Source organism: Ranitomeya imitator, chromosome 1 (genome assembly GCF_032444005.1).
Source record: "Ranitomeya imitator isolate aRanImi1 chromosome 1, aRanImi1.pri, whole genome shotgun sequence".
Classification (NCBI taxonomy): Eukaryota; Metazoa; Chordata; class Amphibia; order Anura; family Dendrobatidae; genus Ranitomeya; species Ranitomeya imitator.
In genome coordinates this window covers 350,613,820-350,757,998 of record NC_091282.1, presented here as the reverse complement: position 1 = coordinate 350,757,998, position 144,179 = coordinate 350,613,820, and the positions used below count along the sequence as shown (strand labels likewise).

Sequence of the window (144,179 nt, the reverse complement as noted above, 5' to 3'; positions counted from 1 at the left end):
GACTCTCGTTTAGTAGTTGTAGAAAACTACACTGCATTAGACCTACAAATTGGGTATGGGGTGTAGAGACGGTGTGTCCCACTCCAAGGTGTTCCCCAGGTTTCGTCTACATTGCTTCGGTCTTCCGACTCTCATTTAGTAGTTGTAGAAAACTACACTGCATTAGGCCTACAAATTGGGTATGGGGTGTAGAGACGGTGTGTTCCACTCCAAGGTGTTCCCCAGGTTTACTCGCCATTGCTTCGGTCTTCCGACTCTCGTTTAGTAGTTGTAGAAAACTACACTGCATTAGGCCTACAAATTGGGTATGGGGTGTAGAGACGGTGTGTTCCACTCCAAGGTGTTCCCCAGGTTTCCTCGCCATTGCTTCGGTCTTCCGACTCTCGTTTAGTAGTTGTAGAAAACTACACTGCATTAGGCCTACAAATTGGGTATGGGGTGTAGAGACGGTGTGTTCCATTCCAAGGTGTTCCCCAGGTTTCCTCTCCATATTGCTTCGATCTTCCGACTCTCGTTTAGTAGTTGTTGAAAACTACACTGCATTAGGCCTGCACATTGGGTATGGGGTGTAGAGACGGTGTGTTCCACTCCAAGGTGTTCCCCAGGTTTCCTCGCCATATTGCTTCGATCTTCCGACTCTCGTTTAGTAGTTGTTGAAAACTACACTGCATAAGGCCTACAAATTGGGTATGGCGTGTAGAGACGGTGTGTTCCACTCCAAGGTGTTCCCCAGGTTTCGTCTACATTGCTTCGGTCTTCCGACTCTCGTTTAGTAGTTGTTGAAAACTACACTGCATTAGGCCTGCACATTGGGTATGGGGTGTAGAGACGGTGTGTTCCACTCCAAGGTGTTCCCCAGGTTTCCTCGCCATTGCTTCGGTCTTCCGACTCTCGTTTAGTAGTTGTAGAAAACTACACTGCATTAGGCCTACAAATTGGGTATGGGGTGTAGAGACGGTGTGTTCCACTCCAAGGTGTTCCCCAGGTTTCCTCGCCATTGCTTCGGTCTTCCGACTCTCGTTTAGTAGTTGTAGAAAACTACACTGCATTAGGCCTACAAATTGGGTATGGGGTGTAGAGACGGTGTGTTCCACTCCAAGGTGTTCCCCAGGTTTCGTCTACATTGCTTCGGTCTTCCGACTCTCGTTTAGTAGTTGTTGAAAACTACACTGCATTAGGCCTACAAATTGGGTATGGGGTGTAGAGACGGTGTGTTCCACTCCAAGTTGTTCCCCAGGTTTCCTCTCCATTGCTTCGGTCTTCCGACTCTCGTTTAGTAGTTGTTGAAAACTACACTGCATTAGGCCTAAAAATTGGGTATGGCGTGTAGAGACGGTGTGTTCCACTCCAAGGTGTTCCCCAGGTTTCGTCTACATTGCTTCGGTCTTCCGACTCTCGTTTAGTAGTTGTTGAAAACTACACTGCATTAGGCCTGCACATTGGGTATGGGGTGTAGAGACGGTGTGTTCCACTCCAAGTTGTTCCCCAGGTTTCCTCGCCATTGCTTCGGTCTTCCGACTCTCGTTTAGTAGTTGTAGAAAACTACACTGCATTAGACCTACAAATTGGGTATGGGGTGTAGAGACGGTGTGTCCCACTCCAAGGTGTTCCCCAGGTTTCGTCTACATTGCTTCGGTCTTCCGACTCTCATTTAGTAGTTGTAGAAAACGACACTGCATTAGGCCTACAAATTGGGTATGGGGTGTAGAGACGGTGTGTTCCACTCCAAGGTGTTCCCCAGGTTTACTCGCCATTGCTTCGGTCTTCCGACTCTCGTTTAGTAGTTGTAGAAAACTACACTGCATTAGGCCTACAAATTGGGTATGGGGTGTAGAGACGGTGTGTTCCACTCCAAGGTGTTCCCCAGGTTTCCTCTCCATATTGCTTCGATCTTCCGACTCTCGTTTAGTAGTTGTTGAAAACTACACTGCATTAGGCCTGCACATTGGGTATGGGGTGTAGAGACGGTGTGTTCTACTCCAAGGTGTTCCCCAGGTTTCCTCGCCATATAGCTTCGATCTTCCGACTCTCGTTTAGTAGTTGTTGAAAACTACACTGCATTAGGCCTACAAATTGGGTATGGCGTGTAGAGACGGTGTGTTCCACTCCAAGGTGTTCCCCAGGTTTCGTCTACATTGCTTCGGTCTTCCGACTCTCGTTTAGTAGTTGTTGAAAACTACACTGCATTAGGCCTGCACATTGGGTATGGGGTGTAGAGACGGTGTGTTCCACTCCAAGGTGTTCCCCAGGTTTCCTCGCCATTGTTTCGGTCTTCCGACTCTCGTTTAGTAGTTGTAGAAAACTACACTGCATTAGACCTACAAATTGGGTATGGGGTGTAGAGACGGTGTGTCCCACTCCAAGGTGTTCCCCAGGTTTCGTCTACATTGCTTCGGTCTTCCGACTCTCGTTTAGTAGTTGTAGAAAACTACACTGCATTAGGCCTACAAATTGGGTATGGGGTGTAGAGATGGTGTGTTCCACTCCAAGGTGTTCCCCAGGTTTCCTCGCCATTGCTTCGATCTTCCGACTCTCGTTTAGTAGTTGTAGAAAACTACACTGCATTAGGCCTACAAATTGGGTATGGGGTGTAGAGACGGTGTGTTCCACTACAAGGTGTTCCCCAGGTTTCCTCGCCATTGCTTCGGTCTTCCGACTCTCGTTTAGTAGTTGTAGAAAACTACACTGCATTAGGCCTACAAATTGGGTATGGGGTGTAGAGATGGTGTGTCCCACTCCAAGGTGTTCCCCAGGTTTCCTCGCCATTGCTTCGGTCTTCCGACTCTCGTTTAGTAGTTGTAGAAAACTACACTGCATTAGGCCTACAAATTGGGTATGGGGTGTAGAGACGGTGTGTTCCACTCCAAGGTGTTCCCCAGGTTTCCTCGCCATTGCTTCGGTCTTCCGACTCTCGTTTAGTAGTTGTAGAAAACTACACTGCATTAGGCCTACAAATTGGGTATGGGGTGTAGAGACGGTGTGTTCCACTCCAAGGTGTTCCCCAGGTTTCCTCGCCATTGCTTCGGTCTTCCGACTCTCGTTTAGTAGTTGTTGAAAACAACACTGCATTAGGCCTACTAGTTGGGTTGGGGCCTTCTATCTGTGTCTGCCGCTCCTTGCTGTTCTCCTACAGTGAACAAAGCTGTGCCGCCGGTTTACTACTGTTGCCAATTTTGAACTGCATTTAGAATATTTACTGATTTGGGCCTACTCTCTGTGTCAGCCTCTCATTCCAGTTGTCCTCCACTGAACAAAGCAATGCCCCCTGGTTAGTCCTGTTACCAATTTTGAACTGTATTTAGCCCACTTTATTCTTTGGGCCCATATCTGTTTCCCCCTCATCCTGCCCATTGCCCAGCCAGTGATAGATGAGTCTGCTGGTACATTGACCCATAACGCAACATTCCCCGTGCACGCTACACTGCAAGATTGTGACCCTGCTGAAAGTCAGGTCCCCCTTCCCGCATACCATACCACATTACACGGGGACAAAGAGGAAGGTGCAGATGAAGGTGCAGGTTCCTTCATCAGGTGAGGGGAGGAATATTCGTTGGCGACGTCACTGGCACAGGGCCTCTCATAGTACGCAAAAGTGTTGCTGCCGGTGGGAGGCACCCCCGCCGTGCCAACACACCGCTGTACTTTGAGGGGCCCAGTGCCAGTGCCAATGCCAAAGAGTGGGCCCCCCCTGCTTGCTCAGGATCACAGCACTTGCAAAGTTGAAATACCTCTCCCTGCTCCACTGCCGTGATGTGGTCCAGATGTCCTTGGCCCACTAATTGCTTGAACCAGCCGTACCCCCCCACAACTTTAGCCAAATGACCCCCAATTTCAAATGCCTTACAATTATTATAAGCTAAATTACGATTGACAAGCTTCAGTAGCAAGAATGGATGTTTTTGCCAATACAATGGGCTCTGTACATGTTTTCCTGGCCTCTACTCACTGCCGACTATGCTCCCCCATTGACTTGCATTGGGTTTCGTGTTTCGGTCGATCCCCGACTTTTCGCAATAATCGGCCAATTCCACTCGACTCGACTTTTGAGATAGTCGGGTTTTGCGAAACCCGGCTCGAGTCTAAAAAGGTCAAGGTCGCTCAACTCTACAGGTAACTATTACTGTGCAGAATTATTAGGCAACTTAATAAAAACCAAGCATATTCCCATCTCACTTGTTTATTTTCAGCAGGTAAACCAATATAACTGCACAAAATTTAGAAATAAACATTTCTGACATGCAAAAACAAAAGCCCAAAAAATGAGTGACCAATATAGCCACCTTTCTTTATGATGACACACAACAGCCTTCCATCCATATATTCTGTCAGTTGCTTGATCTGTTTACGATCAACATTGCGTGCAGCAGCCACCACAGTCTCCCAGACACTGTCCCGAGAGGTGTACTGTTTTCCCTCCCTGTAGATCTCACATTTTATGAGGGACCACAGGGGCTCTATGGGGTTCAGATCAGGTGAACTAGGGGGCCATGTCATTATTTTTCTTCTTTGAGACCTTTACTGGCCAGCCACGCTGTGGAGTAGTTGGAGGCATGTGATGGAGCATTGTCCTGCCTGAAAATCATGTTTTTCTTGAACAATACCGACTTCTTCCTGTACCAGTGCTTGAAGAAGTTGTCTTCCTGAAACTGGCAGTAGGTCTGGGAGTTGAGCTTCACTCCATCCTGAACCCGAAAAGATCCCACAAGTTCATCTTAGATGATGCCAGCCCATACCAGTACCCCACCTCCACCTTGCTGGCATCTGAGAGAGTGGAGCTCTCTGCCCTTTACTGATCCAGCCTCTGGCCCACCCATATGGCCCATCAAGAGTCACTCTCATTTCATCAGTCCATAAAACCTTTGAAAAGTCAGTCTTAAGATATTTCTTGGCCTAGTCTTGACGTTTTATCTTATGTTTCTTGTTCAAAGGTGGTCGTTTTTCAGCCTTCTTTACCTTGGCCATGTCCCTGAGTATTGCACACCTTGTGCTTTTTGTTACTCCAGTAACGTTGCAGCTCTGAAATATGGCAAAACTAGTGGCAAATGGCATCTTGGCAGCTTCATGCTTGATTTTCCTCAATTCATGGGCAGTTATTTTGCGCCTTTTTTGCCCAACACGCTTCTTGCGACGCTGTTGGCTATTTGCCATGAAACACTTGATTGTTCGGTGATCACGCTAAAAAAGTTTGGCAATTTCAAGACTTCTGCATCCCTCTGCAAGACAACTCACAATTTTTGACTTTTCAGAGCCCGTCAAATGTCTCTTCTGACCCATTTTGCCAAAGGAAAGGAAGTTGCCTAATAATTAAGCACACCTTATATAGGGTTTTGATGTCAACCCCTCCTCATTACAAAGATGCACGTCACCTGATTTACTTAATTGGTAGTTGGCTCTCAAGCCTGAACAGCTTGGAGTAGGACAACATGTATAAAAAGTATCATGTGATCAAAATACAACTTGCCTAATAATTCTGCACACAGTGTAGTGAGCTCAGCAGCTGATGTCAACTCAAGCAGTCACTGAGCTAAGTTACTGACTGCAACACTGTCATCGATGTAATGATGAAGTCAGTAAGGATTTATTTTACAGCACTTTTATATGGCGATATTTTGCATCAGTATTTGTTAACAGACACCAGGAGTGGATCCAAAAGACAGAAGAGGTGAAAGTCATTCAGTTATTATTTTCTTCAGTGTTTGCTCCTGTCTGTTTTTTATGCTGACAAATACTGATATATAATACTGGCCAAAATCCTCACTGTGTGAATGAAGCGAGGAAGCTGCTTGTAATGCTGCTGTAATATAAGTCCTTATTCCAATGATGAGTGCACACTTGCTTGTCTTCTCTGCTCCATGATATTCAGCATAGCAGGAGCAACACCTGGGGCAAAACTGTGGTCGGCAGATGTCCGGCCCGATGACACAGTGACATGTGATGGACCCCGACTCCGAAACAAAATGAATCACACAGACGCACACAAAATACACGAAGCACTGTAATTATGTGTCAAACGTTCTCAATTTTATTTACATTCACATGACACCAAAAATGACACAACCCCCAACTCACGAAGAGTCACCCTCCAGCACTCAGGAGAGGAAAAAACCCCTGTGGTGGAAACCTCTAGGAAACGATGGCTGGAGTATCGCCCTTCCCTTGAGCTTAGAGAGTTAGTGCCGATATATAACAGATGTAACAAGCTTTAACATTAGTACATTTTACCAGATTTACAGAGAACGACATAACAAAAATAGACTATAACTGTTATAAACCGGATGTGGGAGAGATCTGGCTGCGATATTGGTCACCACATTGGTTCTTAGATCCAATTTAGTTGATCTGATTGCCCAGATGGATGAACTATTTCTTCCTTACAGATCAGGTCCACCTCTCATAAATTTAGACTTTTGGTTACAAGGATTGTTCATAATGGATAACCCCCTCCTTCGTTCTCCCATCCCAATTTATCACCCATTAAATTCATAGGTGCTTCCATGAACTCCAAAGGTGAGCAGCTCTTTGTAGAGGGTAACAGAAGGGGATCCTGTGTTGTGGACCCCCCTCGGTTATCTTCCCATGCCCTGCGGGTGTCTAAAGCAGACAAACCCTTTCCCTGCTAGAACCTCCAAATTTCACCAAGGTCGGCACATTAAGTGGGGTGGTCAAGCTCAACGTCCTCAGGCTCATCAGTAATGGCACTGATCGTGGCAGCGGGGCCTTCTATAATGGAATCTCCTTTATCACACTTGTTTATGACCCCATAACAGTTGTCATGGTTACTGCAGGGGCATGACTACTGGTACTACATGGTACTGATGCCGGACCCAAGTATTAACCCTTTCATCATTGGTAATTCACTTCATTATAGAGGCAAATAACTGCACTTGTTACCAAGCAGGCACCTTTCATTATGGCTTACCTTAGGCACCATAAGAAATACAGATTAAACGTGCATGTGTTTCAGGAGTGTTTTGCACTTTTTAAATCCAGAGATTGGATTTATAGCTAGCACTTTACACAGAAAAAAATAAGGGATATGCCAAAGACAAGAAACAAAACAGCAGGTCAGAGTCCAAGCCAAGTCAGGTACCAGGGAATACAAAAACGAGAGTGGAACACAGACGGGACGGGAAGAGGGGATTAAACAGACACGGGTACAGTCAGCAAAAGCAGCAGGACGAATCAGAGTACAAAGAGTCAGCTACACACGCCATAGGCAGAAACTATAACTCAATCCCTGAAGAAGCGACGTGCTGCGAAACGTGCGTTGGCGTGCGGGGTTGAGGCACAGGAACGCCAACATGAGCATCGGTAAGACCCATTATATACACATTGCACTTTAAAACCAATTGTATCTTATGGAGATTGTTATACAGGTACTGTACAGGTATTGCACTTTATACATTGGCAGTAATTGCCATAAGCATTATGCACGGTGCACTTTATACTTGGATTACCTATAGAGGTGGATAATAAATCCACTAAATTTGAATGAACTATTGGCATTGACCTCTTTTTGCTGGTGGCTCCTTACCGTGGCTCATGTTTGTATGAATACATGACTTTAAAGCAGAGGCATAATAATTATTATATATTGAATACTGTTGTAAATTGCCTTTGCACAAATTACTTGTGCTAGTTATTATTTTTTGTGCCTCCTCCGGATTTCTGTGTTTTGTTTTGTTTCGTGTCTTTATATTATACAATAAAATATTTGGTTTTATAAGTTTTGTGTCATCAGTTAATTTTCAGAAAAGCAAAAAAAGGAGGAGGACCAGGAGCATATAGTAAAGATATAAAAGACAATCTTTATTAATACAAAAAATGTTAACATTTGGACATCAGTAATCGTCACATTGTATACCACGACATAGCATTGTAAGGGGGAAGAAACAATAAACACCCAACATCTCACCACCCCTACATTATACACGGTAAACACCATATAGCAACAGGTAACTGCATGGGGAAAGATAGTCACAAATATGACAGGACCTAGCAAAAGGTATGGAGCAAGTGCACACTAACTTCTAGGATAACCCCTGTGACAGCGGTGAAACCTAAGCTGTATGATTACCCATGCAGAGGGGGGAGAGAGGTGAAGGGGTCCCGCCGGTGGGTACGCCCCGACGCGCGTTTCGCAGCGTGAACATGCCGCTTCCTCAAGGGGATATGTGAACTAGTGGAGCAGGACCTGTCTATAACCCCCCCTGACCCCACTATATGCTCCTGGTCCTCCTCCTTTTTTGCATTTAGTTTTTTGGAGCGTTTATAAATACAATCTGAGTCATTACCATATACACTAGTATCTCTTCCCAGACTCTGTTGATATGTATTCGGAATCCCGGCTGGTAGTAATATTTTCAGGTAGTTTTTTTGGTTAGAAACTATAACTGACACCTCCTGCAGGATACAGCAGAGCTAAATAGCAAACCTGATCTCAGAATGAGGCGGAGCAAAGTTAACCCTTGACATGATCAACCCGGGAAAAGGGCAGACAGGACTCAAAACCCGGACTGGATCATGACAGTACCCACCTCTTAAGGGGGGCCACCGTACCCCCAGGTTTTCCAAGATAACGTTCATGAAATGCCCGAACCAGACGATCAGCATGGACAGCACGCGTCCAGGACTTACAATAGATCCTCAGGGCCGTAACCCCTCCAATGAATGAAATACTGAAGTGAAAGGCGGCCCATGCGAGAATCCACAATTTGCTCCACTTCATAATCAGTGTGACCATCCACAGAGATATGTGACGGAAAGGATGGAGACTCAACAGCGGAAGGTACAAATGACTTCATGAGGGACTTATGGAACACATTGGGAATCTGAAGCAATGGAGGTAAGCGTAAACAAAAGGCAACTGGATTGACAACCTCAATGATTTCATATAGACTAATAAATTTGGGACCCAACTTAGCAGAAGGGACCTTCAACTGTATGTTTTTTGTAGACAACCACACTTTATCTCCTACCAGAAATACAGGTCTTAAAAATCGTCGCTTATCAGCAAAATGGTAATGTCTGCCCTGAGTCTCCACAGTGTTCTCCTGGACTTCCCTCCAAACCTCCCCCAACCGCTGAACTGCCGAATCTGCCCCTGGATATCCCAAATCCAACACGGAAAATTTGTCAATATGTGGATGAAATCCGTAATTACAAAAGAACAGAGAGGTGCCAGTGGACTGATTAATCCGATTATTAAACGCTAACTCAGCCATGGGCAATGAAAAGCATCAATTCTGATGAGATGTGGCAAGACACAGCAAAATTTGTTCAAGTGACTAATTGGTTCTCTCCATCTGACCGTTGGTCTCGGGATGGTAGGGCGAGGAGAAGGTCAGACAAATACCCAACCTTTTACAAAAAGCCCTCCAAAATCTGGACACAAATTGTACCACACTCAGAGGCACGCCATGTAACCGCACAACGTGCTCCATAAACAACTTAGATAGTGTCTCAGCATTAGGCAGTCCCACCAAAGGTACAAAATGCGCCTGCTTACTGAATCTGTCAACCACCACCCAGCCCACAGTTTTGCTATTGGAAGGCAGGAGATCGATGACAAAATCCATGGACAAATGAGTCCAGGGTCTATCCGGAATTGGCAATGGCATGGCACCAATTCCCTGGCTGTCCGGTTATGGGAGACTTTAGCTCGAGCACACGTATCACAAGAAGAGAAAAACACGGCAACATCAGAGGCCATAGAGGACCACCAAAACAACTTAGCAATAGCTCTCTGGGTGGCTGAGATTCCAGGATGCCCACTGAGAGCAGAATTGTGAAACTCTCGAAGCCCCCTCAACCGGTATTGAACAGGAACGAAGAGTTTATTATCAGGCAAAGGCGGAGGAGCAAGAGACTGAGCCTCACGAATCTCCCGCTCCAATTCAGAGGACACCCCAGCAATGACCACCCTGTGCTGAAGAATGGAGGAAGGTGGTTCGGGAGGTGATATCGGATCAAAGCTGCGAGATAAGGCATCAGCCTTGACATTCTTGGAACCAGGTAGAAAGGTGATGAAAAAATGAAAGCATGAAAAAACAGCGACCAGCTTGCCTGTCTAAGAGTCAAATGTTTAGCAGACTCAATGTAGGACAGGTTCTTGTAGTCCGTAATCACCGTGATGAGATGAACAGCCCCCTCCAAAAAGTGCCTCCATTCTTCAAAAGCCAGTTTTATGGCCAATAACTCCTGATTCCCGACATCGTAATTTCTCTCAGCAGGAGAAAATTTATTTGAGAAAAAGGTACAGGGTCTTAAATTAGTTAAAGTGATGGGTCCTTGGGACAACACCGCCCCCACCCCCAATTCAGATGTATCCACCTCTATAATGAACAGTTCAGATGGCTTGGGCTGGATCAACACAGGAGCAGACATAAAACATTCTTTTAAGGAAGAAAACACCATCACTGCTGGAGCAGACCAGTTTTTGAGATCAGCCACCTTATGAGTGAGATCGGTGAGGGGCTTGACCACCTGAGAAAACTCCTTAATGATTTACGGTAATAATTGGCAAACCCCCAAAAATGCCGAAGACCCTTCAGGTCTCTGGGTTGTACCCAATCAATAATGGCTTGCACCCTTCCAGGGTCCATGCAAAACCAATTGGCAGACAAAATGAGCCCCAGAAAGGACAGCTCCTGGGCAAAAAATGAGCACTTTTCAGGTTTAGCAAAAAGAGATTTCTCCCTTAACCTCTGGAGAACTGCACGTAGATGACCCACGTGAGTTTGTTTGTCAGATGAAAATACAAGAATATCATCTAAATAAAAAAACATAAAGTGCCCATTGAAGTCAGCAAAGACAGATTAATAAAATCCTAAAAAACTGCTGGCGCATTCGTGAGTCCAAAGGGCATGACCAAATTCACCCTCCGAGGTGAGAAATGCCGTTTTCAACTCATCCCCCTCCCGAATGCGGATAAGGTTATACGCCCCCTGAGGTCCAGTTTAGAAAACCATTTGGCCCCAGATAGTTGGTTGTACAGATCAGGGATGAGTGGGAGGGGGTAGGCATTTCTCACCGTGATCTTATTTAATTGCAGTTCAGTTACAGGATAAAATGTCCAAGGAGATGAGAGTCCAATAATCCAGCAGACAGAGGATAAAAAATCCATATGCTTCCCTTTCTCTCTGAGGTGCTGTGTTCACACCATCCTTACCACACAGGGACTGACTTCCCAGCTCCTGTCTTCCTCAGCCCCCTCCTTATGTCCAGGGGTAATCAGACAGGTTGGGGTGGTTTTCAGGCCTCCCAGACCTGACAAAGGTGCCTTGGGGATTAAGGTACTACAGGGGGTCATCAAGAGGCATAGATACAGTCAGGCTGCAGACAGTAAGTGAGCTAATTCAATTATCAGCCTTTTGGAAGGTAATTGAGACTCTAGACAATATGGGGAATACACAGAATGATGCAGGGCAACAAGAGAACACTATGAAAATCAGTAAAATATAAATATACACAAAATGATATCCACATAACATATCACACCATCACACCTGCTTTGAACAGTAATTTTTTCAAAGTAAATGTTTCTGGATTCGTGATCTACTATGTTTTCCTCAAATGCATTTGCTGAACACACAGTACAAGTGTATACGGTCGACTCTTTTGTGACATCATGGAGGTATGGACCCGATTTTAGGATTTGATTGGTCCAGGTGGGTCCAATTGCATCTGACTCTGGGGGTGATGTTGCTGAGGGGCTGTGGCTATGGTTTTAAATGTTTGGTGTCCGGTCGGCGCCACTGACTATAACTTTTGATCGGGATACACGTGGTATGTGCTCCTTTTAGTGATGTTATACACTGCCACTCTAGGGATGTCAGCGAACAATGCCAGAGTGAGTTATGGGATGGCGTTAAGCTATTAGAATTCCTGCTTCTCGGGAGAGGAGGTTAGCATACTAACACACTGACAATGTGATTGTTATCTGCTATGCCAGGATCTGTATGTACCATCAGTAGCATCTAATAATGAGCTTTGCTATGACTGGTTAGGGAGCAAGTGCAATACCATGATGGAGACTGAGGATGTGTTCAATCATGATGTCTAGGTGATCCGTATAAGCACTATGAACAGGTGCTCATTGAATGATATCTAGTGGGCTGTTTTGAGAGGTAGTGTAGTAAAGGTCATGTGATCAGCACTACTGACTCACAGCTACTACACACAGTTAGTGGACTAGTCCATTATAAAAACAAACATAGTGTATCTTTGTTTATTATACTTTAGTGATTAACCAGTAGGGGAGCTATTCCTGAGTTAATGGGATTCTCCGAATATGGGTTTAGCCCATAAAGAGTCTAGTGGCTGTTCAGGATTAATAGGTTAAGTGTTTTTAGGGGTGTGTGTTGTGTCTCATTACAATTTGAGTCAATATATGAGAAAGTCTCCTGAGGAGTCTTCTATTCTGTTAACAACGAAACGCGTAGAGACGTCAGTTTGTTGAGTGAGTGGAGTGTGGACTGCCACCTTACCTTATTTATATTGGGGAGACCTTGGGTTTATGTTATTTGTTTATTTGTATGTATTAGTCAGTCTCTGTTCTCAGAGGGTGAATTGTATTTTTGGAATTATTAAAGGTTGTTTTTTTTATCTCTTATCAATGATACCACACAGTACTGTGGCATACATTTTTGAACATTTGGGGTATCATGCCCGATGCTCTGTGGCTGAAGTTTTTAAATAATTTTATGTGAGGGTTATTATTCCCCATGCTCTGTGGGTGAAATTTTTTAAATTTTTCTGTGGAGGTATTGTGCACCATGCTCTGTGGCTGGAATTTTTAATAATCTTATGTGGGGGTATTGTTCCCCATGCTCTGTGGGTGAAATTTCAATCAGCTTCTGTGAAGGTACTGTGCCCCATGGTCTGGGGGTGAAGTTTGTAAGCTGCTTCTGTGGGGTTACTCTCCCCCATACCTCAGTCTCTGTGGTGGCACTGTTAAAATGTTTATGCTATTCATTTACTTCCTATTTTACCATGATTGCTATGGTGAAATAACCCATTTAAGTGACTTTCCTATCCACATTTGTTTGCAGGTCAATTGTTCTGGTCTTATCCCCATTTTTCTTCCTTTTGCAGCCCCCTAATTCAATAAGGGGCGTGTGCATCCGGGGTCTTGACCTTGAAGCCATATTTAAATCCCGCATATGGTAGCTACCAGACGGGCCAAGAAGGAGGGATGACAGCTTTTAATCTTTCTATGAGACCATCTATATGCATCTATAGCTTTCTGATGACCATCTATAAGCATTTATATTCTCCTGATGAACCAAAAATATGGGGAAACGCATTGAGGTGAATTCAGCAACATGATAAGTGTATGTAACAAATTTTTTATTTATTTTTTTGTTCCTGGGTCCAAACTGTGTTTTCATAAGTAACCAGTTATGCCTAAAACAAATAGAAAATAGTTGTTGTTCCACAAAAACTTTGATTCTGTGGTCAGGACAATGAAGACTACTCAGTATTGAATACAAATGGAGAATTTTCCCGAAAACAGACACATTTCAAAATTTCATTGTCCTGATCACAGAAGCAAAGTTTTTGTGGAACAACAACTATTTTCTATTTGTTTTAGGTATAACGGGTTAGGAAAACACACTTTGGATCCAGGAACAAAAACTAAATAAAAATTTGTTATAGTGTAATTTCCATTTTTTGAACATAAGCAGTTGAAAAATTACACTTGGAAGCCAGGAACAAAAATTGTGTTACATAGTGTTACATTTACATTCCTATATTAGCGAAGCTGTACTCATTTTATATAACTTCTATGTTTTTCCATCCTTTTTATTCTGCCTCATCATGAGTATAAGGGGTGGATTGAAGTTAACTAGCGGTATATTCAACATATCAACAAAGATTGAATTAAGCTGCCACTACTATTGCTATGGGTATACACTTCTAGCATTCCAGAATGGAGAGCAACCGTGTGCTAGGGGTAACCAACTGTGACTTGGGGCTGGGCTTTGAACTGTCTTTTCATATGCAAGGGGCCGGGGTGCTCACTGACTGTGACCTAGTGGACAAGCCCACGACTACACCCCGTGCCAGCTTGTTACAGCTAGACACAGCAAAAAACTATATTACCCTATTCTACACCAAGTGCAAGTCATTGGCAGCACACAGCAGTGACATCTTGCACTTCCCATCGCTTGGACGCTGATGTCAGCTGCCGGCTACAGAAGAAGACAGTGCGCGGCATGGGAGCTGGAGAAGGGGAGTGAAAGAACAGCAGCAGAACAAAGGAAATACTCTATATATCAGGATGGGCCCAGAATAATGGACATATACTGTATACCAAGATGGGAGACATGTGCCAGGAAGGGCCCAGGATGGCATATATACAGTATATACCTGGTTGGGGGACATATATACCAGGGTGGGGGACATATATTCCAGGGTGGGTGACATGTTACCATGAAGGGACCTAGGATGGGGAACATCTATACAAGGATGGGGGACATATATACCTGGAAGGGGCCTAGGATGGGGGACATTAGTACAGGATGGGGGACATTACTACATAATGTGAAGGGGGTGGCAACACATATGTACTTATAGGAATTGGAACACTAAGAAGGCACATATATCTGACCAGCATCCAGGGAAGTGCCTAGATCCACATTTTGCATCGGGGCCCATCGGACTCTAGCTACGCTACTGGATAACATATAAGTTTGAGTACTTATAAAACTGTAATCTTTCCCTTTGAGATTAAATCAGTTATTATAGCTTGGATCGATTTAAAGTACTTATTCACAACCCAATATGAAGCATTATCAAGAATATAGAGTAGATGGGACACAAAAATAATTTTATCTTGAACTGCTCTTAAAGAAAAAGGAAGAGGCAATAGCTTCTAAACACTCACTTTTTGATTATTTTTGTGCACCATAGGATCAAGATTCAATTTCCAATATTGTAAAGGAGAAGAAGAAATAGAAATCCCAAGATGTGTAAAATTAGTTTAATATAATTTCCATTTCAAGTCCATAGGCAGCATATAAACACAGGGTTAATGTCCATTAACTACAGGATAGAAGAAACAATGCACACATTAAATTAAATAATCCAATTAACAAGACCACAAACACCCCGAACAATAGGACTTAGGCGCATGTGTTTGCAGCAAAGAAATATTTTAATTGCGCGGGAATATAGTGCCGTCTTCAGACTTCAGGAGATGAAATTTCAGTTTCCCTAACCACTTATTTGTGTTATATTACCCCATGCACTTTGCAACGACTCATTCAGTGAATAGGGTGAAAACTGGAGTATAAGAAGCTACACAAAATGTAATACCTCTAAGGGTATTTGCCCATGATCAGTAAACACTGCGGGTTGGACGCTGCGTACTGGTGCAGTGTCCACCCGCAGTGTTCAGCTGTTACAGCATAGTGGATGGGATTTGAAGAAATGCCATGCTCACTATGCGTCTAGAGACGTCCGCGGCTCACCTGCGGGATTAACATGCAGCGCGTCTCATATAACAAGAGAAGACACTATGTAATAAGGAACAGTGCTATACACATTATGCACACAAGAGAGAACTCTGCTGTCCAGAATCCCGGAGTGTCTATCAGCCATATCCTCCTTCTCCTCTCGCTTCCTCAAACTCAATGTGGACAACTCTGAACTCATCATCATCTTTCCTCCATCCCATAGATTTTCCTTACCTGACCTATCTATCGCAATCAATGACATCATGCTTTCCCCCGTACCAGAAGTCCGCTGCCTCGGAGCAACCTTGACTCTGCCCTGTCCTTCAAACCGCATATCCCAGCTCTTTCCACCTCCTGCCGCCTGCAGCTCAAAAATATCTCGAGAATCTGTCCTTTCCTCAACCGTCAATCTACTAAAATGCTTGTGCATGCCCTCATCTTCTCCCGCCTTGACTACTGCAACATCCTTTTCTGTGGCCTCCCTGCAAACACCCTTGCACCTCTCCAGTCCATTCTTAACTCTGCTGCCCAACTAATTCATCTCTCTCCTCGCTAATCCTCTGCTTCCCCCCTCTGCAAACCTCTTCACTGGCTCCCATTCCCTCAGCGTATCCAGTTCAAATTACTAATACTGACCTACAAAGCCATCCACAACCTGTCTCCTCCATATATCTCTGAACTAATCTCCCGATATCTTCCCTCACGTGATCTCCGGTCCTCCCAAGACCTCCTTCTCTCCTCCACACTTATTTGCTCCTCATCCAACTGCCTCCAAGACTTCTCCAGAATATCCCCCATCCTCTGGAATTCTTTGCCGCAACACGTCCCATGTCTTCAGGAAAGCCTACAGCCTGCACTGACCCCGCTGCCGCTTCATCACTACCGAAGCTACCGCCTCACCAACACCGGAGCTCCTGCAACCCTCAACCTACTGTCTCCTTCCCCACCATACTGTAGAATGTAAGCTCGCAAGGGTAGGGTCCTCGCCCCTCTGTATCAGTCTGTCATTGTTAGTTTGTTTACTGTAAGTGATATCTGTAACTTGTATGTAACCCCTTCTCATGTACAGCACCATGGAATCAATGGTGCTATATAAATAAATAATAATAATAATAAGGGACCACACTATATATAACAACAACAAGAGAATACAGTATATACTAAGGGATGGTGCTATACATAATATAAGAGTTTATTTTACAAACAAGAGTATTACTTCCATCATCTCTCTGCAAGTAAAGCTGCATTCACACTGAAAGGTAATCGTAAATACTCATTATATGATAATCTAGCAGTGTAACCAGGCTACCAATCACCCAATATTTGTTGAATATGTTTGTCCACGTATGGATCCTTGGAGCACCAGCAGTAATCCTCCAATTACTATGTGGCTGATTCAACAAAGCTTTTGTCAGGAAACTGGCATAAAAGCTTTGAAAAGTCACAAAACATTTAGCAGCTTTTGGTATTTTTACCCCAGTTTGACCCTACTCCACTAATTTTGTCAGAGCTGCAGTGGGACAGGATGTGGCCATGTCCTCCCCTCTAATACATTAGAAATGATGGTGCTTCATACACCAGAATTCTGGTGTAACACATGGAAACACATACCATTTAGAAGAGGCACCAAAGTGTGCCTCTTAATGCATTTGGCGCCATTTATTTAAAGTGAATCTGTCAGCAGGATTGTGCTCAGTAATCTACAGACACTGTCATGTTGGAGCTGTTATTCTGATTAAAATGATACCTTGGTTGATGTTTAATCTTTATTTGTAGTGTTCAGTAAATGAGATTCTCGTGCTCTGGGGCAGCCTATGGGGCTTTATGTGGGGCTCTGCTTACATATTCATCTGTATGGATTATGACTGTATGGGCTGCCTCCTATTTTACATAATGCACATAATATTGTTGATATTATTGTTGATAATGCATATAACATTGTTTGCTATTGTGAGGCTTAGTAAAAAAAATCACATTCAGAAAAATGGCACTGGCGGCAGTGGCTCCATTTTGTTGAAGGAAAAAGAAATTTGGCTGCAGCAAAATGGCGGTGGCGCATGCGCAGTAGCATCCATTGACAATCGATAGATGTTACTGCACATGTATCACCATCAGCGCCGTTTTGCTCGAGGAAAAAAAATGGCTGCAGCAAAATGGTAAGACATAGATGCTACTGTGCAGGTGCCGCTGCTGGTGCCATTTGCTGGATGTAATTTATTTTTCTAAGCTTTACAATAGCAAACAATATCATATATCAACAATATTATAAACAATAATATTAACAATATTCTATGCAGTATGTAAAATAGAGGGCAGGTCAATGAAGGATGAGTGACCTGTCATAAGCCCATACAGATGCATATGTAAGCAGAGCACCACATGAAGACCCCCCACAGGCCGCCCCGAAGAACAAGAATCTCATTAGCTGAAAACTACAAATACAGATTAAACAACAACCAAAATATGGATTTCACCAACCAAGGTTCCATGCTAATAAGTATAACGGCACTGACCTGACCCTGTTGTTTATTGAGCAAAATAACTTTAAAGGGAACCTGTCAGCAGGATTGTGCACAGTAACCTACAGACATTGTCAGGCCGTTATACTGATTAAAATCGCTGAGAGCTGCTACTGCACAGGTGTGGGTGGCGGCATTTTGGAGGAGGAAATTCTTTTTTCTTCTCTGACAAGATGGCGCCGCCGGCACCTGTGCAAAAGCAGCTACTGGATCACCTCCATATACACCGATAGCTGCTACTGCGCTGGTGTGGTGGGCGTCATTTACATTTTTTTTCTATACTCCTCAGGATAACTTCAAGCACATTTATTAATAACCCAGTAAACATGCGATTATGCTGCAGTGCAGGTGCCACAGCTGGCACTTGCCTGTAAGAGTTTTTTTTTTTGCAGTATGTACATACTGTATATTCATTATTCAAACTATGGAGCCGATCTCCAGTGACCTGTCAGCAGTCTGCATTATGAATACCTAAGCAGAACACCATTATAGACCCCACCCACCCCACAGGCCGCCCCGGAGCACGAGCATATCATTAACTCAAAACTGAAAATAAAGATTAAACAACAACCACAAGACAGATTTCATCAACCCAGGTATCATTTTAATCAGTATAACGGTGCCGACCATACACAGTTTGTAGGTTACTGTGCACAATCCTGCTGACAGGGTCCCTTTAAGCAAGACTGGTGTTTGGTGGGGGGGAGATTCTTTACCCCAAAACAAAATACAACAAATGTTATTTTAATTTTTATATGTAAAAAAAAATATGGTTTTGGAGTATACTGTAACTGGAGGATTACTGGTGGAGCACCAATTTTCCATATGTGGACAATCATCCTCAACATCAAATGCCAAAGATGACTGTGATGAGATTTCCAGGAAGGGGGTAATCGATGTGTATTTACTACACCTTGCACTGGAATAAGTGACCATTGAACTTATGCAGTTTTTATGGTACCTTAATTTACTATATCTCTGAGAACTGAATCATTTAATTTTCATATCTTTATGCAAATATTTAATTCATGGTGTTCTACAGACAATTGATCTTTATTGTTAATTATTTAACAGGATATTCACATAATTCCCCGTGATGTGGAATACAAGCTGGCCATGCATAGAGTAAAGTTTCCATTATTAATCTTTGGATGGTACAATTGTATTTGATAATGTCAAATTAGTCATTCTGCGACATTAACTGTGGAAAATAGAAATACAATTATTCAAGATAATGCAGAAGAATTATCTCATCTTTATAGGCGCACATGTAAAATCAGATTTGTATGGATTGGTATTATAATGTTAGGACTTAAAAAATGACAGCATGCAATCACATTACAACAACATTAACTTCACAGCATGATTCAACTGCTTAACTTTCCAAGCATCTCCGTAAAATATCTGTAAAAATATAATTGTTTCCTCGTCAACATTTTCAATAAAACAACTTATAATATTGCAAGATTTAAAAAAAAAAAAAAGCTACAATATTATGAAAAAGACAAAGAAGAATGATGCTGAACAAACTATGCTGGATGGGTAATATAGAATATCTGCTTTTTATTTTCAAATAAAATCACATAACCCACAGTATATATGGACATAGTCTGAGCCAACTGCACAGCTATAGCAAAATAAACAAAAAGGGGGCAGTCATATAGCCAAAGGTATAAAGTACAAATCTTTATTGATAACATGATCAGAAATAGGACAACAGGTGGATGAATGTGCACACAAAACCAGCATCTGTGCCAAGGGCTGGTAGTATCACATACATAGATAAAAACATAGCATTCGTGCACATAGGCACCATAGTGTTTATGCTATACTGCGTATTAAAGTCAGAAGAGATACACACGTGTCACAAAGGACACACTGATTATACAAATATACATATATAGGAGTATACAGGCATGTAAGTTACCTTGCAGTATGTAACCGCGGGATAGCAGGAGATCCCCAGAACACCCCGACGTGCGTTTCGGAGGTGACTCATTCCTGAGGAGACGTGACATTAGTGCGGACGGAGTTTACATGTATATATACACGTGTGGCCGGAGGTATCATTGCCGACATATTATCGCGTTGCCATAGCCGAAGCTGCATCAGCCGAATCGTCCGCCGCGCAGCAAGCCAGCAACGGAAACATGTGGGGCCCCACGTGATCAGGTGCCGGGTGCATAGCGGAAGGAGAAAACGACATTGGCAGCAAAGACGCGGCAGCGCATGCGCAATGGCATTGAAGGGCGAACAGCAATTCAAAGTATTGGCAGAACATATAATTACTATTTACATAGTGACAAAATCATTATAGCATCGCAGATAAATAATAAAAAGGTGAAGAGACTTCGAGAAGCAGGGTACATATATATTAACATATAAATCTCCCATAATATACATCCCTTCAGTTAGCGACTATACATGTCCATAAAATATTTTTTTTTAAAGAAAATAATTTTTCTAATAAAAGTTGTATATTTTTATATCATACCTTGGCCTCCATATCATCTTCTGTTCTTCTGTTGTTTGTTTGGTAATTGATGATTGGCCACTTACCAGTCCCACTAGTAGTGACGATATGACTATTTAATGTGAAATGATACTCTGATATATAATGTCACTCAGATTTTTGTTGGTCTTTGCTCATGTTCATAAAATATACCTACTATATCATTAATCACCTTATCGGCACACGTAAAAATACCATTATAATTATAGTATATAAAGAGAAATATATCCTAGGAAGCAGGTGACAAAAGAACAATGGATGAACATAGCAAGTCACCAACAAAAAAATATATATAATTGATACTATCAATAGAAAGTATTTATGTCAATCAAAATTCTAGTGCATATAATCATATTTTTTCTATAGCTGACGGAGTAAATCCATGGTTAAATGTTAACGGTAATATGTCTTCATATAAAAAAGTATTACATGCAAACATGCAAAGATGAAAACATGTATATAGAATATTACAAAGCTAGAAACATATAAGGGGGCATATATAATGCATTACACCACCAGTGGATTCTCTTTGTATATTTCTTATATGATGTATTGACCAACTCTAATCACATATATGTCTCCAAAAGATGTCTCAGTATGCAAACGAATCAAGCAACAATTACTTATACAAAAAGAGAGAAATTAAAATGTATGTGGGGTATGTGCGGACCTGCCGGGGCCTGTGCAGGCCACTCGGGGGTCTGTGCGGGCCTGCCAGGGTTCTGTACAGGCCTCTCGGGGGTATGTGCGGGCCTGCCGGGGCCTGTACGGGCCTCTCGGGGGTATGTGCGCGCCTGCCAGGGGTCTGTACGGGCCTCTCGGGGGTCTGTGCGGGTGTGTGCAGGCATCGTCCGATGGGACTACAAGTCCCATCAGGCTATGCCTGCTACAATGACAGTGATTGACACATTAGCCAATGATGGGACAGTAGTAGTCCCATCATCCGGCTAATGTGTTGAATGTAAAAGAAAAACAAAAACACATACATACTACATACAACATACTACCTACATACATACTGCATACATACAACATACATACTACATACAAACATACATACAACATACTACATACATACTACATACATACAACATACATACAACATATTACATACATACAACATGCATACAACATCAAAAAAGTTGTTTCCGCCAGACGGAAAGCACATACAGAGGAACGTTTTTTCAGTCCGGCGAAAAAACGCACAGCGACAGATCCAGCAAAAAAAAAACGGATGACACATGTGGCCATCAGGCGCAATCCGGCACTAATACAATTCTGTGAGAAAAACAGATCCAGCAGAAAAAAAAACGGATCTTTTTTTTTTCAAAACTACTCGGATTGTGCCTGACGGCAAAAACCTGATGTGTGAAATTAGCCAGATAGATATTTGGATAGAAACATCTATGTATCTATAGATATATCTATATATAGATATATCCATAGATAGGCCGATGTTGATAAATGAACATAAAGAATAAACGGGAAAAAAACAACGTGTGCTCCCGTGCAATTTTCTGCGCCAGAGGGGGAAAGCCGATGGCCAGGGGCCAATATTTGTAGCCTGGGAAGGGGGTAATACCCATGGCCCCTCTCTAGGTTATGAACATCAGCCCGCAGCTGTCTGCGTAGCCTTTACTGGCTATTAAAATAGGTGGACCCCCAAAAAATGACGTGCTGTCCCCCTATATTTTATAGCCAGAAAGGCTACGCAGACAGCTGCGGGCTGATATTCATAGCCTAGAGAGGGGCCATGGATATTGGCCCTCCAGCTACAAATACCAGCCCCCAGCTGCCCCAGAAATGGCGCATCTGTAAGATGCGCCAATTCCGGCACTTAGCCCCACTCTTCCCACTCCCATGTAGCGGTGGGATATGAGGTAATAAGGGGTTAATGTCACCTTGCTATTGTAAGGTGACATTAAGCCAGGTTAATAATGGAGAGGCGTCAATAAGACGCCTATCCATTATTAATCCTACAGTAGTGAAAGAGTTAAAAACAAAATAAAGACACAGCCAGAAAAAAGTATTTTATTATTCTTAATTTCACCATACTTACCATACTTCAGCGTCTGCAAAAAACGTAAAATAATAAACTGTATACTACCTGTCTGCCGTCGTCCAATTAATAACGAGTGTCCCACGATGATCTCCCCTATAGAACAGTGATATCGGGTGATGTCACTGCTCTATAGGACCCTCAGTGGCACACTGACAGGAGACAATGGCTCCTGCAGTGCATCACTGAGAGGTTACTCCAGTTCACTGGTCTCACTTTATGGCAAAAGCTGCGTGGGAACTTTCTCACACAGCAATGCCAAAAGTGAGACTAGGGACTATTTTTTTACAGTGGCGGAGGAAAACAGTGCGGAAGGATACCTTCCTCCCGTCATTGTATTCCTGGAGCCCCTAGAGAGCGGTCGCATCAGTTGATGCTGCTGTTCTCCACGGGAGATCATCGTGGGACACTCGTGGATTTCTGCGGATCAGGGAGTATATTGTTTGTTTATTATTTTAATATTTTTTACAGATGACACTGGCTTTGGGGAACAAAGTGACAAGTGATGGTGAGTATGTGCTTTATGTTATATGTACTGTATGTCTATATGTATGCATTGTATGTAATGTATGAATGCATTGTATGTAGTATGTATGTATGTATGTAGTATGTTGTATGTATGTTGTATGTATGAAGTATGTTGTATGTATGTATGTAGTATGTATGTAGTATGTACTGTATATATGTAGTATGTATGCTGTATGTAGTATGTATGTATGTAGTATGTATGTTGTATGTATGTATGTAGTATGCATGTTTTATGTATGTAGTATGTTGTATGTATGTAGTATGCATGTAGTATGTTGTATGTATGTAGTATGTAGTATGTTGTATGTAGTATGTATGTTGTACGTATGTAGTATGTATGTAGTATGTATGTTGTATGTATGTAGTATGTATGTTTGTGGCTTTTTTTACATTCAACACATTAGCCTGATGATGGGACTACTACTGTCTCATCATTGGCTAATGTGTCAATCGATGCCTGCACATAGACACAAAGACCCCCGGCAGGCCCACACACACTCTCGAGAGGCTTGCACAGACCCCCGAGAGGCCCGTACAGACCCCCGAGAGGCCCGTACAGACCCCCGGCAGCACGCACAGACCCCCGAGAGGCCCGTACAGACCCCCGGCAGGCCCGCACAGACCCCCGAGAGGCCCGTACAGACCCCCGGCAGGCCCGCACAGACCCCCGAGAGGCCCGTACAGACCCCCGGCAGGCCCGCACAGACCCCCGAGATGCCCGTACAGACCCCAGGCAGGCCCGCACAGACCCCCGAGAGGCCTGCACAGACACCGCCCGCACACACAGACACGCAGTCTCCACCACGCACCGCCCACCACCGACATCATTTCAGCAGCCAATCACAGCCATGCCATTAGTTAACATGGCTAACATGCCTAACAGGATGTGCCCACACTTCTTAGGATCCTCGTTGGTTGAATTGAATAAAACTGGCTCATTGCATTATGGGAACTTCCGATTCCGGTATTCGTTATTGTAAAAGCATTGGAACTCAGTATCGGAACTCCGATACAGTGAATATCGGCCAATACCCGATATTTGCAGTACTGGAATGCTCAACACTAGTCGTTGCTCTTCAGGGTAGAAATAAATTGCTGAAGGTTGGTGGATGTGCCCTGCCTGTATACTCCTATCTATATATATAATTGTCTAAGGCAGTGGTCCCCAACCTTTCTGACCTTGAGAGCCACATTCAGCTTAGAGATAGGGTCGCGAGCCACATCCAGCTCCCACCTCCTTCAAAGTAGTGTCAACCAAAGCCCCCATTACAGGTATAATGATAACCGAAGCTTTTCCACAGAAATCACTCCAGAGCAGTACACTGAGATCCAGGGGTATTCTCCCAACACACTGTCACATCCAGCTTTGAGCACCTCTTCTAACAGGTAGTACAAACCTCCAGCGTACCATACCTAAAACATCTCTAAACCCCTAAGACCAGTAAATGTGCATCCAGATCTGCAATTCTGTGCAGGGCTACTCACAAAATTCACCATTTTGAGATGTGCTCTTTATACCTGTTAGCTAGACCTGGACCTAATGCATCAAGCTGGCAGACAGTCGCGAGCCACAATTCATGGGGCCGCGAGCCACATGTGGCTCCCGAGCTACAGGTTGGGGAGCCCTGGTCTAAGGGGTACTTCCGTCTGTCTGTCTGTCGGCAACTTCCATCACGGAAATCCCGCATCGCTGATTGGTCTCGCCAGCTGCCTGTCATGGCTGCCGCGACCAATCAGCGATGGGCACAGTCTGATTAGTCCCTCCCCTACTCCCCTGCAGTCAGTGCCCGGTGCCCGCAAACTCCTCTCCAGTCACCGCTCACACAGGGTTAATGCCAGCGGTAACGGACCGCGTTATGCCGCGGGTTACGCACTCCGTTACTGCTGCTATTAATCCTGTGTGACCAAGTTTTTACTATTGATGCTGCCTATGCATAATTTAAAAAAAGCAAAAAACCTGCTTTTTTCACTTTCCGTAGTCCGACGATGTGCTCGCGCCTGCCGCCAGCTTCCGGTCCCAGAGATGCATTGCGAAATTACCCAGAAGACTTAGCGGTCTCACGATGTATATTTGTATAATTAGTATGTCCTTTGTGACACTTGTGTATCTCTTCTGACTTTAATACGTGATATAGCATTAACACTATGGTGCCTATGTACACAAATGCTATGTTTTTATCTATATATGTGATCCTACCAGCCCTTTGCACAGATTCTGGTTTTGTGTGCACATTCATCCCCCTGTTGTCCTATTTCTGATCATGCTATCAATAAAGATTTGTATTTTATACCTTTGGACTATATGACTGCCCCCCTTTTGAATATTATGAAAAAGGTAAAAATAAAGGCTCATATAATTGAAGAACAGATTGAAAGTAAGAAAATAAAAATGTTCCAATATGGTTAGTATTCTTCATTCTGGCAGCAATTTTGTTCATTATGCTTTGCTTATCTAGCGCCATCATATTCCACAGTGCTTTACAGCAGGGGTGTCAAACTGTATTCCTCGAGGGCCGCAAACCATGCGTGTTTTCAAGATTTCCTTAGCATTGCACAAGGTGCTGGAATCATTCTCTGCAGGTGATTAAATTATCACCTGTGCAATGCAAGGAAATCCTGAAAACATGACCTGTTTGCAGCCCTCGAGGAATGCAGTTTGACACCCCTGCTTTACAGACATCACCATCTCTGTCTTCATTGAGGCTCACAATCTAGATTCTCTATCAGGATGGCTTTGGAGTGTGAGAGGAAACCGGAGAATCCAGAGGAGACCCAGGCAAATAGGGGGAGAACATAAAGTCCTGAAGGAATTATCCTTGGTGGGATCAGATCCCCTGACCTCAGCACTGCAAAGCAACAGTGCTAACCACTGAGCCACCATGTTACCCACCATTATTTCTACTTTTGTTTACTTAAAGGAACTCTGTCAGCACAGAATGACTGTTCAAACCATGTGCAATACCGCAGAGTTGAATATTAATAGAACTCTGTATAGGTTAGTTATTGCATGAAAGGAAATGTTATCATGAGTCAGCACTTATTACACTAGTTGGAAAAGAAACAGTTAAATATCCGCACCAATGCAAGGTTGCCAAGAAAACAGTTTGGTGAGCGGAAGTTATGGTAAATATAGTTTAGAGTCAGTCAGTTAGAATCCAGAGAGTAACATCAGAATCGGGAGAGTCCAGAATGGGAGTTTAGAGGAGAATCTTAGTGAGCTACAGGGACAGCTACAGCCAAACATGTGAGGGAAGATCTCCCCTGTTCCATCCAGGTTGGAGCAGCTAGTCAGAAGAAAGTGTGAGGGAACGCAAACGTCTGCTACTGGCGTGAGTGATGCCCAGATTCTACAGAGCACATACAAGTGCTTCTCACTAAATTAGAATATCATTAAAAAGTTAATTTATTTCAGTTCTTCAATTTAAAAAGTGAATCTCATATATTATATACAGTCATTACAAACAGAGTGATCTATTTCAAGTGTTTATTTCTGTTAATGTTGATGATTATGGTTTACAGCCAATGAAAACCCAAATATCACTATCTCAGTAAATTAGAATATTTTATAACACCAGCTTGAAAAGTAATTTTGACTCCATGACTGCAGCAGCAATCCATTCCTTGTGAATCTCACCCTAATTTTTAATGTCCTTTTTCTGAACAGTCCTTTCAAGGCTACGGTTATCCCGGATGCTTGTGCACTTTTTTCTACCGCACTTTTTCCTTCCACTCAACTTTCCATTAATATGCTTGGATACAGCACTCTGTGAACAGCCAGCTTCTTTAGCAATGACCTTTTGTGGCTTACCCTCCTTGTGGAGTGTGACAATGACTGCTTTCTGGACATCTGTCAAGTCAGTAGTCTTCCCAATCATTGTGGAGCCTACTGAAGCAGACTAAGGGACCTTTTTAAAATGCTTAGAAAGCGTTTGCAGGTTTTTTTTTGTTAATTATTCTAATTTACTGAGATAATGACTTTGGGGTTTTCTTTTCATTGGCTGTAAGCCATAATCAACATTAACAGAAATAAACACATGTGGTACTGCTGCATGGGATTCCATTGAATGTGGTCTCGGACAGGGGGGTATAATTCATGGCTAAATTTTGGCGGGCCTTCAGTAAGAAATTGGGTATTTCCTTGTCTTTTTCCTCAGCATACCACCCTGAAAGTAATGGCCAAACTGAGCACACCAATCAGTCTCTCAATCAATCCTTCGGTATTTAACTTCTGGTCTGCAAGATGATTGGTGTGATGCCTTACCTCTGGCCGAATTCGCTTTCAACAGTTGAATGAATCAATCTACTATTAAGTCTCCATTTTTGATTAATTATGGACTTAACCCACATTTTGGCGAGTTCTCTCGGTTGGATTCCGACTGTCCGGGGGCTGAAGGGTGTGTGAAACAGCTCAGTAATCTGTGGTCGGAGGTGTGGAGGAATATCTATAGGGCTCAGGAGAGATATAAATCTTTTCCCAATAGGAAAAGAAACACGGGTCAGGTGTTACTACTTGGTGACAGGGTGTGGCTCTCCACTAGGAACATCAGTCTTAAAGGTACCATCGACCAAGTTGGCCCCAAAGTTTATCAGTCCTTATGAGATTATTGAGATAATTAATCCTGTGGCTTTTCATTTACGACTTCCGGTCTCTTTAAAACTTCATGATGTGTTCCATAGATCTTTGTTGAAACCTGCTGGATCAGTACTAGAAGACCCAGGTTCGGTTCCCCCCCCAGTTTTGGTGGAGGGACAGGTAGAGTATGAAGTTAGTCACATTGTGGATTGTCGTCGGGTTCGCGGTTCAGTGCAATACCTGGTACATTGGAGGGGATTCGGACCAGAGGACCGATCTTGGGTGCCAGCTCATTCTGTGCATGCAGACCGCCTGGTTCGGGCTTTCTATGTCTGGCATCCTGGGAAACCTGGGGGTCCGGTGGCCCCCCCGTTAAGAGGGGGGTACTGTCATGGTTCTGTCTGCTCCACAGTTTGTGGTACCTTTGGGGTTAGTCTTTTGTAGCCTCCTTTTGGCATCAGTGAGGCCTTTTATAACCTCTCTGTGGATTCCGACCTTGTCGGTTATACTCTTGCCCTCGGCTGAGGTGGTCGACCCCATTGTGCCTGTGCATTTGTCCCTGTATCATGTGAGATTATTTGGTTTTGATCCGGTCTGTCCTCCTGTTGCTGATTCTGCCTGCTGATTGTGTACTGCGTTTACTTTCTTGGTTCTGACTTTTGGCTTTTCTCCTGGTTACTCTTTTGGCTTCCCTTTTGTACTGCCTGCTCTGTCTGGTATCTCTGACCTCGGCTTTGATTGACCTCCCTTTGCTCTTGCCCACTCCGGTGAGCTTAACACCCCCCATTGTGGTGTTCTGTCCCCGTTGCAGCCCTGTGCTCCTGTTGGTAGCTGCAGACCTGCGGAGGCTCCGCTGTTATGGCTGGCAATCAGGCAACACAGCGTGCAGTAATCAGCGCACATACAGAGATCTGGCAATAACCAAAAACAATAGGACGAGCTCTGAGACGTGGAATCTCTGTAGACTGCAGTACCTGATCTATCCTCACACAACTATAAGCAGCAGTGGATTGCGCCTATCACTACCTATGCAACTCGGCACTGCCTGAGGAGCTGACTAGCCTGAAGATAGAAATACAAGCCTGACTTACCTCAGAGAAATACCCCAAAGGAATAGGCAGCCCCCCACATATAATGACTGTTAGCAAGATGAAAAGACAAACGTAGGAATGAAATAGATTCAGCAAAGTGAGGCCCGATATTCTAGACAGAGCGAGGATAGCAAAGAGAACTATGCAGTCTACAAAAAACCCTAAAACGAAAACCACGCAAAGGGGCAAAAGACCCACCGTGCCGAACTAACAGCACGGCGGTGCACCCCTTTGCTTCTCAGAGCTTCCAGAAAAAGTTAATAGCAAGCTGGACAGAAAAAAACAGAAAACAAACTAGAAGCACTTATCTAGCAGAGCAGCAGGCCCAAGGAAAGATGCAGTAGCTCAGATCCAACACTGGAACATTGACAAGGAGCAAGGAAGACAGACTCAGGTGGAGCTAAATAGCAAGGCAGCCAACGAGCTCACCAAAACACCTGAGGGAGGAAGCCCAGAGACTGCAATACCACTTGTGACCACAGAAGTGAACTCAGCCACAGAATTCACAACAGTACCCCCCCCTTGAGGAGGGGTCACCGAACCCTCACCAGAACCCCCAGGCCGACCAGGATGAGCCACATGAAAGGCACGAACAAGATCTGGGGCATGGACATCAGAGGCAAAAACCCAGGAATTATCTTCCTGAGCATAACCCTTCCATTTGACCAGATACTGGAGTTTCCGTCTAGAGACACGAGAATCCAAAATCTTCTCCACAATATACTCCAATTCCCCCTCCACCAAAACAGGGGCAGGAGGCTCCACAGATGGAACCATAGGTGCCACGTATCTCCTCAACAACGACCTATGGAATACATTATGTATGGAAAAGGAGTCTGGGAGGGTCAGACGAAAAGACACCGGATTGAGAATCTCAGAAATCCTATACGGACCAATAAAACGAGGTTTAAATTTAGGAGAGGAAACCTTCATAGGAATATGACGAGAAGATAACCAAACCAGATCCCCAACACGAAGTCGGGGTCCCACACGGCGTCTGCGATTAGCGAAAAGCTGAGCCTTCTCCTGGGACAAGGTCAAATTGTCCAACACCTGAGGGAGGAAGCCCAGAGACTGCAATACCACTTGTGACCACAGAAGTGAACTCAGCCACAGAATTCACAACAGTATTTAACAGAGATGGAAACTGGCCCCTCATTTCTGCTGAAGACTTTGTATTTTTTTTTACTGTTGTGAATTCTGTGGCTGAGTTCACTTCTGTGGTCACAAGTGGTATTGCAGTCTCTGGGCTTCCTCCCTCAGGTGTTTTGGTGAGCTCGTTGGCTGCCTTGCTATTTATCTCCACCTGAGTCTGTCTTCCTTGCTCCTTGTCAATGTTCCAGTGTTGGATCTGAGCTACTGCATCTCTCCTTGTACTGTTATGGCTGGCAATCAGGCAACACAGCGTGCAGTAATCAGCGCACATACAGAGATCTGGCAATAACCAAAAACAATAGGACGAGCTCTGAGACGTGGAATCTCTGTAGACTGCAGTACCTGATCTATCCTCACACAACTATAAGCAGCAGTGGATTGCGCCTATCACTACCTATGCAACTCGGCACTGCCTGAGGAGCTGACTAGCCTGAAGATAGAAATACAAGCCTGACTTACCTCAGAGAAATACCCCAAAGGAATAGGCAGCCCCCCACATATAATGACTGTTAGCAAGATGAAAAGACAAACGTAGGAATGAAATAGATTCAGCAAAGTGAGGCCCGATATTCTAGACAGAGCGAGGATAGCAAAGAGAACTATGCAGTCTACAAAAAACCCTAAAACGAAAACCACGCAAAGGGGCAAAAGACCCACCGTGCCGAACTAACAGCACGGCGGTGCACCCCTTTGCTTCTCAGAGCTTCCAGAAAAAGTTAATAGCAAGCTGGACAGAAAAAACAGAAAACAAACTAGAAGCACTTATCTAGCAGAGCAGCAGGCCCAAGGAAAGATGCAGTAGCTCAGATCCAACACTGGAACATTGACAAGGAGCAAGGAAGACAGACTCAGGTGGAGCTAAATAGCAAGGCAGCCAACGAGCTCACCAAAACACCTGAGGGAGGAAGCCCAGAGACTGCAATACCACTTGTGACCACAGAAGTGAACTCAGCCACAGAATTCACAACACTCCGCCCCATACCCTGTGACCACAGTCACGTTTCGCAGGTCCTGTTGCAGCGCCTAGCCACCTCTCACATCGCCCGGCCAGTGTGCTTTGATACCTTACTCGCTTCTGCTGCTCGGACCCTCTAGCTCCCTGGTGAGTCCGTTTTTACCCTGATAAATAGTGCTTCAATTTTGTCCTCACATTGTAACTGTTCCCTTCTCTGTGCCTCCACGTAGTAATACTGTTCTTACTGTGCTTCCAATTAGTAATACTGCCCTTTCTGTGCTTCCACATAGTATTTGCATAGTAAGACTGATCCATACTTCTACATACTAATAGTTCTGCTTTCGTGCCTCCACATAGTAATACTGTACCTCCGTGCTTCCACACGGTGTCCAAATAGTACCCCCATCTGTGACTCTATATAGTAAGTGTGCCCCTATATTTTTATATAGTAATTGTTTCCCTATCTATGCCTCCACATAGCAATAGTGCCACCTCTGTGTCTCTACAAAACAATAGTGCCCCCTACGTACTGTCACATAGTAATAGTGCCACCTCTGTGTCTCTACAAAACAATAGTGCCCCCTACATACTGTCACATAGTAATAGTGCCACCTGTGTCTCTAAAAAACAATAGTGCCCCCTACATACTGTCACATAGTAATAGTGCCACCTCTGTGTCTCTACAAAACAATAGTGCCCCCTACATACTGTCATATAGTAATAGTGCCCCTATTGTGCCTCCATACATTAACAGCATCCCCTTTGTGCTTTCACATAATATTAGTGCACCCTTTGAGCCTCCACATAGTAATGGTGCCCTCATTGGGCCTCCACATAATAAAAATGCTCCCATTGTATGCCTAAACAATAGAAATTAAACCCATCCCCTCCTTTTTCAATGCTTTTAAGCCATTGCAAAAAAAACAAGATATATCAAAATTCACCTCATCCCCCAACTATGATGAGTTGTGATGTTTAGTGTACGGCAAGACGAAGTCATAACTAAACACATTAGTCCTATTCCTAATGGGGTTCACAATCTTAATTCCCTATCTCAGATGCACACACTGGGTTCAATGTCATTAAACACCAATTAATCTGTTGTGTTTGGAGCATGAGAGAAAATGAATAACCAGAAGAGAACCTTCTTCTTTCAAAGCTAGGAAATATATATTGACAACTGGATGAGGACTCAGGAAGTAAAAGTGGTAGGAAATTAATACAGTTATTATTGCTCAGGTAATTATTTTACACCACTCTAAACTTTTGGTAAAATTTTTCAAGGGCCCAGAAAGGGCATTTAAGTCCCATAGATTTTAGTCATGAAATAAGTAGTCCAGAAAGAGAATGTATTCTCTAAATGTACCACTAGAGGGAACCAATGCATAAAATGTACTAATCCATTTGCTTCTTGTGCCCCCCTTTGCTGTGACTTTACCCTCCCCCACTAGATCACCATTAATTACTTTACAGTCTAAGAAGAAGCAAGAAGACAATGCATAAACCTCAGTCTTGTAGACCTAGATGCTGTATATTCTTTTTACCACCTATATTTTAAGGATACATATCACCATTAAAGTCAAAATACAGGAGTATTGAGACCACGTGCCAGCTTGTGCCCGTGGACAGGACGTTGGCCGATGACTGGCACTCGAAACTTCTTCCTATCATGGATCGGGCAACTATGGGAGTACGAGACCCCCAAAGTGATTGTGGTCAAAAATCGTCATCTTGGAACCATCTACAGACTACTGCAGCTTTTGATCGTTGTGTACTTTGGTTGGTGAGTGGTCATCCAAGAGAGGACACAAAGAGCAGACTTTCACAAAAGTGATATACATTAGTTGGTGTTACCAGCAGACTTTTAGTGTCTATATACATTACAACATTTCAGTAGTGTTAGAATTTCCTCATCCTGAGGTGTCTGATGACTTCTTCTTCTTCTTCGTTGACAGGTATGTGTTTGTGATGCAGAAGGGATACCAGGTTCGGGAGACTGGTCCAGAGAGCGCAGTCATCACTAAAGTCAAAGGAGTCTCTATGTCTAAAGCTTCCAGAGGAACAAAGAGGATCTGGGATGTTGCTGAGTATGTGAAGCCCCCAGAGGTGAGCTGTGGTTGTGATTTAATGAGAACCAATATAAAGATATTACATGTATTAAGATTAAGTCAAGAATGTTTCATCATGGAGAGGCCCACCATAGTATGGGATAAATTTACAGGTAGCAGATCTACTGCAGAAATATTTGCTTCTATCACGTTTCTCGGAAAAGGGTTTTCAGAATTGAATGTGCTTGCAGCCATAATAACTGTATTCAGATTATTGATTTACCCTTACAGAAATTTCTATAGCATATCACCTGTTTGTGAACCCAACCGAATACGTTATTTAATTTCATACAGACAAAGGTGTTAAGTGTGAGCGATGAGATTCTATAATTCTTTATCACATGAGTATTGAAATGACGATAAATACATCTTATTATCCGTTTAAGATGCGAAGAAGGATTGTACTAGGAACAGATGAATGATACGATGATTGTATGACTCGACGATATGATATGAATATGATACATGTAATTATCCATGAACAGAAACTTGCTGTAGACAAAGAAGGATGAAAATAAATCGTGAATGTAAGCTGGTAAAGTATTTATAAGGTCAATTTCCATGAGTCGGTAATCAATGAACAAGTGTTGAAGAACAATCATTCCCCATTATAATACTTAGAATATTAAAGTATTATCATAATAATTATATTATAATTATCAGCTGGTGTAAATGTGCCATTGTTTATTCTAGCATAAAAAACATCATACTTGTTGGCAGCACATCTCCCAATGTACACAGAGGATGTGTAGCCAACAACATATATGATGACGGTATGAAATAATTGTATTAATGATCGTTCTGTGCTAATACAGTTTTTGTGGGACCATGTGAACCGTCCATTAAAGAAGCACTAATTTAGCTATGAATAGTCAATCGGCACTCATTTACAGGCAGGAACTTGAATATTTAAATAAACTTTTGGTATAGGAACATTTCTATCTAAGGAAATAAAAGGATAAAAATGATATTGTATAAGGAGTCAAAAAATGTAGATATCAGTGAAACAATCATTGTTTTATTGCTGTGATAAAGGGGGATAAAAATATTATAGCAATTGTAGCTTAGGGTTACTTTGAAAGTGTTATGATAAGTAGCTAAATAATAATGAGAATAACAAGTAGCTAGATGAAGGCTGTGTCGCAGGGCGCTCCTGTTTTGTCATCGTAAAATGATTGAGAGAAGCAGGGCACTCCTGTTTTGTCAAAAGGAAAAAAGATATTCCGCTCACCTTTCAGTGTGTGGAGCATTCACCGCCACGCATGAATCAAGTCAGAGCAGCTCAAGTAGATACAGGAAAATGCAAGAGGTGATCCACGAAAAAAGGCTTAGGTATACAAACATAAAACTTAGCTTTTAACCATTAAAATAATGCTCCAAATACATTTGCCAACAGTACAGATTAAAGGCCATGCGCGGTTAAGACGTATGTCCAAACCCGAAGGTCCTAGCCTTTTGCACTATTTGCACTCTGCACTATTGTCAAATGTATTTGGAGCATTATTTTAATGGCTAATTGAAAGCTGAGTTTTATATTTGTATACCTAAGCCTTTTTTCGCTGGATCACTTCTTCTAACTCACGCTATGTCACTGTAACATGATGAAGGGAAGAGGACACTAAAGTTATGTCCCTGTAACATGATGGAGAGAAGCAGGGTGGAGCACCCGCTAGGACCGAGGGGTACTTAGGCCGGGTCGGACAGTTCTTAAAGGGACGTGTCACGGCAGCAGTGACCAGCTCTGTGGCTCTGGGTGTCCAATGAAAAATGAAATTAAAGGGGGAATAAAGTTTATAGGGGAATTGTTCGTGACGCCACCTGTGGTACTCGGCTAGGGATGGCCAATGCTGCTTAAAGAGACTGCTGGGGCTAATGGTGATGCAGCAGAGTTGTTACAGCTCTCCACAGGTAGAGCTTAGTCCCAGGGCAATTGCAGTGTTAAAGTCAATGATGGTGGTAGTGAATCTTGTAGTGCAGGGCAGGTGACACAGTAATAATTCAGAGGACACAGCAGGGTGCAGTTTCCACACCTTTACTCCCAGTTCTTAGTTGCAGTCCCCAGCCGGGGTGCTGTGTCTTCCGGGTCTGTGGCCCAGCCAGCTCTCAGGTAATTTAGGGTGCACTCCACCAGAACCCCCTTCTTATGTTCCTTTCCTGACCATCTCACTGCACTGGCTCCCACCTCTCCTGCCCTCTGCCTTCACACACAGTGTCCCAAGCCAGCAGCCTCAGATCTTGTTGGGCGACGTCATCTTTGTCCCCTTGATCCCAAATGCCTGCCTTTTCAGCGAATATGTATGGATGTGGCTGTGGCACGTACAGATAAGACAGCCTTCGGCTGGCTAGCTGAGCCCTGTAGTTCTCCACTAGTCTTGGGGGCGGGTTCTCCACTGCCACCTGGTCCCCCCAACCCGACTATGGTCGGAGTGGATGCGGGCCCCACGGGTGGATTCCTCACTACCCGTGCACCTAGGACTCCATCGTTCTCTTCTTTCTGTAGCTTCACCTTTCTCTAGCTCCATCTCTCTGTGAGCTACTTTCTGCATGTCTCATTCCATCTACTTCCACTCACAGTCTCTGACTAACTTTACCTCCAACTGTCACTACTCCTGCCTGAGTGACATCCCGCCCCTTTCTCTAGGGTCTGCCCATCTTGCCAGGCTAAAATGATATGATGTTGGATCCAAGTGCGTGGGTCCTGGGTAGTGTCCTTACCCGACAGTGGAGTACCACACCTCTGAATGAGGTGCAATACCTCGGTGGCGACTGGACCTTCCGGGGCGCCACATTCCCCCCCGTTAAACACAGCACATCCTCGGGCTGGAACAGAGCAAAGCATAAGTTAAAACATGCAAATTAATTTTTCTGCAATGCATTTCAACGAGTAAAACATATTACTTTTTCTTCCCTTTATGGGTGGCACTTGTCACTTGAACGTTGCATAACAATAACAAGGCATATAAATACTGGTAATATAAACCATAACATTACTTTCTATAAAACTTTTTCAATTAAATTAATATCACCATATAAAATTTTCAAACAATCAAGTTCAGCAGATTTTCAGTGAGATCCCATACCAGGTGTCTTTCCCACTGTTCTTAGTGCAATATGAGGGAATCCGTCTCAAACCCCCAACGTAGGCCCATGGCGTGGCTACAGGGCATAACTGGTTAACTTGCTGGACCACTTTTTCAGCCACGCCAGACGGTTTTTGTTCTTTGGTCAAGTGCAGAATAGAATGTCTCATTTGTACTCTAAAGAGATAACTGTAAAACCAATAAGGAGCATATAAGGTGCTAACTATCTAAAACAAAGTTCTGGTCATTCACTGCCCATGATCCTATTGTCTCTGCATTAAAAAGAACTGAACCTAACCAGGGTGTCTCTCCAGGAGGTGAGATTCCATGTCCCGCCGGGTGACGAATACCTCCGCCAGCATTCTGGACTCCTTTATGAAGCCCCAGCCCTTCTTAAGCTGGAAGGCAAACATGGTGCCCTGCGTCCATGGGCCCTGGTCTGCTGGTCTGGTCTTACGGGCCTGGGCCTTGGCCTGCCAGTTCTGATCCTCCATGGCCTTATGCTGGGCATTGCGCTCCTCTTCCTCCTTCTCCCATTTAATCGCTAGCTGTTGATTGTATTCTGTCCTGCTGAGGACTTCTAGTTGGGACCCCTCTGGTTGGGCCTCCCCAGGGAACCCAATCATTTCAGTCCCTGGCTTTTCCCAGTGGAACACCACCGCCTCCGCGCTCACCTCCAGTGGTGTACCTGTGGGCTCCAGTGGAACCTTCAGGCGATCCTCCATGCCTGATGTCTGGTCCCAGGTGAGATTACAGTAAACCCAGCCAGGATTAGGAGCTGTTGGGGTTGGAAGTGGGCCCACAAAAGTCCCTTCGGTCACTAGAGCAGGGTCAGTCACTGGGGCATGGCCTGTCACAGTACCTGCTATTGTTGTCTCACCGGTGCCGGTCTCTTTCTTCTCTTCCTCCTCTGGGATCGGAGACGCTGGCGGCCGAATGGGACGCTGCTCCTCCACCTTTATCTTCCCTCACGGGGCCGACTTCCATCGGCTCACCGCGGTCAGCTGCATGCCCAGGAGCTGGCGGCTCAGCTCCTCCACCTGAGCTCCCATGAACCCCAGATCTATGGCTGTTGGTTGGTCCGGGTCCTCATCCCGTGAGCTGGGGGAGTCCTCTGCTGGTACCCCACACTCTGGGTCACCACCGCTCGCCATCTTCTCTTCCGTTCTGGGGTGTTTGCAACACCCATGTGTTGTTCCCGCTCTCTCCTTCATGGGCAGGGTTTCTTTTCCTTTCTGTTCCCGCCATACCAAATCAGGAGGCAGATCTCCCTTGCTGAAAGACATGTCCTCATTGTATAGTAATATTTGCAGTGGGCAGGCATGGTCTTCCCGCCTCACGGTCAGATCCCGCCCATGACAACATGCCTTTCTCTTCTCACACACCACGTGGCATGACAGTGGCGGCTATATAATGGTTCAACACAGTCTATGGCGCACAGGACCCGGTGGTACCGGGCTACGAATCCTGTTCATGACGTCAAAATGGAGCGCCCGCTAGGACCGAGGGGTACTCAGGCATGCCAGGTTGGACCGTTCTTAAAGGGATGTGTCCCGGCAGCAGTGACCAGGTCCGTGTCCCTGGGCATCCAATGAATAATGAAATTAAAGGGGAACAAAGTTTATAGGGGAATTGTTTGTGATGCCAGAAATGGAACGCCCGCCAGGGCAGTGGGGTACTTGGTCCTGGGTCTGGTACTTAAAGGGTTGTTTCACGGTGACGGTGACCCAGTCCATGGCCCTGGGTGCCCATGTAACCGACTCTGCTTAAAGGGGTGCTCTGGGGTGATGTTGTGGCAGCAGGGATGGTATAGCTTCCCACAGGTGAAGTTGGGTCCCCAGAGCGCCCGGTGTATGGATAAGGATGGTGGGTGGTTTAGCAAGAAACGGAGGATACAGGTGTGCAGTCTCTTTACCTGGTTTACTGATGAATTCAGGCAGCCACAGTCCAGGGTACCAGATCACGGATGCACGTGTGGTCCGGCTCGCGTGGAAGCGAGTTGGGAGTCCCCTTTACCAGGTGGGGTTAGAAGCCTTCCTTCTAGCGCTGTGGTGTAGTCCCTTGCTGCCTTAGGCCTCTCACAAGGTCCACACGTGTTTTCTCTGTCCCCTTTGCAGGTAGGACAATACCCATACGACAGGTAGCTCGAGCCTTTTTACAGGATCTCTATCACGACCCGGGCTCTATGAGCTACTGTGTCCTCAGGTTTCAATGGCGGACAGGTGACTTGTAATCCAGCTGTCCTGCCGGTTTCTGCTGTGAGCCGTAGAGTGCTTCACAACCCCGGTCTTCTGGCTACCAGTGTCAGAGCTCAGTAGGCAGGTAGCTCAGTCGCAGGTAACCCCCCAGCTCTTCACTCTACTGCACTTCACTTCCCATTCACGCTCTCTACAGCTTGTTCTGCTTTCTGTTCTATCTCTGTCCAGGAGTTGCAGCACCTTTTGTGGCTGCACAGCCCCTTCAGTCTTCCTGACTTTCACTGTCTGACTGCTCTCTTCTCTGTCCCTTTGACAGACTGACCCACTTTCCCTCCAAGCCAGAATATATATAGGGGAGCCACCCACAAACTGGATCAGAGCTCCCCCTTGTGGCCTGGACTGTGAACATGTTGCATACTTGTGATTACCTGATAAAAGAGATCCATCCTCGCTTCCAAGCGTGACATCACTCTCCTCGTGAGGAAAGCAATGCCACTGTAACAACCAGGAACCTGGGGTGTTACATAGGGCACTCCAGTTATGTCCCTGTAACATGACGGAGGGAAGCAGGGCATGCCACTTATGTCCCTGTAACATGATGGAGGGAAGTATGACACGCCAGTTATGTCACTGTAACATGATGAAGGGAAAAAAGGCACTTCAGTTATGTCCTTGTAACATGATGAAAGGAAGCAGGGCACTCCAGTTATGTCCCTGTAACCTGATGGAGGGAAGCAGGGCACTCCAGTTATGTCCCTGCAACCTGATGGAGGGAAGCAGGGCACTCCAGTTATGTCCCTGTAACCTGATGGAGGGAAGCAGGGCACTCCAGTTATGTCCCTGTAACCTGATGGAGGGAAGCAGGGCACTCCAGTTATGTCCCTGTAACCTGATGGAGGGAAGCAGGGAACTCCAGTTATGTCCCTGTAACATGATGAAGGGAAACAGGGGGCTCCAGTTATGTCCCTGTAACATGATGGAGGCAAGTACGACACTCCAGTGATGTCACTGTAACATGATGAAGGGAAAAAGGCACTCCAGTTATGTCCTTGTAACATGATAGAGGGAAGCAGGGCACTCCACTTATGTCACTGTAACATGATGGAGGGAACAAGGCACTCCATTTATGTCCCTGTACCATGTTGTAGGGAAGAAGGGTACTCCAGTTATGTCCCTGTAACATGACGGAGGGAAACAGGGCCTTCCAGTTATGTCCCTGTACCATGGTGAAGGGAAGCAGGGCACCCCAGTTATGTCCATGTAACATGATGAAGGGAAACAGCGGACTCCAGTTATGTCCCTGTAACATGACGGAGGGAACCAGGGCACTCCTGTCATGTCCCTGTGCAGCGCCCCAGAGACCTGGTCGTTGCAGTATGGCACTCTGCCACTAAGGAGAGTAGCGGTACGTCTGATGGCACTAAACCAGGTATCACCAGAACACATTACACTTCACACTCCAGCCACTAGGGGGAGAAAAAGGCTTTATTTATTGGGCCACTCCTCACACTGGTAAAACTAGGGGCTGGGGAGGAAGTTAGTCAGAAGCTGACTGGGTTGGAACCGGGCAACATCCCGTGGCAGGGGGTGTTGCAGGGAGAAGACACAGGGGGGTCCCTGTCAGGCGTGGGAACCTGGCAGGTGCCTAGCGAACAGAACGTAACGGAACCGCGCCTGCACACCTTGCGGTGGTATCCTAAGAGAGAGACAAGAAGGGAAGAATATTGTGGAGCAGTGTAAACGAGATCAGCACAAAGGAGAGCCAGTAAGAGTCGTGCCGAGAGAGACAGGCAACATCTTACTGAGGCGCGTAGTCGGTGGCCGGATCACCGTAGGAGTAACTGACTTCAGGCCTTACTTCAAATTCCGCTGGACAGTTGATTATAAGTTGGCTGTCTACCTTCTACACCTACGAAAACATAAAGGTCAACATTGGGAGAGGGGCGTCTCTAGGGTCCCGGAAGACCTCCAAGCCTTCCCGTCAAACGGGTGGCCTCCTACCCAAAATATAGCTGGGGGACGTTAGAAACTAGCAACATCTGGAACCAAAGAACGAGAGAGAGAGAAAGCTGTAGAGAACGAACGAAGGAGAACAGCAGTTGTGAGGACTATTCCGAATGCTCAGCAGGGTAGGACTACAACACACAGGCGCTATTGGTAGGCAACGATTTCCATCTGCGAGGGAAACTCTGGATGTGCCCATCGGACCGGCCGGTCTCTGATAGCCCGGTTGAACGTGCTCTGGACTGAGTATATTGAAGCCTTCAGTAAAAAGGTAAAGAGACTGCAACCTTGTGTCCTCATTATTGCCTGCACCTCACACCATCACCATCCACCTTACTGGGAAGCCCTGGGGATATACTTCACCTGTGGGAAGGTACACCATCCAGCTGCCATTCCATCACCCCTGCAGACCCCACAGCAGCGTCGGTCACCCTGACCGAACACCACAGGTGGCGTCACGAACCCCTGACAGACTGTACTACCACCTTCATTGGACGCCCCTTAGCAGGGTCACGGCCGGGTCCAGCCACCGTGACAACCGCAGAACCGAAGGAGAAGGGACCGGTACCGAGTGACTTGTGGCCCTGTGTCTGGGGGCGCTCCACCTGTAACATGATGGAGGGAACAGGGCACATGATGTAGAGAAGCAGGGCTCTCCAGTTATGTCCTTGTAACATGATGGAGGGAAGCAGGGCACTCCAATTATGTCACTGTTACATGATGGAAGGAAGCAGGGCATGCCAGTTATGTCCCTGTAAAATGATGGATTGAAGCAGGGGACTCCAGTTTTGTCCATGTAACAAGATGGAGGGAAGCAGGGCACCCAAGTTATGTCCCTGTAACATGCTGGAGGGAAGCAGGACACTCCAGTTATGTCCTTGTAACATGATGAAGGGAAGTACGACACTTCAGTTATGTCCCTGTAGTATGATAGAGGGAAGCAGGGCACTCCAGTTATGTCCCTATAACATGATGGAAGGAAGTACGACACTCCAGTGATGTCACTATGACATGATGAAGGGAAAAAAGGCACTCCAGTTATGTCCCTGTAACATGATGGAGGGAAGCAGGGCACTCCAGTTATGTCATTGTAACATGATGGAGGAAACAGGGCGCTCCATTTATGTCCCTGTAACATGTTGGAGGGAAGAAGGGCACTCCATTTATGTCCCTGTAACATGTTGGAGGGAAGAAGGGCACTCCAGTTATGTCCCTGTAACATGACGGAGGGAAACAGGGCACTCCAGTTATGTCCCTGTAACATGACGGAGGGAAACAGGGCACTCCAATTATGTCACTGTAACATGATGGATGGAAGCAGAGCATGCCAGTTATGTCCTTGCAACATGATGGAGGGAAGCAGGGCACTCCAATTATGTCACTGTTACATGATGGAAGGAAGCAATGCACTCCAGTTACGTAACTGTAACATGATGGAGGGAAGCAGAGCACTCCAGATACGTCACTGTAACATGATGGATGGAAGCAGGGCATGCCAGTTATGTCCCTGTAAAATGATGGAGGGAAGCAGGGCACTCCAGTTATGTCCCTGTAACATGATGGAGGTAAGCAGGGCATGCCAGTTATGTCCCTGTGTCATGATGGAGGGAAGAATGGCACTCCAGTTATGTCCTTGTAACATGATGAATGGAAGAAGAGCACTCCAGTTACATCACTGTAACATGATAGAGGGAAGTACGACACTCCAGTGATGTCACTATAAAATGATGAAGGGAAAAAAGACACTCCAGTCCCTGTAACATGATGGAGGGAAGAAGGGAACTCCAGTTATGTCCCTGTAACATGATGGAGGGAAGCAGAGCACTCCAGTTATGTCCCTGTAACATGATGGAGGGAAACAGGGCACCCCAGTTATGTCCTTGTATCATGATGGCGGGAAGCAGAGCACTCCAGTTACGTCACTGTAACATGATGGAGGGAAGTACGACACTCCAGTTACGTCCCTGTAACATGATGGAGGGAAGCAGAGCACTCCAGTTACGTCACTGTAACATGATGGAGGGAAGAAGGGCACCCCAGTTATGTCCCTGTGTCATGATGGAGGGAAGCAGAGCACTCCAGTTACATCACTGTAACATGATGGAGGGAAGTACGACACTCCAGTTATGTCCCTGTCACATGATGGAGGGAAGAGGGGGAACTGAAGTTATGTCCCTGTAACATGATGGAGGGAAGCACGACACACCTGTTATGTCCCTGTAACATGATGGAGGGAAGCATGGAACTCCAGTTATGTCCTTGTAACATGATAAATGGAAGCAGAGCACTCCAGTTACCTCACTGTAACATGATGGAGGGAAGAAGGGAACTCCAGTTATGTCACTGTAACATGATGGAGGGAAGGATGGAACTAAAGTTATGTCCTTGTAACATGATGGAGGGAAGCAGGACACTCCAGTTACGTCCCTGTAACATGATGGAGGGAAGTAGGGCACCCTAGTTATGTCCCTGTGTCATGATGGAGGGAAGCAGAGCACTCCAGTTACATCACTGTAACATGATGGAGGGAAGTACGACACTCCAGTTATGTCCCTGTCACATGATGGAGGGAAGAGGGGGAACTGAAGTTATGTCCCTGTAACATGATGGAGGGAAGCACGACACACCTGTTATGTCCCTGTAACATGAAGGAGGGAAGCAGGGCACTCCAGTTATGTCCCTGTAACATGATGGAGGGAAGCAGGGCACTCCAGTTTCGTCACTGTAACATGATGGAGGGAAGTAGATCACTCCAGTTATGTCCCTGTAACATGATGGAGGGAAGCAGGGCACTCTAGTTTCGTCACTGTAACATGATGGAGGGAAGTAGATCACTCCAGTTATGTCCCTGTAACATGATGGAGGGAAGCAAGGTGGAACGCCCGCCGGGGCCATGGGGTACTCTGTACCAGGTCCGGTACTTAAAGGGATGTGTTACCTAGCGGCGACCCAGTCCGTGGCCCTGGGCACCTATGTAAAAAGGGGTTTGAATAAAGTTTGTGTTCATGACGCCACCTGCGGTATTCGGTCAGAGGTGACCGACGCTGCTTAAAGGGGTCCTCTGGGGTGATGTTGTGGCAGCAGGGATGGTATACCGTCCCACAGGTGAAGCTGGGTCCCCAAGGCTCCCGATGTGTAGCTGGAGATGGTGGGTAGTGTAGAAAGAAACGGAGGACACATGTTTGCAGTCTCTTTACCTGGTATACTGAAGACTTCAGGCAGCCACAGTCCAGGGCGCCAGATCACAGGTGCTGGTATGGAGCAGCTGGCTTGGAAGCGAGTTCAGAGTCCCCTTTACTTCTGTCAAGGTCCTCACTGTTCTCTCTGTCCTCCTTAAAGGTGGGACACTAACCCATATGACCGGTGGCTCGAGCGTTTTTACAGGGTCTCTATCACAACCCGGTCTCTATGCGCCACTGTGTCTCCAGGTGTTAGGGCGGACAGGTGACTTGTAGTCCAGCTGTCCTGTCGGTTTCTGCTGTGAGTCTTGTAGTCCCTCACAACCTCGGTTTTCCTCTCTTGAATTGCAGAAACTCCTTATATCATTTAGATATATTTTTTTCCTTAGATGGAAATGACCCTGAATTAAAGGTTCATTTTAATAATCAGATTTCTGCCTGTAAATGAGTGCTGATTGACTATTCACAATGCTCCTTTAGTGGACAGTTCACATGGTCCCACAAAAACTGTATGAGCACAGAACGATCATTAAGGCTGGTTTTACATTTGTTGACGAGGGCTTTGCGGAGGACTGCGTAGTTCCTCCATTAAACCCCGCCCAGTACCACGCCTCTTCCTTCAGCTCCGCCTATGTCTGCATGCATTCTGCATACCCTATCATTATCATTGGGTACGCATGCCATGCAGATGTACAGTATGCGTCGTCTTGCCGCTGCGCTGACCTGCATCAAACGCAACATGTTGCATTTTGTTGCGGTCGGCGCATCTTCAAAACGACACATGCGGAGGCATCCACATACATCCGCATGGCCTGCATACCCAATATTAAAGATAGGGTACGCAGAAGGCATGCAGATGTAGGCGGAGCTGAAGGAAGAGGCGCGGCAGTGGGCATGGCTTCACGGAGGAAGAAGGCTTTCGTCCGCAGCCCTGCCGAATGCTAGTGTGAAGCTAGCCTAATACAATTGTTTTGTCCCTATCAACATTTATGAAGAAAAAAAGGCACTCCAGAGTAAATTAATATAAAACTTCATCTTTAATGGAGAAAATCTCTGGGATCAATATGTTGTCCGCATTGTGCCTGTTTTTATGAATTTTCTCTATTAAAGATGTTGTTTTATATTTTTCTACGCTGGAGTACCTTTTTTCTTCATTCTTTGGAACTTGCTCTCCCAAGCTTAGGCGGTTCCGTGCGTGGAACTCATTCTTGGAAAGAGACTGCAAATGGAGAGCTGACTTCTCCCATTCCCTATTCCTTCTATATATATCAACATTTATGTTGTTGGCAACACATCTTCTGTGTATGTCAGGACCTGTGCTGCTAACAAGGATAATTTTTATGCTAGAATAAACAATAGTACGTTTACACCAACTGATATAATTATTATACAATTATTATTATAATAATATTGTATTAATACTATAAGTATTATAATGCAGAATGATTGTTCTTAATGACTTGCTCATTATCAACACATGGCAATTGACCTTAATATTTAAAAACTTTAGCAGCTTACATGCTTGATTTGTTTTCATCATGCTTCACTGAAAACAGATTTTACATGGGAATTAAGAATTTTGTTAATGACTAATCAATTCTGGCAGAGAAAGTATAATAGAAACATATGCACCAATTCTGCATTTATCACCCACTCCTGGTTTTGGCTTACAAATACTGATGTAAAATACTGACCAAATTCTGCCAGTGTGACGGCAGCCTAAGGCATTGTATGTTTAAAGGGAACCTGTCACCCCGTTTTTTCAGTATGAGATAAAAATACTATTAAATAGGGCCTGAGCTGTGCATTACAATAGTGTATTTTGTGTACCCTGATTCCCCACCTATGCTGCCGGAATACCTTACCAAAGTCGCCTTTTTCGCCTGTCAATCAGGCTGGTCTGGTCAGATGGGCGTGGTGAGATCGCTGTTTCTTCCCCCAGATCTTGCATATCTTTCCGTTAGTGGCGTAGTGCTCTGCTTCTCTCTATCGTGTTAGAGTGATATTACCAGAGTGTACTACTTCTCTCCATCGTGTAAGATTGACATTACTAGAGTGCCTTGCTTCTCTCCATCGTGTTAGAGTGATATTACCAGAGTGGAATATTTCTCTCCATTGTGTTAGAGTGACATTACTAGAGTGTACTACTTCTCTCAGTCGTGTTAGAGTGACATTACTAGAGTGCACTGCTTCTCTCCATCGTGTTAGTGTGGCATTATAATAGTGCACTGCTTATCTCCATCATATTAAAGTGACATAGCTTTAGTGCTCTGCTTCTCTCCATCATGTTAGAGTGACATTACTAGAGTGCACTGCTTCTCTCCATTGTGTTACTGTGACATTACTATAGTGCACTGCTTATCTTCATCGTGTTAAAGTGACATAGCTTTAGTGCTCTGCTTCACTTCATCATGTTAGAGTGACATAGCTGTAGTGCTCTGCTTCTCTCCATGTTATGGTGACATTACTAGAGTGCTCTGCTTCTCTCCATCGTGTTAGAGTTACATAGCTGTAGTGCTTTGCTTCTCTCTATCATTTTATGGTGAGATTCCTAGAGTGCATTGCTTTTCTCCATCGTGTTAGAGTGACATTACTAAAGTGCATTACTTCTCTCCATCATGTTAGAGTGACATAGCTGTAGTGCACTGCTTCTCTCCATCATGTTAAGGTGACATTACTAAAGTGCCCTGCTTCTCTCCATCGTGTTAGAGTTACATAGCTGTAGCGCTTTGCTTCTCTCTATCATTTTATGGTGAGATTACTAAAGTGCACTGCTTCTCTCCATCGTGTTAGAGTGACATAGCTGTAGTTCTCTGCTTCTCTCCATTATGTTGCGGTGACATTACTAAAGTGCTCTGCTTCTCTCCATCGTGTTAGAGTGACATTACTAGACTGCCCTGCTTCTCTTCATCGTGTTAGAGTGACATAGCTGTAGTGCCCTGCTTCTCTCCATTATGTTACGGTGACATTACTAAAGTGCTCTGCTTCTCTCCATCATGTTAGAGTGACATTACTAGTGCAGAGATCTGGTCGTTGCAGTATGACACTCTGCCACTAAGGGGAGTGATGGTACGTCTGATGGCACTAAAGGAGTTCTCCTGACCAGGTATCACCAGAACACATTACACTTCACACTCCAGCCACTAGGGGGGGAAAAAGGCTTTATTTATTGGGCCACTCCTCACACTGGTAAAACTAGGGGTTGGGGAGGAAGTTAGTCAGAAGCTGACTGGGTTGGATTCAGGCAACATCCCGTGGCAGGGGGTGTTGCAGGGAGAAGACACAGGGGGGTCCCGGTCAGGCGTGGGAACCTGGCAGGTGCCTAGCGAACAGAGCAGAACGTAATGGAACCGCGCCTGCACACCCAGCGGCGGTATCCAAGAGAGAGACACGAAGGGAAGGATATTGTGGAACAGTGTAAACGAGATCAAGCACAAAGGAGAGCCAGTAGGAGTCGTGCCGTGAGACCGAGGCAACATCCTACTGAGGCGCATAGCCGGTGGCCGGAACACCGCGGGAGTAACTGACTCTAGGCCTTACTTCGAACTCCGCAGGACAGTTAATTATAGGTTGGCTGTCTACCTTAAATTTTCTACGAAGACATAGGGGGCAACAGTGGGAGAGGGGCGTCTCTAGAGTCCCGGAAGACCTCCAGGCCTTCCCATCATACGGGTGCGTCCTAGCCATAACATACCTGGGGGACGAGAAACTAGTAACATCTGGAACTAAAGAGAGAGAGAGCTGTAGAGAACGAACGAATGAGAACAGCAGTTGTGAGGACTATTCCGAATGCTCAGCAGGGTAGGACTACAACACACAGGCGCTAGTGGTAGGCAACGATTTCCATCTGCGAGGGAAACTCTGGAAGTGCCCATCGGACCGGCCGGTCTCAGATAGCCCTGTTAAGCGTGCTCTGGATTGAGGATCCTGAAGTCTACAGTAAAGAGGTAAAGAGACTGCAACCTTGTGTCCTCGTTATTGACTGCACCTCACACCATCACCATCTACCTTGCTGGGAAGCCCTGGGGACATACTTCACCTGTGGGAAGGTATACCATCTAGCTGCCATCACATCACCCCAGCGGACCCCACAGCAGCATCGGTCACCCTGACCGAACACCACAGGTGACGTCATGAATCCCTGACAGACTGTACCACCTTTATTGGACGCCCCTTAGCAGGGTCGCGGACGAGGTCTAGCCACCGTGACAGCCTCAGAACCGAACCAGAGAGGCCCGGTACCGAGAACTCGTGGCCCTGTGTCTGGGGGCGCTCCAATAGACTGCACTACTTCTCTCCATCGGGTTAGAGTGATTTAGCTGGAGTGCACGGCTTCTCTCCATTATGTTACTGTGACATTATTGGAGTGCACTGCTTCTGTCTATCATGGTACAGTGACATGATTGGAGTGCACTGCTTCTCTCCATCATGTTATGGTCATGGTGACATAACTGAAGTGCACTGCTTCTCTCCATCATGTTATGGTGACATATCTGGAGTGCACTGCTTCTTTCCGTCTTGTTACAGTGATATAACTGCATTTAACTTGATTGAGAAAAGCAGTGCATTTCAGTAATGTCACAGTAATATGATGGAGAGAAATAGTACACTGCAGTCATGTCACTGTAACATGATAGAGATAAGCAGTGCACTCTAGTAATGTCACCATAACATAATGGAGAGAAGCAGAGCACTCCACTTAATTCATTTTCTAATTGTAAGGCATTGTATGTTTAATTAAATTAGCAAGGAAGGAGTTATTAAGATGAAACACTTTGCTATGTTCTTGAGAATTTAGTGCATGATGATTGTCAATTGAGTTGGGAAGTGAGTAAACAGAGAAGAATGGACAGAAGAAGGAAATTGGAAATATCAATAAAGATTAACGGCCATTTTAATTTTTATTTAATAAATGAATAGTGATGAGCGAGCATGCTCGGTAATGCTCGGTGCTTGCCCGAGCATCTCAGTGCTCGCAATGCTCGGCGAGCGGCAGGCATTTCTGGGATTGTTCGGCGGGAGTTTGGGTCCCCGCCCTGCATGTTTGGCGCTCTTTAGAGCACCAATCAACATGCAGGGATTGTTTGCCATGCACTGTAATGCCTCAGCCATGTTGGTTGTGGCATTACAGTGATTGGTTGGCCACAGGCGCCGCCCTGCTCGCCACTCTCAGCTCTGGAATCACCAATGTAGGGATAGGTGCTGCTGAGCTAGGAACAGAATAGGTGGGGTATCAGTTAGTGTGGGTATACCATTGTTGAATCCACAAATCTAGCTAAACCAACAGTCCTAAGGACTAATTACAGGGTATATAGATATCAGTGATAGGCCGGTAGTGTGTGTGGCATACTTTTTTGCATACAGCAAGAGGGTTCATTCCATTACTGTCTGCTGCTGCCTATTACAGATATTGACCGTATATACATAGCCCCAGGTACAGTGGCCAGGAATAATTTGTTTTTGCATCTTAATCCTGATTATTGTATTTAAAAGCAATCCAGAGCACACATTTTTTTTCTCCATTTGCTTGTTGGCACTTCAGAATACAACCAGATCTTTTCCATAGTACAGCTTTAAAATACAGCTATTTTAAACAGGGGTTTGGCTGTCACATCTAAGTGCGCATAAAATTGTACCATTTTTGTGGTACTGTAAAAAAATTTTAGAGTGTCTTATGCAAGTTCTATCTGTGGGCTAAAAATTGGGGCATTTTTTGGGCTCCATTGAACTTTTTTTGCTGTGTCTTAGCCTAGTTATTCACACTCTTTTGCTGTTTAAAACAAAATACAGACCAGATAATTTAAAGTCTGGTATCTCCGTTACACTCCTTACCTATCTGTGGGCTAAAAATTGGGGCATATTTTGGGCTCCATTGAACTTTTTTTTTGCTGTGTCTTAGCCTAGATATTCATACTGTTTGGCTGTTTAAAAAAAAATACAGGCCAGATAATTTAAAGTGGGGTATCTTCGTCACACACCTCATCTATCTGTAGGCTAAAAATTGTGCCATTTGAGCGCTCCATTGAGTTTTTTTTATGCTGTGTCTTAGCCTACTTATTGACACAATTTTGCTGTAAAAAAAATACAGGCCAGATAACTTAAAGTCTGGTATCTCCGTCACACGCCTCACCTATCTGTGGGCTAAAAAGCGGGGCATTTTTTGTGCTCCATTGAACTGTTTTTGCTGTGTCTTAGTCTAGTTATCAAGACCACAAAGAACAAAAAGACAGCGCCACAATGGATGGTGAAAGAATAAGAGCTTACATTTATTCTGCCTCCAGGAGGCAGACTAAATGTAAGCTCTTATTTTTTCACCATCCATTGTGGTGCTGTCTTTTTGTTCTTTGTGGTCTTCGTACTATCCTGGGTGGGCTCCCTGGTTTTGGACGTGCACCCTTGTGTCTGCTGAGACCTTTAATCTATAAAGAAAAGGGTGCGGCTTTGACTTTCTATTGTTTTGACTCTGTTAGTCTAGTTATGGACACCAGTTTGCTTTAAAAAAAAAAAAGGTGTTACCTACAGGCCAGATATTTTAAACTGTGGTTTTCCCGCACATGGATCCCATATAAGTTCGCTCCAAAGTCAGGCATTTGTAGTGAACGTGCAAAATATTGTAGCCCATCACGTCCACTTCCCTGTGCCAAGGGACGGGGAAGTGGACGTGATGGTGATGGTGCACGCAGAGGGCGAGGCCGAGGACGTGGGCAAGCTGAAATTGGGCCACAACAAACACCCACATCTTCTTGCTCGACCTTCCTGTCACAATTACTAGGGGACCGCAGCACGACACCACTACTGAACCCAGAGCATTGTCAAAAGGTTGTTGGTTGGAGAGCGGATAATGCTTCCAGTCACTTTGCCACCACCACCACCCTGTCTTCCACACGGTCAAGTCTGAATAGCCGTGAGTGTGGACCGCATATTCCTCACCCTTATCCTCCTTCCTCCCACAATGCCAAGTGCCCTGAGACAACTGATCCCACACTTGGACACTCCGAAGAGCTGTTCATTTTTCCATTTAGTGATTCGGGCCTCTCTCTCGGTGCAGTTGAAGCGGAGCAAGAGGAGATTGCATGTAGATATGCACAAATATTTGAGCAGCAACGTTCACGCGAAGGTGACGGTGGGAACGTGTCACAAGAGGTGGACAATGATGAAATACAAGTGCCCAAAAGTCAGGAGGAGAACCAGGGTGCGGAAGTGGAAGAGGAGGTGGTGGGTGATATAGTAACTGACCCAACCTGGCAGAAGGACATGCAGAGCAAGGACAGCAGCACACAGGGGGAGGGAGGCATAGTACTCCAACAGGCAGGAAGAAGCATTGTGTTGGCCATAGACAGAAGACGGGCAACTGTTCCCCATAACACCAACATAACATTGCCAGTACAAGTGTTAGGTCTTCCCGAGTCTGGTTGTTTTTTAAGAACTCTGCCGATAACCCCAAACAGACCATTTGCACCATCTGCCATGTCCGCATCAGCATGGATAGAAAAACTACCAGCCTGACCACCACCAGCATGATCAGGCACATGGAGGCAAAGCACCTGACTTTGTGGGCCAAACCCCAGGGTCAAGGAACAGTGTCAGCGGGTGACACCACTGCTTCTTCCGCTGTTGTGCGTGCAAGCCAATCCCCTGTCCAAGGTACCTGTGAAGATGCCTACTCCTCCCTGCACCTGTCATTGCACACACTCAACTACACCATCATCAAGCACGTCCACGTCCCAGCGCAGCGTTCAATTGTCCATACCCCAGTCCTTGGAACGCAAGTGGAAATACGCTGCCAATGCCCCACAGGCCACAGTATTAAATTCACACATTTCTCGTCTGCTTGCGCTCGAAATGTTGCCTTTTAGGCCTGTGGAGATGGAAGCTTTCCATATCCTGATGGCGGTGGCCGTCCCAAGGTACTCAGTCCCCAACTGTCACTGTTTCTTCCGATGTGCCGTCCCCACATTACACAAGCACGTGTCCCACAACCTTAGCCGTGCCCTCAACAATGCTGTTACTGTAAAAGTCCACCTAACCACGGACACGTCGACAAGTGCTTTTGGGTAGGGATGGTATATCTCACTGACGGCACACTGGTTAACATAGTGGAAGCCGGGACCCAGTCGGACCTTGGGATGGAACACATCCTCCCAACGCCGAGGATTGCAGGCCCTAAATCAATCAGGGTTACCCCCACAGTCTACAGGTCCTGCACCTCCTCCTCCTCCTCTTCAGCCTATATCTCCAAAATGACCACATCAGTCACAAGCTGGAAGCACTGCAGCACTGCCTCAGCCAAGCGGCAACAGGCTGTGCTGAAGCTAATATGCTTAGGTGACAAACCGCACAATGCTGAAGAGTTGTGGACAGCACTGAAAGAGCAGGCAGATCTGTGGCTGACACCGCTGAACCTACAGCCAGGCATGGTCGTGTGTGGCAATGGCTGTAACCTGGTGGCGGCTCTGAGGCAAGGCGAGCTCACACATACCATGCCTGGCCCATGTGCTTAACCTCATTATTCAACGGTTTCTCAAAAGCTACCAGGAGCTGCCAGATCTGCTTGTGATGTGCCCATTTTAGAAAGTCAGCTACAGATTCAGCTGCCCTTGCCGTGCTTCAGCAGCGTTTGCAGCTTCCGGCTCACCAACTGTTGTGTGATGTCCCCACGTGTTGGAACTCTGCACTGCAGATGTTGGAAATAATTTGTGAGCAGAAGAGGGCAGTTGTTAACTGCCAGCATAAACAAGGCTGTCGTTATTCAGTTCAGACTCCACATATAAGACCTCAGGAGTGGACATGGATGTCAAACATATGTACCATCCTCCAAAACTTTGAGGACTCCACCAGGATGCCATAATTAGGATCACCATCCCGCTTCTCTGAGTTCTGAAATGCTCTCTGGTCATAATCAAAGAGGATGCATTGCAGGCGCAGGATGATGAGATGGAGCAAGGGACCATACAGGGTGATTACACACAGCCCAGCCTCATATCATCCCAATGTGGATTGGGTGACAATGAGGAAGAGGAGGAAGAACAGGAGCCAATTTCATGCGCTATAGATGGTACTACAAGCACAACTGTCATACCGTCTGTTCAGCGTGGATGGCCTGAGTACAGGGACGAGGAGAAGGTGTAGGAGAGCATGGTCAGTCATCCTCTTGGTGAAGACACAGAAGTCTTGCCTGTTAGCAGTCAGGCACACATGGCTGAGTTTATGTTACGCTGCCTTTCCCGTGACCCTCGCATTCTCAAAATTTTGGATGACAGTCATTACTGGTTGGTGATACTTCTAGACCCACACTACAAGGAGAACTTTCAATCTCTTATTCCAGAGGCAGACAGGTGTACTAAAATGGTGCAGTACCAGAAGGCCATTGTTGCGGAGTTATTAAAAAAATTCCCATCTGAAAATGCTGGCAGCAGAGGTTACAGTTCATTGGACAACCAAGGAGTACAGGCGAGAGAGACACAACTCCAATCCAGCCAATGCAGGGGAACACTGTCAAAGGTCTGGGAGAGTTTTCCCAGACCCTCCCATCGCTCAAGCCCTAAGGTGCGGGGTACACTCACAAGGAGTACCAAGTTTTGGAAGATGCTGGGGGAGTACCTTGCTGACCGTACCAAAGTCCTCCGTGATTCCTCTGTGCCTTATAATTATTGGGTATCCGAACTGGACACGTGGCATGAACTGGCTCTCTACGCGTTGGAGGTCATCGCCTGTCCTGCTGCTAGTGTTTTGTCAGAGACTCTTTTAAAAATGAACAGGGGCTGGATTGGGCCAGACTTCTCAACACCACCGAATGATAGCAGCGTAACACAAACTCAAATCCAATGTCTTTTTTTGGGAGGTCTATTTCTATGCACCTCAAACACACACATGGGTATACGCTTCCTGATTTGGCCTATTTGCTGTTGTCCTCCTCATCATCATCCACCACCACTAGATCACCAGGGTGACCATGGTCCGTGATGCAACACACATATTAGTGTTGTAAAGGGTGTTTATGATGCCTCTCAACTAAATTTGTAGACAGTATGTTGATGTATACCCCCCATGGGGAAATGTTTGTCAGCCCAGATGTAACACCCCAGGTTCCTGATTGTTGCAATGGTATTGCCTTCCTCACGGGGGAGGTGATTCCATGCTTGGAAGCGAGGAAGGATCCCTTTAAGAGGTATCACAAACATGCAACATGCTCTTACTCCAGACCAGAAGGGGGAGCTCTGATCCAGTTTGTGGGTGGCTCCCCTATATATATTCTGACTGGAGGGAAAGTAGTCAGTCTGTCAGAGAGAGCGTCTGCCAGAGACAGGGACTGAGAGGAAGACAGTAGGGGCCGTGCAGGCGTGAGATTCTGCAGCTCCAGGAAAGGAAAGAAAGGAACGGAACAGTTTGTAGAGAGCCTGAAGGAGGAAAAGGAGCAAAGGCGAAGTGAAGAGCTGGAGAGAAGCTGTGACTGAGCTTCTTCCACGCTGAAGCGCATGAAACCGGTGGCCGGAATACCGAGGTTGTGGGGGTAACTTTATGCCCCACAGCAGAAACTGGTGGACAGCAGATTGCAAGTCTCCTGTCTGCCATTAACACCTGAAGGCACAGTAACACATAGAGCCCGGCGTCATCTGAGAGACCCTGTAAAAAGGCTCGCGTTACCTGCCATGTGGGTAGTGTACTACCTAAGGGGGGACAGAGAAAAAGTGAGGACCTTGTGTGAAGTCTAAGGCAGCAAGGGACTACAACACAGCGCAGAGAGGAAGGCTTCCAACCCACTTGGCTAGGGGGATTCCTGAATCGCTTCCAAGCCAGCCGGACCACACCAGCACCTGTGATCCGTACCCTGGACTGTGGCTGCCTTACACCAGTAAAAAGGTAAGGAGACTGCAACCTTATGTCCTCTAATACTTTCAACACCATCTATCATCTTTATCTGTACAACGGGAGCCCTGGGGACCCAGCTTCACCTGTGGCATGCCATACCATCCCTGCTGCCATAACATCACCCCAGAGGACCCCTTTAAGCAGTGTCGGTCATCCCTGACCGAATACCACAGGTGGCATCACAAACACTTTCATAAACTTTATTCCCGACCAAGTATTGAGTGCATAACTGAACATTATTATTTGATGGTTTTTTTGTTTGTTATTAAAAAACACTTTTATTTGATTGGATGGGTGAAATATGCTAATTTATTGAGACAGGTTTTTTGGGTTATCAGGAGTTGTATGCCAAAATCATCAGTATTAAAACAATAAAAGACGTGACAAATTTCAGTTGGTGGATAATGAATCTATAATATATGAAAGTTTAATTGTAATCATTACATTATGGTAAATAATGAAATTTAACACTATATGCTAATTTTTTGAGAAGGACCTGTAATGTTTAAAAAAAAATCACGATATTCTTTACCTTCCGGCATCCCGCGCAGTGTTACCGATGCTCGCGATGCTCCCGGCAGCTAGATCCCACTAATGCGTTGTGAAATGACCCGATGACGTCGCGGTCTCGCGAGACCGCTATGTCATCAGAGGTCATTTCACGCAAGGCATTACTGGGAATGCGAGCTGCCAGGAGCATCTGAAGCATTGGCAACGCTGCGCAGGACGCCAGAAGGTAAAGAATATTACGATTTTTTTTTAAATTATTTTCAACATGGGTTGTGTTGTGTATGCATTTTCGCAGCGAAAAACTGCTGCGAAGACGCATACACAACAGGTGCACATAGCCTTGACAGGTTCGTCAGAAAACGGGCCCAGTGCACCCGTTTTTTAAAATCTGCACAGGATACGTCATTTCAAAATTTTGACGGATCCTGTGCAGATTGTAAAAACGGAAGTGTGAAAGAAGCCTTAATTTGCTCGACTCGAGCATTTTAGTGCTCGCTCATCACTATAAATGAATAGTACACATGAAAATAAGCAACGTTGTAATATATCTTATCACAGAAATCTGCTTCTTTCTCCTTCTGGACTGATCATTCATTTTCAAAATTTTCAATTCCCAGGTAAAATCTGTATTCAGTGAAAACAGATTCTCCCATTACTTAGTTAGGAGATGGCAGTTGCTACTGATAAGATTCTATAAAACACAAAAAGAGCACAGTAAAACAAAAAAATACTCTGTTGTAAAAAAAAAATCACAGTGAACAGCAGATGCTAGTAAAAAGGTGGAAAAACACAGGGTACTTGGTTGATAAGGTTTTTGCAAAAAATATATATTAAGCCGCTCTACCAAACGTCAAGGTATACCCGTATTAGAGAAGTCCTAACTAATGTATGTAATCCCTATGTGATGTATTTAAAAACCTGGTCATATGTATAATACCTGTATGAGCAGGATTCAGAAAGGAAATGTCCAATGTGGACACGCTGAATAGAACGGCCCTTATGCGCATGGCTCACAAGGAGTGGTGGACAACTCCCTAGTCTTGTAGAAACAAGAAAACAATTATTTAAAACAGGAACACATGAGCCATGCGCACAGTGAACAAACCTGGAGGGACATGTTCACACCACCAAGAAACTTGAAAACACAAAAAGAGGACAGGAAAACCAAGAGCGGCCTAATATACTGTATATACTCGAGTATAAGCCGAGATTTTCAGCCCACTTTTTTGGGCTGAAAGTCACCCTCTCGGCTTATACTCGAGTCATATACCCAGGGGTCGGCAGGTGAGGGGGAGCGGGGGCTGTGTAGTTATACTTACCTCCTGCGGCGCGGTCCCTGCAGTCCCTGGCTTCCCCGGCACTGCAGATTCTTCCTGTACTGAGCGGTCACAGTTACCGCTCATTACAGAAATGAATAGGCGGCTCCACCTCCCATAGAGGAGGAGCCGCATATTCATTGCTGTAAATGATCGGTAACTGTGCCCGCTCAATTACAAGAAGAAGCTGCAGCGCCGGGAGAAGCCGGGACAACAGGGACCGCACCGGGAGCAGGTAAGGGGAGCGCAGCGCTGCGCGATATTTACCTGCTCCTCGCTCCGGTGCGGCTCCATCTGCAGCGTCCTCTAGCAGTGATGCTCAGGTTAGAGGGCGCGGTGACATAGTCAGTGCGCGCCCTCTGCTGAGCGTCAGTGCTGGAGACGGAGACGCACGAGGAGCAGGTAAATGCTGAAAGCGCCGGCGTCCTGAGCAAGAGAGGTGAGTATGTGATTTTTTTTGTTTATGGCAGCTCCAGCAGCATTCTATATGGCACAGCATTATATAAGGAGCATCTATGGGGCCAAAAAGTACGGTGCAGAGCATTATATATGGCACAGCTTTATATGGCACATCTATGGGGCCATAAAGAACGGTGCAGAGCATTATATATGGCACAGCATTATATAAGGAGCATCTATGGGGCCAAAAAGTACAGTGCAGAGCATTATATATGGCACAGCTTTATATGGCACATCTATGGGGCCATAAAGAACGGTGCAGAGCATTATATATGGCACAGCTTTATATGGCACATCTATGGGGCCATAAAGAACGGTGCAGAGCATTATATATGGCACAGCTTTATAAGGAGCATCTATGGGGCCATAATCAATGGTGCAGAGCAATATACCGTATATGGGGCACAGCTTTATAAGCAGCATCTATGGGGCCATAATCAATGGTGCAGAGCAATATATATGGGGCACAGCTTTATAAGCAGCATCTATGGGGCCATAATCAACGGTGCAGAGCAATATATATGGGGCACAGCTTTATAAGGAGCATCTATGGGGCCATAATGAACGGTGCAGAGCATTATATGTGGCACAGCTTTATATGGAGCATCTATGGGGCCATAATGAACGGTATAGAGCATTCTATATAGCACAGTTGTATATGGAGCATCTATGGGGCAATAATGAACGGTATGGAGTATCTATTTTTATTTTTGAAATTTACGAGTAGCTGCTGCATTTTCCACCCTAGGCTTATACTCGAGTCAATAAGTTTTCCCAGTTTTTTGTGGCAAAATTAGGGGGGTCGGCTTATCCTCGGGTCGGCTTATACTCGAGTATATACGGTACATTTTTTTTACATCAAATGTTATCAACCAAATACCCTGTGTTTTTCCATCTTTTTACTAGCACCTGCTGTTCATTGTGATTTTTTTTTACAACAGAGTATTTTTTGGTTTTACTGTGCTCTTTTTGTGTTTTCAAGTTTCTTGGTGGTGTGAACATGTTCCTACAGGTTTGATCACTGTGCACATGGCTCATGTGTTCCAGATAAGATTCTATGTAGACTGGAGGGGGAGGAGCTGTAGATTGGATGGAGAGGAGCTCTACCTCTAAGGCTATGTGCACACGTTCAGTATTTTTTGCGTTTTTTTTGCGTTTTTTCGCTATAAAAACGTGATAAAACCGCGAAAAAAAAAACTTACATATGCCTCCTATTATTTAAAGTGTATTCCGCATTTCTTGTGCAAATGTTGCTTTTTTTTCCGCAAAAAAAATCACATTGCGGAAAAAAAAGCAACAGGTTCATTAAATTTGCGGAATTGCGGTGATTCCGCACACCTAGGAATGCATTGATCTGCTTAGTTTCCGCATGGGGCTGTGCACACCATGCGGGAAGTAAGCAGATTATGTGCGGTTGGTACCCAGGGTGGAGGAGAGGAGACTCTCCTCCACGGACTGGGCATCATATAATTGGTAAAAAAAAAAAAAATTAAAATAAAAAATAGAGATATACTCACCCTCTGATGGCCCCGGAGTCCTCCCGCCTCTCATCGGTGCACGCTGCCGCTTCCATTCCTATAGATGCTCTGTGTGAAGGACCTGCGATGACGTCGCCGTCTTGTGATTGGTCGCGTGACCGCTCACGTGACCGCGACGTCATCGAAGGTCCTGCACACACACACCATCTATAGGAACGGACGCCGTTGAGGAGATCAGCTGTCTGCAGGTAAGTATAACCATTTTTTAAATTTTTTTTATTATTTTTAAACATTCTATCTTTTACTATTGATGCTGCATAGGCAGCATCTATAGTAAAAAGTTGGTCACACTTGTCAAACACTATGTTTGACAAGTGTGACCAACCTGTCAGTCAGTTTTCCAAGCGATGCTACAGATCGCTTGGAAAACTTTAGCATTCTGCAAGCTAATTTCGCTTGCAAAATGCTAAAAAAAAAACGCGGAAAAAAAGGGGAAAAAACGCAAAAAAAATGCGGATTTCTTGCAGAAAATTTCCGGTTTTCTTCAGGAAATTTCTGCAAGAAATCCTGATGTGTGCATATACCCTAATTCCTCCATCCTTATCTCCTCTAAGTAATGTAACAATCTGTCTTCACTGTCTACAGTTTAATTTTACCCTAGAATTGAGAGTTTTGAGAAGGAACAATTAGTCCTGATGAAGAAAGAAGCAAATTTCTCTGATAAGATATATTACAAAGATATACCTGTAGTACAAATGTGTACTACTGATTTATGAAATAAAAATTCAAATGATAGTTACACTTTAAGGCCAGAGTCACACATAGTGATTCTTCCACACTTGTGGCGAAAAAATGCACTGTGACCACAATGTATGAACAAGGTGTGAAATATGGAAAGGTTGGCTGGTAACACAAGTAAACAAGATCTTTCAAGAAAAAAACATATTAACCCATTAATGACTGCTAATACGCATTAAAACTATGACCTTAAAGGGGCCTTATTCCCTCATTACCGTCTTAAAACGGCGATAGGGAATAAGCCTGTAATACCCCCCCCCTAGCGTCGAAAAATATCTGGTGTTTAAAGTCCCCCACTACCTTTGCTATCATCTGGTCCCTCCAGCTCCATCTCTCGGGCAATCCGCCTCCTGTTCCTGAAAAAAAATGGTGGGCGTATGCGCAGTGCGCCCGTCGAGGTCTGCTGGTTGGCACCAGGCAACCGCAGGAATTTTTCTTGTTTGTTTATTTTAATCACTGTGATGGACCTGATCATAGTGACCAAAAGCCAATAATTAGTATGTTATCCCCCTTATTTTATCCTTTACAACTAGGGTTGAGATTGGGGTTAGGCTAGGGTTGTCTTGGGCTAGGGTTAGCGGTTTTTCAAAAGAAAAAAAATGATGATAATATGACGACTAATGTTGAGCCCAAGTGCTCACTACTCGAGTTTGCATCGGGGTCGCTCGAGAACTAGCGATACTTGGTTCATATTGGAGTACCCTGATGGAAAATTTCGTAGCAAGCGCTTGCGCTCAACACTATTGACGATGTATTCAATGTGATGGCCTAATCACATGGCCTAAGTTATTGTCAAGGTTCCACCCCTCACGGTCTGGGATGCAGTTACTAACAGCTTGGCCATCCTATCTGGTATAGGGGTGTGGTGAAGCTGTCAGTACTGTGATTGACAGCTTGGCCATCCAACCTGGTACAGGGGTGTACTGAGCAGTCAGTGTGTTGATTGACAGCTCGACCATCCAATCAGAGACTGTGAGGCGTCGGCTTTCTCATGTGTTCATTATTACACTTAATAGCCCTGCTTCTTAACTGAGCTGAGTTTCCCTGAACATGGCCAGATGTACATTCATCTTGTGAGGTTTGTGCTCTCTGTGCCTTGAGTTCTATATGTTTGATCTGTTGCCTGACCTTGAACTTTGTTCTGACTACCCGCCTGTTTAACCCCTTCAGCTCTGATCTGTTATCCTCCCGGTACTCTGACCTCAGAACTTTACCTGACTGCACATTTGTCTCTTCCTTTGTCTCTTCCTTCTGTTTATGACGTACTCTCCTGGCTTCTGACCTTGGACTCTTTGACCACTCTGACTCACAGCTTGGCTGTGAGAAGTTACTAGCATCACAGTTATAAAATTCTGTGTAGTAACTTTTGGTTAAAAATCCTCACTATACCCTTGGATAAAATCCTTGAGGGTTGTAGTTTCCAAAATGAGGTCACCTGTGGGGGGTTTCCACTGTTTAGGCATGGTAGGGGCTCTCCAAACGAGACATGGCATCTGCTAACAATACCAGCCATTTTTGCTTCCCTTACAAGCCTTGCCTTGTGCCAAAACAGTAGTTTTCCCCCACATATGAGGTATCGGCGTACTCAGGAGATATTGCATTACACATTTGAGGTCCATTTTCTCCTGTTATCCTTGTGAAAGTAAAACATTTGGGGCTAAATCAAAGTTTTTGTCAAAAAAGGAAAATATTCATTTTTTTTCTTCCACATCCCATTAATTCTAGTGAAGCACCTGAAGGCTTAATAAACTTCTTAAATGTGGTTTTGAGGGGTGCAGTTTTTAGAATGGTGTCACTTTGGGGTATTTTCTGTCATTTATGCCCCTCAAAGTCACTTCAATTGTGATGTGGTCCCTAAAAATATGGTTTTGCAAATTTTGTTGGAAAATTTACAAATTGATGATCAGCTTTGAACCCTTCTAACTTCCTACCAAAAAGTAATTGTTTAAAAAATTGTGCTGATGTAAAGTAGACATGTGGGAAATGTTATTTATTAATTATTTTGTGTGGAATGACTATCTGATTTAAGGGCAAACAAATTTAGGCTATGTGCACACGCTGCAGATTACTCTGCAGATTTTTCCGGACAGATTTTGGTAAATCCGCAGGTAAACCGCACTGTGGATTTCCTGCGGATTTACCGCTGTTTTTGTGCGGATTTCACCTGCGGTTTTACACCTGTGGATTCCTATTATGGAGTAGGTGTAAACCGCTGCGGAATCCGCACAAAGAATTTACATGCTGCGGATTAAACAGTGCTGTTTTCCATAAACTTACATGGTACTGTAAACGCATGGAAAACTGCTGCGAATCTGCAGTAGCCAATCCGCTGCGGATCCGCAGCAAAATCCGCAGCGTGTGCACATACCCTTAAAGTTTGGTCAAGTGTTCGATATTTTCATAAATATACACAAATCGACCACAATTTACCACTACCATGAAGTACAATATGTCATGAAAAAACAAGCTCAGAATTACTGGAATCCCTTGAAGCATTCCAGAGTTATTACCACAGAAAGTGGCACTGGTCAGATTTAAAAAATTTGGCCTGGTCATTAAGGTCAAAATTAGCTTCATCACTAAGGGGTTAATTACTTCCTTCTGTTTTAGGGTGGCAGCATTTTCACTATCATAACCCGAACTGAAAGTACCAAACTCCAGACTCTGGGAACCTGCCCTGAGGTGAGTGCTTTGTTGACCATAGCAAATGTGTATGTATATGTATGGAAGCAAAAAGTGTGGTAGAAAAAGTGTTTATTTCTGTTTGTTGAAGATTAAGGCTTACAGCCATTATCTCAGTAAATTATAATTATTAACAAAAAACACCTTCAAAGTCTTCCTAAGCATTTAAAAATGTCTCTTAGGCCTCTTTCACACGTCAGTGTCTCCGGTACGTGTACTGACAGTTTTCTCACGCACCAGAGACACAATATGCGCATATTCATCACTGTAATGAGCGGTACCACGTCACCGCTCACACAGGACAGGCTGCCGGCGCTGAGAGCAGACATCGCTGGAGCTGGGTGAGTATTTCTCGGCAAGCGGGTGGGTGCACGGGGTATGGGAGGCGGGAGGTGACCCCAAACTTTATTTTTAACGAAAAAAAACAAACCTTGATTTTTCATTCCTTCTCTCCAGCAAATGCTGCTGGGAAGAAGGAATGAATGCCAGCTTCAGCACCAAAAGCAGGGGACTGCGCTTAACTGTAGTGCTGCCTCCTGCACGGTCCATGTGGTCCTCAGTCGGCACACAGGCGGCACACGGCTGCCGTACGTGTGCCACACTGATGTGCCATGTGAGCACATGGACACACGGACACGAATAACTCCGGTACCGATTTCTCCGGTACCGGAATTATCTGGACGTGTGAAACCGGCCTTAGTCTGTATTCATAGTCAAGACACAAATCAGCGCAGCTGTCTACTAGGAAAGTTTAGAGCACTTCATGCTTCCCTCTGAACACAAGATTTTTGGAGATGGAAATTTCATTCTCCAGGAGGACTTGGCACCTGTCCACACAGCCAAAAGTACCAATTCTTGGTTTAAAAACAACAGTATCACTGTGCTTGATTGGCCAGCAAACTCGTCTGACCTTAACCACATAGAGAATCTATGGGGTGTTGTCAAGCGGGAGATGAGAGACACCAGACCAAACAATGCAGATGAGCTGAAAGCTGCTATCAAAGCAACCAAGGCTTCCATAACACCTCAGCAGTGCCACAGGCTCATCACTTCCATGCCACGCTGCATTGATATAAATCAAGGCAGCACCAGTAAAAAGAGAGGCATAAACCAATCCTCCAAGATACATGCAAAAATGAAGGCAGCACTCCCAAAATAGAAAATTAGAAAAATTGAATAGCCCATAGTGACTGCACTATTTCGGTCCAATTGAGAATCTTTCTAAAGTTATTTTGTAACTCACAATAGTTGCTTAAAGGGAACCTATCAACAGGATTGTGCACAGTAACCTACGGACACTTTCAGGTCGGTGTCGTTATGCTGATTAAAATGATACCTGGGTTGATGAAATCCATCTTGTGGTTGTTTTTTTAATCTTTATTTTCAGTTTTTAGTTAACGATGTGCCCGTGCTCCAAGGCAAGCCTGTAGTGGGGGACTTCATGTGGTGCTCTGATTATGTATTCATAATGCAGACTGCTGACAGGTTACTGATCCCTCAGTTACCTGCCCCCTACTTTGCATAATGAATACCTGTACATAATGAAGAAAAAGAAAACACAAGCAGCTTGGATTGTCTGTCTCTCCATTCTTCCTCCAGACTCTGGGACGATGATTTCCAAGGTCTAGTGTGAAGTATCCACAATCAATGATGGTTTCAGGAGCCATGTCATTTGCTGGTGTAGGTCCAATATGTTTTATCAAGACCAAAGTCAGTGCAGCCGTCTACCAGGAAATTTTAGAGCACTTCATGCTTCCCTCTGAACACAAGCTTTTTGGAGATTGAAATTTCATTCTCCAGCAGGACTTGGCACCTGTCGACACTGCCAAAAGTACTAATTCTTGGTTTAAAAACAACAGTATCACTGTGCTTGATTGGCCAGCAAACTTATCTGACCTTATCCCCAGGGCCGCCATCAGGGCATTACTGCCCTGACTGGTGTATGGGGCCTGGTGGGCAGAAGGGGCCCGCATCCGGCCCCATCTCTTCTGCTCATTGGGCCCGGGCCCCAGCGGCAGGCTTCTGTTGGTAACTGAACCTGTGTCCGAGACGCAGGTTCAGTTACTCTATTGCAACCTTGCACGGCAATGTGGGCCCGCACGGCAATAGTTAAAGCCGCCTGCCAATCTGAGGCTGGCACTTGACGTCAGCGCGCATCGCCGGTGTATGACCTCATTGTCATTCACCGGCGAGTGTGTGCTGAAACGCCGGGAGGGATCTCCGCCGCAGGAGCGAGGCAAGGTAAGAAGAATTTTTTTTTTTTGCAACTGAAAGCGGGAAGCCGCAATGTTTCACCAGCAGGATAGAGACACATGGACCATGTGTCTCCATCCAGCCTGGCACAGAAGGGAGACAGGTGGCAGAATAGAGACAGGTGGCAGAATGGAGACATGGGGTTAGAATGGAGACAGGTGGCAGAATGGAGACAGGTGGCAGAATGGAGACACTGGGGCAGGATTGGAGACACTGGGGCAGAATGGAGACATGGGGCAGGATGGAGACACAGGGGGCAGGATGGAGACACAAGGGGCAGAATGGAGACACGGGGCAGGATGGAGACACGGGGCAGGATGGAGACACAGGGCAGAATGGAGACAAAGGGCAGAATGGACACAAGGGGACAGGATTGGAGACAAAGGGGGCAGATTGGAGACACGGACAGAATGGAGACACGGGGCAGAATGGAGACAGGTGGCAGAATGGAGACACGGGACAGGATTGGAGACACAGTGCAGAATGGAGACACAGGGGTAGATGGGAGACACGGGTGCAGGATTGGACACGGGTGCAGGATTGGACACGGGGCAGAATGGAGACACGGGGCAGAATGGAGACACGGGGCAGAATGGAGACACGGGGCAGAATGGAGACACGGGGCAGAATGGAGACACGGGTCAGATGGGATATATGGTGGCAGAATGGAGACAGGTGGCAGAATGGAGACAAGGGGCAGAATTGAGACACGGGGCAGATGGGATATATGGTGGCAGAATGGAGACAGGTGGCAGAATGGAGACACTGGGGCAGGATTGGAGACACTGGGGCAGGATTGGAGACACTGGGGCAGAATGGAGACATGGGGCAGTATGGAGACACAGGGGGCAGGATGGAGACACAAGGGGCAGGATGGAGACACAGGGCTGAATGGAGACAAGGGGCAGAATGGACACAAGGGGACAGGATTGGAGACAAAGGGGGCAGATTGGAGACACAGGGACAGAATGGAGACACGGGGCAGAATGGAGACAGGTGGCAGAATGGAGACACGGGACAGGATTGGAGACACAGTGCAGAATGGAGACACAGGGGTAGATGGGAGACACGGGTGCAGGATTGGACACGGGTGCAGAATGGAGACACGGGGCAGAATGGAGACACGGGGCAGAATGGAGACACGGGGCAGAATGGAGACACGGGGCAGAATGGAGACACGGGGCAGAATGGAGGCACGGGGCAGATGGGATATATGGTGGCAGAATGGAGACAGGTGCCAGAATTGAGACAAGGGGCAGAATTGAGACACGGGGCAGATGGGAGACACGGGGTGCAGGATAGAGACATGGTGTATGATAGAGACATGGTGCAGGATGGAGACAGATGGGGCAGGAATATGGGGCAGGATGGAGACAGATGGTGCAGGATCAAGGGATATTATTACACCAGTGATGTATTTATTTTATTTTTTGAGGATACGGTTTTAAATGGGGAGGCGGTCCTGTCACTGTGCAGAGTAACACTGTCACTTTTTTTCTTCATCTGTTGTAGTTTAGAATTTGGAAAAAAAAAAGTAATGCTTTCTGCAAGCGGTGCTCTAGATAACTGTTATTTCCTGCAGAAACGAGCCCTGGCTGGCTGAAGTGACGGCGGTATGTGCTGGATGAAGATTAAAAGCAAAGATAAAGGACTTCACCTAGAGACGTCACTGGTGAGTCAGTGTGTTACCTGTACACTGATGCTATACACTGTATACTATATACAGCGGTCCTGTGTACAATATCACCAGTGATCACTGTATTTCCTTTAAATTATACACTATACACAGAGCTCCTGTGTATAATTTCACCGGTGATCACTGTATTACCTGTACACAGACACTGCATACTAAGTACAGATCTCCTGTGAATACTGGCACTTATGGTGATATTAGTATTGTGTTTTTTTATTACTGATCAGTATTGTAGTATTCAGTCACTATGTGGTGGTAATATGTTGTCCGGCCATGATGTGATGATATTTGTTCCTTGTATGTGCTATTACTTGGTCATTATGTGGTGGTAATATGTGGTCTGGTCATGGTGTGGTGCTATTTGTTCCTTGCATGTGGTTCTATTGGTGATCATATGGTGGTAATATGTGGTCTGGACATGGTGTGGTGGTATTTGTTCCTTGTATGTGCTATTTGGTCATTATGTGGTGGTAATATGGTGTCTGGTCATGGTGCGGTGGTATTTGTCCCCTGTATGTGGTATTGGTCATTTTAAAATTTGAAAAATAAATAAAAATATACCTAAAATTATATTGGATATTTTAACAAATGTTTAGTAGGTTAGAGTATGGTAGGGCCTGACCTTGTCGTGGTGGCGTCTTTAAAAATCTTTTGACTGTGGACCGTTCGAGGGGTGGAGGCGGGGCTGGGGTGGAGCCTGGGTGGAGTCTCAAGAGAGCCCCGAAAATTTTGCCAGTATGGGGCCCCGAAATTCCTAGTGGCTGCCCTGCTTATCCCCATAGAGAATCTATGAGGTATTGTCAAGAGGAAGATGAGAGACACCAGACCCAACAATGCAGATGAGCTAAAAGCTGCTATCAAAGCAACCGGGCTTCCATAACACCTCAGCAGTGCCACAGACTGATCGCCTCCATACCACTCCATACTGCTGCAGTAATTGATGCAAAAGGAGCTCCGACCAAGTATTGAGTGCATTTACTGAACATACATTTCAGTAGGCCAACATTGAGAACGTTAAAATAATTTTTTCAAGCTGTTATAAAGTATTCTAATTTACTGAGATAATGACTTTTGGGTTTCATTGGCTGTAAGCCATAATCATCAACATTAACAGAAATAAACACTTGAAATACATCACTCTGTTTGTATTGGCTCTATCTAATATACGAGTTTCACTTTTTGTATTGAAGAACTGAAATAAACTTTTTGATATTCTAATTTGTGAGATGCACCCTTTATGTCTGTACAAGTTTTAGGCAAAAATGTAAAGAAAACAAGAATGTAATGATCTAGAAATCTCTTAGGCTGCTTTCACACATCAGTATTTTGCCATCAGGCACAATTAGTTGAATGTTGAAGAAAAACCGGATCCGTCGCAGATTGTGGAAAAACTAATGCGATGGATCAGTTTTTTCAACGGATCTAACTAGCAGATCCAGCTAATTGGATCCTAAAAAAATTGGAGCATGCTCAGTTAAAAAAAAGGTGATTCGTCGCTGGATTCCGTCATTTGACGGATTCGGTGCCATAGGGTTCCATTGTAGCAAACGACGGACGGCGACGGATCCATCGCTGTCCGTTTTTTCAGCCGCTGGAAAACCAATTTTCGACGGATGAAACGTGAGACCATCCCTTGCTAATACAAGTCTATGAGAAAAAAACAGATCCGGTGGCAACTTTTGCCGGATTCATTTTTTCAAAATTCGCCAGATTGTGACTGACGCCAAAAAACTGATGTGTGAAAGCAGCCTTATAGACATATTTTATTCACAGTATAGCAGAGAACAGAAAATGAAAGTTAGACATTTTCCATTTCTTTTTTAAAAATCAGACTAACGTATATACTCGAGTATAAGCCGACCCGAGTATAAGCCGACCCCCCTAATTTTGCCACAAAAAACTGGGAAAACTTATTGACTCGAGTATAAGCCTAGGGTAGGAAATGCAGCAGCTACTGGTAAATTTAAAAAATAAAAATAGATGCTCCATATCGTTCATTATTGCCCCATAAGATGCTCCATATAAAGCTGTGCCATATATAATGCTCCATACTGTTCATTATTGCCCCATAGATGTGCCATAGAAAGCTCTGCCATATAGTGCTCTGCACCGTTCATTATTGCCCCATAGATGTGCCATATAAAGCTGTGCCATATAGTGCTCTGCACCGTTAATCATTGCCCCATAGATGTGCCATATAAAGCTGTGCCATATAGTGCTCTGCACCGTTCATTATTGCCCCATAGATGTGCCATATAGTGCTCTGCACCGTTCATTATTGCCCCAGAGCTGTGCCATATAGTGCTCTGCGCCGTTCAGTATTGCCCCATAGCTGCCAAATAGTGCTCTGCGCCGTTCAGTATTGCCCCATAGCTGCCATATAGTGCTGTGTGCCGTTCAGTACTGCCCCATAGCTGCCATATAGTGTTGTGTGCCGTTCAGTACTGCCCCATAGCTGCCATATAGTGCTGTGTGCCGTTCAGTACTGCCACATAGCTGTGCCATAGAAAGCTGTGCCATTGCTGCTGCTGCAATAAAAAAAAAAATGCCATATTCACCTCTCTTGCTTGCAGCTCCCAGCGTCCGGTCCCGGCGTCTCTCCGCACTGACTGATCAGGCAGAGGGCGCCGCGCACACTATATGCGTCATCGCGCCCTCTGACCTGAACAGTCAGAGCGGATAGACGCCGGGAAGACAGAGCGGCGCCCGGCGTGTGGAACGCGGACAGGTGAATATTACATACTTACCTAGTCCTGGCAGTCCTGGCGTTCCCCGCCTGTCCCACGGTCTTCGGTGCTGCAGCCTCTTCCTCTATCAGCGGTCACCGACACCGCTGATTAGAGAAATGAATAGGCGGCTCCACCCCTATGGGAGGTGGAGCCGCCTATTCATTTCTCTAATGAGCGGTCCCACGTGACCGCTGAAGAGGGGAAGAGCTGCAGCACTGAACACCGTGGGACAGGCGGGGAGCGTCAGGACCGCCAGGACTAGGTAAGTATGCCTCAGCGCCCTCTCCCCCTCACCCGCCGACCCCACCGCTACCGTGACTCGAGTATAAGCCGAGAGGGGCACTTTCAGCCCAAAATTTTGGGCTGAAAATCTCGGCTTATACTCGAGTATATACGGTAATTTAAAAATTGATGACAGTAACACATCAAATAATAATTTGGGACAAGACCATGTCTGCCATTGTGTAGCATTCCCTCTTCTTTTTTTCTTTTTTACAGTAGTCTGCAAATGTCTGTGAAGTGAGGAGGTCAATTGCTGGAGTTTTGGCAAAATAATGTCTCATTCATATCTGATGTAACATTCTAGATACACAACAGTCCTGGGTTGTCTCTAATGTATTTTCATTTGAAAAGCACCAAATGATTTCTATTGGTGAAAGGTCTGAACTGCAGGCTGTCAGCACACAAACTCTTCTGAGAAGCCATGAGGTTGTGATGGATGTAGTTTAGTATTGCTTGCTGAAATATGCAAGAAATTCCCTGAAATAGATGTTGCCTGGATTGGAGCATATCTTGTTCTGAAATCTCTTGAACATGCTTGAAAAATATTTAGAATTGAGAGCCCTCAGTGGTTGATACATTTTAATGGCTAACTGAAAAGATGGTAACAAATTGCAAGCTTTTGAGACTACTCAGGTCTCTTCATCAGGCATAGACTAAAAGAAATTCTGGAGAATCACATATTTATCCAAAGAGAAAAAGGAAAATGCGGCACTCACCCAGGTAGATTGCGAATCAAAGTCCTTTATTCATCATAACGTAACAACGGACATAGTAAGGAGAGGCGGCTGGGAGAGATCAGCGGTGTGGGGAGAAAGAGCAGGACTACGATCGTTTCGCGCTTGTGCGCTTCCACGGGTCATGGACCCGTGGAAGCGCACAAGCGCGAAACGATCGTAGTCCTGCTCTTTCTCCCCGCACCGCTGATCTCTCCCAGCCGCCTCTCCTTACTATGTCCGTTGTTACGTTATGATGAATAAAGGACTTTGATTCGCAATCTACCTGGGTGAGTGCCGCATTTTCCTTTTTCTCTTTGGATATTTGTTCACTGCTTTTTATGCTGAGCACCACCCGAACATTACAGACTATATACGTGCTATAGGAGTCTTGCAGTGGAATCCTCAGGCTGCGGCTACACCGCCTGCTGCGATAACACCTAGTGCCGTTCATATTTTGTGCTTTTTGAATCACATATTTATGCAGAATACAGCACAGAAAAAAAACATAGATAAGACAGGTGTCATGAAGCAGAATTACCATGAGTGATAAACAGTTATGTCCATAAATATTGGACCAGTTCTTAGATAAGGAATGTTTTATTGTCCTCTAATTGGGGTCTGATGACCCCGCATGGTCTGAGGGGCAAATTCCTTAGTTCCTTAGTTGATGTAAAAAGACATAAATCCATGCGACACATTCATTCCTGCACTAAGAGTGTCAAAGATCATCATCAGCTTATATTGCCAAACTCTTCTGTCTCTTTGAGATTTGAAGTTGCCTTTTAATACAAGTAATTTCATGTCCATAATGTTATGATTGGGGAGACAAAAATGTATTGCCACAGGTAGATCCATTCTTTTTTCTCTTATTGTATGGCGATGAGAGTTCATTCTTGTTCTCAGTTTCTGCCCTGTCTCCCCTACATACAGACCCCCAGTTGAACATTTAGTACAAATGATTAAGTACACCACATTAGAAGTGACACAGCTGAAAGTACCTGGTATCTTGTAGTCCTGATGTGAATTGGGGATCTTTATCTTGTCTGTGGTCTTTATAAATGGACAAGTTTTACATTTTTTTCTATTTGCAAGGAAAGGTTCCTGCAGCTTTGGAGAGGACAGGGAGTTTCTGACAATGATACTTCTTAGATTTGGGGCTGCCTAATGCACAGTAGTGGGGGGTCTGGAAAAATTCAAGGAATTTGAACTTCAAAATTCAAGGAATAGCATTATTGAATAGTGTGAGTGCATACACTTTTGTATGTGTTAACATACACAGGTTAATAAGTACATATAAGGATTAAATAAATATAGTGATTACGTATATATGAAGATTAACTACATACAGTATACTTAGATCATCCTCACCAAGAGGCTTTTAAACATCATGCGTCTGAAATATCAGAGAAGCAACACCAAGACTGAGAACACCTGGGAGATTACCTACACTGCATGGGCATCCCCAATTATGCAGGTATTAGCACACTGTACATGTACAGGTACCCCAGTTTTGGCATCTGTCTTAGTCATGTTTCTCTGGTCTTATATAGTGAATAGCACTCTGTATTAACTCTACTTTCACCCACATCTTCAAGTGGCAACTTTTTAAGGTTGGATGAAAACTGAGATATCATGGATTCATTAGACAAGGGGCCATAAACCCTTAGAAAATAAAAGCCACAAGGATTTAGATCAAACCACCACCAGCATAGTTTCAGTAAACCTTAATGTTTTACAATGACAAGCAGCAAACAGATAGAGGCTTAGAACTGTTTGTGAAGTAAATAAACAAACATTTATCAAGATTGTGTCACTATGAGCATTGGCTGTCACATCTGTAAATGTTTTACAAGAAATGCAGCTATGTCATTGTCTGAATGCATTGGGTATACAGTATTTTAATCTTTGGTACAAATCGGCATTTGTATATTCGCCATTTGTATATTTGAGGCAGCCAAAGTTAAGACTCTCAAGGAGAGAAAGTAATATAGTGGACAAATAATTAATTTTAATGAACTACTGAGCCAAACTAACAGCATTGCTTTATCAAATTTATATGAAGTGTATTGTGTCCAATGTTAGCAACCAGGCAACACAAAAAGGAGCTTTTCAAGTGAGCTCTTTAAGGTACACCAATGTTATGAAGTGTTTGCCAACAAGGATGGCGTTTCACCAATGTGGGGTACCTTTTTTAAAAATATAATAGTGCCATCACAGCCCCCCTTGCCCAAACTTCACCAGCCTATAGCAGTACAAAGCATGTTCACCCTGGTGATCTAGTGGCATTTATTCAAGAGACATTGCAGGAGATAGAGTTAAGAATTAGGCCCAGTGTAGGGGTACCTTTTTTAAAAATAGACTAATGCCATTGCAGGCCTCTTGGCCAAAGTTCGACTGCCTATAACAGTACAAAGCACGTTCACCCTGGTGATCTACTGGCAGGTACAGGACAGATTGCAGGAGACCGATTTAAGAAGTAGCCCCAATGTAATGTCATGCCCAATTCCCCAATGTGGGGTCATTAAAAAAAAAAATAAGAGTGCCATCACAGCCCCCTTGCCCAAAATTCACCGTACAGAGCACGTTCACCCTGTTGATGTAGTGGCAGTTAAAGGACACATTGCAGGAGACAGAGTTCAGAAGTAGGCCCAATATAGGGGTGTGGGTCTCTTAAACTTGCAATGGAGTGCATGGCCTGACAAGCATTTGCTCATAGGTGGTTAATTTGTAAAAAATTGTTCATGTGGATCCTAGACACCCTTCCCCCAAAATTGACTTTCTGTAGCAGCAGGGAGCACGTGAACCCTGGTGTTCTAGTGGTGGAATATGAGGAGACATTGCTGAAGGCCTCATTAAAACCGAGGCCCAATGTAAAGGATTGTGTCTCCTACACTTGTAATGCCCATACACTAAGTGCATTGGCTGACAAACATTTCCCCATGGGGGTGGCAATTTTTCAAAAAAAATTGTTTACAGGCATCATAAACATCTTGCAAAACTGTAAAGTGGTTTCCTACACAGTTGCTGCTGGGAAGGTGCACGTTTGTAGTAAAATATGGCGGACGAATCGTTGGATCAAGTGATCAAGAGAAGGGGCATGGTGATGACAGGAATGGGAATGTACATGATTCAATAACAGCGGTGGCTATGGGAGGAATGATAAAACTGAAAGAGCCATTAAAAGGTATCAACCACAGATACCTTCTAAATATTTTTCTATCCACTGGCTAACAAGGTACCAAGATTTATATCTTTCCAGTAGAACATTCTTAGCATTTATAGTCCTTTTCCAGATGTCTAAGCTGCTCATGCCATAGGCACTAGTCCATGAGTTCACAGCATATGGCATCTGTGGTTTCCATAAAGAATTTACAATTTTTATTCATTCAACCACAGAACAGTTTTCAGTTTTACCTCAGTCCATTTTTAATGAACGTTTGCCAAGAAAAGACGTCAGCATTTCTGGATTGCACAGCAAACTGTGTTCACAGAATGATTTCTGTATATATTCCTGAGACCATGCAGTGATTTTCATGACCACACAATGCCATAATGCTGGTCACCTGACCGCGACATAATCGAAGGTCCTTCAATCTCTGCATTCTCAGGAACAGAGGCAAACGCTTGCAACGGTGACAGCCAGGGTTCGTCGGAGGGGTGAGTATATCCATGTTTTTTATTTTCATTCTTTATTTTTTACATGAATATGGATCCCAGGGCCTGAAGGAGAGTCTCCTCTCCTCCAGACCCTGGGAACCACACGCTGTATAAGATGACTGGGTGTATAAGATGGCCCCCATCTTATATGGCGGGCATATCCCAAATTCCATATTTTATATGGAAAATTTGGGGGTCGTCTTATACGCCCAGTCGCCTTATACCCCAGAAAATACGGTATTTTGTTTTCAAATGAAATGGGGAAAATGTTTAACTTTCACCTTCTGATCTGTGTTCTACGAAAAAATATGACTATAAGAGATTTCCAAATCATTGCATTTTTGTTTTGTTTACATTTATACACAGCGTCACAATTCTAGTAATTATTTTTTTGTTCTTTTAAGAATGAAGAGTAATTTTATATAGTTTTTACAGAACAATGAAATTTATTTCTGAAGCATAAAGTAACTTGTTAAGCCATTCCAATAATTAAAAATAGTACATTTAAGTGTCAACGAGGCCTTCATGAAACAATTGCAACTGTTAAATCCATACAAATTTCAAGCTTTCAAAGACAACTGTGCAAAAAGAGTAATTTTGCAAGATTACCCATTTCAAAGATTTGGCAGTCTGTAGGACATGGGCAGATTTTCAGATAATTTCTTAAAAGTCAGAAAGTTAATATCCAATCAATTTAATTAATTATTTAAATGTATGCTGGTTAATAGTGCAACAATTGATTAACTGGTAAAACTCAAATTGTATATCACCGATGATATGGTTTTTATGCAGTACTGTGCAAATGTTTTAGAAAGGTGTGGAAAAAAAATGCTTTTAAAAATAGAAGTCTCAATAGTTTATTTATCAGTTAACAAAATGCAAAGTGAATGAACAAAAGTAAAATCTTGATCAAATCATTATTTGTTGTGATCACGCTTTGCCTTCAAAATGGCATCAAACCATAAATATACACTCCTGCACACGTTTTTTTTTTGTTTTAACAAACTTGGCAGGGAAGCTGTTCCAAACATCTAGGAGAACTAACCACAAATCCTATGTGGGTGTTGGCTTGTGTAAATCTTTCTGTCTCCATGTAATTCCAGGCAGACACAATGATGTTGAGATCAGAGCTCTGTGGGGACCATGTCATTACTTTTACGATTCCTTTTTTAACACTAAATATAGTTCTTAATCACATTGTCTGTTTGTTTAGGGTTGTTGTCTTGCTGCAGAATACATTTGGAGCCAATCAGATGTCTATCTTATGTTATTCCATGATGGATAAGTAACTGCTAGTATTTCCCAACATTGAGGACACCCATAGTCCTGACTAAATCATCAAATCCATTTGCTGAAATGCATCTCCAAATCTGCAAGGAACCTCCACCATGTTTCACGGTTCCCTACAGACACTCATTAGTATACCACTCTAGCCAAATTTTTCCAATTTTGACTCAACAGTCTAGAGGACCTGCTGCCATTTATCTGCACCCCATTTCCTATGTTTTTGTGCATAGTTGAGTCACTTGTCCTTGTCCATTTTGATGGTATGGTTTTTGACTGCAGTTCTTTGATAAAGACTACTTCTGGCCAGGCATTTGTGAACACTAAATGGTCTGCAATCTTCAGTGTTTACCATTTCATGGTGCCCTTATTGCTGAGAAATGCATCCAGATACTTGTCCATCATGCAATATCATTAAGGAGGATTCTGATTGGTCCAAATGTATTCTGCAGCAGAAAAACAACCCTAAATATACAATCAATGTCATTAAGAACTATGTTCAGCATAAAGAAGAGGAAGGAGTCTTCAAAATGATAAAAAGCCCCTACCACCCAAAGCCCTAATCTGAACATCATCAAATTAGAAGAGAAGAATGGCACTTCTTTGATAAATAGGTGCACGAATAGGGTCCCAAGCCTTACCATAAAAAAAAATAGTGGAATACGGCACTCTAAAAGATTAATTTTTATTGAAATCAAGAAATAGTGTATAAATCTCAAATAAAAGCCCCCGTGTTCATGAACCTAAAGTTGACATGACATGAACCAGAAACCATTTCGATGGATGTCACCATTGCGCCACTGCACAAGGCATTTGAAATTTATACAGCTGAAGTCTAATTTCTATGCATTTATGAAGTTATATGTTTCTAGTGTTTTTCTAAGGAAGGTTGATTAGACCAAAACGTCAAAACTTTTATACACTATTCCTTGATTTCAATAAAAATTCATCATTTAAAGTGCTGGATTCCACTAATTTCAGAATATCTTCAAGTTTGTGCGGGATTACTGGAAAAGAATGAAGGCTTTGCACAAGCATACATCCTCAGAAGATCAAGTGTACCTAGAATAATTAATACTGTTTTGAAGGCAAAGGATGGTCGCACCAAATATTGATTTGATATACTGTATATGTAGGTTTCTCCTTTGTTCATTTACTTTGCATTTTGTTAAATAAAAATTAACTATTTACACTTCTATAATTGAAAGCATTCTTTCTCTGCAGCGTTTTTGCCACACTTGCCTAAAACTTTTGCACAATTTTCGATATATTTATCTTTTTTTCCCCAGAGTAAGAGTGTAATTGATGCTCGCTGCGTCTCAGCTGAAGACTGTAAATATGGAGCGATGCATGTGCTTGGTCATGGTAAGTCTCCTGATACTACTAGTCTTCACTACATCTTTACTGTCACTTAAGGACAATATAGACATATTTTGGTTGCGATCTGTGACAGTGCATAAACAGAAATCAAGACTCTAATTATATTTTGACTACTGTAACTCTGTATTTCTGGAGTTTAACAATACTGGCTGTCATACTTAAAGGGGTTGTCCAAGCCTGTTTGAGTTTTTTTTTCTATGGGCATAAAAACGAACAGGCAGGTAGTTTCTAACATAGGTAACTGCCTGATCCACATGGCACCCGTTCAAATCAGTCACTAACCCCTCCTGCCAGTGATTCAGCTGTTCTATGTCAACAGAGCAGTTCTTCTTCTAGGCTGCTCTGTCAATGGGACGTGACTGTCATTGTAATGCTGATTGCCAGCCAACTCAACGCTGCCTAACTGCATTAGCAGTCACGCCCCATCAACAGAGCAGAGCGAAAGAGAAGCCACTGCTCTCTCGACCTGACATCAACAGAAGTAGTTAGAAACTACTTGTCTGTTAGTCCTGGATAACCAATTAATCCAGTATGAATGACTTTAATAATGTCTTTGCTTTCTGTTTCTCATTACACTACTTATACATACCTGTTTATTGCAGAAATAAATCCTACTAATCTACAAATCTCCATGTGGCTGCACCATCCATCATACACCTCCATTCACCATTGCATCATCCTACTTCTGTCTGCACATGCAATTTTCTGTGGTACTCACTGCCCTGGACCATTGCACCTATTCCTAACATTCCAAGTTTTCAGCATTCCTTATAAACTCACTTTAAAGAGAACCTGTCAGGGTGGAGCGGCACTGCCGGATTTTTTTTTATATTATTTGGCGGGACAGGCTAAAGCATTATGTAAATGGATGCCTCATAACTATCTCCCTAATTCTGAAAATCACTTAGTTAGTTCTGTTGGTGCTGAATGTCCGCTGGGTCTTTTGGAATCGGGGAAAATAAGTGCTCCTAGTTTGCTGCCCATGATTCGATTGGCGAGATCCACTTGGAAGAAAATTAAAAGGGTTACTGGATTTGGGGACATTGTAGCCGAGATGCCTTTGTGGGATAACAGTTATTTCCCGACGTTAGTGAATCATCCATCTACAAAATTTTGGGTTTCCTATGGGGTTCTTTTGATGGGAGATTTATATGATCAGGGGGTTTTTATGTCCTTTGAACAATTACAAAATAAATATGACCTTCCAAGATCTCAATTTTTTCGATACCTGCAACTCAGATCTGCCGTTCAGTCATTTGTCAGGAATGAGGGGATGAACCGTAACATCTCATCTTTACCTCTGATAGGTATTCTTAAGTCTCAGGGCCCTCAGGGTCTTATCTCGTCCCTATACACATATCTGCTATCAGTGGGAACGAACTCTGTTGTGGATTCGGTGAGAGGCAAATGGGAGGGGCTTTTTCCTGATATGCAAAGTGAGGAATGGGAGGATATTTTGGAATCCCCCCTCAGAGTCTCCCCATCAGCCAATAATAAGATGACCCAATTATATATAATCCACCAGTCATATTTGACTCCGTTGAGACTCTGTCGGATGGGTCGATACTCGACGTCGGAATGTTTGCGTTGCCACTCACCTGACGCTGATTTTATACACATGATATGGCAGTGCCCCATAGTCTCTCACTACTGGAGGGAGGTGACGTCATTACTAACTTCAATACTGTCAATTCCGATTCCTCTTGAACCCTTAATTTGCCTGTTTGGAGTGTGGGATGAGGAGGCCTGGGACCACTATACGGGGATTTTTCTACGAGAAACACTTTTCTTGGCAAGGAAATTGCTAGCTATGCGATGGATGGGGAATTCACCCCCCTCCGTTAGGTCCTGGATTGAACTGGTGAATGCAGTCGTCCCCTATGAGCGCACTCTTTATCAAAATAGGGGCTGCCCGTATAAGTTCAGCAAAATTTGGGAGAGATGGAATGCCTCTCATCTCACTCTGTGACCTGACTAATTGGGAGAAAGGTGGTTTACCTGGTCCTTTGATCTGTAAATATTGCGCAATGGGAAAGGAACAAAAATAAATAAAGTATTCAACTTTGGTTAAGTGGCGGCTTAGTAGTTTTGGAGGTTTAGTTTGGTTGTAGTTCAAGAACCCTATGTTCTGACTGTTCCATAATTTAATACATACGTTTTCTATATGTGAAATGATTGGCATATGTATGTTCTGTCCTTCGAAACCCTGTAATGTGACCATGCAGATTAACGACAAGGACAAATATGTATACTGTAATTTTATTCTATGTTTAATAAATAAACGAATTTAATAAAAAAAAAAAAAAAAAGAGAACCTGTCACCCCCAAAATCGAAGGTGAGCTAAGCCCACCAGCATCAGGGGCTTATCTACAGCATTCTGTAATGCTGTAGATAAGCCCCCGATGTATCCTGAAAGATGAGAAAAAGAGGTTAGATTATACTCACCCAAGAGGCCCGGCGCCTGCGCACTGCAGTACTTTGCTCTGCCCTCAACAGGGCAGACAAAGTACACCTGCGCCGGAGCCGCAGCGTAACTAGAAGAAGAGGACGTCATCGTAAGAAGATGGGAGGCCCCTGACCGCGACGCTCATCGGACCAGAAACGGACCGGGACCGCCCCTTGGTGAGTATAATCTAAACTCTTTTTCTCAACTTTCAGGATACATCGGGGGCTTATCTACAGCATTCCAGAATGCTGTAGATAAGCCCCTGATGCTGGTGAGCTTACCTCACCTTCGATTTTGGGGGTGACAGGTTCCCTTTAAGGAGCCATTTGTGGTATAAACAGATTCTATAGCAATTTCTTGAAATCAAATAATTTTTCTTGAAAAACTCCAAATACAAATTTTCCATATTTCAAATAACATAAATAACATAATAATTCCATAGTATAAAAGATAAGCAAATTATTTTAACTTCAATTCCCTAACCCACCCTAAACCCAAATCCCAACATTCCAGAAAAGACCACTTTCATTTTCAGAGCAATTCTAGAATAACAGAGTAACAAATTTGTAGTAAAAAGAAGACTATTAAGGGACAGCCTCGTAAATATTCTATCTGTAATTAGAAGATTTGTGGGCAGCCCTGGAGTATCCAACCAAGTTCTCCATATCTTTTCAAATTTGCAAATCGCGTTCTGTTTATGATAGACTCCTCTTTCCAACCAGATTATATTATTTATCTTTTGTTGTAGTTCGCCAATAGATAGAGGTTCTATGTCTAGCCAATGAAATGCAAGAAGTTTACATGCTTGAAATAAGATTTAAGAGATGCCTATAAATAGGGGCAAGTCAAGATCCACTCTTCAAATAATCCCAATATACATATACGAGGATCTGTTAACAATTTCACTCCATACACCCTTTCCATGACGGAGTAGACCACAGTCCAAAATGGGCCTTTCTGTCTATATTCCCACAGCATATTGTGAGTCAGCGACCGGTGTTATTTGTGAGGGTCGCTATGTGTCCCCCAGGATGCGCTCAGAAGCGTAGAAGACCTGCTGTAGTGCCTTGTGGTCACAGCATGATGCCTGACTGCAGGAAGGTAGTGGGGCTGGTCCAATTCCTCCAGGCCGAATCTTACAAGTGGCCCATGGCCACAGATTCCAGTTTAGAAAAAACCCTGCAGGAAGGGTTTGGGTGTGTCAGTTTGGAATGTGCAACTTGCGGAGCAAGATGGCTCTGCAGAAGCCCAGCCTGTGTAAGTTAACACATAGCTAGCAGAGCAAACTCTTGGCAACTCGCAGCGTGATACGGTGGTGCTGTTGCCCTCGGCATCCAGACTCCCACGGACTGTTTTGTTTCCCGGCTGCAATCCGGAGGATACCATATGCTATACACTGTGTGAGTGTGGACATTAAAAACACGCTTGCTGTGAATTTTTCCTGTGGTCACTGTCTGTCACACTGAACCAACCCCACTGCACTACAATATGCATAAAATGTGCTTCATCAATCCCACAGCTAAGGCATTTTTCATCATGATGATATTCTATTTTGTGTAAAAAGCTTGGAGTTTTGTATACTCTGTAAATTAAATACAGTTGAGAGTGCCATCGGACCTCACAGGGAGATAATTTGGAAACAGTTTCCAGAATCTCTCTCCATTGCTCTATCGATATAAGGCCTACATCTGCCTCCCATTTATCTTTAACTGCCAGGGGGTGATTATCCAATTGGGATGACATTAGGCACTTATATGTTGTAGACATTAGACCCTTTGTATGACCTGTAGAAGCAATAGTATCTATTAGGGGATTTTATTGTATGCGAAGATCCATCAGACCTGATTGAGATAAGAGTACAGTATGTCAGATTTGTAAAAAAAATGTATTGAGTTCCTCTTGGAGCTGTTGAAAACTTTTAAGGACAGAGTTTGTAAATAATTGTTCTATCAACCAGATGCATTTTTGCTCCTAATCAGGTGTGTATTTGGTAAATCCCTTAATACCCATAAGTTTATTTCCTCTGTCCCACACTTTATACATTAATGTCAATGTGAGAGTAAAAGGATTCCCTCCGGGAGAAATGCCAGACTCTGGAAAAACCGAGGAGAGGTCCATTTCATATTCTGTAAAAGAAGAGCACCCGACTTGCCCATTTCATCTCTACTTCACCATCCATGTAGGTGTTGTAATTGGGATGCAATAAAATACAGCCATGTATCTGAAATAGCAGTCTATCCTTCTCCTCATTACGTTGTAGAGTTTGTAGTTTTATTCGCACGTGCTGTTTATGCCATATTAATTCCCTGAACATGGTTTGTACTTTACGAAATATGGGGGAGGAATCCAACAAGGAGTGTTGTGTAGCATATATAAAAATTGTGGCCTAAGGATCATCTTGATAAGATTTCCTCTACCTATAACTGATAGCGGGAGTTTGGACCATGCATTGACCTAAGTTCTAAATTTATCTAACAAAGAGTCTACATTAAATGTTCCATATTCTTTAGGCTTGGTACTGACAGTTATTCCCAAGTATTTAAACTTGTCTACAAATTGTAACTGAGATTGTTCTACTATTGGAGCATGGGGCATAGAATCTACAGGCATCAGGCCAGATTTATTCCAATTAATTGATAAATCTGACAACCTTCCGAAGTCTGTTATGACTGACATTATTGATTGAGAATATTACGCTATCTATAAGAAGCAGCATATCATCTGCATAGAGACTTACTCACTCCACTATTTCTCAACATGTAAACACTGTAAAATCTATTAACCAAGGGTTTAATGGCAAAGGCAAAGAGAAAGGGTGACAATGGACACCCTTTTCTAGTGCCCATCTGTAATTTAAAAGATTCAGAGAGTTTGCCATTCACTCGCATTTTAGCATCTGGGGAGTGGTATAACAGCTGGGTAAAAGCAATGTGGTAAGGACCAAAACCCATGTTTTTCCTAACAGCCCATAGGTAACTGCATTCTACGTTGTCAAATGCTTTGGTAGCATCCAAGGACGTAACGGCCTAATGAGAATCTATAGCAATTACATAACCTTACATGGGCAGAAATATTTTCTCTTCATGCTGTCTTCAGCTAGATACCTTTGCCCCATCTCTGCATTTTATATCTCTGGTTCCCCAAATACTGGCTGGGAAATGGGTTCATGCAGCTTTAATTGTTTTCCCATGCCATCACACTGGGCGGTGATCTCCAGGATCTCTTTCCATTTGGAGTGTAAGCGCTTAAGGGCAAGGATGTCTCTCTTTTTGTTTTATTGTTTATTGATTTGTTTTGATTTCTTGTCAGTTTAACCCCTTAACGACCGCCAATATGCAAACTGCAGCTGCTAAGGATAGTTATTCACTCATCGCCATTTAAAACGGCGATCGGGAATAAAACTATAGCGCTCCCCACAGTCAGAAAATCTACCAGGGAGTAGCTAAGACCACGGATAACATGATTAGGGCCGGATTTTCCGGTCCCCGATCACAAAAAAAGTTTACCCGCTGGTACAATGATTTCTTTCTCTTCTGACATTATATATGTGTCAGAGCAGAGATAAATGATGACCCCTGAGACCCCTCCACCATCCCCGGACCCGCCTAATCATTCCCCCGGCCGGCGTTATTCCGCTTTGTCACTCCCTTAGTTAGATAAAAATTATTAAATATTTTTTTCCATTCTTCCCAGTTGGGGTTGGGGTTGGGTTATTGTTAGGGTTGGAGTTGGGTTGTTTTATTAAAAAAAGTTAAAAAAAATGATGATATGATGGCTAGTGTTGAGCGCAAGTGCTCACTATTACAGTATGCACAAAGTATTGTGGAGTCCCATATTTTTTTGGGTGTTTAAACATGTGGGGCAGGGATGCGGTTCATATCTGAAACTGCAGTACCGAACACTTGCGCTCAACACTAATGACAACATACTCAATATGACAACCTATTGTTATCAGATACTGTGTTGTACCTGTGGGGTCCCAATGTTCACTATACTCCTGGATAAAATCCTTCAGGGGTTTGGTTTCCAAAATGGGGTCACTTGTGGAGTGTTTACACTGTTTAGGCACATCAGGGGCTCTTCAAACGCAACATGGTGTCAGCTAATTATTCCATCAAATGTTACATTCAAAAAGTCAAATGGCACTCCTTCCATTCCAAGTTCTGCCATGTGACCCAAATAGTAGATCTCCCACACAAATAAGGTTTCAGCGTACTCAGGAGAAATTGCACAACAAATTTGGAGAGCCATTTTCTCCTGTCACCCCTGTGAAAATAAAAAAAGCTTGAGTCTAAAACTAATTTTTTGTGAAAAAAATTAAATGTTCATTTTTTTTCCTTCCACATGGCTTCATTTCACATGAAGCACCTGAAGGATTAATAAACTTCTTGAATTAGGTTTTGATCACTTTGAGGGGTTAAGTTTTTAGAATGGTGTCACTTCTAGGTACTTTCTGTCATATAGGCCCCTCAAAGTTACTTCAATTGAGATGCAGAAATATTGTTGGAAAAATGAGAAATCCCTGGTCAACTTTTAACCCTTCTAATTTCCTAACCAAAAAGTTGCTGATGTCAAGTAGACATATGGGAATTTTTTTTTTATTAACGATTTTGTGTTTCATAACTATCTGATTTAAAGGCATAAAAATTAAAAGTTTGAAAATTGAAAATATTTTTACATTTTTGCTAAATTTTCATTTTTTTTTTTACAAACAGTCATATTGAAGAAATGTTACCACTATCATGAAGTTCAATATGTAATTAAAAAACATTCTCAGGATCAGTGGGAAAAATTGAAGTGTTCCAGAGTTATAACCTCATAAAGTGACAGTGGTCAGAATTGCAAAATTTGGCCTGGCCATTAAGGTCAAAATTGGCTCGGTCATTAAGGGTTTAATTGTCTGCCATTTCTCTAATTTCAGAAAGCTAAAGAATCTGTCAGCACTGCTTAAATTGAATTAATAACACTTTCTCTTTCTCAGGATTGCAGACTGGGCGATGTGTCAATGCTACTCGCGGATCACTTAAAACTTGTGAGGTCCTTGCATGGTGTCCATTAGAAGATGAAACTGTGACTAGGTTGGTAACATTCATTAAATTATAGGATTTTTGTAATAATTTTTTTAACTGTTCCTGATATCCACCATATATATGTGATAGAAGTCAAACGGAGAACCGTGTGTCCCAACTGTGTTATAGAGTTGTAAGTCCTCTGCTATTACTGGGTGGCTGGGTTCACAGGTTCAAGTGTCCTAGGGTGGCTTAAAAAAAGTTTAATACAACTTTAAAGAAAAAGTGAAAAAAAAAAAATTGTGTTCCAGTTACTTTGCCCCAAGAAAAATGCCACCTACATGAAACCTTAAATACAACCAAAGTGTCTTTGTAAATAGTTCAAGATATTCCTCACGTATAACAAACTTCTTGCACTCCACTGTTGTCCTTCAGCAGGAGCAGGAGCAGGAGGATGCATTATTAGCAAAGCAGAGATTGGCCACAGGTTGATGGCTATACAGTATGTCTACTAAATATCAAGTACAGTGCAATCAACATTATCTAAGAACCTTAAATCAACCCAACATGCAAGAAGAGCAGCCTAATTTGGTTGAGATTTCACCAAACTGGCAACATAGCTTCAGCTTTTCTTACCCTCTTTCATCCATGACTACAAACATTTTTGGTCGTCAGTAGCAGCAGCTTATTTTCCTATGCCAGCACCCAAGTGTGTCATGGCAGCACTGCTCAGTTATGCTGTATTGCCCCTTTAGACTTCATCTTTAGATGGCAGCTACTAAAGGATAGCTGAGGATCACCAGAACACCACTATTAAAGAATGGAGATTTTGAGGGCTTCATGCCTGTCTGTATGTCTCAAGTGTTGAATGGTAGATCATAGAGTTTTTATTAGAGCCACAATCTACAACTTAAAGCTTACAGGTTTACTTGCTTGGTATGGAAAACTCTACCATTTTTCTTAATCTTTGCTCTATACCTTATACATTTCCCCCATTGTAATTCAGAAGACAAGTCTTGAGGTAAATTGTTCGGTGCTAGGAAATGAAATACTTAATTTCCCTGAGGAGAGCTCAGAAATATTACTAATATCCTGGAAGCATACAATATTCTCAGAGGGTCTTTACTAGTCATTTCTCCTCTGGCTTTTATCTCCTCTTCCCACTACCCACCACCATAATATAATCTACTCTGTCTTTTTTTCTGTTCATTTCTTTCTATTGTCTCTTTGTTTCTAGTGAGTCATTGCATGACTTTATCCCAAGCTTCACCATCCTCATCAAGAACAACATCCATTTTCCTCAGTTTGGATTCTCCAAGTAAGATTATTTAATCGATAGTTGAGTAGCTCACCTCCTGCTGTGCAAGAACCTTGTCCAAAATGCTTGTATAAATGAAGTTCAGAGCCTTAGATTGCTCAGTGGGGTGATTCCACTGCTCTTAATGTATGCTTAAAACAATTTGTTGCTAAGCCTCAGACAGTGGAGCGAGTGCTTTCTTAGGCTATGTGCACAAATTTCCTAAGCAAAACCGGACATTTTCTGCAAGAAATCCGCATGCGTTTTTTTCACGTGTTTCTCGCGGTTTTTTTGCAGATTTTTTGTGTTTTTTTCCGGAGATTTCACAATGCAATAATATAGTGGGAAATCCGCAAAAAATCCTCAAAATTAATGAACATGCTGCCTTTTTTACCGCGATGCATTTTTTTCGCAGAAAAAAGCGCAACATGTGCACAAAAATTGCAGAATGCATTCTAAATGATAGGATTCATATATATGCATTTTTTAATACGTTTTTATAATGAAAAAACGTGAAAAATCCGCAACGTGTGCACACAGCCTTAGTGTTAAATCACCTAAGATAGAGTATAGATAATATCAGCAGAACATAAACAAATAACTTCTTACAATAACATATTACCACAAAAGAAAGCTGGTATATTAAAAAATGAGGTGGTATTGATAAAGATACTTTTGGGTATTTGCTAGAATCCTTATTTTAGACAAATTCTGTTTGAGGGACTTTTCACTAGATTGTTTTTATTTAAGCTGAGAATCTCCTCAAATTGGAGCCTTTCCATTGATTCTGGAACACTACTTATTTTTGTTCTGTTCCCCTTCCATTCCAAAGTTATGACCCTCGGAAATAATGGTGCAAATTTTCCTTTGAACCAATTGGGCGCATACCATAGCGCTTCTCTTTTAGCATTTGGTTTTTGTACCCTCATGCTGGCCAATCAAAGCATGGCCATGCCTATAGAAAAGTTCTGTGGTATACACTCAGTGAATTGAAGCAACATCTTGCACTATTATTACCACGGGGTATAACTTAGTAATGGAGGGGGTACAGAAAAAAAATTTAAATTAATCTAGAAGTTACAAATTAAGAAAATAAAATAATGAAAAAGGTCCTCTTTAATTGATTAAATTGTAGGGATTCATTGACTTCTAGAAGACTACATACTGGTTGTAGAGATAAGCACATTACTTCTCACGAATCAGGTCCATGTTTCAGGTCAGTAGTCTCTGACCATGGATAGGAGGTGCGTGAGTTTCCTTACCTTCCTGGTTTCCAGGATCGGCTTATGATTAGCTGCTGGCGAGATGTCACCTGCGAGCAGTTCCTGTTCACAGCCAGAGACGTCTAACCAAGACCATGGGACCGACATCATAAGAATCGATCTGTTAATCTTTAGTTGTTCAGATAATTATTCATCAGTCTGTCTAAAGGTCTCTGTAATGAATAATGCCAGTTGGCCATTAAAGAGTGTTTCGGAGAACAGAAATTGTCCAGTCAGTGATTGGCCTTTCCGGATATTTCTAGTGTGTCTAGGATAGGTCAGACCATCTGTGACCAAGTACAAGAATGTACTTGCAGGGTAAGTATTAATTAATTATTTTCATACAGACAGAGTTCTATAAGCAATAATTTGTTTTTCGAAACCGCCTGTTTTATTAAAGATCCTTATGTATGCCAATTGTGTTGGCAGAAAAGTGGTCCTGTCTTATGAGCCAAATCTTGAAACAAAATTGTGATTTTTACCCAAAATGCATAGGATTAGTAAGATCAGAAATGCCATATGAAAATTATTTACAATACAACTTTGAGATTTTTAGGGCAACATATCATCAGGGAGAGCTTGTGTTTATTCTTTTATCCATTTATGTCGATATCAATATCTTATCTGGTAACGAGGTAACTACAGTAAGTACAGGGATTTGAGTCTAACTTGGGCACTGGAGCTTAGGGGGCGCAAAAGGTCCCTTTGGCCGATATGAGAAGACTATTGTAATCAAAGACCTTTCATCATTTGGGGCCCTGTTAGAGATTTTGCATGGGGACCCACAAACTAAAAGTTTTATCACTGCTAACTGGTTTATATACGGGTAGTTATGTGTAATAATAATAAATAATAAACTTGGCATGTATATGAAGAATAAATGTTAACTATACTGATTTTGTTTAAAGTTTGCAGCAAAATATGCTTTACCTGTGCCGTGAGTATAGAAACTCTGATCTTCTGTTTATTTTGTGTCTCCTAGGGGTAACATTGAAGGGGAAAATGCTTTGAAGAACTGTAATTACCACCCTATCCGATCACCATCATGCCCAATTTTCACCATAGATTTTATCGTAAAAGAGGCTGGTATTAACTTCACTGAAATTGCATATAAGGTCAGCTTATATTTCAGCAAGAAAACTAGTGGCAAAGAAATAAAAAAATAAAAAAGACAGAATACAGTGGTCTTCAGGAAATTCAGCTGGTCATAGTTTATGGGTCACAGTGGGCAATAGGTGGGAGTTCCAATCGAACACATTGGGGACATTCGGAGGAAAGCGGGTACCCTCATTGAGAAATGTGGTTGGCTCATGGAGGAGATGACTGAATGGTAAAATTTCAAGGAATTAGAGCATCCCCAAAGGGTGGAAATCATGATAACAGAATTTTACGTAAAGAAACCCAATGAATATTGTGCTTAAAGCAGTAACCCCTTTATTAGGTCTTAATTAATCTATTTCTTTTACTTCTTTTACTGAAAAAGTCTAATTCCCTTTTGTAAATGCAGAATGGTATATTGGGTAATCTCAGTCAGTGAAGCTTATAGACTGTACAGAAGGATTGTTAGATAGTAGGATTAATGTAGGTGCTGATTGAGAATGATTTTTCACATAAGCCCAAGATAATAGAGAGGACTTCTAGGGATATAGAACCCATAATACATTTAGATTTATTTGAAGATACTATAAGGAGGGGAGACTAGGACCTTAGGTATCCATGGTTTAAGACCACTGATATAGTGACAGCTAGTAGCTATTGGTCATAACCATGGATACCTAAGATCCTGCAATGACTGCACATGAGGAAAGAGACATTACGAATCAGAAAAAAACTATACTACATTTCTAATTGGAGGAGTTTGCTAATATTATTACACCTACTGCATATTGGGATAGGATCTTGGAGATTGGAATACCCCTTTAAAGCATGTTTCCAGAGATTTGTCAAACTCACTGCACACTTTAGGGATTCTCCAATGCCGGCACCTAGTGCAGCGGACACATGACCACAAGTATATGATTTGCCTGCCGACTTGATGTGCATTCATTCAATGTAAATGTATTGAGTGAGGTTGGACACATCTAATTTGAAAGTAGGAAATGGCACATTAGCGGTCACCTGACTTCCGGAGAATCCTCAAAGTGCGCTCAGTGTGAGGATTCACAAGTCTGCAGTCACATAGAGTGAATGCAGACTTGTAGCCTAAGGCTGGACATCTCCTTTAATGTGGAGGTAGAATTGCTTTTTAAGAAGAACAATGTTCTCCTAGTCTAGAAGGATGAACTGCAGATGCTAAATGTTGGAATTTGCATCTGAATTGACATTTTTGAGTAAAGCATTTTATTAAAGGTACCGTTACACTAAATGACTTACCAACTATCACGACCAGCGATACGACCTGGCCGTGATCGTTGGTAAGTCGTTGTGTGGTCGCTGGGGAGCTGTCACACAGACAGCAATCTCCAGCGACCAACGATCAGGGGAACGACTTCGGCATAGTTGAAACTGTCTTCAACGATGCCGAAGTCCCCGGGTAACCAGGGTAAACATCGGGTTACTAAGTGCAGGGCCGCGCTTAGTAACCCGATATTTACCCTGGTTACCATTGGAAAAGTTAAAAAAACAGTACATACTCACATTCCGATGTCTGTCACGTCCCCCGCCGTCAGCTTCCCGCACTGACTGTGTCAGCGCCGGCCGTAAGGCAGAGCACAGCGGTGACGTCACCGCTGTGCTCTGCTTTACGGCCGGCGCTGACAGTCAGTGCAGGGAAGCTGACGGCGGGGGACGTGACAGACATCGGAATGTGAGTATCTACTGTTTTTTTTTTTAACTTTTACAATAGTAACCAGGGTAAATATCGGGTTACTAAGCGCGGCCCTGCGCTTAGTAACCCGATATTTACCCTGGTTACAAGTGAACACATCGCTGGATCGGCGTCACACAATGGGGTCACTTGTGGGGGTTTAGGCACACAGGGGCTCTCCAAACGCGACATGGTGTCCGCTAAAGATTGGAGCCAATTTTTCATTGAAAAAGTCAAATAACGCCCCTTCCCTTCCGAGCCCTGTCGTGCGCCCAAACAGTGGTTCTCCCCCACATATGGGGTATCGGCGCACTCAGGACAAATTGTACAATAACTTTTGGGGTCCAGTTTCTCCTTTTACCCTTGGGAAAATAAAAAAAATTGTTGCTAAAAGATCATTTTTGTGACTAAAAAGTTAAATATTCATTTTTCCTTCCATGTTGTTTCTGCTGCTGTGAAGCACCTGAAGGGTTGATAAACTTCTTGAATGTGGTTTTGAGCACATTGAAGGGTGCAGCTTTAGAATGGTGTCACTTTTGGGTATTTTCAGCCATATAGACCCCTCAAACTGACTTCAAATGTGAGGTGGTCCCTAAAAAAAATTGTTTTCGTTGTAAAAATGAGAAATCGCTGGTCAATTTTTAACCCTTATAACTTCCTAGCAAAAAAAAATGTTGTTTCCAAAATTGTGCTGATGTAAAGTAGACATGTGGGTAATGTTATTTATTAACTATTTTGTGTCACATAACTCTCTCGTTTAACAGAATAAAAATCCAAATTTAGAAAACTGCAAAATTTTAAAAATTTTCGCCAAATTAACATTTTTTTCACAAAAATTATCGACCTAAATTTACCACTAACATGAAGCCCAATATTTCACAAAAAAACAATCTCAGAACCGCTAGGATCCGTTGAAGCGTTCCTGAGTTATTACCTCATAAAAGGACACTGGTCAGAATTGCAAAAAACGGCCATGTCATTAAGGTCAAAATAGGCTGGGTCATGAAGGGGTTAACTGAGCCAATTTTGACACTAATGACCAAGCCAAATTTTACAATTCCGATCATTGTCACTTTATGAGGTTATAACTCTGGAGCGCTTCAACATATCCCACTGATTCCAATATTTTTTTTTCGTGACACATTGTACTTCATGATAATGGTAAAATTTCTTAGTTATGACTTGCATTCATTTGTGAAAAAAATGGAAATTTGGCAAAAAGTTGGAAAATTTCAAACTTTTAATAGTTATGCCCTTAAATCAGAGAGATATGTCACACAAAATAGTTAATAAATAAGATTTCCCACATGTCTACTTTACATCAGTACAATTTTTGAAACATTATTTTTTTTGTTAGGAAGATAGAAGGTTAAAAGTTGACCGGCAATTTCTAATTTTTCTAACAAAATTTACAAAACCATTTTTTTAGGGTCCGCATCACATTTGAAATGACTTTGAGGGGTCTATATGACAAAATACCCCAATGTGACACCATTCTAAAAACTGCACCCCTCAACGTTCTCAGAACTACATTTAGGATGTTTATTAACCCTTCAGGTGCTTCACAGGAACCAAAGCAATGTGGAAGGAAAAAATTAAAAAATGAACATACAATTTTTTTTCACAAAAAATTTACTTTTGACCCAAACTTTTCATTTTCACAAGGATAACAGTAGAAAATGGACCACAACATTTGAATGTGCCGATACCTTATTTGTGGGAGAAATCTACTGGTTTGATGCACGGCAGGGCTCAGAAGGGAAGTAGCACCATTTGACTTTTTGAATGCAAAAACCTCAACCCTATCCACAGCCATAGCCCAACGCTAACCCCAATCCTAACCCTAAGCCCAATTGCAAAGAATCTTACACAGGTTTGCATATAAATACTTGCCAACAGTTTCTATTTTGCGGATTTTGTCCCATGAACTGGAGCATATATGGGTATGATTAGGTAAAGTCCACCTAAAGTAGAAGAATGCAGTCGTTTAGGCATAGTGCCTGTCATTCCTAGGGCAGAATGTAAATCTCCTGATTTATGTCAGAGAGTTGGTAAGTATGCATAGAGAAATGTTTAAACTCCTAAACATCCTCTATTCTACTCAACTCCTCACCTCTATGGCTGAGCACAGACGAATAGATGATGGGGGGGGGGGGGGGGGGGGGCAAATAGTTGGATCTAACACTTATCACCAATTCTTTAGATGGGTGATAAATGTGAATAGTGGAAAATATATTCCTGATTAAGGTCATTGACCTGGGAGAGCTCATTATATCATGTGGAGACTATTACCTACAAACATCCAACAAGGGGGAGCAAACAGTGTGCTTGAGAAATTAGAAACTTTTCACACTCTGACTGGACTCTGCGCTTACAATATACTTTGGAAAATATTACTGACATGTGCACTGATACGACAATTTCATTAGGCAAACGCAGGATCTTATAGAAAAACAGATATTGTGAGTTATAAAGTTTACAAGGAAAGACATTACTGGCTGACAACACTGATGCCGTAACTGGTGCTCAAAAAGACCTCAGTCATATGCATCATAGCAAAAAAGCAAGATTATATATATATACATATATATATATATATATCACCAAGGGCACAACTCTCACCCCTGGACGAAGCTTTCAACAGCGAAACGCGCGTCGGTGTGGTGGGTCCCTGGCTTTCGGCTCTACTGGTAAATACTACGAGGAGTACACTTGGTTTTGATAGTAAGTTCAGATGCACTGGTTGCTTATTTTGTATCTTCTCCGTTCTTAGTGTGGGCCGTGCACTATCCTCATCTATACATATAATCCTCTAAGGGGCACTTCCGTCTGTTTGTCTGTCTGTCACGGAAATCCCAAGTCACTGATTAGTCGCGGCCAGCGGCCGTGACCAATCAGCAACGGACACAGTCCAGCCATGAAATGGCCGCTCCCTACTCCCCTGCAATCTGTACCCCCTCCGTACTCCCCCCCCCAGTCAGCGCCCGCCACCCACATAGCGTTTTAGCAGTCCATTAAACCGACTACTTACACCGCAGCATAACGCGGTGTAACGCAGTCTGTTAACGCTGCTATTAACACTGTGTGACAAACTTTTTACTATTGATGCTGCCTATGCAGCATCAATAGTAAAAAAATATAATGTTAAAAATAATAAAAAAATAAAAAAATGCGCTATTCTCACCCTCTGCTGTCCACTGATGCGCGCGAGCTGCGAGGCTGCCGCCAGCTTCCGTTCCCAGAGATGCATTGCGAAATTACCCAGATGACTTAGCGGTCCCGCGAGACCGCTAAGTCATCTGGGTAATTTCGCAATGCATCACTGGGAACGGAAACTGGCGGCAGCCTCGCTGCTCACGCGTATCGGTGGACGCCAGAGGGTGAGGGTGACCGCCAGGCGGTCCCTTCTGTCTGGGGATGTCACGGTGGCCCAACCCGGTCCGTGGCCCTGCTAAGGGGCGCCCAATTAAAGGTGATGTAAGTTTGTCAAGTGTTCGTGACGCCACCTGTGGTATTCGGTCAGGGTGACCGACGCTGCTTAGGGGTCCACTGGGGTGATGTTATGGCAGCTAGATGGAATACCTTCCCACAGGTGAAGTGTTTCCCAAGGGCTTCCCAGTAGTGTAGATGTTGATGGTGGGCAATGCGAGACGAGGTGAATAACGAGAACACAGTGGGTGCAGTCACTTTACCTTTACTGGAGGCTTCAGCATCCACACTCCGGGGTACCAGGTTACAGGGTCGGCAGAGTCCAGCCGGTCTGGTGACACTTCCAGAGTCCCCCTATCCAGGTGGAAGTCAGTAGCCTTCCTACCAGCGCTCGGGCATTGTAGTACCCCCCTGCTGAGCAACTCGGTGAGGTCCTCACAACTGCTGTAGATGTTTCTCTTCTCACTGTCCCCCAGATGGATAGAACAAACCCGTATGACGCTGGTGGCCTGAGGCTATTTTATAGGGACCCTAGTGTCGCCCCTCCTCCATGTTGCCACCTTGTCTGCTTAGGTTCTTAGGTCGGACAGCCAACTTGGAATTGACTGCCCTGCCGGTCTCTGAAGTAAAGCGTAGAGTCTATTACTCCCTTGGTGCTCCGGCTACCGGTCCGCGCTCCAGAAAGAGGCAGCCTCTCACAGGACAGAACTCCTTCTGGTTTTCTATACTCCTTTGCCGTGACTTTGTGTCTCACTCCCTACGAACACACTTCGCTTCGTGTCCTTTCTAGGGATACTGCTGCAATGTAGTGCAGGCGCAGCTCCGTGTCCTTCTATCTTGCTGAGCCTCCAATGTCCTTTCTCTCTCCTCTGTCTGCGTGACAGGTGTCTCCTGGGCCGAGCCCAGGCAGCTGCTTCCTTCTCTCTCCGTCTCGCTTCCTCTCTCTCCCTCCTGCTCCCAGCTTCTCTCTCTCTTCCCATCCAACCCACCAGTTTTACCCAACTGTGAGGAGTGGCCTAGTAGATAGAACCCTTAGCTCCCCCTGGTGGACTGGAGTCTGAAGTGTGCTGTGGGTCTTGTGATACCTGGCAGGGTGGGCTCCTTCGGTGCCATCAGACGTAACATCCCTCCCCCTGGTGGAAGAGCGACATTACTGCAGCAACCAGGACTCTGGGGCTCTGCACTTATATAACTATTTTTTATTTAAATTCTTTTTTTTAACAGAAATATGGTGCCCACACTGCTGTATTCTACGTGGGCTATGTTATATACTGCATGACTGATATATACTACGTGGGCAGTGTTAGATACTGTGTAGGCTGTGTTATATACCATGTGGCTGCTATATACTACGTGGCTGCTATATACTACATGGCTGCTATATACCACATGGCTGTGCTATATACCACGTGGCTGTGCTATATACCACGTGGCTGTGCTATATACTACGTGGCTGTCTGTGTTATATAGTACGTGGGCTGTGTTATATACTACATGGCTATGCAATATACTACGTGGCTGTGCTATATACTTCGTGGCTGTACGATATACTACGTGGCTGTTATATACTACGTGGCTGTGCTATATACTATGGGCTGTGCTATATACTACATGGCTGCTATATACTACGTGGCTGTGCTATATAATACGTGGCTGTGCTATATACTATGTGGCTGTGCTATATACTACACGGCTGTGCTATATACTACATACTACGTGGCTGTGCTATATACTACGTGACTGTGTTATATACTACGTGGCTGTACTATATCTTGCACCCCGAACCCCCGACATCCTGCGACCAATCAGCGACAGACACAGTCCAGCCGCGAATTGACGCGGTATTTAAACCACGCTTCGCTGATTGGTCGCGCACGGCCGGGCGCAACCAATCAGCAATATTGGCGCAGGATTTAAACACCGCTTCGGTCATTGGTCGTGCCCAGCCGGCCGTGACAATCAGCGACAGGCGCAGTCCGGCCACGAATTGGCGCCAGATTTGAACCACGCTTCGCTGATCAGCCAGCCGGGCGCAACCAATCAGCGATATTGGCGCAGAATTTAACCCCCACTCACAGCGCGACGTACATACATACATACATATTCTTGAATACCCGATGCGTTAGAATTGGGCCACCATCTAGTTTTTTTAATATACATCTCTCACTCTATTATTATTAATGCTACATCATTTATTCTTGATGGTGCACAGGTTCTCTCCATAGACTGAGCATTTATATTACACTCTGATGGTCTTTTATTATTCATTTCTTATGTACACTTATTATTGCCATGTTATCCCTATATTGCCATCTGTACTTGTATCTTATATAATTATACTGTACATTCCTCTATATTTATTATATGACTTTTACTTATAGCCGTATCCACCCCTTCTTTTCCTGTACTTGTCCCTCCCCATTAATTAGCTTTTTTTTCATGTTTTAAGACCCTTGTGGTGTTTTACATTTATCATAATAAAAATTAGCTATTTTAACCTTTCTCTAAAAAGCGTTGTGCCTTTGGTGTTTTTTTTTTAACTGGTGCTCATCAGCTTTCGTTTATTTTTAAAGGGAGGAATCATTGGTGTGATCATTAACTGGAACTGCAATTTGGACTTACATCCCTCAAAGTGTCGCCCACAGTATTCATTCCGACGCCTTGACCTGCAGAATAATATATCTACCGGCTATAACTACAGGTTAGTGTTATTGTGACAAAAAAGAGTAAGAAAACAGTGACTCATAATAATCTTTATTTTTATATAGATATATAGCGCTAACATATTCCACAGCGCTTTACAGTTTGCACACATTATCATTGCTGTCCCTGATGGGGCTCACAATCTAAATTCCCTATCAGTATATCTTTGGAATTTGGGAGGAAACCGGAGTGCCCGGAGGAAACACATGCAAACACGGAGAGAACATACAAACTCCTTATAGACTTAGGCTACTTTCACACTAGCGTCGGTACGGGCCCGTCGCAGTGCGTCACTAATGAAAGTCTATGGAGAAAAAACACATCCTGCGGGCAACTTTGCAGGATGCGTTTTTTCTCCAAAACGACGCATTGCAACGGAGGCCAAACGACGCTAGTGTGAAAGTAGCCTTATAGAAGTCCCCTAAAAGTTAAGGAGTGAAAATATAACAGGTAGAGAATGAAACTGAATTTAATACGTTTCCTTTTCCGATTGGAAGAGCTGCAAAATCTTCACCCATGTATAGACCACAGACAGGATACCGATCCCCAACACAGAGCAGGACTAGAAGATTCCTGGAACATTCACATGTTCTTCTTCCAATGTGAAAGTTATCATATTAACCCCTTCACCACCTTGTTTTTTTTTTTCGTTTTTGCTCCCCTTTTTCCCTGAGCCATAACTTTTTTTTTAACTTTTCCAGCAATATGGCCATGTTAGGGCTTCTTTTTTGCAGGACGAGTTGTACTTTTTAACGACACCATTGGTTTTTCCATATAGTGTACTGGAAAATGGGAAAAAATCAAAGTGTGGTGAAACTGCAAAAAAGTGCAATGTCACAATTGTCATTTGTTTTGCTTTTTTACTATTTTCACTAAATGCTAAAACTGACTGCCCTCTATTCTTGATAACCAGCTATGATAGATTTGACAGCTGAGTGTTGCAGCTGAATGTCGAACCTGAACGGTAACACAGATTTCTTGGAGAAGTCCATGTTCGGGGTCCGTTTCCGAACAGTAGGTGTTCAATATGTACCACGAACCTTACTGTTCGGGTTCTTACATGGATATTGGGACAATAAAGCATTCACACCTCTAATCTAATAAGGATTCACTCGTTGAGCTCAGTTAGTTATTTTTTTTTAATGTCCATTGGTTATGCTCTGTTTATGCATATATTTGCATTTCTTCAAATATTTTGTTATACCATGACATGTTAGCCTTTAAAATTATCATAACTACAAGATTATAATTTTGTTTTTCCCACTGGGAGCAATCATTGGAAGAGCAGCTCAGCTTGGCAGCATAAGAGAAAAGGAACATTACACTTTTAACTATTTAGGCAAGAAGTACAACTTTATTAATTGAAAAGCACCAATTAATGAACAAATACTAGAGGACATTTAGAAAAGTTTTTAAGTGCCTATTCTAATATAATTGTATGATATATTAGATTTGTGAAAACTATATTTATCTATATTTTATTTTATCTGTACTGAGCTATATTCACTACATGTAGGGTTGCTAACTTGACTTTTTATTTTTTTTCTGGACAGCTTATTAAAAAATCACAGACAGACAATATTTTTTTAAGGCTCACATTGAAAAATCATAATAAATCATTATGATTAGAATTGATCCATGTCTCCACCCCATAATTCTTGTAAGATGACATTATCTGCATTCACTGTGAACTGCAAAATGATAATTACAAACAAAATAATCTGTATAAGCTTCTGCAGCTTCAAAAAAATCACGGACGCCTTAAATTTTTTTATGAACATGGTCACAAAAGTGCCCCATTTTTTACGGACTGTAAGCCTGAGGCTGCACTAATGAGAGACTGTGATGACAATATGTCCCCTTCTGATTTCTGTCAGGGTTAGCATAGACATGGATGCCTAGTCTAAATTATATACCAGCAAATACATCCATGTTCAAACATATCTCATTGAATCTATTTGTCTTCCTTGGAGGCAAGTATTTATGTGAATAGTGGTTTATGCATCCTTGACAACTATGTGTAGTGTTGGAAATCAAAGGACAAAGGACAATCTGTATCGTGTACTTGTTCTATCCAAGATTCTCACATATAGAACATGTTATACCCATTATGCTGTAGTCTTAGATAAATTCACACATCAATGTTTTTGTGGGCCATGGGATCTGAGCTAGGTATCAAGGTTACCCATACAAGTCTATGGGTCTGTGAAACTCACTGACAGTATTTGGATGACATCAGTGTGCATTATATATACTGTCTGTCATTAACATTGTATTGGACAAAAGAAATGGTAAATGGGCATGGATTGGGGTGTGTATGAAAACGAAGGTATCCAGCTCCGAAATTCAAATCAAAAGTCTTTATTTGACAACTTTAAAAAGAAGCTGCTTGACAAGCTGGTACATACCGAAAGAAGAAATGCCTTGAGCAACTGGACGCGTTTCAAACACATGCAGTGTTCTTAAGGTACCGTCACACTTAGCGACGCTGCAGCGATACCGACAACGAAGTCGATCGCTGCAGCGTCGCTGTTTGGTCGCTGGAGAGCTGTCACACAGACAGCTCTCCAGCGACCAACAATCCCGAGGTCCCCGGTAACCAGGGTAAACATCGGGTTACTAAGCGCAGGGCCGCGCTTAGTAACCCGATGTTTACCCTGGTTACCAGCGTAAACGTTAAAAAAACAAACACTACATACTTACATTCCGTGTCTGTCCTCCGGCGCTCTGCTTTCCTCTGCACTGTCAGCGCCGGTCAGCCGGAAAGCAGAGCGGTGACGTCACCGCTGTGCTTTCCGGCTGGCTGGCGCTGACACAGGATGAAGGAGGAGTGCAGAGAAGCACAGCGCCGGGGACAGACAACTGAAGGTAAGTATGTAGTGTTTGTTTTTTTAACGTTTACGCTGGTAACCAGGGTAAACATCGGGTTACTAAGTGCGGCCCTTCGCTTAGTAACCCGATGTTTACCCTAGTTACCAGTGAAGACATCGCTGGATCGGTGTCACACACGCCGATCCAGCGATGTCAGCGGGAGATCCAGTGACGAAATAAAGTTATAATAATAATAATAATAATAATAATAATTTTTATTTATATAGCGCCAACATATTCCGCAGCGCTTTACAAATTATAGAGGGGACTTGTACATACAATAGACATTACAGCATACCAGAAATACAGTTCAAAACAGATACCAAGAGGAGTGAGGGCCCTGCTCGTAAGCTTACAAACTATGAGGAAAAGGGGAGACACGAGAGGTGGATGGTAACAATTGCTATAGTTATTCGGACCAGCCATAGTGTAAGGCTTGGGTGTTCATGTAAAGTTCTGGATTTTCCTCAGCGACCAATGATCTCCCAGCAGGGGCCTGATCGTTGGTCGCTGTCACACATAACGATTTCCTTAACGATATCATTGCTACGTCACAAAAAGCAACGATATCGTTAACGATATCGTTATGTGTGACGGTACCTTTAGGCCTCAGTTTCATAATGAGCAGTCTTGTCGGAGAATAAAAACACCCCAAACAGGTGGGGAGCATGTGAAATAATTTAAGTGATACAAAGTAGAAAGTGCAAAAATTACAAAAAATACAGAAATACAAAAAATGTGAAAATACAAATCAGAAATAATTAATAATGCAGCATAATTTCATTATTTAAATTTAATCCTAGAGGTTCCCGGGTATTCAATAAATAGATCCAAAAAGCCTCTCTATCTCGCAACTTTTTTTTCTCTATCGCTCACGTTCCTGTGAACCTGTTCTATTGCAAATCAAATACATTGAGATGTGCAATCTGTCTATTATGAAATTTTATAAAGTCATTACCCTAGATGCATTGGAAACATGACGAATTGTGGGTTGGGTGATATCATAGAGATGTTCTCTGATTCTATCTTTTAATCTCCTAAATGTGGATCTCACATATAAAAGTTGACAAGCTGAACATTCAATTATGTATACTACATGATCTGAATTGCAATTCAAAACATTTTTTTATTTTAAAATTCTTTTGATTCTTTGAACAAGAAAACGTGGATGTCTTTTTAAAACGTAAGCATGTTTTGCAAAGATGTTGTCCGCATTTAAAGAAGCCCGTGGTGGATAACCAGTTAGAAGAGTTTTTGTTTTAGTTGCATCATAGAAACTGGGGGACAACGAATAGCCTAAGGTTGGGGCATGTCTGGATACAATTCTGATACCCTTCTTTAGTATTCTATCCATAATATCATCATCTCTCAAAATATTCAAATTGCGATATACTATGTCAGAGATTGGCTTGAAAAACGTACTATAAGTAAGAACTAAAAGCGGTTGTTGTGAAAGAGACTTATTATTAATTTTAGTCTGGTTCTGGTTATTAGAGTCAAGTTCGTTGCAATAAGTTCTGTCCTTGATTTAGTATCAACTATATCGAAAGAGCGGTTAATGGTCCAGTCAGGATATTTCCTATTTTTGAGACGTTTTCTAATGTTTTTTTTTTTGTTAATAAAGGTCAAATTATCACTACAGTTTCTTTTTGCTCTGATCGTCTCGCCCACAGGAATTGATAGGATTGTATGTGGCGGGTGAAAGCTATGTGCATGAAGTATGATGTTCCCTGCAGTCTTTTTACGATACGTGCTGCTACTAATAGTTTCAAGGGGAATACCTGAAAGACTTAAATCCACAAAATTAATGCATTTTTTATCAGATGTGTAAGTAAATTTTTAATTGAAAGGGTTATTATGGATATAGCATTGAAACAAACTTAATGAGTCTGAATCCCCTTGCCATACTGCTGCCCCACTAATCCCCCTGTCTCCCCATTACTACCCAGCTTCTCCTCTCTGCCAGGCCCTTCACTGGCTTCCTATTGCCCAGAGGCTACAGTTCAAAACACTAACAATGACATACAAAGCCATTCACAACCTGACTCCTCCATACATCTGTGACATGGTCTCCCTTTACCTACCTACACGCAACCTTCGATCGTCTCATGATCTCCTTCTATACTCCTCTCTCATCTCTTCCTCCCACAACCGCATCCAATACTTCTCCCGTGCCTTCCCTTCTCTCTACCTCAACACATCAGGCTCTCGTCTACCACGGAAACCTTCAAAAGGAACCTGAAGACCCACCTCTTACGACAAGCCTACAACCTGCAGTGATCCCCAGTCTACTGAACCGCCGCATGACCAGCTTTACCCTCTCCTAGTGTATCCTCACCCATCCCCTATAGACTGTGAGCCCTCGCAGGCAGGGTCCTCTCTCCTCCTGTACTTGTGTGTGCCTTGTTTTACTCATGTTTATTGTACTTGTCTATATTTGCCCCGTTCACATGTAAAGCACCATGGAATAAATGGTGCTATAAAAATGTATAATAATAGGTCATCTAAATAACTATAATATCATTTAATATGTTCACAAAATGGATTATCTGAACTGAAAATGTACTGTTCATCCCACCACGCCATGACTAAATTTGCTACCGACGGGGAGAACTTAGCTTCCCATCGAAACTCCACTGTTCTGGAGAAAAAATTTCTAACAATTACAGACTGAAACAGAGGCGTGACGACCCTGCCCTTGCGGGCTTACATTCTACAGGATAGTGGGGATGGAGACAATAGGTTGAAGGTTGCAGGAGCTCCGGTGTTGGTGAGGCGATAGCTTTGGTAGTGATGAGGAGGCAGCAGGGTCAGTGCTGGCTGTAGGCTATCCTGAAGAGGTGGGTTTTCAGGTTACATCTGAAGGATCCGAATGTGGTTGATAGTCGGATGTGTTGGGGCAAAGAATTCCAGAGGATGGGGGATACTCTGGAGAAGTCTTGAAGGTGGTTGGGTGAGGAGCGGATAAGTGTGGAGGAGAGAAGGAGGTCTTGGGAGGACTGGAGATTACGTAAGGGATGATATCGGGAGATTAGTTCCGAGATATATGGAGGAGACAGGTTATGGATGGTTTTGTAGGTCAGTATTAGTAATTTGAACTGGATGCGCTGAGGGAATGGGAGCCAATTAAGAGATTGGCAGAGGGGGGAAGCGGAGGAGTAGCGAGGAGAGAGATGAATTAGTCGGGCAGCAGAGTTAAGAATGGACTGGAGAGGTGCAAGGGTGTTAGCAGGGAGGCCACAGAAAAGGATGTTGCAGTAGTCAAGGTGGGAGATAAGAGCATGCACAAGCATTTTAGTAGATTGAAAGTTGAGGAACGGACGTGTTCTGGAGATATTTGAGCTGGAGGCAACAGAAGGTGGAAAGAGCTTGGATGTGCGGTTTGAAGGACAGGGCAGAGTCAAGGGTTACTCCGAGGCAGCGACTTCCGGTGTGGGGGAAAGCGTAATGTCGGTAATTGCGATAGATAGGTCAGGTATGAAAGATCTATGAGATGGAGGAAAGATGATGAGTTCAGATTTGTCCACAATGAGTTTGAGGAAGCGAGAGGAGAAGGATATGGCTGATAGACACTCTGGGATTCTGGACAGCAGAGAGGTGACGTCTGCGCAAGAAAGGTAGATCTGAGTGTCATCAGCATAAAGGTGGTACTGGAATCCATGGACTTTATGAGTTGTCCCAGGCCAAGTGTATAGATTGAGATGAGTAGGGGTCCTAGAACAGAGCCTTGGGGGACTCCAACAGAGAGAGGGTGGGATGAGGAGGTAGTGTGGGAGTGGGAGACGCTGAATGTGCGGTTGGAAAGGTATGAGGATATCCAGGATTGGGCGAGGTCTTTGATGCCAAAGAAGGAGAGTATCTGTAGTAGGAGGCAATGGTCAACTGTGTCAAAAGCAGAGGACAGGTCTAGAAGGAGGAGTACAGAATATTGTCCATTAGCTTTGGCTGTAAGTAGGTCATTAGTGATTTTGGTTAGGGCTGCCTCAGTTGAGAGATGGGAGCGGAAACCAGATGTCAAATAGCAAGTTAGATGAGAGGTGGGAGGAAGTTCAGCGTGGACGTGCTGCTCTAGGATTTTGGAAGCGAATGGAAGCAGCGATATTGGGCGATAGCTGGACATACAGTAGCTGTTGGGTCGAGGGTTGGCTTTTTAAGGATAGGCATGATTGTGGCATGTTTGAAAGCAGAAGGGAAGGTGCCAGAAGTTAGCGATAGCTTGAAGAGGTGGGTTAGGGATGGGATAAGTGTGGTGGTAAGGTTGGGGAGGAAGTGGGATGGGATGGGGTCAAGCGCACAGGTGGTGAGGTGCGATTTGGAGAGGAGACAATTAAGCCCCCCTTCAGTGATCTTGGAGAGAGGTTATGGGGTTTGGGCATTGGTCTTTTATACAAAGGGGTTGTGGTTGAACAATGAAGATTTGCCTTGTTTGGTCAATCTAAGTCCGGTTTCACATTTGCTGTTGTGTCTGCAGCGTTTCTTCCACAATTATCCGCATGCGTTGTGCTTTCCTATATTTAACATTAGGGACGCATGAGTCTGCGATCGGTTGCGTATTGCCGCGTTTCGTCTTCTGTGGTTTTGCACGGTAAACGCAGCATGTAGTAATTTTAGAGGCGTCAATTTGCCTCCTAGAAACGTATGCGGTTGTTAGCGCAAGGAATGCGGCAAAAAAAGCATTACTGTCTATGGGAACGCATGCGTACATATGTCTTTGCGTACGCATGCGTTTGATGCGCTTGCGTACTTCGGACTGCGTATGTCCAGGAACTGATTAAGACATGCCCATTAAAGACACACCCTCTTGGAAATACCAAACGCATGCGCATAAAAAGCGCAAACACATGTAAAACGCATGCAAACGCTGCGTTTTTTTACCATCATGTGTAAGTTGATGCGGATAATAAACGCTGCGTTACCAGACGTTTGCATGCATTTTTGCATGTGTTTGCGGTTGCGGACAATACGCAGCGGAATTAACTGCAAATTTGAAACTTGCCTTATTTTTAACCCCTTTACCCCCAAGGGTGGTTTGCACGTTAATGACCGGGCTAATTTTTACAATTCTGACCACTGTCCCTTTATGAGGTTATAACTCTGGAACGCTTCAACGGATCCCAGTGATTCTGACATTGTTTTCTCGTGACATATTGTATGTCATGATAGTGGTAAAAATTCTTTGATAGTACCTGCGTTTATTTGTGAAAAAAATGGAAATTTGGCGAAAATTATGAAAATTTTGCAATTTTCCAACGTTGAATTTTTATGCAATTAAATCACAGAGAGATGTCACACAAAATACTTAATAAGTAACATTTCTCACATGCCTACTTTACATCAGCACAATTTTGGAAGCAAAAATTTTTTTTGTTAGGGAGTTATAAGGGTTAAAAGTTGACCAGCAATTTCTCATTTTTACAACACCATTTTTTTTTAGGGACCACATCTCATTTGAAGTCATTTTGAGGGGTCTATATGATAGAAAAATACCCAAGTGCGACACCATTCTAAAAACTGCACCCCTCATGGTGCTCAAAACCATATTCAAGAAGTTTATTAACCCTTCTGGTGCTTCACAGGAATTTTTGGAATGTTTAAATAAAAATTAACATTTAACTTTTTTTCACAAAAAATTTACTTCAGCTCCAATTTGTTTTATTTTCCCAAGGGTAAGAGAAGAAATTGGACCCCAAAAGTTGTTGTACAATTTGTCCTGAGTACGCTGATACCCCATATGTGGGGGTAAACCACTGTTTGGGCGCATGGGAGAGCTCGGAAGGGAAGGAGCGCCGTTTGACTTTTCAATGCAAAATTGACAGGAATTGAGATGGGACGCCATGTTGCGTTTAGAGAGCCACTAATGTGCCTAAACATTGAAACCCCCCACAAGTGACACCATTTTGGAAAGTAGACCCCCTAAGGAACTTATCTAGATGTGTGGTGAGCGCTTTGACCCACCAAGGGCTTCACAGAAGTTTATAATGCAGAGCCGTAAAAATAAAACAAACATTTTTTCCCACAAAAATTACTTTTTAGCCCCCAGTTTTGTGTTTTCCCGAGGGTAACAGGAGAAATTGGACCCCAAAATTTGTTGTCCAATTTGTCCTGAGTGCGCTGATACCCCATAAGTGGGGGGGAACCACTGTTTGGGCGCATGGGAGGGCTCGGAAGGGAAGGATCTCCATTTGGAATGCAGACTTAGATGGAATGGTCTGCAGGTGTCACATTGCGTTTGCAGAGCCCCTAATGTACCTAAACGGTAGAAACCCCCCACAAGTGACCCCATATTGGAAACTAGACCCCCCAGGGAACTCATCTAGATGTGTTGTGAGAACTTTGAACCCCCAAGTGTTTCACTACAGTTTATAACGCAGAGCCGTGAAAATAAAAAATCTTTTTTTTCCCACAAAAATTATTTTTTAGCCCCCAGTTTTGTATTTTCCCAAGGGTAACAGGAGAAATTGGACCCCAAAAGTTGTTGTCCTATTTGTCCTGAGTACGCTGATACCCCATATGTTGGGGTAAACCCCTGTTTGGGCACACGGGAGAGCTCGGAAGGGAAGGAGCACTGTTTTACTTTTTCAACGCAGAATTGGCTGGAATTGAGATCGGACGCCATGTCGTGTTTGGAGAGCCCCTGATGTGCCTAAACAGTGGAAACCCCCCAATTATAACTGAAACCCTAATCCAAACACACCCCTAGCCCTAATCCCAACAGTAACCCTAACCACACCTCTAACCCAGACACACCCCTAACCCTAATCCCAACCCTATTAACAACTGTAAATGTAATCTAAACCCTAACCCTAACTTTAGCCCCAACCCTAACTTTAGCCCCAACCCTAACCCTAGCCCTAACCTAGCCCTAACCCTAACCCTAGCCCTAATGGGAAAATGGAAATAAATAAATTTTTTTAATTTTTCCCTAACTAAGGGGGTGATGAAGGGGGGTTTGATTTACTTGCATAGCGAGTTTTTTTAGCGGATCTTTATGATTGGCAGCCGTCACACACTGAAAGACGCTTTTTATTGCAAAAAATATTTTTTGCGTTACCACATTTTGAGAGCTAGAATTTTTCCATATTTTGGTCCACAGAGTCATGTGAGGTCTTGTTTTTTGCGGGACGAGTTGACGTTTTTATTGGTAACATTTTCGGGCACGTGACATTTTTTCATCGCTTTTTATTCCGATTTTTGTAATGAAGAATGACCAAAAACCAGCTATTCATGAATTTCTTTTGGGGGAGGCGTTTATACCGTTCCGCGTTTGGAAAAATTGATAAAGCCGTTTTATTTTTCGGGTCAGTACAATTACAGCGACACTTCATTTATATCTTTTTTTATGTTTTGGCGCTTTTATACGATAAAAACTATTTTGCAGAAAAAATAATTATTTTTGCATCGTTTTATTCTCAGGACTATAACTTTTTTATTTTTTTGCTGATGATGCTGTATAGTGGCTCGTTTTTTGCGGGACAAGATGACGCTTTCAGCGGTACCATGGTTATTTATATCTGTCTTTTTGATCGCGTGTTATTCCACTTTTTGTTTGGCGGTATGATAATAAAGCGTTTTTTGCCTCGTTTTTTTTTCTCTTCTTACGGTGTTTACTGAAGGGGTTAACTAGTGGGCCAGTTTTATAGGTCGGGTCGTTACGGACGCGGCGATACTAAATATGTGTACTTTTATTGTTTTTGTTTTTATTTAGATGAAGAAATGTATTTATGGGAATAATATTTTTTTTTTTTTCATTATTTAGGAATATTTTTTTTTATTTTTTTTACACATTTGGAAAAATTTTTTTAAACTTTTTTATTTTGTCCCGGGGGGGGGACATCACAGATTGATGATCTGACAGTTTGCACAGCACTCTGTCAGATCACCGATCTGACATGCAGCACTGCAGGCTTCACAGTGCCTGCTCTGAGCAGGCTCTGTGAAGCCACCTCCCTCCCTGCAGGACCCGGATCCGCGGCCATCTTGGATCCGGGGCTGTAGCAGGCCGGGAGGTGAGGAGACCCTGGCAGCAACGCGATCACATCGCGTTGCTGCGGGGGGTCAGGAAAGCCCGCAGGGAGCCCCCTCCCTGTGCGATGCTTCCCTGTACCGCCGGCACATCGCGATCATCTTTGATCGAGGTGTGCCGTGCGTTAATGTGCCGGGGGCGGTCCGTGACCGCTCCTGGCACATAGTGCCGGATGTCAGCTGCGATAGGCAGCTGACACCCGGCCGCGATCGGCGGCGCTCCCCCCGTGAGCGCTGCCGTTCGCATATGACGTACTATCCCATCGGTGGTCATAGGGGCCCACCCCACCTTGACGGGATAGTACGTCTAATGTCAGAAAGGGGTTAAAGTGTGTGGCAAAGTCCTCAGGAGAGATGAGGGAGGTTGGTGGGGTGGTGGGGGCAGTGGGGGGGGGGGCGAAGGAGGGAGTTAATGGTTTTGAATAACTGTTTGGGGTTGTAGGATAGGGAAGATATGAGGGTTGTGAAGTAGGCCTGTTTAACAGATTTAAAAGCGAGTGTTGCCTGTTTGAATGCAGTGAAGTTGTCTTGCGAATGTGTTTTCTTACAATGCGCTCTGAAACCTTGGACACTTGCCGGAGCTTTTTAGTGGTGTTATTGTGCCAGGGTTGTCTATTGATACGTCGCACTCTGCCATGAACGAGAGGGGCGACCGTGTCAATAGCTGATGCGAGAGTGGCATTGTAGAAAGCAGTGGCACTGTCTGTGTCGTGGAGTGAGGGTATGGATGCCAGAGGTAGGATAGAGTCAGAGAGCGTGTGGGAGTCTAGGTGTGCAAGGTTTCTGTGGGGGTGCGCATGTTGCTGTACATAGGTGACTGGTGAGGAGGACAGGGATGAGAAAGTGAGCAGAAGAAGAAGAAGAGTGAAGAAGCCAGGTGGAGAATTGATCAATAAAGGCAGTGGCTGGGCCCGGAGGTCGGTATATGATGGCCACTTGGAGGTTGGAGGGAGAGTAGATGCGGACAGAGTGGACTTCAAAAGAGGGGAGGATAAGGGAGGATAGAGATGATATACATTTGCAAATCAAACAATATGTGCCATAGTTATGTTAAATTGTGCGCATGTAAGGCAATCTTGTGTGGGATGGACGTGTATAGGGCACCTACGTCACAGATTAACCATGACCACTGAGGATCCCATGTAACCTTGTTGAGCATATTAAGTACATCCTTGGGGTCTTTGAGATAACCAGGTACTCTTTGAACTAGTGGTTGTAAGATTGTGTCTAACCATTCTCCTACATGTTCACTGAATGATCTTATCCCTGATACTATGGGACGCATGGGAGGTGGGAAGATGCTCTTATGTGTTTTCGGCAAGGCAAGTAAAATAGGAATAACAGGATTTTCAATGTACAAATATTCAGCTTGTTTTTTGGTGGAAAAACCCTGACTGAGACCATCATCAATGATGCATTTACAAATTTTTGAAAACTCCAACAAGGGATCTGATTTTAATAAGTGATAAATATTGTTATCCGATAACATATCATAAATAGCCTTCACATAATCAGATTCATTTAAGACCACCACAGATCCCCCTTTATCCGACATCTTGATGATACTGGTATATGATTTTAACTTATTTCAAGCACTGCGTTATTTTTTGACAGATTATGTTTGTAGGAACGAGATGTGGACTCCAATGCAAGATTCCATATGTCCCTTTCCACATTGTCTTTGAAACATTCCATAGATTCAGTTCTTGTGTGCACCGGATAGGAGGGATTTCTTGTCTTAAAAGTTGAAATTAAATTGGTATCCATTAAAGATCTGTTACTAGTGTCCAGATCCATGAGACACAATAGCCCATTTTGTTCTGAAAAATCCTTTCCAATAAATTCATTTGTAATAAAAGATTGTGTTGGAACAAACGTTTTCCAGTTCACCACCTGACAGCACCGTTGGAGGACGTCCTTCTTACCCTCAGTGGGACAGGAACAACAAGCGGTTAAAAGCCCCCTCCCTACTCCACCCACCAGTGTTTTTCCTGTCCCACTGTGGATAGGAACGGCAAGCTTATCCTCCGATGGTGCTGTGCAGATGGTGGAGATCGGGGGCCCAGCCTTTCCCTTCCCCACCGCAAGACATCTGCTGCTGATACCTGCGATGGGGGTCCCTCAGCCTCCCCAGTGTAGTGCTGCTCCTTGATCGGGTCCGTCTCCTTCATGGCGGGGGCTCTCGGTCCGGGTGCCTGCCTGCTGGTCTGTGTGCATGCGGCGTTCGCCTCCAACACAGCGGCCGGTTCCAGCGAGCGGGCGCTTCCAACCACGGCGGCTGCTTCTAGCGCAGCAGCTGCTTCCGGCCTCTGGCTTCGGCAGCCACATCACTTCCGGCACAACGGCCGCAACGCTTCCGGCCGCAAAGGGTGCACTCATCTGAGTCTGCCAGCGGGCAGTTACCAGCGGCAGCGCCAGCCTCAGGAGAGGCCCTTTCAGCACAGTCACACCGCATGGGACGCGGTGAGGAGGGCAGGATCAACCAGGTAAAAACAAACGGGGAATGGGGATGTATTTGCCGCCGGCCATCCTGATAAGGAGCACCCGGCTAATGTTCCTTCATAATGGAAGAGACAGGCAGACCCGAGGGCCCAGAACAAACACAGGGGCACGTGAGTTGGCTACTCAAAGCCATACCACAATGCTTCTTATTTATCCCCCCATTTGCTCGGAGGTAAATACCAAAATCTCTGTGTTTTAGGGAGAGCCTCCCACCCCTGCAGAAGATGGATTGCTTAGGAGAACTTGGGAATCCTCGGCGGAGATTATACGAGCCAATATAGCTGCAACCTCGGTAACCAGTTCCATGCATTTATGGATGGACGATTTGGAAGAACATTTCAGGGCTAAAACAAGAGATGTTATCCTCAAATCCCTACCATTATTAAAACTCGCAACAGGTTTCATGGCGGACGCTTCAGCGGAATCTGTACGATTCGCCGCCAGAAGCGAGTCTTTATCCAATGCAGCGAGAAGAGCTATCTGGCTAAAGACTTGGTTGGGCGATATTCAATCAAAGAATAAACTTTGTGGGATCCCGTTCTCAGGGGGTAAAGTGTTTGGGCCTATTCTAGACAACATATTAGAAAAAGCCTCAGACAAAAAAAATTGGTTCCCTGAGGAAAATCTGAAAAAACACCAGCCCTTTCGTAGATCCCGACCTAGTAAGAAGACAGACTACAGGGGGAAAGGGAAAACTGGGAGATGGTCTTATCCCAAAGGTGGGAAAGGTAGAGACTCCATCTTTCCGGGTTCAGGTTCAGGAAAACCGAATAAATGACATCAGAGTGAGAGGTCGGTTACAAAGATTTCTAGGGGGTTGGCAGAAAATATCCAAAAACCCATGGATTCTGCAGGTGATTGCTCAAGGTTACAAATTAGAGTTCACCAGCCTTCCTCCAGAAAGGTTCATAGTAACCAGATCTTATCCCCTCTTAAACTCCCCTATGTGGCCAGACATCCAGGAGTTGTTAGAAGTAGACGCGTTCGTCCCAGTACCCATCTCAGAGAGAGGCAAGGGCCATTATTCACACCTATTTTCAATAAAAAACCATCGGGAGACTCCCGGACGATTATAAATCTAAACCCCCTGAACAGGTGGATAAGGTACAGGAGATTCATGATGGAATCTATAAGGTCCACAATACCTCTCATAGACAAAGACATGGTGATGTGCACCTTGGATCTAAAGAGTGCATATTACCATGTCCCAATACACGCTTCTTACCAGAAATTCCTGAGATTCGCCCTGATGAACAGAGGGGTAGTTTATCATTTTCAATTCAAGTTTCTCCCTTTCGGCCTAGCTTCGGCCCCCAGGATATTTATCAAACTAATGTCAGAGGTAGTAGCCTACTTAAGAAATCAAGTTATTTCCATAATACCATACTTAGATGACTTTTTGATAATGGCGAGATCAGAGAAGCTTCTCAAGATCGATTGCAACTTCACCCTCTCCATTTTACAGGATCTGGGGTGGATTGTGAATTTGGAAAAATCATGCCTAGTTCCAAATTCCAGAATTAAATTTTTGGGGGTCATATTAGATTCCAACGCCAGAACATCTTTTCTACCAGAAGAAAGACAGAAGACGTTAATCGAGAACATATACCAGTTCAGAAAAAGCTCTTCCTCCATAAGGGAAGCAATGAGGGTTCTAGGCTTAATGACGGCCTGTATTCCCTGTGTGAAGTGGAGCCAATTTCACTCACGGGAGTTACAGAAGCAGATTATGAAATCTTGGGATAGAAGGCACGATTCTCTGGAGAAGAAGATGATTCTTTCTCCTTCAGGAAAGAAGTCCCTAACCTGGTGGACCGTCCCGGAAAACCTGAAGGTGGGAGTTCCATGGATCCTCTATCCCTGTGTCACTGTTATCACAGACGCCAGTCAGTACGGATGGGGCGGACATATAGGAAGGACATACTACCAAGGGAAGTGGAGTCCAGAGATGTCAGCCAAGTCATCAAATTTCAGGGAGAAACGATACCCCTTAGACCCCAGTCCAGAGCCTCTCACCTAGCCAAATCAGTTCTCATGCTTCGCACTGACGAGGGCCAACAGCCTGAAACACCGTGTCTGTGAATTGAGATATTGATTTGGCTTTTATCCTAAGTCATATTGCACGACTCGTTAAAGGGTTGTTTGTGACTTGTAGGATCGCTACTTCCAACAGGTGGCGCTATAGAGTTTAAGTCCTCTTTTTCTCAGAAGAGGCAATTTGCATAGGGAACTTTATGCGATTTGGTAAGTGCTCTGCCAGGCCCAGTCACAAGTAAGAGACAGACACATGAGGATTCTGTCCGAAATGTGACAGCGGTGGCATTTTTAAGGCACCAAGGAAGCCCGAGAAATCCATCTCTACAGCACCTGGCAGACCAGATTTTCAGATGGGCAGAGAAATCCATCAGGTCCATCTCGGCAGTTCACCTGGAGGGTGCCAAAAATCAGGTAGCAGATTTTTTAAGCAGAACGCCAGTAGATCCCAGAAAGTGGGAATTGAATCCAGAAGTGTTCAGCAGTCTGTGCCAGCAGTGGGGGACACCACAAGTGGATCTCTTTGCCACCAGGTCAAATGCAAAGACCAGAGCATTTTTCTCTCTCAATCCCCTAGAAGGGGCAATGGGAGTTGACGCCTTGTCTCAACATTGGGAAGAAGGTCTTCTGTACGCTTTTCCACCTCTTCCACTGATCCCAAGAAAGCTCAGGAAGATACGAGACGAAAGAGCAACAGTAATCTTGGTGGTTCCCTTTTGGCCCAAAAGAAGCTGCTTTTCTCTACTATCCAGAATGTCGATAGAAAGGCCTATTCTTCTGCCGAAGAGGCAGGACCTTCTGTGCCAAGGTCCGGTGTTCCACAGCAATCCAGACTCACTACTAGCCCGAGCTATTGTTACATCATGGGCAGAGAGGGGGGAGCTTCAGCAGAGCAGATCTGTAGGGCTGTTTTGCCAGACACTATAAACTAGATGTCTCATCAGAGCAGTTAGCTTTTGGTAGAAAAGTATTACATGCAGTAGTCCCACCCTAGATTACCATGCTTTGGCATTCCTCCAATGGTGCTGTCAGGTGGTGAACTGGAAAAGGTAATTAGACCTACCGGTAATTGTATTTCCAGGAATCCATCCTGACAGTACTACTAGTTCCCTCCCACCGCAAATTTGTATTATAGACTAATGTAAAGTCATGTTTTGATCTCAACATTAAGTGGATGCTGGAAGCCCCTTTTTCTCTTTGAGCTTATAATGTTAGGATGGGTGTCTGTGAGCATGTGCCGTAGCAAACTTTACTGCAGTGATCTAGAGATACCATATTGTAATGACTGTGTAACAACTCACACAGGAAAATAAGTAAAACACTAAAAAACTGCAATTGACCCAGCCAGTTCCTGTACAGACTAGAGGTTCTAACCCTGTAGTCCCTAGCGGTTCCTGCGTGGGCTGGAATAGCCCTAACAACAAGCTAAATGATGGCAGGTTGGACCTATGTTGCCTGAAAGACCATAGAGTGCTTCACGTTCCTCCTAAGGAACTGGAGGGCAAAGCAGAGTGCAATTTACCAACAGAAGGGAAGGCATGCCGAGATAGAAAGAGACGCCAGAGTGAGTTAAAACAAACTACTAAATACAAAATTAAAATATAAGGTATATGCTACCTACTTCCTAATCAAGAGACAGAAGATAGGTGCATGGTGAAAAGCATAATCAACAGAGATATAAACCCTAGCTGGGCTTTCACTGACTGACATAAATAAAAGCAGTATTGCTGGACATCCAAATGAGAATATCACTAGCAGGAAATACCAACAGGGTGAAAGTACATATAGCCGCACTCAAAAGGTGATTGGGCAGACACATGAATAAGCAAAAATACCTTTCAACCTAAAAAGACTAAAGCAAGTAAACCACATAATGAACACCAGAAGAAAATGTGTAATTTATGTGGCTCAGCAGATAGAGAAGCCAACCACAAAGCACATGCTCAAGGGGGACACTAGTGTGTGTCCTCTTATTTTCAGCACCCATGGTATCTGCAGTATTAGATCAAAAGGATAGGGTGGACAGCAGTGTGAGCAGCCGCTTTTACCTCAGAACCTATGGTATCTACAGTATTACACAAGAAAGACAGGGTGGCAGTAGTGTAAGCAACCTTTTCTTACCACAGCACACCTGGTGCCTCCAATATTAGATCAAAAAGATATTACGGACAGTAATGTAAGCAGCCATTTCTTACCTCAGCACCCAGAGTATCTCCAGTATTATATCTGAAACAGATGGAGGACAGCGGTGTGAGCAGCCTCTTCTTACCTCAGCACCCATAGTATCTCCAGTATTATATCAGGAACAGATGGAGGACAGCAGTCTGAGCAGCCTCTTCTTACCTCAGCACCTCAACCTCCAGTTGTTAAACAGAAAGACACGATGGATAGTAGCATCAGTAGCATCTTTTTACCTCAGCAAACCTGGTATCTCCAGTATTAGACCAGAAAGACAGGGTGTCCAGCAGTATGAGCAGCTTCTACTTATCTCAGCACCCCTCATATTTCCAGTATTAGATTAGAAACAACTAGTAGACATCAGTGTGAGCAGCCTAAGCTTTCCTCAGCACACATGTTGTCTCTAATGTTAGATCACAAGGTGTATAGCAGTGTGATCAGCTTCTTCTTATCTCAGCACGTATGGTGTCTCCAATATTGTATCAAAAAGACATGATGGACAGTATTGTGAGCATATTATTCTTACCACAGCACTCCTGGTGCCTTTAATAATAGATCAGAAAGATAGGGTGAGCAACCCTTTATTACCTCATCATTCCTGATATCTCCAGTATTAGATCAGATGGACAGGGTGGACTGCAGTGTGAGCGGCCTCTATGTACCTCATCACTCCTGGCATCTCTAGTATTAGATCAAATATATTAATAATGCAGACCATAGGGTGCTATATGGCAAGACTATAGTAGGAATGCAGCATTAATAACTCCAAAATGTCACCCATGTTACCACTAAATCTTGTTCTGTGTTATATAAAAATAAATCATATACTATTGCATTTAATGTTTCTGCATGTTGTTTCATAATAAATATAATTCTAGTAAATAACAGATGTTATTAATAACGGTTTTCTTTTTATTCCATTATGACTTCTCTGGTATTTTATCTCCCTCAGGTTTGCCAAATATTACAATATGAATGGTACAGAGGCCCGCATTCTAATAAAGGTCTATGGGATTCGCATTGATGTGATTGTGCATGGGCAGGTAATTTTACTTACACTAAGGATGTCAGTGCTGATGTTTATGATGCAAATTCCGGTACTACATTTTACAGCATACAGATATGTCATTCCTTAAAGGGGTTGTCCATTTAAGACAATTTATCCCTTATCCCTAGATCATTGGTGGGTGTTCCTAGGTCATTGGGATCAGTTATTCCTGTTACAAAATGGCGCGCCAGGAATGATTCCCGACTGCCGCTCCATACATTCTCAATGGGGCTGCACAGAGGCAGTAAAATAGGGAATGAATGGAGCAGCAGTCAAGATGCGCATTGCCATATTATTCTAGCGGGGATAAAATTTGCTCATGCTGCTGATTAGTGTGGGTGCCAGCAAGCAATCACCTGTTCTGTGGATAGGTGATAACTTGTTTTCACAGGACAACCCCTTTAATATCTAATTTATTTAAAGGTAGGCATACACTCTAGCTCTAAATGATGTAATACACTTTTTGTGAAAACATCTTAAAAGGGATGTCCAACTGTGTCCCCATTTTTTTTCTTATTTAAAGCACCACTTCAGCGGTTTTTTTTATTGCTTTAAATGTAAGTGAGCTGCTCCCTGTATGATACTCAACTTTCAGCATTTTCATCTGTTTTCGCCGCCGCTCCTGTTGGTCTCCGATGAAAAATTACCTGCTTGCAGCTCCAGTGTTTTCATGGAGCGCGGCGGAGATCACATTTCATTACAAGGTTATAAAAGCCTTATTCTGGCTTTCATACACTTGCATCGAGAGCTTGTGACGTAGCTTCTGACTTCCGGCCAGTCGGAAGTTACTGTCACAAGATCCCGCCACGGGAACGGAGCGGCACCGAAAAACGTTGAAGATGCTGGAGGGTGAGGATTTACTTTGTTTAAGATGCATGTAATTGGGGCTAAAAATAATTTTTGCTACTGGGTTTCATTGAAAGGGTTGGTTTTGTTTGCCTTCTATAGCTGCTGTATTACACTGTCTATTGCTTGCTGCAGAGTTAATGAGGTCGGCCATTATCAGATGTTTTGTGGACATGACTTTGTGCCACTTACTACTGTTATACAGGTATAACAGGTTCTTCTGCTCTTGTTAGTGCAGTTTTCCTCAGACTGCACAGCTCTCTAGTCCACAAAATGGCTGCTGGTGACGGAACATGTGACCAGTCCATGGTAAAACAAAACCCATTCAGACATACCCGACGGAAAGAATACACCAGGACACCAAAGTTGGATACAGAAAAGACCATGATGTTTATTAAGAGTAATGATTTAAATTTTAATAAATAACCATAAATGAATATAACAACCATTATATCATGACCGTAAGACCAATTCCACATGCCACAGCTCAACAAGATGTGACCCACCCCCTAAAACCAAAGAGCCAATTCTCTATCATTGAAAGTCTAAGTTAACAATATCAAGGCCTGTGTCCGATAAGTGGACACAGTCCCTTCTGTGTGGTCCTGGTGTAAAGCCCTCCAAATTAAGATGCCTATAAGAAAAAACGTCCAATAAATGCATACATTTTGACATTGGTTTATTAATTCTCTTCCTTAACCGATCCATAAACAAGAGGTTTGGTTTAGACCAGATCAACTTTGGGATGATTTCCGAGAACACAAAACAACTGGAATGAAAATGACATTTCAACAAGGAGTTGAAGCTTTTTTTTCATTAATGCTAACAAATCTAAAATGCTCGCTTTACCTAAATCATTACCACCTAACTGAACTATTATAAGGTCAGGTACTGGCCAAATAACCAATAATTTCTCCATTTTTTTCTAGCAGGTTAGACCATCTCATTCTTCTTATACTGTGCCACCAGACTTGCAAATTAGCTGGAATAAATGATAATTTCTCGGTGTTGTTTCTTACCTTGGCTCTCTTCTGAGCCCAGTATTTGAAAGAATGTCCTATTATCCGCACAATCAAAGGACCTGAAATGTGTATTTAAAAACATTAGTGAAACATCGGATCCTCTCTAACATAGAGCTTAAATCATTTAGAATCTCATCTGCAAATCTTCATTATCTCATTGTCACACAAACCGATCCGAGCCGCACCGATTCTATAAATGAATGCTTAAAGAAATTTTTAATTCTGATTTATTGAGCATAGACTAATATTTTTCGAGAATAGAGACTAACTAAAATTCGATAGCAGGTTCATCATTTAATAAATGAGGAAACACAGGGCCTTTGATGACTGGTCTAGCCTGTAACCAATTAACCACTTGACAAATTCTTTAGCCAGAAATTATTATTTTGCCTAGTTTTACATCCTTTACTAGTGATGATGCAAATCATGCAGCTGCGGAGACACAAACATAATCTACGAGCACGCCCAAAATACTCGGAGAACACCCAAGCATGCTCGGAAAACCCGAGTGACAAGCACACTCACTCATTACTAAACTTTACCTAATTGGTCAGTTTTTTTTAATGTCTTATGAATATGAGAATTATGCAATTTTATATCATGACTGAATAAACTGGAACAAGATATTAATTCAACCACTCTAAAAGCTGAAAAAAAATGCTAGTACAAAAGCAGCTCTAAACAGTAATGTTTCGTATTTGTTTGTGCATATCACAGTTAATGATTGCTATAAATCAATTAAGAGATCAATGGAGATTGGGCACCTGTCATCAGCTTTGAAAGAGCAGTGCCTGGACCCTTTTAATAACTGTTTCACTAGGAAAATACTATAAAGAGGATTCTCACCCGGTAGCTTCAAGAAGAAATATATCCCAGCTAACATTTCAGACATGGATGAAAATGAGAAACCTGTATCTATTAACGATTGTGCAAAATGTAAAGCAGACTCCGTGCTGTTTTGAAGTAATCAAAACCGTTTCTTTTACAGAAATTGGTCCATTGCCACCACGCAGCTGAATAATCAGCCCATGTTCTATTTGAAATAGACTTTTTAATGTAATACAGGATTATTCCTTTAAAAGATCCCAGAGATGATTCGGGCAAGATATCCCTTCCTTTTCTGCTTCAGCAGCAACTAATTGATGAAAAACCGACCACTGATGGCGAGAAAGGGAACATGCAATAACATTAAATTTACTGTCTCTAAATTGAGTTTTCAACCAAAGATTCTGCTTTAAGCAATATAGCACTAAATGCCTTAACATTTTAAAAGCCCAATTATTTTTGAAGATAAAGTATTAATTGTTAATACTACACATTGGTTTGTGGAATAAAGCAAAATTATTTTATTGATGAGACAAGACCCCCAAATGACCAAAGCTATTAAATGGAAAATAGCTCAAGAACAATGGAATTCCTAGCTACTCCACATAAGTCACGAAAATCAGGCCAATGACCAGCCAACCAATAGCCATTATAATACACTCCGCAACCAACACTAGGTGTTGAGGCACATACTAGAGATAATGCATCTGCTTACATAAACTGATCCTGCCAACAAGAATGACCATTAAATTTACATAAAAATTCCAGCCAAATTGATATATCCTCTTTTACAGCTTTGCATAATCTAATGTGAGAATTATAGCCTTTTGTGGCATCGCACAGCCATCTAGAAAATACTTTCCCTATTGGGATTATGCGCAAAGTGAAATTCAATAAACCTAGAAGAGATTGTAACTTCTTTAACAAAACTTTATCTCTAGCTAAAAAATGTTTTAACAGGACTATAAGCTTTTCTAGCTTATCATAAGGAAGGCTACACTCCATCTTCTGAGAGTCAATGACTATACCTAAAAATTCTATCCTATCACAAGGAAAAATGTTTTCTCCTTTGCTATAGGGACTCCAAAATACAAAGTTATTGCTAGAAAGTTATTCAGTAGTTTTAAACATACATCAGATTCTGCTGGCCCAATAAATAAGAAATCATCTAAGTAATGTAGGGAACTACCTAAGCCAACCTCAGAATCAACTACCCATTGAATAAATGAGTCACCCACCAGGGCAGGGTACTTGGCACCGGGTCCGGTTGCTTTTAAAGAGGATTTCACGGTGGCTGCGACCCAATCCGTGGCCCTGGGACTCACTGTAAAAGGGAACAGTGTTTAAAGGGGAATTGTGAATAAGTCTGTCATGACTCCACCTATGGTGTTCGGTCAATAGGGGGACCGATGCTGCTTTAAAGGGGTCCTCTGAGGGATGTTGTTGCAGCAAGTGAAATCCCCTTGGCAAGTCAGTTTGGGAGCCTTCCACTGTGCGCTTGCTATAGTCCCTTGCTGTCTGTAATGTCCTAACAAGGTCCCGTTCCTTCCCCTGTCCTGGGACAGGTACCTGTATGGTAGGGAGCTTGAGCCGTTCCTTCTGGGGTCTCTGCACAGTGACTCCAGGCTCCAGGGTGCTGCTGTACCACAGGCTTAATTTGGGCAGTATATGTGTAGTTTCTGTGCCCTCCGGTTCTGCTAGGTGTCCTACAGTTCCACTCTAGCCTCTGGCTCCCGATACCTGGTTTCTGCGCTTGGGCTCCTCAGAGGCCCACTTGCAGCCTCCTTGAGCCCCAAAATCTCTCCTCCGCTCCTTTCCCTTCACTGTTCACTCTCAGACTCAACTGCACTCACTGGTCTCTGGACCAACTGTCTGACTCCTCCTCCAAACCAGGATCTTTATTCAGGGAAGCTGCCCTAAAACAGGGTTTTGAGCTCCCCCTCCTGGTCTGGATTCAGAAGGTGTTGTGTGTGTGTGTGATTTACCTGCCAAAGAGATAACTTTTGTTTCCAGGCAAAGCACTACCCTCCCCAAGGGGAAGGCAGCACTACTGTTGTACCTGAACTCCTGGGGTGACACATAAACAAATAAAAAGGTTTCAAAATAATGACATAAAATAGAGAATACTATAGGTAAACACATGTCAAAATAAAATTCACCTTCGAAGAAAAAATGAAAGCGTTAAAACCGGACGGGTTGGCAGGTAAGAGTCTAAAAGCTGATTTTATATCACATTTTGCGAATAGAGAATTTTTACCCTGGGATCTGAGGAGATCAATTGTCATATTGTCATATTATTATACTTATCATATAAGAAGAATACTTAACAGAAGCAACATATTTATCAATTTCATCATTTAATGATGATCCCTGGGGATGGGACAAGTGATGAATTAATCTAAATGACCGAGGCTCTTTTTTTAGGAACTAAGCCTAAGGCCGGGGTCACACTAGCGTATTGCATCCGATGCGAGAGCATCGGATGCAATATGCTAATGACACTCGGCTCCTGCTCTCAGCAGAGCAGGAGCCGAGTGTCATGCGTCTGTGCTCCGATTCTCTCGCACAGGGAGGATCGGAGCACAGCTGCGGAGGAGGCGGAGAAATGAATTTCTCCATCTCCTCCATTGCTGGGTTCCGCTTGTAGCGCACATCACTCGGATGATATCCAAGTGCTGTGCGCTGTCTCACTCGCACCCATAGGCTTATATGGGTGCGAGTGAGCCAAGAGCTTTCCTCGGTCCGAGACAATCGCAGCATGCTGCGATTGTCTCGGACCGAGGAAAATGGCCGACAAAAAGTCGGCTGGTGGGAGCTGCCCCATAGCTTAACATTGGTCCGAGTGCAATGCAATTTTTTATCGCGTCGCACTCGGCCGTATTACGGTCTAGTGCAGGGGTGTCAAACTGTATTCCTCGAGGGCTGCAAACAGGTCATGTTTTCAGGATTTCCTTGCATTGCACAGGTGATAATTTAATCACCTGCAGAGAATTATTCCAGCACCTTGTGCAATGTTAAGGAAATCTTGAAAACACGCATGGTTTGAGGCCCTCGAGGAATGCAGTTTGACACCCCTGGTCTAGTGTGACCCCGGCCTAACAGAGACACTCTAAAATTCACAAAAGGAAGTGATGAAATGGGACCAGCAATCCTGTTGGCTACTAATTCCTTCATGATTTTTTCATTAGCTTTATCTTTAAATGATTCTAAAGATTTTAAATTCTTGGACCAAAAGCAACCTATCCCTTTAAATGAGGGGATAAAAATACATTTTAAAAACCTTCAATAATTAATTAATTGGCTGCTCCGTTTGTCTGGGTACAGATCGAGCCATGAACGCATGTTTTCCAGTTTCATTGGCGTCGAGACTCTTAAGAATTTGTTCCCTTGTGACAGGCTGTTTTGTGCAATTCTCTTGAAGCATTTTGACATCGGGTATGTTCCTCCACAGAAAGCACATTCATATAGAAAACAACAATTACTCATCCATTTGCAGCCAGTTTCCTTAAAGACAAAATAGACACCTCTTTTATTGAAAGGCCCTGCAACTTGTTTGATAGATACAGTGCCTTGCGAAAGTATTCACTGCACTGAAAGTAAAGGGGCCGAATAATATTGCACGCCCCACTTTTCAGTTTTTGAATTTCCACAAAAATTTAAAATAACCAATAAATTTCATTCAACTTCACAACTGTGTTCCACTTGTTGTTGATTCTTCACCAAAAATTTACATTTGGTATCTTTATGTTCGAAGCATGATATGTGGGAAAAGGTTGACAAGTTCCAGGGAGCCGAATACTTTCACAAAGCACTGTATGTGCCTCTGTGGAAGCATCAAATTTAGCCACAAACCGATATCCTTAGAGCCCCATTTCATATTTGAATGAACTGAGAGCTTCTACCTGAATGCTTCATCATATGAATATCACACCATGCCTCCAAAATTCTGGCAAGCCTCTAATATGGAATCCATATGCTGAAACAAATCACTACATTTAAAGTCTAGGGAATGAGGAACAGACAGGGGCACATTGAAAATGTCACGCCTCCTGGAGCTGTCCAAGTTCTGTTCAGCAGCTTCAGCGTTGCCGGCACTCATGCACCCACTAGAGTGTGAGCACGGCCGCTCTGATGCTTGGGATCACAGTTCTTCTTAATCCTCAGACCCCAGTCTCCTGTGTAATCAGGAAACCACAGAGACTGAGGTGCTTGCTTGCAGGCTTCTTCTCTTCAGCGTCGCTGGACCTGTTGAGGGTTGCGCTGTCTCCGGTCCCTGGGCCACTGCTGCGCTTGTACTGCAATGAGGGCTAGATGAGGTTGAAAGAGTGCCAGACATTGCGTCACTGCCAGTCGCCCTGGAATGACGTTGGCAGTCTTGCGACAGTTTTTGGAACTCGGGGGAGGTGGTGCTGGCTTCCAGGTCACAATAACATTCTGGCTGTATGGCGGCGGTTTTAAGGCTCCCGGCTTTTTCTCTTCTTCCGCAGGAACCTTGGGTAATCAGCTTCAGCTGGCACAGAGAGGACCGGTCCGCTTTGTTCATAGCACGGGTGATCTTCATTTTCTTTCTCCTCAGATGTACCAAAGGCTAGGCACTTCATCAGCCATTCGGCGCCACCTTCTTGGCAATCTCCTGTAGCAGGTTCTCCATGCTTCACTCTTTTGCAGGTTTAATGAACAGCTGACAGAAAACTGTGATATTTATTGACAAAAATAATCCCACATTTTACACTAACAAGAGTAGAAGGAGAATGTGTCATACCTGTATAATAGTAAGTGGCATAGCGTCATATCCACAACACAGCTGATAAAATAAAGATAATGTGGCCAAACCCCAATAACTCATTCTGCAGCCAGGAATAGACTGTGTAGTAGATTGTAAGCTCTCACGAGCAGGGTAGTTTATTTTGCTTTAACTATTGTATTGTTAACGTTGTTAGTTATGACTTGCGTTTGAAACTGTTAAACTGTAAAGCGCTGCAGAATATGTTGGCGCTATATAATTATAGATTATTATTATTATTACATTGGCTATGGAAGGCAATCGGAACAAAAAACCACTTCAGCGTTTTTTTTTTTGTTTGTTTTTTTTTAATTGCAGCACAGGAGTGGTGCTTCTAATGTAAGTTCCCTGCTTCTGGTATTATACTTACCAGATGCCATCTTCATCTTTTATCAGCGCCGCTCCAGTCAGCCTTCAGCAGTTTGTGACCTACTGGATCACTCCACTGTTTGCTGAAGCAAATCGGAGGTCACTTTTCAATGTAAGTCTATGAGAACCTCATTCTGGCTCTCATAGACTTGTATTAAGAGCTTGTAATGGTTACGGTCACAAGTTGCTGCTGCAGAACCAGTGGGGCATCGGGGAGAGCTGAAGATGGCAGGTGGTGAGTATAATTATTAGGTGCAGGGACCTTATGTCAGTAGCATCACTCCAGTGATACAAAAAAAAAACAAAATGCTAGAGTGGTGCTTTAATGAAAACTAATTGCAAAAATGATTTTTAGCCCAATTGTATGTAAATAAGAAAAGAAAAATGTCCACAATAGCCAGATTGAAAGATAACAGATTTAACCCTTTAACGACCGCCTATACGCCTTTTAACGGCGGTTGTTAAGGGGCCTTATTTCTCAGTACCGTTAAAAAAAAAACCAACAACATAAATGTGGTATTGCTGTAATCACACCGACCTGAAGAATAAATCCACCTTGTCACTTATACTGCACAGTGATCCACGCAAAAATAAAAAAGAACTATTCTTGTCTACTATTTGTTTATTCTACCTCCAAAAAATCGTAATAAGTCTCAGCTCACATTTATCCTGCATTCTCCGATAAGGGCTTACGTCAGGGTTTCCGTGTAAATTCCCCAAAACCATGATTCAGAAAAAACCCTGATGGAACCACTCACTTATGAGGTAGATGGAGTTACCTTGGACTGGTCTCTATTCTGGCAGTTTCCCACCATTTTTAATTTAAGTACACAAGTGTGGCCAACTGCAGATCTGTGCACCCCTAAAAAGATGGATACCACCGGAGCAGATGCCAAACCGAGTATGAAGTGTATCCATCTGCCTGATGGTGGATGGTTCCATTGGGGGTTTCATCTGAATCGCATTTCTGTGTTATTTCCATGGAAAACCCAACGTAAGTGCTCAGCGTAGAACACAAGAATGTGATCCAGCCTTATTCTGGTAGCGATTGAAAAATATTATGTGCCCCAAAATGTGACCAATAAAAACCCAAATTTATCCCGCACAAAACCAGCCCCCACTCAGTTCCGTCTTCTGTCACTGTAACTCAGGGTCCAACTTGAACACTGGGACACCGAAGGACTGTGACTGTGCAAGGCTGAGTTTGAGAGTTGACACGCAGAGGCAACAGTTAACCTGCAAACCACAGTCACCTGTTTCCTTTGCTTAGTCACCAGCTCCTCTTCTACAACACCCTGGACAGCTGTGGTCTAAAGCTGATTGGCTGCAATACAGCCAATCAGCATTAGTTTTCTTTGTGTGACCTTGCAGCACAGCTAAGGGAAGGAGCTGTGCTGTGATAGGTCGGCTGTCCTGCCCAAGCAGCACAGCAGTATTGAATGGAGGAGCAGAGGGACAACTTTGATGGCTGCAGTGCGAGTTTAAGTACATCTACTATATAAAGCTGAATGTGTGTGTGTGTGTGTGTGTGTGTGTGTATGTCCGGGATTGGCATCTGCACCGTCGCAGCTACAGCCACAAAATTTTGCACAGTCACACGTCTGGACCCTGAGAGCGTCATAGGCTACGTTGTGAGGTGAAATTTTAACCCCGCGCTTTCCAATTCACCAAACAATTTTGCCCCTATCTACATAATGGGGAAAAGTGAAAGGAAAAGTGTTGGAGGCAAATTGACAGCTGCTAGATGTGAACAAGGGGGACTTAAAGAATGAGAGCGATGGCGCCAAAGAGTATATACCGTACAGTTGCTAAGGTGGGACCCCGACATGGGATACTCACCACACACGGGGATATGAACACACACACAAAATGCGCCACACACTACCACGAGCTTGAACACATATATCACCCTCAGCACACCTTTCACCACACATACACCTACCTCGCCACATAAAAGTCGAAACACAAAAGTCGCCGCTCAAAACTCACCACGCGCAAAACTCGCCACATGCAAAAAATAGGCTCACGCAAACCTCGCCACAAGTGCAAAACTCACCTCATGGAAAACTCGCTACACGCAAAACTTGCACATGCAGAAAAATTGCCACATGCACAAAATTTGCAACACATGCAAAAGTTGCCTCACACAAAACTTGCACATACTCAAAAGGCACCAGACATAAAACTCACCACGTGCAAAACTCGCCATGCGCAAAACTTGCTGCACACAACTTGCTACACTAACCTGTCACATGCAACTCGACACACAAAAAGTTGCTACACAAAACTCATCTCACAAAAGTCGCTACATGCATGTCGCCACACACAACGCAACACACACAACTTGACAAACGAAACTCGCCCTAAAACACACACAAGTCTGGTATTAGCCTTCAAAAATAAAATTCTGATTAATAAGCAGACAAACTACAAGAGCAACAAATGTACCATATAGGAAATACGGCAGCTGTCAGTCACATAACCTGTCTATTATGTGTATGTGTGAGCTAATATATACTGCCAGGGGGAGGGCTTCCTGTTGGCTGGGGATTTATCAGGCTGCCAATTTATCTTACAAATACTGAGGTAAAAATACTGAGCAAATAACGTGTTAACGAGGTCTAATACAGGAGATCACACAGGTATATACTATATACAGGGGAGATGACACACAGGTATATACTATATAAAGGAGGAGATGACATACAGGTACATACTATATACAGGAGGAGATGACATACAGGTATATACTATATACAGGAGGAGATGACACACAGGTATGTACTATATACAGGAGCAGATTACCTACAGGTATATACTATATACAGGGGAGATGACACACAGGTATATACTATATAAAGGAGGAGATGACATACAGGTACATACTATATACAGGAGGAGATGACATACAGGTATATACTATATACAGGAGGAGATGACACACAGGTATGTACTATATACAGGAGCAGATTACCTACAGGTATATACTATATACAGGAGGAGATGACATACAGGTATATGCTATATATAGAAGATGACATACAGGTATATACTATATACAGAAGGAGATGACACACAGATATATACTATATACAGGGGAGATGACACACAGGTATATCCTATATACAGGAGGAGATGACATACAGGTATATTCTATATATAGGAGGAGATGACATACAGGTATATACTATATATAGGAGGAGATGACATACAGGTATATACTATATATAGGAGGAGATGACATACAGGTATATACTATATACAGGGGAGATGACACACAGCAGGTATATACTATATACAGGGGAGATGACACACAGCAGGTATATACTATATACAGGGGAGATGACATACAGGTATATACTATATACAGGAGATGACATACAGGTGTATACTATATATAAGGGAGATGACAAACATGTATATACTGAGGTGAAAATGAGAGGTGTGAGGTGAAAATGAAAAGGCGTGAGTGCAAAATGAGAGGAGTGAGGGAAAATAGTGTAGTGATCGGAAAATGACAGATGTGAGGTCGAAATGACAAGTGTTAGGCGGGAATGAGAGGAGTGAGGGAGAAAATGAGAGGTGTGAGGGAGAAAATGAGAGATGTGAGGGGGAAAATTAAAGATGTGATTGGGAAAATGAGAGGCGTGATGGGAAAATAAGAGAAGTGACGTGCTATAACTAACCACAGATATTTACTATGCCCAGGCAATGCCGGGCTCTTCAGCTAGTAAAATATATTATGCCTGCAGCCTGACAAGTTCTCCAGCCACTCAGGCAGTTAGGGAAGGGGCCCCCCATACAATCTAAAGGTGACACCGAGGAGGGGGCCCACCTGAAATTTCTAATTTCCTGTGGGCCCATTCCTCCACTGTTTCACATCAATTTCCTGTGGGCCACTGTCCCCATTATGTCAATCACCTCTATTTTACTGTGGATCCCTTTACCCCCTCTGAGCAGGCACACAGTGACACTATTACGTGACACTTTGGGGGGGGACCCACAGGAAATTAGAGGTGAAACAGTGGGGGGAGGGGGCCCACAGGAAATTAAGTGACACAGTGGGGAAGGGGGCACACAGAAAATTAGAGGTGAAACAGTGGGTGCCTACAAGAAATTGGAGGTGTAACAATGGGGAGGGGGCCCACAGGAAATTAGAGGTGAAAGTGGAGGGAATGTGCAGCGCCCCAGAGACCTGGTCGTTGCAGTATGGCCCCAAGGCGAGTAGCGGTACGTCCGATGGCACTAAAGAGTTCTCCTGACCAGGTATCACCAGAACACATTACACTTCACACTCCGGCCACTAGGGGGAGCAAAAGGCTTTATTTATTGGGCCACTCCTCACACTGGTAAAACTAGGGGCTGGGGAGGAAGTTAGGGAGAAGCTGACTGGGTTGGAACCAGGCAACATCCCGTGGCAGGGGGTGTTGCGGGGAGAAGACACAGGGGGGTCCCTGTCAGGCGTGGGAACCTGGCAGGTGCCTAGCGAACAGAACAGAACGTTACGGAACCGCGCCTGCACACCTTGCGGCGGTATCCTAAGGAAGAGACAAGAGGGGAAGAATATTGTGGAACAGTGTAAACAAGATCAGCACAAAGGAGAGCCAGTAAGAGTCGTGCCGAGAGAGGAAGGCAACATCTTACTGAGGCGCGTAGTCGGTGGCCGGATCACCGTAGGAGTAACTGACTTCAGGCCTTACTTCAAATTCCGCTGGACAGTTGATTATACGTTGGCTGTCTACTTTCGACACCCACGAAGAGGGAGAGGGGCCTCTCTAGGGTCCCGGAAGACCTCCAAGCCTTCCCGTCAAATGGGTGGCGTCCTAGCCATAACATATCTGGGGGACGTTAGAAACTAGCAACATCTGGAACCAAAGAGAGAGAGAGAGAGAAAGCTGTAGAGAATGAACAAAAGAGAACAGCAGTTGTGAGGACTATTCCAAATGCTCAGCAGGGTAGGACTACAACACACAGGCGCTATTGGTAGGCAACGATTTCCATCTGCGAGGGAAACTCTGGATGTGCCCATCGGACCGGCCGGTCTCTGATAGCCCGGTTGAACGTGCTCTGGACTGAGTGTACTGAAGCCTTCAGTAAAAGGTAAAGAGACTGCAACCCTGTGTCCTCGTTATTGCCTGCACCTCACACCATCTCCATCCACACTACTGGGAAGCCCTGGGGATTTACTTCACCTGTGGGAAGGTATACCATCCGGCTGCAATTCCATCACCCCAGCGGACCCCACAGCAGCGTCGGTCACCCTGACCGAACACCACAGGTGGCGTCACGAACTCCTGACAGACTGTACTACCACTTTCATTGGACGCCCCTTAGCAGGGTCGCGGACCGGGTCTAGCCACCGTGACTGCCTCAGAACCGAAGCAGAGAGGCCCGGTACCGAAACGCGTGGCCCTGTGTCTGGGGGCGCTCCAACTGTGCCCCCAGGAAATTAGTTGACATAGTGGGGGAGGGGGCAGTTTAGAGGTGAAACAGTGAGGGGAGAGGGCCCACAGGAAATTAGAATTGAAACAGTGGCAGGAGGGGGCCCACAGGAAATTAAAGGTGAAAGTGGAGGGAGTGGGTCCACAGGAAATTAGGTGACAGTGGGGGATGGGGCCCTCAAGTATTTAACCCCTTCACGACATCTGCTTTACATGTATGGCTCACTAAATGCCACTGTCCATCTCTGACAGCAGCATTTAACACGAGCCACCATGCGTGCACATCATTGTCTCACCCATGACTGCCTCACAATCTCGTCACGGCTGCGCCATTGGTCATGTTGTCATGACAGCCGGGGGTCTACTGATTACCCCTGTGCCTGTCATTATGGAGCTCTCTTGAAACCCTTCCTGCGGCCAGGCTTCAAAGGAGACTATAATTTCTGCTATATGCAGCAATGTGTCTCGTGTGATGTAGTATATAGAGGATGTGTTCTGCGTGGTGTAGTATATAGAGGATGTGTCCCATGTGGTGTAGTATATAAAGGATGTGTCCTGTGTGGTGTAGTTTATAGAGGATCTGTCAGCTGTCCTGTGTGTTGTAGTATATAGACGATGTATCCCATGTGGTGTAGTATATAGAGGATGTGTCTTGTGTGGTGTAGTATATAGAGGATGTGTCTTGTGTGGTGTAGTATATAGAGCATGTGTCCTGTGTAGTATATAGAGGATGTCTTCTGTGTATTGTGGTGTAGTATATAGAGGATCTGTCAGCTCTCCTGTGTGGTGTAGTAAATAGAGGATGTGTCTCATGTGGTGTAGTATATCGAGGATGTGTTCCTTGTTGTGTAGTATATAGAGGATATGTCACGTGTGGTGTAGAATATAGAGGATTTATCACGTGTGGTGCAGTATATAAAGGATGTGTCCCATGTGCTGTAGTATATAGAGGATGTGTCCTGTTTGGTGTATTATATAGATGATGTGTCCCGTGTGATGTAGTATATAGAGGATGTGTCCTGTGTGGTGTAGTATATAGAGGATGTGTCCTGTGCGGTGTAGTATATAGAGGATCTGTCAGTTCTCCTGTGTGGTGTAGTATATAGAGGATCTGTCAGTTCTCCTGTGTGGTGTAGTATATAGAGGATCTGTCAGCTCTCCTGTGTGGTGTAGTATATAGAGGATCTGTCAGCTCTCCTGTGTGGTGTAGTATATAGAGGATCTGTCAGCTCTCCTGTGTGGTGTAGTATATAGAGGATCTGTCAGCTCTCCTGTGTGATGTAGTATATAGAGGATCTGTCAGCTCTCCTGTGTGGTGTGGTATATAGAGGATCTGTCAGCTCTCCTGTGTGGTGTGGTATATAGAGGATCTGTCAGCTCTCCTGTGTGGTGTGGTATATAGAGGATCTGTCAGCTCTCCTGTGTGGTGTGGTATATAGAGGATCTGTCAGCTCTCCTGTGTGGTGTGGTATATAGAGGATCTATCAGCTCTCCTGTGTGGTGTGGTATATAGAGGATCTATCAGCTCTCCTGTGTGGTGTAGTATATAGAGGATCTGTCAGCTCTCCTGTGTGGTGTAGTATATAGAGGATCTGTCAGCTCTCCTGTGTGGTGTAGTATATAGAGGATCTGTCAGCTCTCCCGTGTGGTGTAGTATATAGAAGATCTGTCAGCTCTCCCGTGTGGTGTAGTATATAGAGGATCTGTCAGCTCTCCCGTGTGGTGTAGTATATAGAGGATCTGTCAGCTCTCCCGTGTGGTGTGGTATATAGAGGATCTGTCAGCTCTCCCGTGTGGTGTAGTATATAGAGGATCTGTCAGCTCTCCCGTGTGGTGTAGTATATAGAGGAATCTGTCAGCTCTCCTCTGTGGTGTAGTATATAGAGGATCTGTCAGCTCTCCAGTGTGGTGTAGTATATAGAGGATCTGTCAGCTCTCCAGTGTGGTGTAGTATATAGAGGATCTGTCAGCTCTCCCGTGTGGTGTAGTATATAGAGGAATCTGTCAGCTCTCCTCTGTGGTGTAGTATATAGAGGATCTGTCAGCTCTCCAGTGTGGTGTAGTATATAGAGGATCTGTCAGCTCTCCTGTGTGGTGTAGTATATAGAGGATCTGTCAGCTCTCCTGTGTGGTGTAGTATATAGAGGATCTGTCAGCTCTCCTGTGTGGTGTAGTATATAGAGGATCTTTCAGCTCTCCTGTGTGGTGTAGTATATAGAGGATCTGTCAGCTCTCCCGTGTGGTGTAGTATATAGAGGATCTGTCAGCTCTCCCGTGTGGTGTAGTATATAGAGGATCTGTCAGCTCTCCAGTGTGGTGTAGTATATAGAGGATCTGTCAGCTCTCCAGTGTGGTGTAGTATATAGAGGATCTGTCAGCTCTCCCGTGTGGTGTAGTATATAGAGGAATCTGTCAGCTCTCCTCTGTGGTGTAGTATATAGAGGATCTGTCAGCTCTCCAGTGTGGTGTAGTATATAGAGGATCTGTCAGCTCTCCTGTGTGGTGTAGTATATAGAGGATCTGTCAGCTCTCCTGTGTGGTGTAGTATATAGAGGATCTGTCAGCTCTCCTGTGTGGTGTAGTATATAGAGGATCTTTCAGCTCTCCTGTGTGGTGTAGTATATAGAGGATCTGTCAGCTCTCCCGTGTGGTGTAGTATATAGAGGATCTGTCAGCTCTCCCGTGTGGTGTAGTATATAGAGGATCTGTCAGCTCTCCCGTATGGTGTAGTATATAGAGGATCTGTCAGCTCTCCCGTGTGGTGTAGTATATAGAGGATCTGTCAGCTCTCCCGTGTGGTGTAGTATATAGAGGAATCTGTCAGCTCTCCTCTGTGGTGTAGTATATAGAGGATCTGTCAGCTCTCCTGTGTGGTGTAGTATATAGAGGATCTGTCAGCTCTCCTGTGTGGTGTAGTATATAGAGGATCTGTCAGCTCTCCCGTTTGGTGTAGTATATAGAGGATCTGTCAGCTCTCCTGTGTGGTGTAGTATATAGAGGATCTGTCCTGTGTGGTGTAGTATATAGAGGATCTGTCAGCTCTCCTGTGTGGTGTAGTATATAGAGGATCTTTCAGCTCTCCTGTGTGGTGTAGTATATAGAGGATCTGTCAGCTCTCCCGTGTGGTGTAGTATATAGAGGATATGTCAGCTCTCCCGTGTGGTGTAGTATATAGAGGATCTGTCAGCTCTCCCGTGTGGTGTAGTATATAGAGGAATCTGTCAGCTCTCCTCTGTGGTGTAGTATATAGAGGATCTGTCAGCTCTCCTCTGTGGTGTAGTATATAGAGGATCTGTCAGCTCTCCTGTGTGGTGTAGTATATAGAGGATCTGTCAGCTCTCCAGTGTGGTGTAGTATATAGAGGATCTGTCAGCTCTCCCGTGTGGTGTAGTATATAGAGGAATCTGTCAGCTCTCCTCTGTGGTGTAGTATATAGAGGATCTGTCAGCTCTCCCGTGTGGTGTAGTATATAGAGGATCTGTCAGCTCTCCTGTGTGGTGTAGTATATAGAGGATCTGTCCTGTGTGGTGTAGTATATAGAGGATCTGTCAGCTCTCCTGTGTGGTGTAGTATATAGAGGATCTGTCAGCTCTCCTGTGTGGTGTAGTATATAGAGTATCTGTCAGCTCTCCCGTGTGGTGTAGTATATAGAGGATCTGTCAGCTCTCCTGTGTGGTGTAGTATATAGAGGATCTGTCCTGTGTGGTGTAGTATATAGAGGATCTGTCAGCTCTCCTGTGTGGTGTAGTATATAGAGGATCTGTCAGCTCTCCTCTGTGGTGTAGTATATAGAGGATCTTTCAGCTCTCCTGTGTGGTGTAGTATATAGAGGATCTGTCCTGTGTGGTGTAGTATATAGAGGATCTGTCAGCTCTCCTGTGTAGTATATAGAGGATCTGTCAGTTCTCCTGTGTGGTGTAGTATATAGAAGATGTGTCCCATGTGGTGTAGTATATAGAGGATGTGTCAGCTCTCCTGTGCGGTGTAGTATATAGAGGGCGATTCCATAATTTTTCCCTCATAATTGAGTGACTCCATAATTTTTCCCCTATGCTTGGTTAAAAAAAGTAACCATTACTGACTACCACATTTTTTGTTCTTGATTTCTTTTAGTGTTTCTTTAAGCCAGAAAGTTGCCATTTGAAATTACTTTAGTTTTGTGCCTTGTCTGTGATCTGCTTATTTTCTACAAAATTAAACAAATGAATGAACATCCTCCAATGCTGGTGATTCCATAATTTTTGCCAGGGATTGTATAAAGGATCTGTCAGCTCTCCTATATAGTGTAATATATGGAGAATCTGTCAGCTCTCCTGATTGATGTAGTCAGTAGCGTAGCTACCGGGGGGCAGAGGGTGCAGTCGCCCCAGGCCCGGTGCTCAGAGGGGGCCCACCCGGAGCTATGCTACTGTAACTGTATCGGCGCACGCAGCTCGCCAATACAGTTACCTTCTGCGGAAGAGCAGGGAGAATCGATCTCCCTGCTCTGTCGCCGGCTGCTATGGGGCCCCTGAGCAGGCAGTGGGCCCCCCCGCCTGTGATCGCAGGGTCAGCTGTAACGGCATTTAGCCAATACAGCTGACCGCAATGATGAGGAAAGGAGCGCTGCACTCCTTCCCCCATCATCCCCCTGTCAGCGTCTGACGTCGGCGACGCTGACAGAGGGCGCGATGAGTCACTGCCCGGCGGCCGCTGTCAGGAGACAAGTGGGAGCTCAGAGCAATGCAGGAACCAGGAAGAAGAGAGGTGAGTATTTATTTATTTTTAAGGGGTGTTGCCTTATAATACAGGATCTGCCTATGGGGGGTCTGCCTAATGCTACAGAGTCTGCCTATGGGGGGTCTGCCTAATGCTACAGGGTCTGCCTATGGGGGGTCTGCCTAATACTACCTGGTCTGCCTATGGGGGGTCTGCCTAAAACTACAGGGTCTGCCTATGGGGGGTCTGCCTAATGCTACAGGGTCTGCCTATGGGGGGGGGTCTGCCTAATACTACCTGGTCTGCCTATGGGGGGTCTGCCTAAAACTACAGGGTCTGCCTATGGGGGGTCTGCCTTATACTACAGGGTCTGCCTATGGAGGGTGCTGCCTTATAGTACAGGGTCTGCCTATAGGGGTGCTGTCTTATACTACAGGGTCTGCCTGTGGGGTGCTGCCTTATACTGCAAAGTCTGCCTATGGGGAGTGCATTATACTATATTGAGGACTATCTGGTGCATTATACTACAAAGAGGCTATCTAGAGGGGCATCATACAGTGTGGGGATTAGTGTTGGAGCCATCAAACAGTTTGGAGGCTACTAAGGGGTCAATATACTGTGTATAAGAGAGCATCATACTGTGTATAGGGGAGCTATACAGGGGGCAGACTCGGGACATTATTAAATGTAAAGTGGGCACTTATTGTTATAGTGGAACTCAGGTTACTGTGACTGTCAAAGGAGCACACAAGGCAATATTACTTTCTAGTGGACAAAATATGGGCATTGTTTTCAAGGACACTTGTGCCCAGCATTACTATATTATAGAGGGGTGCTTTAGAATTTAGAGGACACACAGAACCACACAGCAGGTGCAGTAATAGGGTCACATACGGCAGCAGCATCTCAGTATTGGGGTATCAGGGGCAATAATAGGGACACATACGGCAGCAGTGGCTCAGTATTGGGGTATCAGGTGCAGTAATAGGGACACATACGGCAGCAGCAGCAGCTCAGTATTGGGGTGTCAGGTGCAGTAATAGGGACACATATGGCAGCAGCGGCTCAGTATTGGGGTATCAGGGGCAGTAATAGGGACACATACGGCAGCAGCGTCTCAGTATTGGGGTATCAGGGGCAGTAATAGGGACACATACGGCAGCAGCATCTCAGTATTGGGGTATCAGGGGCAATAATAGGGACACATACGGCAGCAGCGGCTCAGTATTGGGGTATCAGGTGCAGTAATAGGGACACATACGGCAGCAGCAGCAGCAGCTCAGTATTGGGGTGTCAGGTGCAGTAATAGGGACACATATGGCAGCAGCGGCTCAGTATTGGGGTATCAGGGGCAGTAATAGGGACACATATGGCAGCAGCGGCTCAGTATTGGGGTATCAGGGGCAGTAATAGGGACACATATGGCAGCAGTGGCTCAGTATTGGGGTATCAGCAGGATGAGGAGTTTGTGCAGGTTGGGAATAGATGGTGATGCGGCTGGAATATGAGAAGTGAAACGTGTCTTTGTTGTTTTCTCTACGGATGAGTCCTGGCTGGAGAAGTTGTCATGTCGTTCTGGGCCAGATGGGAAAAGTGAACGATTCCATCATAAAGAACTTCAACGGTAAGTCATTATCTGTACCTGTGCTGTGATCTGTTATATGTTCTGTAGGACTGGTATCTACCACTTACAATATGGCGGTAATATCCATGTTGGTCTTTGTATAGAGATTATCTTCAGTAACAGCGCGGTCATCTGCTGAGGTTCTCCTCCACTATTAGGGCACATCACCCAGCTGTAATCAAGGTTACCTGGCTAGGGGCCCACTCAGAAGCTTCGCCCCCCCTGAACCAAAACCCTAGCTACGCCACTTGGTGTAGTATAGGATGTGTCAGCTCTCCTGCGTGATGTAGTGTGTAGAGGATCTGTCCTGTGTGATATTTTTACATAACTTCATGGTGGGCACCAAGAATGATTTTTCTCTCGAGGGCCCAAGGTCATCCAGTCCGACCGATGCTGCTGGAACTATAGGGGTTTCCTATGTTATTGGTAGGACAAAGACTCTGGAAAAGAGATGCGGCTCCTGCCCCCTCAAATAAAACTCAGTGAATTCTGTTCTCCCACATCCAAATGACCCCTTCCTTCTGAGCCCCACTGTGCATAAACCACAGTAAGCGGCCACATGTTTGGCATTATTGTAATGGAGAGAAGGCACTCAATAGTTTACGGGTGCATATCGCCAGAAACACAAGCTGGACACTATATATGGGGGTCTAAGCTTTATGAGGACACAATGTATGGGTACTAGACTGGTAGATTTGCAACTCTCCAGAAAAAAAGCCTGGCTTGGATGTCATAAAATAGTCACTGCAGCCATAGGAGAATTCATTGAGAGGTGGAATTTCTACAATGGGGTCACTTTTGGAGTTTTTCTGCTGTTCTGGCATCTTAGGGGCTCTGCAAATATCTCCTGTAAACTGTTCTACCAAAATCTACGCTACAAAAGCCAAATAGGGCTCCTGTCTTCTCAGCCCTGATGTGTTGCCAAACAGTAATTTCTGACCAGATATGGGGCAGCACCACGTTTGGGAGAAATTGAACAATAAATTGTGTTGTCTAGTTTTACCTATTAACCCTTGTCTACCTGACAAATGTGTGCAAATACAAAAATTAAGTTTTTACTACTAAAGTGTCATACTTTCAACGTCTCAATGTCATAAAATTCTGTGAGCCACGTCTCAATGTCATAAAATTCTGTGAGCCACCTATGGGTTCAAAATACTCACTACACCCCTAGATTAATTCCTTGATGGGTGTAGTTTCCAAAACATAGTACGGTAACTTGTGGGTTTTTTCATTGTTTAAGTACATCAGGGACTCTCCAAACGTGACATGACGCTCGCAGACCATTCCATCAAAGTCTGTGTTCCAAAACGGCACTCCTTCCTTTCCCTTCACATATGGGGTACCAGTGTGCTCAGGAGAAATTTCACAACAAATTTTTGAGTCCATCAAATTTTTGAGTCCTGTTACTATGAAAATAAAAAAATTGAGGCCAAAAGTACATTTTTGTGGGTAAAATGTGATTTATTTTTTTTTCACAGCTCTATGTTATAAACTTCTGTGAAGCACCTGGGGGTTCAAGTTGCTTACCACCACATCTAAATACATTTCTATACAGGTCTAGTTTCCATAATGGGCCACTTGTGGGGGGTTTCCACTGTTTAGGCACATCAGGGACATAGCGTTTGCTCTAGATTTCAGCCATTTTTGTGTTCAAAAAGTCCAAAGGTGTTCCCTCCCTTCCAAGCCCTTCCGTGCACCTAAACAGTGGATTTCACCAACATGTAGGGTATTGGCATACTCAGGAAAAATTGCACAACAATGTTTGGTGTCCATTTATCCTGCTAACCTTGTAAAAATAAAAAATTTGGAACTAAAGTAAAATTTTTGTGAAAAAAAAGTTAAATGTTCATTTTTTTGCTTCCACATTGCTTTAGTTCCTGTGAAGCGCCTGAAGGGTTGATAAACTTCTTGAATGTGGTTTTGAGTACTTTGAGGGATGCAGTTTTTAGAATGGTGTCACTTTTGGATATTTTCTGTCATTTATGCCCCTCAAAGTCACTTCAAATGTGATCTGGTCCTTAAAAAAATGGTTTTGTAAATTTTGTTGGAGAAATGGGAAATTGCTGATCAACTTTTAATCCTTCTAACTTCATAACAAAAAAAAAATGTTTAAAAAATGATGCAGATGTAGAGTAGACATGTGGGAAATGTTATTTATTAACTATATTGTGTAACATAACTTTCTGATTTAACGGATGATGCAGATGTAAAGTAGACATGTGGGAAATGTTATTTATTAACTACTAGATGGTGGCCACGATTCTAACGCATCGGGTATGCATGTCCACGTAGTATATTGCACAGCCCACGTAGTATATTGCCCAGCCACGTAGTATATTGCCCAGCCACATAGTATACTGCCCAGTCACGTACTATATTGCCCAGTCACGTAGTATATTGCCCAGCCACATAGTATATTGCCCAGCCCGCGTAGTATATTGCCCAGCCCGCGTAGTATATTGCCCAGCCACGTAGTATATAGCAATGTGGGCATCATATCCCGGTTAAAAAAAAGAATTAAAATAAAAAATAGTTATATACTTACCTTCCGTTGGCCCCTGGATTCAGGATGCGTTTACCGACGCTCCTCGCGCACTCCGGTCTCAAGAGTGCATTGCAGTCTCGCGAGATGATGACGTAGCAGTCTCGCAAGACCGCTACGTCATCATCTCGCGAGATCGCAATGCATGGACCGGTCACCGGAGCGTCGCGAGGAGCGGAAAAGGCGCCGGAAGGTGAGTATATGATGATTTTTTATTTTCTTTATTATTTTTAATATTAGATCTTTTTACTATTGATGCTGCATAGGCAGTATCAATAGTGAAAAAGTTGGTCACGCAGGGTTAATAGCAGCGTTAATGGAGTGCGTTACACCGCGGCATAAATAAACAAATAAATGCAAATCATATCGAACAAATTTTACCACCATTATGGAGTACAATATGTCGTGAAAAAAAAACTATTTAAGAATCCTTGGGCTCTGTTGAAGCAGTCCAGAGTTATAACATCATAAAGTAACACTAGTCAGATTTAAAAAAATATGGCCTGGTCACTAAGGTAAAAAATTGGCTCGGTCACTAAGGGGTTAACATTATCTGTAAAGAACAACATATATGAACAAACAAGTTGTAAAATGGATCCACAAAATTAGAAGTTAATCGATTTTTATGCCATGCAAACAGCTTATGTGTGACACCCTTTCAATGCTTTTGGACTTTTCCTTTTTTTAAATGAAAAATTAAGGAGAATAATCGTTTCTCTTTACACAGGCTGGAAAGTTTAGCCTTATCCCGACCATCATTAACTTGGCCACAGCCTTGACTTCAATTGGTGTAGTAAGTAAACATTTTTTTTCAGAGATATGCACAAACTAAACGTATGGATCTCAAGTACAAAAACATAGCGTCTGCTGAACCTTCTGTGTACTTGGGGCTCTGGTGCACCTAAATGCGTTTGTCTCTATCAGATCCCAGTAGAAACAACTGACATTAAAGGGTCTCTGTCAGCACAGGATGACTTTTCAAACTAATTACCAATGCTTGGTGCTTCATGGCAGAGCCAATCATTTAGATACAACTTCCCACTTGCTTGTTTTCCCTCAATCTCCACTTCCCCTGTTCTTTGATTGACAACTCTGGTTTCATTGGGCCAGAGAAGGGTAGAGATAGATGAAACAAAGCAGGTGGGATGGTAATTGGCACCCCCATGAAACACTGAGCACCTGTACTTGGTCTGAACAGTCATTATGCGCTGACAGAGTCCCTTTAAAGGGAACCTCTCACATTGTACATGCAGTCAGATCTGTGGGCAGCTGTCACAATGAGACATGACCCAATGGGGGTTCGCTCAGCGGACAGTGCAACACACTCACAAGGGGATGGAAATGGGGAGAGGAAGGCCCTACTGATAGGGAAATGGGGGAAGGTCACCACCTGAGCTCAAACCTGAGCCTGACTCTGCACTCCCCTAATGCCTTAAGTGGGTCCTTCCCCCCCACCGGTGTCAGGAACCTTGTCCCTCCCTGTCACCTAATACTGCCCTGACTGGTGCACTGGCCAGCAAGGAACGCTAGCCTCACTACTTCAGATAATACGACATAGGTGGAAGTGACAAACACAAAAGGGATGGGGTGAAAACACAACTTAGCTTCAACTTCCTCTGCTGTAAAGACCCACACAGCAGAATAAAGGCACCAGGATCACGAGCTCACGAAATCAGCTGATACACCACAGCAGCCAGCGAGCTTCTTCCTACAGGCTTGGTCACTGTAGATTATTCTATCGCCGACAGTCAGCTGATGCATCAGGTGACCATTTAAAGGATAGTGGGAGTGGTCACTACCCACATCAGCTGACCTAGCCACACTGCAGTTACAGCTCGTTGCCAGCTGGGGAAAAAACTGATATTAACCCCTGCTGGTCCTGAAAGATAAAAGCTATATATAAAACAGAGTGAAACCAGAGCTGTCATGAATCCAAACATGGATCGTGACAGCAGCATGGTAATAGAGAAAAAGAATCAGAACAGAATGACATATAGGTTAGATGGAAAAGATTCAGTATAACTTGTATTTTATTAATTGAAATCCCTGCTGTTTGTATAAGTAGGAGTCCAGGGGATGGTCCTACTAAGTGATTTACAGCCATCGCTGCATGCACAGTCATTTAAGAAAAACTGTCAATCAATGAGTACGACCGACCACTGGACTCATATACATACAAACACTAGGGATTTGAATGAAGAAGAAGAAAATACAAGTTTTACTGAAATGTTTTCCATAAAAGTATATATCAATCTGATCAGCTCCTCCTGCTCTTTAACATCCTGTCATATTTAAAATGGTAAAGAGAACCTGCCATCAGGACTTTACTAAGTAAAATATGGACTTGGCCATGTCGACACTGTGATTCTGATTAAAATGATACTTGTGGTGAAGAAATCCGTTTTGTGGTTCTTATTCAATCTGCATTTCAAGTTTTTTTTGTAATGATATTTTCATGAATCAGGGCAGGACTAGGGATAGGGTCTTTTCTTCTTGCCTCTTTATCTGCCTCCCACCAAGGACAACTTCTGCAAGGAGTTTGTATGCTCTCCCTGTGTTTGCAAGGGTTTCCTTTTGGGTACTCAAGTTTCTACCTATTCCAAGGACATATGGTACTGATAGGGAATTTGATTTGTGGGACCAATGATAATAATGCATGCAAAGTGCTGCACAATATGATACCGCAAAATAAATACTACTTAAAAAAAATAAATAACTACTCTTGGCTATTTCCAGCAGTATCAGAGAAAATGAATGGAGGGGCTGAGCATACTCCTCTTCATCATTAAAGTCAGAGCTCTTCAAAACCTGGTTTCTGGGTTCCAGACCCTCTGGATCGATGGTTGATCTGGTGGTTTGATCTGCAGCGATCAGTCAGTTCCCCATCTAGGAGTTAACTTACTATTTTGGGATAAACCCTTTCATAAATCATAAATGGATAAGTATAACAATGGAATTCAGATTACAATTTAGAAGTACTTAGGAGGGGAAGTGTTTTTAGCTGTTTGCTTTATATTCTTTTCAGATTTTCGATTCAATAATCAAGTATTTCTTTCAGGGATTGATCCCTTCATACACTCCGTATCTCATAAATCTTTTATAAGGCCTCGTGTGTGTTTTTTGTGTTCTCTCTTTAGGGTTCTATCTTCTGTGACTGGATACTGCTGACCTTCATGAACAAAGATCACATGTACAGTATCAGAAAATACGACAAGGTAAAGATTTAATTTATCAGGACATTTCCAATTTTTTGACCATTTAGTCAATTTGCAGCTAAGGAGTTATGCAAAGTTCAGTATTCTTTTAGATAGCCAGATTAGGCAGCTATTAAAGGGTTCTTCCCATGAACAAAGTACATTTTAATCAATAGATCTTGGAATAAAAATACAGTTGTGCTCAAAAGTTTACATACCCTGGCAGAATTTTTCCTTTCTTGGCCTTTTTACAGAGAATATGAATGATAACACAAAAACGTTTTCTCCACTCATGGTTAGTGGTTGGATGAAGCCATTTACTAAACTACTGTGTTTTCTCTTTTTAAATCATAATGACAACCCAAAAGATCCAAATGACCCTGATCAAAAGTTCACATACCCTGGTGATTTTGGCCTGATAACATGCACAGAAGTTGACACAAATGGGTTTGAATAGATACTAAAGGTAACATCCTCACCTGTGACCTGTTTGCTTGTAATCAGTGTGTGTGCATAAAAGCTGAGTGAGTTTCTGGGCTCCAGACAGACTCTTGCATTTTTCATCCAGTCACTGACATTTCTGGATTGTGAGTCATGGGGAAAGCAAAAGAATTGTCAACGGATCTACTGTGAAAGGTATTTGAACTGTATAAAACAGGAAAGGGATAAAAAGTTATCCAAGGAATTGATAATGCCAGTCAGCAGCGTTCAAACTGTGATTAACCATGGGAAAATCAGGGGCTCTGTAAAAACAAAACCACGGTCAGGTAGACCAACAAAAATTTTGTCCACAACTGCCAGGAAAATTGTTTGGGATGCAAAGAAAAACCCACAAATAACATCAGCTGAAATACTGGACACTCTGAAAACTAGCGGTGTGGCTGTTTCAAGATGCACAATGAGGAGGTGCAAAGCCCCAGAGTCCTGGACGTTGCAGTAATGTCGTTCTTCCACCAGTGGGAGCGATGTTACGTCTGATGGCACCAAAGGAGTTCACCCTGCCAGGTATAACAGCCACACACACTTCACACGCCGGCCACCAGGGGGAGCAAAAGGTTCTATCTATTAGGCCACTCCTCACACTTGGGTAAAACTGGGGGTTGGTTTGGAAGTGAGGCAGAAGCTGACTGGAGGGAGAAGGAGATAGTCAGTGAGTCGGAGTTGGAGAGAGTTGGAGCCAGGAGGAGGAGAGAAGAGGAGAAGACTGGACTCAGCCCAGGAAAGGGAAAGAAGGACACGGAGCTGCGCCTGCAACCCATGCGGCAGCCTCCTAAGAAAGGACAAGAAAGGAAGTGTGCCGTAGTGAGTGAGCACAGAAGTCATAGCAACAGGAGTAAAACAGCGGGAGACCAGCTAGAAGCAGGTTGCCTCCCTCTGAGCGCAGATCCGGTGGCCGGAACACCGAAGGAGTAATAGACTCTACGCTTTACTTCAGACACTGGCAGGGCAGTCGATTCCAAGTTGGCTGTCTGACCTAAAAGCCTAAGCAGACAAGGTGGCAACGCGGAGCAGGGGCGACGCTAGGGTCCCTATAAAATAGCCTCAGGCCACCACCGTTATACGGGTTATGTCCTATCCATCTGGGGGACAGAGAGAGAGAAGTAACAAGAGTGAGGACCTTATGGTAGCTAATGCAAGTAGGGACCTACTACGTTACTGTGTGCAAGGAGAAGGCTACTGAATTCCACCTGGATAAGGAGACTCTGGAATTGCCATCAGACCGGCCGGACTCTGCCTACCCTGTCATCCGGCACCCTGGACTGTGGATGCTGAAGCCTTCAGTAAAGGTAAAGATCCATCATCACCATCTACACTTCTGGGAAGCCCTGAGGAAATACTTCACCTGTGGGATGGTATACCATCTAGCTGCCATTCCATCACCCCAGCGGACCCCTAAACAGCGTCGGTCACCCTGACCGAATACCACAGGTGGCATCACGAACACTACCGTTATCTACAAACTCTACCCTTTTATTGGGCGCCCCTCATAGGGCCACTGTCCAGTTCGGGCCACCGTGACATCCCACTGAGGGAACTGAAGGACCAGGTACCGAGTACCCCATTGTCCTTACGCGGGGGCGATCCAGAGGCACTTGAAGAAAAATGGGCTGAATGGTCGAGTCAGCAGAATAAAGCCATTACTGCGCAAATGCCACAAAGTATCTCACCTACAATACGCAAAACAGCACAGAGACAAGCCTCAAAACTTCTGGAATAAGTTAATTTGGAGTGATGAGACCAAAATTGAACTTTTTGGCCACAACCATAAACGTTACATGTGGCGAGAGGTCAACAAGGCCTATGATGAAAGAAACACCATTCCTACTGTTAAGCACGGAGGTGGATCGCTGATATTTTGGGGATGTGTGAGCTACAAAGGCCCAGGAAACATGGTTAAAGTTGAAGGAAAGATGAATGCAGAATGTTATCAGAAAATACTGAAGGCAAATTTGCAATCATCAGCCCGGAAGCTGTGCATGGGATGTACTTGGACATTCCAACATGACAGGAAAATCCAAAAACAGGCAAAGATGCTTACCTGTCTAACTAGACCTCAATACAAATGCACAAACAGGGTGCAGCGGACCCAAGTAAAATGGCAACTGCATGGGTACAACAATACCTAATGAGAAGGCCAGCCTTCAATCAGGGATTGGCCGTGTAGCACATTAGTGCAAAAAAATGTAATCTGTATGTGGCAATGTTCACACAAGGAATGCAGAGCATCTGGTTCTCAGCCCATTAATGATGCCCTATGGCGGGCTGCCCAGTGCTAACTATAATGCATTCTGTGTGAACAGAGGCCACAGTTTACAGAACTGTGTGCCACGCGGCCAATCCCTTATTGAAGGCTGGCTGTCTCATTTGGTATTATTGCACCTGTGTAGTTACCATTTTACTTGGGTCCACTGCACCCTGTTAGTGCATTTGTATTGAGGTCTAGTTTTAATCAGGTAAGCATCTCTGCCTGTTTTTGTATTTTCTTGAATATGTGGTTTTGATGTTCCAACTTGACAACGACCCAAAACACAAGGCCAAGTCGACTTGTCATTGGCTACAGCAGAACAAAGTGAAGGTTCTGGAGTGGCCATCTCAGTCTCCTGACCTCAATATCATTGAGACACTCTGGGGAGATCTCAAGAGCGCAGTTCATGCTTGACAGCCCAGGAATTTACAGGAACTGGGGTTTTTTTGCCAAGAAGAGTGGGCAGCTTTACCATCTGAGAAAATAAAGAACCTCATCCACAACTACCACAAATATTTCAAGCTGTCATTGATGTTAGAGGGGGCAATACATGGTATTAAGAAAATTCTGCCAGGGTATGTAAACATTTGAGCACAACTGTAAGTTCAACAGCTGGATGTGTTTTAAAAAGGAGATATAATATGCCCAGAAGATGCGGTATGTAGAGACCATGCTTCTGCACGGTCAGACACAGCCATTAGATTATCTCAGCACAGGAACATTTTTTAACAAATCCAAATTTAGCACTTATTTTGATTCCAAGATCGAGTGATTAAAATGTACTTTGTTTTTGGGACAACACTTTTACGATCCTCAGCTTAGTGATTCAATTTCATTGTAGGGTCAGAAATATGAAATAGACAGAAATGTCAGGCACCTTTAATATCAAACATCAATGGCAGCACATGAACTCTATGTTTTGTGGACTCTGCCATGGTGTCCAGCATTTTATCAGACACATTTTTGCAATAAATGCAGATGTGAACAAAGTCAGAGAAGATATCAATATTGGCAACTCTAAAAGTCTGGTATTCCAGCATTTCACTTGCTCTATATATACTTACCGTATATGCTCGAGTATAAGCCGACCCCCCCTAATTTTGCCACAAAAAAACTGGGAAAACTTAATGATTCGAGTATAAGCCTAGGGTGGAAAATGCAGCAGCTACCGGTAAATTTTAAAAATAAAAATAGGTACCAATAAAAGTAAAACTAATTGAGATATCAGTAGGTTAAGTGTTTTTGAATATCCATATTGAATCAGGTGCCCCATATATTGCTCCATACAGTTCATGATGGGCCCCACAAGATGCTCCATATTAAAATATGCTCCATATAATGCTGCACAAAGGTTAATAATGGCCCCATAAGATACTCCATAGACACATTTGCCCCATACAGTACTGCATAAAGGTTAATAAGGGCCCAATAAGATGCTCCATAGAGACATTTGCCCCATATAGTGCTGCACAAATGTTGATTATGGCCCCATAAGATGCTCCATAGAGATATTTGCCAAATATAGTGCTGCACAAACGTTGATTATGGCCCCATAAGATGCTCCATAAAGATATTTGCCCCATATAATGCTGCACAAATGTTGATTATGGTCCAATGAGATGCTCTATATAGATATTTGCCCCATATAATGCTGCACAAACGTTGAATATGGCCCCATAAGATGCTCCATAGAGACATTTGCCCCATATAGTACTGCACAAACGTTGAATATGGCCCCATAAGATGCTCCATAGAGATATTTGCCCCATATGTTGTTGCTGCGATAAAAAAAAAAATGACATACTCACCTTTCGTCGCTCAGGCCCCCAGCACTTGCAATACTCACCGGTCCTCGTTCCGCTGCCGCTGTGTCTTCCGCGTCCTCTGCACTAACGTTCAGGCAGAGGGCGCGGACTAACCACGTCATCGCGCCCTCTGACCTGAGCGTCACTGCAGAGTACGCGGAAGACACAGCGACGCTGGAACAAGGAGAGGTGAATATCGCGCAGTGCTCCCCCTCCCCATTATACTCACCTGCTCCTGACAAGGTCCCTGAATCTCCGATCTCCAGGTGCTGACAGCTTCTTCCAGCATTGAGCGGTCACCATTACCGCTCATTGCAGTAATGAATATGCGGCTCCACCCCTATGGGAGTGGAGTCGGGTCCATATTCGTTACTGTAATGAATGGTACCATGTGACCGCTCAATGCTGGAAGAAGCTGTCAGCACCCGGAGACCGGAGATGCAGGGACATCGCCAGGAGCAGGTGAGTATGTCACAGCCGCCGCTCCCCTGCCGACTCCCCTGGGACAATGACTCGAGTATAAGCCGAGAGGGGCACTTTCAGCCTAAAATAATGGGCTGAAAATCTCGGCTTATACTCGAGTATATATGGTAACTAGAATTTTGCTGTTTTGCTGGTTTTTGCTGCTTTTAACTATATGTTTTCTCCCAGTAGTAACTTTGGTTTACTTTTTAAAGGTTTGGAAATTGGAGGAGACAAATACGGCAACAATGACTACACTTAGCTCTCCTCAGGACTCGCCCGCTATCTCTGAATCTCTCTGCACCAATCATGATCCTCCATACAAAGACAGTAGCCTGTTATCTAAAGATATCACACAACAGGAGAAGCAAGACCAATCATGGAGTGATGGGACAAGCCCCCCACCAGGAAGCTGACATTTCATAGAGGAGCCAAACTCTCTGTAAAGGTCTAGTAGTCGGAAAAAAAATCACTGGCACCATCCATTGGATGGGAACCTAAGCATTTCAGCTGGATAGCTTTAACATAGTTTTGACTTCAGAAAAACTGGACAGAAGTCATAGGAATCAAGGAACAGACACTCAACTTTGGTCCATCAGCGCTATCCAATGCCACACTCTTTTAGACAATGAACAGCCTATGTTCTTAACCCTTAGTCATACTTACTGTACCTTAACACCTCA

General features: G+C 43.8%; 1 protein-coding gene across 1 annotated transcript; it reads left to right on the top strand.

Moving 5' to 3' along the window:
- Positions 1 to 32,414: 32,414 nt before the first annotated feature.
- On the top strand, positions 32,415 to 143,958 carry P2RX2 (purinergic receptor P2X 2). The gene is made up of 12 exons (XM_069745434.1): positions 32,415 to 32,636; positions 32,809 to 32,959; positions 61,463 to 61,534; positions 75,438 to 75,513; positions 82,957 to 83,053; positions 84,222 to 84,302; positions 86,526 to 86,658; positions 94,352 to 94,479; positions 113,041 to 113,131; positions 136,017 to 136,082; positions 138,427 to 138,504; positions 143,712 to 143,958. The coding sequence occupies exons 1-12, from the start codon at positions 32,494 to 32,496 to the stop codon at positions 143,910 to 143,912; spliced, it is 1,317 nt and encodes a 438-aa protein (XP_069601535.1). The 5' UTR covers positions 32,415 to 32,493; the 3' UTR covers positions 143,913 to 143,958.
- Positions 143,959 to 144,179: the final 221 nt, after the last annotated feature.

Excerpts from the sequence above, each read along its gene's own strand:
- P2RX2 (XM_069745434.1), top strand. The coding sequence starts at position 32,494 with ATGACTGGCACTCGAAACTTCTTCCTATCATGGATCGGGCAACTATGG. Across the intron at positions 75,514-82,956 it reads GATGCATGTGCTTGGTCATG|GATTGCAGACTGGGCGATGT; the intron begins GTAAGTCTCCTG and ends TCTCTTTCTCAG. Across the intron at positions 83,054-84,221 it reads GAAGATGAAACTGTGACTAG|TGAGTCATTGCATGACTTTA; the intron begins GTTGGTAACATT and ends CTTTGTTTCTAG.